We start from the raw sequence: 125,766 nt of genomic DNA on the forward strand, positions 1-125,766 counted from the left end.
AGTCAGCCACGACTTGACCTAATGATCAGGGGTCCCTTTTAAGTTTGTCACACAAGAGGCCCAAATCAATGCTAATGGTACAACGTGAATTTGCGAGAATGTGATTGGATGCTACCTAAAAATGTCAACAGTCTTGAAGTGCCCGTGGAGTCCTTGCAGGGAATGTTTGTCCTTGCTAACAGACAAACACCCTCCTCGCCCCATCTGAAGCAACTCCACATCAAAAGTGGCCCACTTCACAGAGATAGGAAGCGAAAACTCCAGAACCAGCCTCTGCAACAAACTCTGATGCAAACTCTGACCGCCATATCTATCTGAGTAATAGCACCATTATGGAAGCAAACAACACCAATCATACCATGGAGGGTTCATTTGCCTGCACATCTTCCATTCAAACTGAACTGCCTCTACACAATGGGCACAAAACAGATGTTAAAATGATAAAATCATTTCAATCCCCCTAGTCATTCAGTAAGAAACAGATTTGCAAGCCACAGTACTTCACCATGATGAATGAGATTTCAGTGGGAAACTACCAAGTTGGGATTCATATGCAGATTTGACACTATCAGATCTGGACTGAATAGAAACTGGGAGTGGCTAGCTCATGATGTGTTTATGTATACTATTCATCTTGCTTTAGCTTTCCCTTATCACTTGGGGGTGGGTCACTCCCACTCTTACTGAACCTTTTCTCCTTTTCAGTTGGCCTTGATTGCATTTAACTCTGCATCAGAATGGGGCACACCTATCTCTTGCATTGCTGGCCTGGTTTTTATTTCCTAAAACTCTTTGCCCTTCTCTTCTTCTGACTCTGCTCATGTAACCACCACTCATGTATGGACTGTAAAAGTGACCTGTGAAAGCTAAAGCTACAAAACCAAGGCTACATACACACAAAATTCTGCTGCAAGTGTCACTCTATATTCTCCATAGGACAAACCTCCCAGTCACTATGGAGGACAATAAACACCTACAAATCTGCCATTAGAAATGACATGTAGGAAAACATCTCAAGCACTCAGTACGCTGTCCTTCTGATCTGAAGGTGACAATACCTGAGCAAAGGAATGTCAAAGGGAGGCTCCAATGCGAAACTGCAAGACAGCTCATCAAGATCTTTTAATTCTATTTAATTAGGCCTGAAGAGCAACAATGAGTTCGGATCACACACTATAGATACTAATTAGCACAGCCTTTTTAAGTTGATTACTCCATCATCTGTCACTTGTTGTCAAAGGTTACTGTGTTTATTTTGTATACATTCCAAGCTTAATTCAATTGTCACTGGATACTTCTTGCCTTTTATTCTGTTCTTATTTCTCTGCTTACTGTCACACACACCCATACCTGTAAACTGAGTACTTCATGTATCTGATAAAACGGGAAGCTATTACAGAGTTTAATTTCTGATAGCTCTCTTTATATATTTTTGTAAACCGTCTGAAAAGCAGCATATAAATATCTCAAATAAATAATAACGAAACAAACCGTGCACTCCTATGCATGCCTTATTCCCAGGCAAGTGAGTATAGGATTGCTGTCAAAGCCTGCAAGTCTAGATGCTTTACTTTGATGCAATTCTAATAATTAGCACACAGTTAATAGGATGTGATTGGCTGATACTGATCTTTGACAGGGCAAATCCAATATTGCACAAGCAGGTGTCCACTCAGGTTCTGGGACTTCCCCTTCTTCTCTTGCCACCCCTTGCTCCCCTCAAAACTGCTCTGGAGGGTCCCTGACCCCTTGGAGTAGATTTAGAGGACATGCTGGGGGAGGGGAGTGAAAGGGGAAGTCCCATTGCATGAGTGGACATCTGCTTGTGCAATATTGGACTGCTTGTGCAATCAGTTATTCTTCTGCATGGACATGACTGGATACAACCCCAAACCTATAGTCATTTGGTTAGGGCTGGGGTTGATGGGAGTTGGCACTGAGTTGGCAAAGGAGAAATACATAGATGGAGTGTGTGTGTGTGTGTGTGTGTGTGTGTGTGTGTACAAACACACGTATATGATACAAATAGGTACGTATGGGTGTAAACACACAGATCCCATTCATTATCATCATATGGGTTTCATGTACAAATCGCACAAGTATGTATGCCTCTTCCACACCCAGCCAGACCTCTCTTTCCTCACCAGGCTGCAGGAGGTTTTGCTTGTAAACAGCAGTCACTTAGTAACACTCTTAATCGGTTGCCGCTGGACGATTATTCATCCCAGGCTAACCTTAAACCCTGCCCCTTCTCTGCAAGGCACCCTTAGAACAGAGGAAATTCCACAGCTCTGAGGTGATGTGAAACAAAACATGAGCTGCCATCCCAAGTCCCAGCCAAACTCTCTCTCTCTCCTCCCTGACTCCCCCTCTCTGACACTTTCCAATAAAGCAGGGCTCTCCCTCTGCATATCCACCCCTTCCCCCCTTCTTCATCCTTTTCTGGTTTAGGCATTGTAACCCGATAGGCTGGAAATGCAGTTTCTTTCATCTTCCATTTCCCACATCCTGAGAGTCTGGAGAGAAGGAGCCCACCCAGAGAAAGGAATTCCAGGCATGTGGCTTCCTTTCCATCCCCCAACCCCCCATGTGGCTCCATTCACAAAGCAGATTAGCAATGGCAAGAAGGCCTCCATTGAGCCTCTCCCCACAACTCTTCCCTTCCTCCTCCCCCTCCCACCCCCCCCCCAAAAAAAAAGAGGAGAGGGGAAAAGCACTCTATAGGAAATATCCCAGGTACAAAGATGCCTTTTCTGCGGCATCAGGGCGAAACTTCTCTGTGGTCCTTCTTCCATCCCCAAACAGAAAACGTGGCTTTTAAACTGGGCTTCCCTCTTTTATCACAAGGAATGGAATTCAGAATTCTTCCTTGGTCTGAAAGAAGCCTGAAAGGCAAATAACAAGCATTCTTACACAGCCAACAAATAATACAGTGGTGGCATCATGATCTATGGGAGATCTCAAGGCATGCAAAAGGGTGGACAACTACAAAAAGTGCAAGTCCAGAAGGTTCAAACCGCAGCAGCAGTACCAGCAGATAATCACTCTCATTAAAAGCACATTGGTTTTTAAGAGCTCAAGCTTAATGCTTGTGCCCCCCCTCACCCCCCCCCGCCACAAAATAAAAAAAGAAAAAAAAATGCTATGCATCCATAACTCATGTTGGCCATAGCGAGTTGTGTGTTACCAGCACCGAAAGTGAAAATATGCGGTGGAGAATCTGTGAGTGATTAAGTATGAAGTCTTTAGCATATCATCTCCTTGAACTCAACTTCCAAACAAACATGCCAGACTGGGAGACGGATATTCATCTTCTCATGTTCCACAGACAGAACCTGAGGAGTAATTACATTTAATGGCTTCAAAAAGTTTTAGTGGTGGTGTTGGGTTCCTGGTCACTTGCTTTCCTTCCCATGGGCAGCCCACATCTCCTTTATGTCCGTTGCGGATTGGAAGACTGAATTCAAAGTCTAATATAGGGATGAGGAACATGGAAACACTCCAGGTGTGGAGTTACCAACTCGCATCAGCCCCAGCCGACATAAGCCGTGGTCAGGGATGAAGGGAGATGAAGTCCAGCAGCAACGGGAAGGCAATAGGTTCCTTATGCCTGCTCAAGTCTGACAATTGCTCATTCATGAACAGAGCTAATTGAAGCAGGAAAGGAACTAGGATGTGGGGGAACTTGGTGTTCTTCCATGCTCTCCTGCAGATGTATTGTGCCACCTTTAGCCAGCTGCTGCTCAAGAACAGCTCACACATTGCTCTTGCATTCACTCCCAGGCAAGTGCATGGTGTTCACTCTGTTCTGACACTGCTCCAGAACGCCCTGAACACAAGTTGTTGACATGAAGGCCGGTTGCTCTAAGTCTAAGGCAGAGATGGCCAGAGTCTGTGGTTTTGAGAGGCTAGTCTACCCACCAGAGCATGGTATATTTTGCTGCACCATCTAGTTCTTCTCTGGATGATCAAACTGTATAATAACGTTATGCTAACCAAAGTATTACATATAAGCCAGCAACATGCAGTGGAAAGAGCTGGGCTAGGACTGGGGACCTCTAGGTTCAAACTCCCATTTAGCCATGAGGCTCTCTCAATGACCTTGAGCTGGTTGCTCTCTCTCAGCATAGCAGAGTTGTTTTGAAAGCAAAATAGGAAGGGAGGGAGCCAGACATGCTGTCCTGACTTCTTTGGAGAAGTGGAATAGATAACGAAAATCAAACACAAATTTGAAAAACAACTTCCTTTTTTCTGACAGGTTTAAAACTGTTACCTAGCTTTGGGTCATCTCCGATTAAGTTCTACTCAGAGTAACCCATTTAAGTTAATGGACCTAAGTTAATCGTGTCCGTTAATTTCAGTGGATCTATTCTGAATTTAATTAATGTTGGATACAGTTTGAGAAGTCTGCAGAGGGTTGGATGGCCTTTACGTAGCCACCACTGTTCTAGGGCAATAGCAATGATTTGCTTGCCTCTATCTGGCAAAATGAAGGGACACCGGTGGCACTGTGGGTTAAACCACAGAGCCTAGGACTTGACGATCAGAAGGTCGGCAGTTTGAATCCCCATGACGGGGTGAGCTCCCGTTGCTCGGTCCCTGCTCCTGCCAACCTAGCGAGATGAGCGCCGCAACTCCAGAGTCAGTCACGACTGGACCTAATGGTCAGGGGTCCCTTTACCTTTACCTTTTATCTGGCAAAATGACAACCTCCAAGTTAGTACCATTCTAATACCTGAATATATGGTCTCAGAACATAGTACAGTGCAGCAATTACCCCACATAAAGGTGCTGTTAAAGCGGCTTCAGACTTTACCTTTGATATTTAGAAACCAGCTACCCAGTTCAAAATATACATGTGTGTAGATATGTGAATGATGTACATTGTGTTTTAGCCCACGATAAAACTTGAGCAGGGGCTCAGCCCCATTCAGGCAGCTTGTTGATGTGAATCATGTGAGCTGCAAATTATGTGGATGGATGCCTTTCATCAATGATGTGTTTATTTTGCCAGCGTACAAAATTGTGGGATGTGTTCAGCTAAGCCCTACTCAGTATACCCACTGAAATGAATAAACCTAAGTTAGTCATGTTCATGGACTACTCTGAGTAGGACTAGCATTGCATACCACCCATAATGTCTGAAATGGGCTTAACCTCTGTCTCTGTTTCCTGTGTACAAGCAGAGGGAGGGGGGAAGCATATTGCCTTTCATTCAGGAACAGCCCAAAATAAACATACATATGTGTTGATATTTCAGCAGCTTCAAACAAATGCTGTGTTATGTACTCACAATCTCCTAGGAGATACAGAAGCATTAACTGATTTTGCTGATGAATACAATACTCCGGATATCGCAAAAAGTAGAGTGACATATGACAGATCACAGAGCAATCAATGATAGTCTGGGGATAAAACATGGATCTTATGGCTTCAGAGAGGATGCACTGACCCTTAGCATGTCCTTCCTCATTTCCATGTGTCTAGCATTTTGGGGGCTCTCAGCCTTGTACTTCAGCTACAATTAACTTCCTTCCTTTGCCAGAGTAAATTAGAAGGAATGATACCCTTGATTGCCTGGCCATGGAAAATCATTTAGAACACATCTAACATGTATTGACTTTTGCTGAATTCAAGGCTCAAGTTTTTATAATGTTATGGTACCAGACAGAATGCTCATATTTTGTAGCATGCACGAGCCTGCTTGAATTATTTTTGTTTTAACACAGAATTTAGTAATGAACCCAGCAAGCTCCCAGGACAGAATGCATTGCAAGCCCAGTACTGACAGCCAAGGAAAGACACTCCAGTTATTTGTGTTCAGTGAATTGAAACCACAAGCTGGTTTTGATACCAACCGTTAAAAAAACCAACAACACCCCACAAAAAAACACCCTGATTCACTAATTATAATAGTAGAATCCCAAGAGAAAGAAGGATCTAAATAAGAGGAGGGTGAGAGAAAGTTGGGGAAGAAAGAAATATGCATGTAAGCTGAGTAAGGGACACTGCAGTTCCAAAGGCCCAGCACAACAATCAAGGGATAAAGCAGTAATTAGGCCTGATTATCATGCAAGGCAGCTCTGGTTGGATTGGAATGCAGCTGAAGAGACTGAAAAACTGGATGGATTGTTTGCAGTGCTGGGGACTGACCCTTTGTGTGGAGGCTGCTTCTCAGCCAGCAGAGCACACTCTGGGCCCCTCCAGAGGTCCTCTTTTATTGTGGATTTATGATTATTTGTTTTCATGATGGTATTGGGGTGGTTATACATGATTCCACTTTCAATACCATTTGCCCCTGCAGACGTTTTAGGGTGGCCATGCCGCATCACTTTCAATCAGTGCATGCCCCTTAGCTTCCTGCTGAAATCTATGACTTTGTATACAACCAATGTTCTGGGTGTGTCTGTCCTGCTTTTGCTGCACAATAGTGCAGGAGAGTGCCTCCAGACAGCAATGATGTGGTAACACTGGGGATTGCAGAACTAATCCAGCAGAACGAAGTGTGTACGGCCCATTATAAACCCACCACTAATGCACTATTACTGCATCGATTACGTGTTGCAAAATAACACCAGTCTGGTGGAATCCAGACAGAAAATTAGTTGCAAATGCAAAATGTGATCTTATACGAACACAACATATTTCTAACAGATCAGGGAGAGGATGCTGGCTTCTGGAATGGAAAAATGTTGTTTCACATGCCCCAGAACCTAACTTTTCTTTTCATCTTTTGTCTTTACAGGTTATTTTGTGCTCAATCTGCCAGTCTCGAAGGGTTCCAGTTTGCACCAGTGTAAAATCAGTTTCCATTGGCAGAGCTCTAGGTGCTTGCTCCAGGTCTGAGTCTGAGAGAGCAAGAACTACAAGCAAACTTTATGCCCAAGCAAATGAGAGGATTCCTACTGGCAGAAGTGCTGATCCTCAGCAAAGGAGGAAACACTTGGAGGGGTTACAACAAAGTGGTGTGGCTCCTTCCTGCACAACTACGGTACTTCATGCTTTAAAGAGAAACCAGAAGTGAGTGACACTGGATATCTTGCACTACCAACACTGCACTTCCCCATGTGTGGACTAGGGGATCCATTACAAAGCCTGAGGTTCCGCAGGTGTGCTCTGTGGACAAACAGAGAATCAAGGCAGATTAAGCATGAGCACTATGTGGCTTCCAGCTCTCAAGTGCATTGAATGAATGCACACGAGAGCCAAAAATATAACTGCAAAGAAGCACCCTGCAGAAGAAGGTGCTAAAGTGAACTGCAATAACTAATGAGGAACTGATATCCTTGGCAGCTTGTACTGTAACTTGAGGTGATAGTGGGAGGAGGGGTATTTGATATCAACTGGGAAAGTAGGTTACTCTAAACAAGCACAAGAAAGGGAGCAAGCTGGAACCCCCCCCCCTCTTTCTTTCTTTTACATCTGGAGTATTCTAATTGTTTAAACAAGGGAACCATGAAACCCAAAGTGAAACGAGGGAAATATTCAATGAAATCAAATATGCTTTGATTTCTGTAGAAGGAGACATTTACACACAATTGACTCCATGTGGGAAATAAAAATACATTTTTCTGGTAACCACTCTGAAGAAAAGCCATTGTATCAGGGACAAGAGACGTGTAACAGTGTGATTTTGCTAGGTCTGTGCCTCCCTCTCCTCATGGATGTCAAGACAACAGAACTTCCCCTGGGTCGCTGAGCAATTTGCGATCATTTTTCTATAGTAGCTACTGGGATCAAATTTCAGCGGAGAGCTTTGCTGTCTACCTGGCTAGATGTGGTATCACAAGCAAGAATGAGTGCTCACTCAGCGTCTTCGTGGGGCGGGGAATATCACCATTTGGTGCCTGTGTGAAAATTGACTTCCTCGAGAGCTTGTTTATGCAACCAGGGATATATCTGTCAGTGTTTCACAGCTTATTGATTTAGGGGGGTTATTTTTTCTGGGATAAGCCATGCTGTATCATGTTTGTGGCTGTGGCAGTGAATCCTCACCACAAACAGTGCTTGGGTCCTGGAGGAGATTGTGGCAGGGCAGGGCAGGGGAAATTGTAGAGTGGGGGGGGGGTGAGAGAGAAAGGATGAGAAGAAGGTAGACAGAGATGAGGAGAGAAAGGGATGAGCAAGAATGTGTGTGTATATAAGTACGTGTGCAAGAGACTGAGTCAGTGAGATAAGACAAGACACAGAGATGGATGGGAGAAAAAGAGTGAAGGGAGAAAGTGGCAAGGGAGACACCAAGATGAGGAAGAAGGTGTGGGGACAGAAAGTGCCACAGGAGAGGGAAAGAGTGCCTCTCATTGATTTGGAACTTAGATGGCAAATGGGGATAGATGCAGGGAGAGAGTCACACACCTCAGAATTTACTAGCCCAGCACACCCTTCAACATTTCTCTGATGAAAGTAAAGGTAAAGGGACCCCTGACCATTTGGTCCAGTCGTGACCAACTCTGGGGTTGTGGCACTCATCTTGCTTTATTGGCCAAGGGAGCCGGCGTACAGCTTCCAGGTCATGTGGCCAGCATGACTAAGCCGCTTCTGGCGAACTAGAGCAGCGCACGAAAACACTGTTTACCTTCCCGCCAGAGGGGTACCTATTTATCTACTTGTACTTTGACGTGCTTTTGAACTGCTAGGTTGGCAGGAGCAGGGACCGAGCAACGGGAGCTCACCCCGTCACAGGGATTCAAACAAGTCCTAGGCTTTGTGGTTTAACCCACAGTGCCACCCACGTCTCCTGATGAAAGTAGGGCCATCCTATTCCATGATGATGATGACAACAATAACAACTTTATTATTTATACCCCACGCATTCTACTAGGTTGCCCCAGCAACTCTGGGTGGATTCCAACATATAACATACTAAAACATCAAACATTTAAAAACCTTCCCTATGCAGGGCTGCCTTCAGATGTCTTCTAAAGGTTGTATAGTTACGGTACTTATCTCTTTGGCTCAGAGGTCACATAACTCCATACTCTACAATAGATCTCTGTTGAAAATAGGGACATACCCTCCAATATTTCTCCAGTGTAAATAGGGATGCCCAAAGGAAAAGTGGGACATTCCAAGATCAAATCAGAAACCAGGATGGCTTCTGTAAATCTGGGACTGTCCCTGAAAATAGGGACACTTGGAGGATCTGGCCCAGACCTTGAATGCAGACCTCTAATCTTTATTTGCATGGGAACTCCATGCATTAATCTTGCATTCCTGGGTAAGCATGTGGATTTTGATATGCTGCAATCCTATAACCACCTCACCTGGGATGAAGTTGGGACATCTGAGCAGAGTTATATAGGATTGTGCTGACAGTGTATCAGCTGCATTAATCTCCCAATAAGAAACCACTGATTTATAACCCACAGAAACAGAGGAAATTTTGAAAATGATAGATATCCAGGTATTCTTTCTCTTGCCGCATTCTCTGATCAATCCATCAAACACCTCAAACAAATCTGAGTCTTAAATTATTGTTCTCCCTCAGGACAATTATGTATGTGAACAAGCCCTTGGAAATAAAAGCCTGGTGTGAGCAGCTAACCACAGAAAACCTGGCCTTCAGTGAATGGTGGGAATTCAATGCATAATTTGCAGTTACATCCTTCAAGTCGGGGATCAGGAACCTGTGGTCCTTCAGATTTTGTTGGATTATAAATTCCATAATCTCCTACTATTGTCCAAAATGGCTGGGGGTTGGTGGGAGATGGGAGTTCAATAACATTTGGATGGGCAAAAGTTAGAAACTTCCTGCTTTAAGTGCTGAATTTCAGATTCCTTCTGATCTTTGTGCAAACAAGATGCAAAGGCTAACATGCTGGGCAACTACTAGCATTGTCTGTTAATAACAAGCTTCTGTACAGCTGCATCTGAAACTCATGGCTGCAGCTGGGTCAATGCCCAGAGGCAATAAGGCCTTGGGGTACACAGACTTCTGCTCTGCCTGTTGCAAGATCAGTCTAGCTGCATGTCCTTCAGCACACCAAAGCCCAATGATACCAGCCACAAATTCATTCTAATCACTTGTCTTATTGAAATCACCACTCCATGTTGACACAAATCAGTTTTGACATATAGATCATGGAAAGAGTCAGACAGCTTTCGGTTGATTGTATATCCCTGCAGGTTAGACGATGCATGTTAATAGGGCAGCTTTGTCCAGTGTTTGTAAACAGAGAAGATTAGATCTAGGACTGCCAGCTTGGCACCTTATGCCATCAGTTTAAAGAATTCAGCGATAATCCATTCAGAACAGAATGCAGGCTTCTTAGTACTAATTCACATGACTGCTGAGTGCAGAGCTGGACACTTTAAATAGCAGATTGACGTTTGCTTGAGGTGAACGGGTCATGTGAGGCCCAAATCTCCAGAAAGTGTGTGGAGACATGCGTAACTGTGGTGTGGACTAACAGCTGAAACCCCTCTCACAACCCATTCACCAAGGAGAAAGCTAGAATCTAAGCAGAACTCAAAACAACCAAATCATTCTCGTTGGTAATCAGCTAACAGGGGAGGAAATCTCAGTCAGCAGGGCAGGTCATTTAAGGAAATAAATGTTTATCATTTATGGTTGTACCTTTTCACTTAAGAAAATGGAAGGGGGAATTTGTCAGGGTTGAATGACTTTAGCTTTCAGGTTAATTAGTTCTGATCCATTCTTGCTGGGGGTTTTTAACCAGACCATAATGAAAGAAGGGGATGAGACAGAACATCTGCTTCCAAAATGTGTCTGGGGAGACTGTTTCTCTCTCTGTAGGCCATGCCCGGTCTCTTCTTCCCCTTGTTTTCTGTATGTCATGCTCCCACACATTAAAAATAATGTTAGAAGTGGGCACTCTGGACTAAGGGAGAAACTAGCTGCCTGAATCTGTCAGAGCTCCTTTGTCTTTAACAGTTTTTGCCTGTGTCAGGCAGCTGGTGGCAACAGAAATGGAGCCGCTACTGGTAAACACCAAGGTGCAAAATGAACCTGAGAAAACACAACATTTTCAATTCTTTCGTTTACCATTCAGATAGGATCCCTTGCCCCCAAACATGCTAGGGACTGTATACAAGCAAGTGAAATGCTGAGAAGATTGAATGAATGCTGCTGCTGAATAATGCTTTGGGTAGTATTCAACTAAATATGTGCAATAAAACTTTCCCTGCTCTCCTCTCCGTATGCATTCCCATATCTGCTCTATAGGGTTGGGGAAACCCTAAGACATACTTGGCGGTGGGAGCAGAGGGAGATAACATTCCATTGTGCAAGGAGAAATGCTTGCTCTCACAGAATGCTCTCCTTAGCACTGCACTGAATACAACCCTGGTATATTATTGCGTTGGTGTTTTCTTCAGAGAGTATGAAAATCAACAGCCACTGCTATCTCAGAATATGATTTACAAATTTTTATATTTTTAGAAAAAGACTTGGAAGTGATAACAATAAAGCTTGGGAGTGGGATCAACTATTCTCTTTTAAACTAGGCTGATGGGCCAAGGTCAGGCAGGGAAAACAGTTCTCTCTAATCTGAAGTGGGGACTCAACTGAGGAGAGGAGGAAAGATTGACCCCTGGCTGAGCAGGGCTGTCTTCCCATCCATCCTTTCCAGACTAGAAACACATACATACCATAACTGAGCCTACATACCATACACAAACCTATTTCTGCCATTTATCCATTGAGAATAGTAATAATAATAATAATAATAATAATAATAATAATAATAATAATAATTTATTATTTATACCCCACCCATCTGGCTGGGTTTCCTTCTTATTACCTTTAGGGAGTGCCTGATCACCTCATCTGTCTCCTGAGAAATCTCTATGTGGGACAAGAAGCCACAGTTAGAACTGGATATGGAACAACTGATTGGTTCAAAATTGGGAAAGGAGTACGACAAGGCTGTATTTTGTCTCCCTGCATATTTAACTTATATGCAGAATTCATCATGCGAAAGGCTGGGCTGGATGAATCCCTAGCCGGAATTAAGATTGCTGGAAGAAATATCAACAACCTCAGATATGCAGATGACACAACCTTGATGGCAGAAAGTGAGGAGGAATTAAAGAACCTTTTATTGAGGGTGAAAGAGGAGAGCGCAAAATATGGTCTGAAGCTCAACATCAAAAAAACTAAGATCATGGCCACTGGTCCCATCACCTCCTGGCAAATAGAAGGGGAGGAAATGGAGGCAGTGAGAGATTTTACTTTCTTGGGCTCCATGATCACTGCAGATGGTGACAGCAGCCACGAAATTAAGAGACGCCTGCTTCTTGGGAGGAAAGCAATGACAAACCTAGACAACATTTTAAAAAGTAGAGACATCACCTTGCCAACAAAGGTCCGTATAGTAAAAGCTATGGTTTTTCCAGTAGTGATGTATGGAAGTGAGAGCTGGACCATAAAGAAGGCTGATCGCCGAAGAATTGACGCTTTTGAATTATGGTGCTGGAGGAGACTCTTGAGAGTCCCATGGACTGCAAGAAGATCAAATGTATCCATTCTTAAGGAAATCAGCCCTGAGTGCTCACTGGAAGGACAGATCGTGAAGCTGAGGCTCCAATACTTTGGCCATCTCATGAGAAGAGAAGACTCACTGGAAAAGACCCTGATGTTGGGAAAGATGGAGGGCACAAGGAGAAGAGGACGACAGAGGATGAGATGGTTAGACAGTGTTCTCGAAGCTACGAACATGAACCTGACCAAACTGCGGGTGGCAGTGGAAGACAGGAGTGCCTGGCGTGCTCTGGTCCATGGGGTCACGAAGAGTCAGACACGACTGAACGACTAAACAACAACAACAACAACCTTTAGGGTAATTTTCAGACATCTCATTTACAGTTTTGCTAGGGCATGTAATAGATCTCTTTAAAAGAGTCTTTTTCCCACCCATTGCAAGGCTTTTGATAGACATACTGGTCAATGCATTGAGCACTGATTGAGTCATGTCTCTTGCACCTCATTCACACTCTCAAATTGATTAGATTAGAGTTGGGGCAGGCCTTAAACTGTGTGCCTGGGGCCCCTTTAATTCCTGGATCCAACAAGGGTTGAATTCTAATGGAGGATTCAATTGTTGGTATAGTCAGGCCAGCTTGAGTTAACGGCCCACTAAATTTGGGTCCTTAGGGTAACAAAGAAAGTGGCTTTGTGCCAGAGGGCAAATGGGTGGGCCTCCCTCCCTCCCCAGCTGTTGGTGAGAAGGGTCCGAGTTGTGTTAAAAGCAGATTGCAGGCAGAAACCTGAGAGGGAGAGAAATATTTGATTTCTGCTTGACTCCAAGGATGTGGCTACAGGAGAAGCCAGACCTTCTTGGGGTGTTAATGCTGTGAGACCCTCCACCATAGGCTCAGGTTGTATATATGTGTAAATAAACCATATATCCTAAAGACACCACAGTCTCCACTGCCCCTCATTCTGAGGAAACCAAGCACCTGGACCCCTTGGGGTCTTGCACCATTTGGAGTGTGGGGTGGCATGCAACAGTATGTATCTTTGGCCACAATCATAGAATGAGTTGCTGGAATTGTCATTCTGCTTGTTCAGTGTCCTTCCATGTCCTCAAGTTAAATCTCCTCCCCCCCCCCTTTATTCTGCCCTTCCTCCATGGAACTCTGGAAAGTGTACATGACAGCCGCTTCCAAATTATCCCGTGATGTATTTTAAGCAGAGAGGCAGTGAGATTTGCCCAAGATGACACAGCAACCGACACAGCTACATGAAGACCTGAAGTCCTAAGTCAGATATTCTAACCATTACCCCACACTGATGCTCAAATCTCTGGCAGACTGGAGGCAGGGTTTGTCAGGAGGCATGTATAACCTGTTCTTTCATGTGCTACAGTGATATTCTTTTGGAATAGTGGATATTACAGGAGAATTATGTTTTTCAAGTACATAATTTAACCACAGTTACAAATAACCTCTTTGCTCTTGAATGATTCCAGGAGAAGTTGCTATAAACTAAAGAAATAGTGCATGAAGCACTATGCCACTGTTTCCCAATGTTGGAGAATATGAAATCAGTTCTCTTTGCTCTAAGAATTCATATAAATAAGTTGTCCATACATAAACCAAGGTACACAACTTCCCAGGCCACCCTTTTATAGTTCCCATATTTCTTTCCACTAAGAACAAAAAAGCTAATCATGTTTTTTAAAGAACGTTTCAGCTAAAAAGGAATATGTTTCCAGAAATCAGGAGTGCATTGAAAGTTATTGGAGTTAAATTTGGCATATGCAGGGCGGGGATCGCTGACGAAATGTAGTGTGGGATGTAAGCATCTTAATGAATGGAAAGAGCACTTCTTCCATTATCTACCTATCACATGTTCTCTCCATTCATCCTATCAGAATATGAGTCACCTTTTATAGTTGCAAATGTTCCGAGAGGGATTATATACACAACAACTCCCAGGAATGACTATTTGGTTATCTGTGTTCTTGATGACTTCAAAATTATACATAGACGGATTTAAACATTTGATTCTCTGCTGTACGTAATCGTATATTGATTAGAGACAGAGTCTGGAAAACATTACATCTCTGTTGTATGTGTGTGTGTTTGTACTGTTTCTCCTGAAATCTCTTATGGAACAATAGTGGTGTCTGAGGTTTGAATGCCAAGTTCTCTGTGAGTTTGGAAAAATGGTTAGATACTTTCAGTTCACAAGCCGTCTGAACAGCTGTGTGGGCACAACTTAAACATTGAAACTACAATCACTAGAATTTCCAGTGAGATCCATTAATTCCAAAGCAATTCACCTCCCAAGTGTGTGGGATGCTGGGAGCTCCCAGTCTGTTTGGGAGGAGAAAAGAAGAGAACACAGATTGGCGTCCTGTGTAATAATTTAGAGGCTACTGGCTGTAGTTCTTTGCTCTAAATGTTAATAGACTTGAGTAATCAGAACCCACTACTGGTAAATTATTTATCATATCTTTGGAACTCAGGAAAGCAACTCATCCAGCAACTTCTATAGAAACATACTGCTGAAAGGTACTTTGGTCAAGAATTCCCGGCTGAAATTTTTACTTTTACCAAGGAAAGAGGGTGTGTGTGTGTTTGGGAGCATGTGCAGATGTAGCTGCCAATGCACATGTTTTCAGGAAGAGATGAAGTCATGACAAGATTAGCAGAAAAATTCAATTAGGGCTGACTTCACCATGGCAGCCAAACAGGTCAAGTTTGGGACGGTGACGAAGGCGTTTGTTATTATCAGAAAGCCTCTAGTGCTTGCCAAAAGTAATGTAACTTCTTGCATTGAAGCCTGGATTTGAGCCAATGAAACTTCAATCTACTTTTAACAGAAGAACTTCTTCAGAGAAGCTGTCAGCCATTTCTAACAGAGAAATCCTATACAGTAACTGTGCTGGGGGCAGAGACAGGCTGCAGCTCTGAAGGCAGCGCGGACATTGTACGGAGCATCCTTTGCAAGATGGGGGCAGGCCACTGTGCTTGTCTTTACATGTGTATGTTGCAATGTGCAGACACACAGTCACATGCATATATGTATTCTATGCATTTAATAAACTTTGAATAAGAAAGAATTCCGTTTTTGAAGCATAACTGTGCTTAGAAAAAGTTGTGGGACAGAGACTCAGTGGCAGAGCTTATGCAAAAAGCCCACATTCAATTCCCACCTTTTCCAGGTATGAATGGGGGTGACTCTCTCTCAAACCACTACCAGTCAAATGTAGACAATACTGAGCAAGGTGGACCAGTGGTCTGACTCAGTATATAAAGCAGTTTCTTTACATGGGCGTACCCAGGATTTTCGTTGGGGGGGCAGGACTTTTGTGGGGGGGGCAGAACCTATCTCTATTGTTTTACTTGATGGGGGGACAGCTGCCTCCCTGCCTCCCCTTGACTACGCCCATGGTTTCTTATGTTCTTATGTAGGTTGTGGAGCTCTTTGGGTCATAGAAAAAACACTTGTCATTCAAGAAAGTGTTTTTATGGGTCCAGAGAAGGACAGCATCGCCTACAATATTAGCCCCAAGGGAAGCTGCATGTGATACGTAGCCTATCAATACTACTTGAGGGTAGCAACCTATATCACACTGGGCAATTGTAATCTTCCTGCTTCATTCTGTCATGTTTTTTCTTAGATGCCTTCTGATAAATTTAATTCAGAAGTAAAGAAACAATAAGTATCCCAGCTATGTTCCTTTTACAAATATTATGTAAAGGTAAAGGTACCCCTGCCCGTACGGGCCAGTCTTGCCAGACTCTAGGGTTGTGCACTCATCTCAGTCTATAGGCCGGGAGCCAGCGCTGTCCGCAGACACTTCCGGGTCACGTGGCTAGCGTGACAAGCTGCATCTGGCGAGCCAGCGCAGCACACGGAACGCTGTTTACCTTTCCTCTGGTAAGCGGTCCCTATTTATCTACTTGCACCCGGGGGTGATTTCAAACTGCTAGGTTGGCAGGCGCTGGGACCGAACGACGGGAGCGCACCCCGCCGCGGGGATTCGAACCGCCGACCATGCGATCAGCAAGTCCTAGGCACTGAGGTTTTACCCACAGCGCCACCCGCGTCCCACTTTACAAATATTACCACTTGCCTATTTTTGGTTGTTTTATTCCTTTTGGGTATGGATATATACAGTTTTATGACTATAGAATAATAGAAGCACTGAAAATGGAAACATAAAAACAATATTATGCTATGCCCTCATCTTGCACATTAATTTATCTTTCTTGATAATAGCAAGGTTTGAGGACATTTTATGCACTTCTGACTAAAATGTTTAAATAACTGAAGATACAAACCAGGAGTAAGTATTTGCTCTTTTTCTAAGTCAAGCTGCATTTTCTCTTTGAGTTTCATTTACATGACAAAAATCTGTCTGTTTCACTTGTATTTATAGAGAGTTTCACTTTCAGATTACAATAGTTGGCTTCCGAGGAAGTTAGTGTTTGCTTGTTTTTTAAACAGCTGCTCCCTTCCACTTCACAGGAAAGAAAAATGTTGCAAAATGATTTGCTATTTTTAATTATTTCTGCAAGCTTATTTATGGAGAATAAAAACAAGGGCAAAACTTGTTCTGACAGTCACCCTTTAAAGGTTGCATGTTTTTACCTTTGTACCACAATATACACATATCATCCTCTGCCAGAACAGGACAAAGGTTGCAAAAATCTTTACTGGGAACAGTGTCAGCTGTTAAAAGCAGTCAATATAAATAAAAGGAACTTCATGAGATTTTCTGCCAGGTGCAATTACAAAATATTGCATACAATTACATTCCAACAGAACTGGAATTCATGCAATATAGCATAGGAATTTATGGAACTTTTACACTTGTATACTTCCAGTGTCACCACAGTGCAAAGTGTATCTAAACAGTTGCTATGCTCTTGTTATGCTAGTTCCTCCAAAATGAAAGATCAAATTTAAACAAACTCTGTTGACAATGTGATTCGTCCTTCTTGAAGTATAGTAATTCCTTTCCTATGGGACATACAGCCAGTATCAGATGAGATGTTAATACTCTGCTGCTTCAAACAGAACACCTCATGGCCTAATTGGCTGCTGTAAGCATGTGTTCTAATCTTACCTTTATCTCTACTATCATTTAGCACTTTCTATTCCAGAGACAAGTGCGTGAGCTCAACTGATAGTGTATCAGGAGTTACCTGAGAAAATAAGAACATAAGACCAGCCCTATCAGATCAGTTCAAAGGCCCTTCTAGTCCAGCATTCTGGTCTCACTGTCCAGCCAGATGCCTATAGGTCCTGCCCACAAGCACCCTCATGTTCCCCAATGACTGACATTCAGAGTCATGGTACCTCTGCTCTGGCAAGTAGTACATACAGCCAACATGATCAGTAGTCACTGATAGCACTGTCCTCCATGAATTTGTCCAATGGCCTTTAAAGCCAGCTGCAGCCATCCCTAAACCTTGCAAATTCCATAATGAGCTGTGTATAATAGTACAGTGGTACCTCGGGTTAAGTACTTAATTCGTTCCGGAGGTCCGTACTTAACCTGAAATTGTTCTTAACCTGAAGCACCACTTTAGCTAATGGGGCCTCCTGCTGCAGCCGCGCTGCCGGAGCAGGATTTCTGTTCTCATCCTAAAGCAAAGTTCTTAACCTGAAGCACTATTTCTGGGTTAGTGGAGTCTGTAACCTGAAGTGTCTGTAACCTGAAGCGTATGTAATCTGAGGTACCACTGTACTTCCTTTTTGTCTCTCCTGAATACCCCACATACAGCTTTTTCGAAGGTCCCTCCAACTGAATTCCATTCTGCATATTTGGTAACGTATGTCGGAAGGGTTTGATCACTGGTAAGGGCTGATATTTGAACTCAAAACCTCCCGTGCCTCATCAGTATCCATGTTCTGTTGGCTGTTGTTGTTTTTAATTAATTGCTGGACCAATTATCTTGCAAATGGCCCTGTAATTGTTGTTCATAATGTATCTATCAGTCTCGTGCTGGAATCTCTCTCTCTGCTACATTCTTGTGTAACCAAGAAATGAACCTGGGAAAGGCTTATGCAAATACAGGACCATTGTTCCATTCATTTCGATGGCAAAAAGTACATGTGTAGCAATGCGGAACATGGAACAATTTTCATTCCTCCCCAGGCCTCGGAGTAACTAGGAGCTAGTTTGGCTACCACGCCACTCTCTCCAAATGCACACCCTAAGCCCATCACATGGCTGCCATTCACTCCTCAGCAGCGGGGGAAGCGGGCGAGGGGGAAATCCTGCACTTGAACACGCTACTTATTTATTTCGCAGCTTTTTTTGAACAACTTAATCATGAAAAAAGTGTAGCGGTGGCAACATGATTGGCAGTAGCCATCCTTCCCGCCACACACCCACCCACCTCCCGTAAAGAGGAATCTGTGCTGGAACGGGCTGCACGGCAGGCAGATATTTAAAAGGCTGCCGATGAAAATATTGCAACGATAGGAAAATCGGCACCTGCTGAATTTCTGCCTAGCGTGCAGCTAATGAATGAATGGCGCAGGTGGCAATGGGGAATTATTTCCTTGAAGGAGCCCAACGCATGGGAGATGGAGGCATATTATATCTGTGGCGAGCAGCGAGTGACTAAGAGAGGAGGACTGCCCTTTGCCAGAGCGGAGCAGCCCCCGGGGAGCCTGTCTGGCTCATTGTCTTCTCCCTTTTTCCCGCCACAGGTCCCGAGCAAGCCTCGCGCCCCCCTCCGCCGCCCCCTCCTCCTTCCCCCCTCTCTTTGGCGCCTTTTCCTTCCCGCCACGTCGAGTCTCTTTCCATTCTGACGGAGAGCCGAGGCGCGGGCTGGCGGCTGCGGCGCCGATTGGCCGGCTCGGCGCCGGTGGGCGGAGCTTCGCCGCTGTTGGAGACCTGCCCGCCGGCTCTCCCCGGCTCCGCCCCAGCGCTGCTCCCTCCCACTTTACTACAGGCGGCTGAGGCCGGGGCCGTCGCGCCACACGGGAGGGAGCAGGCTGGCCCGGCACGACCCCGCCCGCAGCTCCCGCCCGTGCCTCGGAGACGCCAACCCAGCAGCAGCAGCAGCAGCTGCCTCAGAGACGCCGCTGCCGCCGGTCCCGGCCTGCTTGGAACACGCGGACGGGGCGGGAATGTTGCTCTCCAAGATCAACTCCCTGGCCCACCTGTGCTCCGCGCCCGGAGGGGACCTGCACCCGGTCAAGCCCCTGCCAGGTCAGCCACACCGGAGGGGCAGAGGATGGATGGATGGGGGGGGGTCGGGCGGCCTGCAGGCGCCCCTCACGGTCGGTCGGGGTCGTGAGGCGAAGGCGGGGCTGGGGTGGCGGCCAGGGGTTTGTTTTGTTTGGGGAGCGGCTGATGCGGAGAGATCGGGCGGGAGGGAGAGCAGCGTTGCTGAGGAGGCGCAATGGACTGACCTCCCCCCCCTCCCCATCCCTCGTTTTCTCTCCGTAGGAAAAGAAAAGGAACCCCTGGAGAAGTTGTACCAGGTGGGCCCGCTGCTCGGCAGTGGCGGCTTCGGCTCGGTCTACTCGGGGACCCGGCTGGCGGATGGAGCTCCGGTGAGTGCTTGGCCGCGGGTGGATTGTGCCCCCATTTACTCCCCATCGCTCTCCCAATTCGTTTTCCCCTCACCCCAATTTTCTCCAAAAAAATACCCCTTCCATTCATTCCAGCCCCCTTTCCTCCCTCCCCGCCACCCATGGCATTTCTTTCTACCGGTCCTGTTCGCTCACTCCATTTTTTTTTTTTAAATCTTCGTAGGTGGCGATCAAGCATGTGTCCCGCGACCGGGTTTCGGAATGGGGGGAATTGGTAAGTGTTTGGGCGGAGGAATGCCCCCGTGTTGCTCGAGAGAATCTCTTTCAGCTTTCAATGATCTGCCACAATGCAGGTCGATTGATTCTCCTATTCATGAATCCTGTTTTCTCTCCCCCCCCCCCAAAAAAAAAATCACATTGCAGCCTGGTGGAACGAGGGTACCGATGGAGATCTTGCTCTTGAAGAAGGTTGGCTCTGGCTTTCGGGGCGTAATCCGGCTCCTGGATTGGTTTGAGAGGCCGGACAGTTTTATTTTGGTTTTGGAACGGCCTGATCCCGTGCAGGATCTCTTTGATTTCATCACGGAGCGGGGTGCTCTGCCCGAAGACTTGGCTCGCAGCTTTTTCCGCCAGGTTTTGGAGGCGGTTCGACATTGTCACAGCTGTGGGGTTCTGCACCGAGATATCAAGGACGAGAATATCCTGATTGACCTGAGCAGTGGAGAGCTCAAACTTATAGACTTTGGATCTGGAGCGCTGCTCAAGGACACAGTGTACACTGACTTTGATGGTGAGTCTTGTCAATTTCCATTCACTGCTTCGAGCCAGGGAATTTCCTTTTCGAAACACTGTGTTCCCGGGGTTTGAGTGCTTTGCAGCAATGGAACATGTTCTTCCTCTGAGCTGTAGGACTTGTTCTTCTTATGAAATACATTTTATCCTGATTGCCTATTGCCTACACACAGTTTCTGTTGATAGGAGATTTAACTCCAATCGACTGCTAGACTTGCTAATGGTTTTTTTTATGAGCCTGAACCTACTGTCTTATTTGTGGTGTGAAAATAGAAAGTGAAGGAACCAGGCAGTAAATATGTTGTAAATCTGAGTGGCTACTAATTGACTTGTGAGGGAGTGCAGAAGTGCAAGGCTGAATGTAAACATGTTTGCAGGCATCCTGTTGAAAACCTTGAATGCTAATCAAAATCTGTAACTAAAGGGAAAATCTTAAAGTACGTGGATTACTATCTTTCTAAAACTGATAGATGACTGAAAGGGTTTTGTAGTTTGTCCCTACGAAGAGCAGAGTACAAAAAAGCGGAGGAGGTAGTTGCTAAGATCTGCTGCCTCTGCCACCTCACTAAATTAATCATTTTAAATGGAAAGTTGCTTTTCGTCATGGCATGAATGTTGTGAAATCTAATCTGGAAGAGATCTGTTTACATTCATCTCACTTTACCTTCCCTGCTAAGAAGCACAGATCAATAATTTGTTTAACAAAGTGTGCATGTGGGGGGGAAGGAGATTCAAGTATTGAAGATTTGAATAGAAATGCGAGCTGCTCACAGACATTAATTGTTTCCAGAAAACAAACCAAGCTTCTAGCCGTTGCTAACGACTCTTTTCATGAGCTGTTGACTTTCAAAAAATCACGCTGGCTTTCAGTTTGGTTTGTTTGTGGGGTTTTTTGCCTCTGGGTTCCTGAGTGGCATGAGCTGCCTTGCATTTTTTGTTTTGTTTTTAATTTAACGGTTAATGACCAGGGGTGGGTTTGCTCCTCCCTCCCTTGCCCTCTTTCTTGCACAATTACTCAAGCTTCTGGTGCCCCCTGGTGGATCATGAGGAATTTTTTTACAACCCAAAGTTTGTAAACAAGAGTCACGTGGCTGGAAACCAGACTAGCAGCTCTGACCTCAGTATCCTTGCTTCCTGCCAGCAAGGAGGTGGATGGGGGAGAGAGATCAGATACTACAACAAAGGGTGCCAAGAGCTACTGCAGTGGTGCAAGTAAGCTGCATCTCAGCATTACCACATGCACAACTAAAAGATAAAGCCACCCCATCATACTGTACATTCAATCTTTGTCAACATCTTAAGCAGCTTGTCTTCAGAAGTCCATGCCTGGTTTTTACTAACTGCATTGTCATAGTTTAAAACTAGTTCACTTGATGTTCCTGGTCCTTTGATCAGTGTGTCCAAGCGCTGAAAAAAATCAGCACTGAGGTGATTTGTAGGAATTTTAAACCTCATGATGAGACCTTCCTCCTCTTTCTCTTCTAGGGACTCGTGTATATAGTCCTCCAGAATGGATTCGCTACCACAGGTACCATGGTAGATCTGCTGCCGTCTGGTCGCTTGGAGTACTGCTCTATGACATGGTCTGTGGTGATATCCCCTTTGAACATGATGAGGAGATCATAAGAGGTCAAGTTTATTTTCGGCAAAGGATTTCTCCTGGTAAGTGTCTGCTGCTCTTATGAGATAGGGGATAACTTAGCGGACAGGGCTCATCCACTCTCTGCTTTGAGGTACTTGGAAGTATTTCTAATGATCCCAAACAGCTTTTATATTAGATGTTACTGCTATACGCTAAAGCATGCAAGTAACACTTCAGCTGCTGAGGGGGGAAAACCTAGAATTTGAAATTAAGTGGTGTGTTACCATGTAAATTGCACAAGCAAGTGTTCCTAAAACACTGTTATTGAGCTTCCAGTCAGATTTTGAATCATTCCCTTGATGTCAAACTTGAAGCAAACACACCCTGGTATGAATAGCAAAACAAACATTAGTTAAACATTGTTTCAGCCATGTAAAACAGTCTTGTTTCATACAGCAGGGTGAGATTTTGTTGTATCATCAGTGTCCTGTTTTGTAGATTCTCCTCAGCAATGCACCTATTCCAACTTTCTGCTTTCTTTTTGCAGAGTGCCAGCATCTTATTAAGTGGTGTTTAGCTCTGAGGCCTTCTGACCGGCCATCCTTTGAAGACATTCTGAACCATTCTTGGATGCAAGAAGTTCTTCTGTCTCAGGAAACAGCTGAGATCCACCTGCACAGTCTACTGCATGAGTCTAGAAAATAGCAGTGTGTCTCATCCTTTTGGGGTGCAAAACAGAATTCTGCCCTACTGATTCTGGCTGAGTGGGGATTTTTACAGGAATACCATCATCTCATTGCAGACACAGGCTGCCTGGAGACATTTCCAAGCCTGAAAAAACCATCTCTCCTGGTCGAGTGGATTTAAACTCTTTGGGTCCCGCTTTGCAAACCTCCTTGCCACTAGATGACTTGAGCAACTCCATGCGTGTTCATAACCTGCTGAATCCTAGAATATGAAACAAGTGGAGCAGACAACTAGAGCAGACTCTCAATTGGGGGAATCTGGGATGGGGAAACACCGATTTGGACTGGCCCCTGTCTTCACTGTGTCACCATGTTCTGAGTGCCTTCAGTTGCAACTGAGCTGTGCTGGGGGAAAGAAAATACTTGAGCGTTCCTTCCTTGCTGCTGCCTCAAGATTTACCTGGGTTTTGGTTTGTTCCACCTTCTAAAAGAACTGCTTGAAAAGAGGCTGTGGGTGATCCACTGGCAAACCCTAGCTATGTGCTGTCCAATATGAACTCTGAGTTGGCTCTTGCTGCCTCTCACGTGAAGGCATCCTCAAGTGCACAAACAATGCAACCGAATTAACTGTAAATTTGTACAGATCAATACAGGAACAAAGCTTGGTGTACAGAAGATTGCAGTTTATAATGTTTTTACTCCTGTTTTTTTTAATTTATTTCTAGGGTTTTTTAATGGAATATCCTAACTTTAGGATCTTATTTATTTTATTTATGAATCATGTGGGTTCTTAGCCTACACTTCACCGCTACAGCTGCTGACCTGATATCCTGTCACATTGCCCCTCTCCTCCCCTTTCCCAACTTCCTTCCTCCATTGGGTTATTTTCTGCCTATTCTGCTCTGTTTGATGTCTTGCCACTGTATGGAGTAGCTGACTTGCCACTCAGCCATCTGTAAATAGTTCCAGCTGTGGCTGTTCAGCCTCCCCGAATGTTTGAGACATGTTTTCACAGGTATTGGTGGGGGGAGGGCATGTGTACATAGTACTCTTCTTACTTAAAGTGGAGCAAGATACCCTGGACTTCAACATTGTCAAGCTTCTATAAGTAATTTGGTGTGTAGTCTGCTGGTTTTGTTAATAGCTAATACTGTACAGGGAATTCAGAATTGCTATTTTTTTTATACATGCAGTTTTAAATAAAAATGAAAAACTTGATTTTAATCGGATGTCTGGGTCTTCAATGGGCAGGACTAGACTTTGGATGCCCAGTTTGTTTCATATTCACAACGTTACTGCAAAATGTTTAACTCAAATTCTTTGTGGCCCTATTTCCGGCCAGAAAATGTCAGCAGAAGAAAGAGACAGAAGGTTGCATTAACCTGCAAATGCTGGGTTAATGGTACCAATAAACTACTTTGGGTATGGATGTTTCACAGTTATATTGCAACATAAATTCTCCAACCTGGAATGTGGATTCTAGTTTTGGGAGAAGGTGGGGGCTAGTTAATGAGTCAGAAGAGAAAGTTGGGGAATGCCTTGCCTATTTAACCCTATATTTTCCTCACTTGCCCATATCTGACGATTTCTTCTCTGCCACCACAATGGCCAAACCCATTGGACTGCCCCATTTTTGTTATTGCATGCATGCATGCATGTGTGACTGGAGTTTTCCACATGGGTTATTGTGTTAGTTGCACCAGCAATTGGTGTACTATTTAAGTTGCAACCTTAACTCCATTTCGGCTTAGTGAAGTCCCCTGATTTCCAGGGGCCTTACTCCAAGGCAAATATGCACAGGCTTATAGCCTGAAGGGTGCTTCTGTACCACAATTACCATTTGTTTTGTGAAGAGGCAAAGCTCATTAAAAAAGAGCACACAATCTTTTGCTCTCCAAAATATTGATTTGTGGGCTTTAAAAAAATTCAATTAAATACTTACTGAGCAGTTGACTTCGGAATAAGAGGGGGTTTTAACCCTCTCCTGGTGCCATTTTTCCAAAAGGATGAGCTTGCAGTTTCCGTGGGATAATTTTCGGAAAATGGCACAGGGGGAAAGGGTTATTTACACACAATACCATGGCTCTGAAATAAACTGCAATCCACTGCAGTTACATTCCACTTCCTAAAATGTCAGAAGATCTGATCATAGAAATCTCACATACCATGTAGGATGGCCCTTAAATTAGTTCAGCTATCAACACCAGCCTGCTTGCCTTCAAACATTTGTCTCCTAAATGCAATTCGTGGAAGCAGATCCTATGAATTTCAATTAAATTTGCGCTTATGTGTGTTAGTGAGACTGCCATAGGCCCACCCTTATTCCTGTAAGTGTTGGTTGACTGTTACTTATTCTGAGAAAAACTTCCCACAACGGAGACAAAGTGACCAGAAAGTCAAGCTGCACAGAGGCTGATCCAATGATAGAAACAAGCCACAGTAGGAAGTTACTATCTTCCTCCACCCTTTGCTATGTCAGTAACGGAAATGACATGAGTCTCCTCACTCAGCAAGGATCCCATGGAAAATGAAATATGAAAATTACAGCACATTGGGCCCTGTACTGCATATGTAAGTAAGTACATGCACATTATTTTCAAAAGCTGAGGCCCATAGAAGAGCATGGAAGAAAGCAGGAGGTTTGAAGCGGATTTAACTTTGTGGGTGGTAAACTATGAAATCTTATTTGACAAGTCAATATACGCTTGTGGGAGCAGCACAAAACATGACATTTGGCTCAAAACTTTGCCACAGGTTTTAGGGGGAAAACCAGATTTGGGAGTTTGTAGTTAATTGAGCTTGTTCAAAAAATGGTTGTGGCAGACTTTTGTTGCCAGTTCACTGAAACGCAGGGTCAAATGTCACATTATAGGAAATGACCACCACACACTTAATTCTCCATCTTTCCTAAGGTCTGGGATCTTCGGTGCTGTGACCTGACAGCATTCAGCACATCCTGTCTCCCAGCCACAGACAGCAATGTGGTGGCAGTGTGTGTATGTGTGTAGATGTCAGGGAAACACAGGACCATGACACAACCTGAATGTTAAAGTCGGGGAAAGTAGACATGCAGCATCTGCTGTTAGCCACCATCATGCAGTTAAGGTGCCGCCATCTTTGGCTCAGTGAAGATAACTATCCAACACACCTCCAGCCACCTCCCATGCACCCAACCCTCTCTCTGGGTTGCAGAATGCTCATTGTTTTTTAGTGAATTAACCCTGGGGCAGTTGGCCGAAAGTATGAAAGGTTTCCACAACATAAACACTTGACTGACTGACTGACTGACTGACTCATCTTCTCTAGATCATGCGGGCATTCACAGAAACTTCCCAAAATTGTAGTCTTTGCGCTCTAGGCTGCAGTGCCTCTATTGCTGTTTACTACCTTCAAATATCTTAAGGGCTGTCACATGGAAGAGGGAACATGCCTGTTTTCTCCTGCTCTGGAGGGTAGGACTCGAACCAATGGCTTTAAGTTACAAGAAAGGAGATTCCGACTAAACATTTGGAAAAACTTTCTGACAGTAGGAGCTGTTTGGCAGTGGAACAGACTCCCACAAGAGGCGATGGACTCTCCTTCCTTGTTGGTTTTAAAGCAGAGGTTGGATGGTCATCTACCATGGATGCTTTAGCTGTGATTCCTGCATTGCAGGGGGTTGGACTAGATGACCCTTGGGTCCCTTCCAACTCTCAGCTTCAATGTTTCTATTCTGCCTTCTGTGTTGGAGAGAAAAGCTTTGAATAATCATCTGAAGGAGACTTTAACAGGCAGTTACAAGCAGGACTAAGGAGGGGAATTGTCCTCTCACGCTTTCTCCATGTATGACAATCAAGGACCAATGACCCTTGTGTTTGCGTAGGATGACGCAATGAACTTGGTTTCTAATTACTTATATGTAGTTCACATCCATATTCAATTCAGATTCAGATTATTTTTGTATCTCTGAATTGAATGAACAAGTTGGAACTAACCAGCACCCTTTAACATGGCATATAGAACCTTAGCAGTGCTTGCATTTTCTCCCTGGGCTTCATTGCATGTGTGTATTAGTTCTAACAACGCATTTTGATGTGGCAGAAGCAACACTTCCTAAACTGCCCCACTGTCAAATCTAAAAATATGGCTGCTTGCTAGTGTGTGACTTTTAAGCATTTTTTTGGGGGGGGGAATTATGCCCATCCAAAGGCTGGGGCATCTCATCACTGGCCCAGATAGGTGATTCCTGACTCAACTTGTAGCAGTGGGGTGGCTAAGGCAGATGTTGATGAGATGGGATGCTAAAGCCCCTCTCCAGCTCTTGAGTGTTCCTGTGTTCCTGCCACTCTTATAAGACTCATGGAGAAATAGCCCCTCTCAGCAAGCATACTGCCAAACACCACCAGATGCAACTGCTATCGCTATGAGATGAATGCACTTTGTGTTGACAAGCATGTACAGGAAATAGAAGCACCAACATTAGCACCATGCAAGGTGTTTGCTTACTGTTACATAGCAACTGGTGTTAGGAGTCCTGACATTCCCAAGGTGTTTTGTGAGACATACTCCCATATAGTATCATTTTGCTAAGGGCGGGTACCTCATGAAAGGATGTATGATCTCACAGAGTAAGGGAGGGCCTATGTTCAAAGAAATGCAGTATCTCCTGCTTTGCTTGGGATATTCTTTCAGCAAGGAAGGAAGAAATGCATGAGCCCTACACCGACTCATACTCCTCCCCAGATCTGTGTTGTTTGAACACTGTTATGTATCATTTGAACAGGCAAAGAGTTATCTGCAACTCTATACAAGAACTAACTCAACTTATTTTCTCAATGAATTGGGAATGGAGAGTGTTACCCTTTGCCATCTTTGCTTAGTAATCAATCTAGGATGATCAGTGCTGGCTTTATAGAACAGTGGCAGCTGTATATCCATTAAACAAACAAAATTTAAAGAGTTCTTAAAATGCCTTTCAAACAAGCAAAATAAGTGCTGGATGAGTACTGGGGTCCCACAAAGACATGAAACAATATATGAAAATTAATTGCAGCTAATGGGACGCGGGTGGTGCTGTGGGTAAAACCTCAGCGCCTAGGGCTTGCCGATCGCATGGTCAGCGGTTCGAATCCCCGTGGCGGGGTGAGCTCCCATCTTTCGGTCCCAGCTCCTGCCCACCTAGCAGTTCGAAAGCAGCCCTAAGTGCAAGTAGATAAATAGGTTACCACTTTACAGCGGGAAGGTAAACGGCGTTTCTGTGTGTTGCACTGGTGCCGGCTTGCCAGAGCAGCTTCGTCACGCTGGCCACGTGACCCGGAAGTGTCTCCGGACAGTGCTGGCCCCCGGCCTCTTAAGTGAGATGGGCGCACAACCCTAGAGTCGGACACGACTGGCCCGTACGGGCAGGGGTACCTTTACCTTAATGTTTCCAAAACTACATTTCTCATCAGTCAGCACGGCAATGAACCTACTATTCTCAAAGCAGCTTCCCAAATAGGTAGTGTGTCAAATTATATGTGAGAGTTTCATGATTGGACCACCTAATTCTTTTTTATTTTATTTTATGTAAATGCAGCTGTGGGTTGCTTGTCAGCTTGAAATAAGCAACAGCACTGGGGGAGGTGATGTCTAACCCTGTGTCATTTTCCTGATCAAAATTACCTCCTCTGTTGCTATTTCCACTTTCCATAGCTGCTTTTAAAACAAAACAAAACAAAACACTAGACCCATCTTAACTTTTTACATGGAAACAGCACCATCTGCTGGCTTGTTATGGAAGCATAATGTAACCAACTTTGGTGCTGTGTGGTGTTTTGCATTATATAGGAAACTTCATAGACAGCCTTTATAGAGTTACCTTGTGAAAAGAGTGCTACAGACTTGTGTTTTTATGTATCTGTTTGCTACAAATCTGTAGGCTGAGCTGGAGTGGGTGGGTGGGAGCAGGCTAGTACCCAGACAGACACAGTTTTAAAATCACCGCCCCACAATGCAAACAGCATGCATGCATTAGAATTCCTTCATGTTTCTTCTTGCCAGCCAGCTGCAGTGTTTCAAACTGCCAGATCAGTTTCAGTTGTTGCAGCCTGCTCACATAAACAGAACACTCCAGTGAGGCCAGCTACCAGTTCTCTCCAACTCTGTCCATCATAGCTGAAGATTTTTGTAGGGGCAGGGATTGGATGAATCCAGGTATTGGTTAATGTTTCATTATGAGAGGGAGTTATGCCCACCACCCAAGGAAAAGTGGTGGTAAGGCTTGTACTTGAAGAGACAAGGATTTTTAGAAAACTACTATTCAGTCTCTAATATTCCCTTCTTGAGCAAGATGGCTGACAGGGTGGCCACTGGCAGGTGCAGTTATGCTTGGACGAAGCAATTATCTAGATTCATTTCAATCTGGCTTCAGCCTCCTTTTACCACTAAAACACCTGGTTCCCCCAACTAATGACAGAATATCAGGAGACAATTGGGACCATAGCCTTGTTGGTTCTCCCCAGTCTCGCAAGACTTTTGACACCATTGACCGTGGTCTCCTTCTGAACCCAGGGGGGATGGAAGTTGCAGGCATTGTATTACAGTGGTTCAACCCCTACCTGCAGAGTCATGACCAGAAAGTAGTACTAGGGGGTCCTACAAGGGTCCATTTTATGTCCTATGCTATCAGACACTTACCTGAAACATCACCATCATCATTTTATTTGTATGCCGCCTTTCCATAGTTGAAACTATGCTCAAGGCGACTTACAACATGACAAGATTTACACAATTAGGAACATAACAGAAGTCATAAACAATAAATAAAATACATCAAAAAGTACACAACCAAATGAAACAATTTCCACGTAAATCATAAGATCTAAAACTAAAGATACAACAATAGTATCCATAACAGCAACAGCTCTCTCAACCCCCCCCCCCAAAAAAATAATACTCCAGCCTGTTCAACAGCTTCAGCTTTTGTAGCTGGAGTCAGTCAGTGCCCCACTCTCCCAGGACAGATGAGAAAGGGCCAGCAAGGCAGAGTGCAGGTATTCCAGTGGAGAGCTGTGTTGTCTAGGCATTTGTAGTACGGTGCCATCAGTGTGCAAATGACACACAGTTGTACCTCTCTGTCTTGTTTTGATGTAAAGGAACCTTCCACAACCTGATCATTGGCTGTGCTTGATGGGGCTAAGGCGAGTTGTAGTGCCTCTGGCCTTTGTATAGTAGGTAACATTCAAGTCATGCGCAATTCAGAGGTTTCTATACCCACTTCTCTCCATCCGGGTAAGTAAGAAGCATTACTGCAGTTCGAGGACACATTCCAGCCAGGTGAAGAACACACAAGGAGTGAATGGAGTAGGGCCAGTGAGGAGTGGGGCCTGGGAAGGGATATGGTCTGGTGACAATCCTGGAGGACTGCATTTGGCCCCTCAGGCCTGAGATTTCCTAGCCATACACTAGAGAGTAGTAACTAATAGAGAAACATGTCCCTTGTGGTTATATTTTTGTTTTTTGAATTACGCTCTAATTTCCACAACTATTAAGATGAATTATTTGGGTATGAAACCAAGTTGAACTGTCACCTTCCTATTTTTCAGTGCCAATGACAATATTGTTTTTTTAAACACTGTTGCTAAAATGTTGCCAAATAAAACGGCAGTTGTGAAGGTGTGAAGAGGCAAGTGGACCTGACTGCCCAAAAACATCATTTCATAACAAAACCATGTCTATGAAAAAGATGGGAAAAATCTATACCTCCAGAGACTGCACCACTGTTCCACGCCTTCCCCAGCCACACACACACACACACACAAATCCGCTTTGGTTAAGGAAATAAAAGAAGCTCAAGAAAAACAACTACTTGACTTACAGCAACCTTTGCCAAAGTGTGTTTGCTGAAAAACGTGAGTGTGGGATTGTGAGGTAGGCATTGTCAGGGAAGGAGTGTGTGTGTGTGTGTGTGTGTGTGTGTGTGTGTGTGAATGCTCTATCCTTCCGCTTCCTGCCACTTTCTCCCTGAACTCTCCCTAGGCTGACTTTTCTGCCTCACCAGGTTTCTTTTCAATCTTGGGACCAGCTGAAATCAAGCCAGCTACTGGGGAAGAGTTGTGTGTGGTTAAGCACTACCAACTGCTTTCCCCCTGCAAAGTCCCCACCTATGCATTTGTATTATTTAGTAACCTTGAGGCAGTGTGTCATTCTGGCCAAAGAAAGGGAACAAACACTACTTAAAAAATAATAATCTAGCAATAAATAATCTTCACTGTGACATTTCACATCCAAGCACATATGTTGTTAGAGACATCAACTTTTTCCACGGAATTTCATGATCCCAGTTTTCCACAGGCACATCATTGTGATTATAGGGGTTAGAAAGGAAACTATTGCCTTGCCCAAATAGTCTGATGATGCAGTTCACATATCTTCGTAACTCAATCAGGCAAAACAAGATGGGGGGGGGGGAATAATCCAAAATATAATGGAGAGGAAATATATGTTTATTAAGGACATCAGGTCAATCCAATAAGGTAATAAGAATTTAAAAAAACAAAACAAAAGTCAAACCACATGCAGCACCACTTAGAATGCATGAATTTATACACCAGATTTGCAACTCTGGCAAGACAAACCCATGTTTTGCGGCCCTGCTGAGTGTTTGACAATCCCTCTGTTCTTGCAGTTCCAGGCAGGCAACAATAACCAGAGGCTTTTAAAGCTCCCAGTGGCCAGCAATACAAGGTTGATGAACTGTACTCATCTTGCTATGTCCCAAGCATTGCAAGCCTGCTAGTTTGCACAAATTACCTGACAACTCTTACTGAACTCTCCTAGCATTGATACCCAGCCTAAACTTGGGAGGCTCTGACACACGTCTTGATATCCGCCTTGTCTTCAGTGACATCCTCCCTGTGCTTCTGCCTTCAATAATCATCAGAAGATATGTTATGATAAAGAGAAGCCAAAAGCAGTCTGTGGGGATTCTGGTGGCCAATCCAAACCATTCCAAGTCACTTATTGAATAAAAAGCTGCCCTTGCTGTTAGAACTACGAGGACAATGTTGGCTAGATCATAGAAGATGATCCAAATAATGTAGATAAACAATCCTACGGTGTCTCGCCTCTGGATGGATAAGAGGAAGTAGAAACATATAGGATAAGTTATAACAGCCAAGGCGATTGCAGTGTAATAGTAATATGGGATGACCCACATCATTCCAATTGAATAATTTTCTTCCTGATGCAGTTGTATCAGAGTTAGGGAGCGATTTAGGTGACCAGCCTCAAAGATCAGGTACATATTGGTTGTCAGAATCATGTAGACACCAGCTAGAAGAGATCCTGCTTTTGGAGCTACACCACAGATACCACCTGCAAACAGGATGATCATCTTCTCACTTCCAAAAATCCCCTGAAAGGCAATTAAGCTGAATTAGTAGTGCAGGATAGGGAAAATGTTTCCAGAACTCTCTGAGAAAGCTTAAAGATATGTTCAAACTAGAGATGAATACAAAACATCAGAGTAGAAGAGAATGCAAATATATTGATGCACACCTAGGTTGCTTCCAGACTGTCCTGTCTTGTGGGTGGGATTCAATTGTTTACCAGAAATACATGTTACACAATTTAAGTACATTATGCACTCTTTGTCAACAAATCCACTTACACACTCACCCCTTTTGATGTAAGGAAAGTGATGGGAACTTGTGGGATAATAGCAGTTGCTTAACACAATATTGTATAACCTTCCAGCAAAGAAATCAGAATGAATGTGCAACGAACAGTGGATGTTTTATAACTGCCTCACAAAAATTGTGCAAACAAATCAGGATGAAGGCTCAGTAAGCAGGTCACATGAAGGTGACCTTGGATGCACAAGCAACAGCAACATATGAAATTGCATGTTTGCAGCATGACTTCAAGAATCCAAAAGAGTGCATAGATATCTGCAGAGGCAGAACCATCCCACCAAGTGTTGTGTAGCAACTCTAAAAATATCCAGGTATTGCTATGATAGCCTGCAACTCAGAAATAAGTTTGGCCTGGAGAGGTCTTCCTTACAGAAAGTCAGGCTCACATATTCGAAACCAGCCCAGTTGTAACAGCGCCTCTAAAATGTATTGTTTCCTTTCAGTGTAAATCTCTGCCATTCTTTCCTTATCATTTGTAAATCAGAAGTAAGTAAAAGACCAAATCAAACTAAGGTATTGGCACCCAGCTATCAAACCTCCCACTCTCTCCTCAAATTAGGAAGCAATAAATTTCAATAGTCTGAGGCTTTTGCTTGAAAAGTCCAAAAGATATGTCAAACTCCATCTCACCAGAGCAGAGGAATAAGATGCATTTCTTGAAATCATTTTGCAATTTTTTTAAAAACAAGCTCTTCCTGGCTGACATAATTTCTTTTTTTTAACACCCATTCACAGTGTTAGAAATTGAGATGTGGAAGCTAGGAGCTAAATGGTACCTTAAACCTAGATTATGGGCACAACAATGGAATGTCTAGGTGCACTTTTTATAACAAGAATACAAAGCTGAATATGAATGAACAGCAGCTAAAATATTATGCTCATTTTCATGTGGTCTAGTCCTTCCCCTGACCACCCACCCCCCTAATACTCTTAAGAGCGTCTCTTCTCCAGTCTTCAGAGAATAGCTGGAAGTGGGGAAGCAGAAAAAGGTCGTCCTTTCCTTCTACTCTGCAGTTTTAATCTGAAATCTCAGATGCAGTACTGCACCCAGAACTCAGAAACTGATCACAATAATGAAATTCCCTGTTGCAAAATGGTAAAATGGCCTAGAACAATGGGAGTTTCAAACACTGCCCATTCACTATCAGGAAGAGAGAATTTGTTTCTATGCTAATTTTTGAGACTAACTCAGGCATAACAGGTAATGCTTTTCACTTTACTAGCTAGGAATCCTTTGGGTACTAAAGGGATCTCACCTCATTGTCAAGGAATTTTCTGATGGACGCACCCACTTTTTCTTCCCCCTATCCCCTTTGTTGCTGAAGAGGTACTCTTGCCTTCAACACACTGAACCTCAGGCTCACAAAATAATGAAAGGCATTAAACTCTAGAAAGAAAGCCCATCAGCTGTCCAACACCTCCCTCCCCTTCTACCTTACACTTTGAAAAGCAATCAGACTCCTCTTTCTTGGGGATACCAGTCTCTCCTTTTTCCCTTTGTCATGCTAATTTCTTCCTCCCTAATTTTCTCACCGCAAAAGCTCAGATCTCCCTATGCTCAGTAATCTCAGCCACTGTCCCAAAGTCTTCCATTTTTCTTCTGATTTTCACCTAAAACTCCCCCAAAGCCCTTCCCAATCATTCCTCTGACTCCCCCTTTCTCTTCTGCAAATAAACAGCTCAAGCCAGCAGCCACCCTCACATTCTAGTACAACTTTAACCTCTTCAGCCAACAACCCCCCCCCCCCAACTCTCTTTCCCTGACCACATCATAGTTTTCCTGTGTGTTCCTGGGAATGCTTCTAAGCATGGTTTTAACTTTCCCAAGCCTCATTCTATTCTTGGTGTGCTGTTTATTGATTTTGTTTAATATGTTTAGTAAATGTGCTGATTCCTTTCTGAGGCAATCAGCTAATTCCCTTTTGATATAATAAAATTGACTTTTTATTTATCTCTGTTGCCTGTATTAACTCCTGGGGTACCAAACTCTGGAGTATATCCAGGTCACAACCTCAAAAGATTCCTAGAAGTGTCAGGTTTAATTTTCCTGTTTCTTCTGTGTGATTTTTAATTCCTGTCTCTATTTCTGTAAATCTAGGTTCTAATTGTTTTACTGAATTTGACAGACTTACTGTTTTATTGATAATCTCCTTGTCCCTTTCCTTCAATTAATTTGTTATAAAGTATTCTACAGCAATCCATTTTCCTCTATAGTTTTTAAAATAGTTTTGTGCTTTTTAAAATAATCAAATTCAAATTCTTTAGTAAAAAAACGTTTTAATTGTTCTAGTACTGAGCATGCCACCTTTTCTATCTATTTTAAAATCTGTTTTACCGATTTTGAAAGCCTGCATTTCCCCCAGTCTTAAAATGTGCTTCCATCTCATTTGTACATTTTCTGCTTTCTTTTCCAGCACAATTGATTATAAGATCCAGAAAAGTAACTAATGCAAGCTTGCTGATATCATTTAGTTATCAGCAAAGAATGTTGAACCCAATAAAAGTTAGAAAGGGAGAAGAAAAAAGGTAAAGGGGGCGGGAAAGAAATCACTAAGAAATTCATTAGTCAAACAGGAATTAATTAATGATTTAAGCAATTTCATTACTATATTGTTCTTAACAGACTGAAATCTTACTGTTTCTAAGAAGTTCTGGCAGAAAAATTAAAAGGGGATGAGCACAAGGAATACAGCTGAAGAAATGAAAAGGTGCCAGACACTGCGACAGGATTCTATTGACCTCTGGTGGTGACTGATGCTCTCTTTAGTTCAATTCATTGAACCTTATTTTCTAAATGGTTGGTTATGTGTGCTATTATCAGTGCTATTATTATTATTATTAGTCCTTAAAAATAGTGTTGCAGTTGCACAGAACAGCTATCAATCACTCTCAGTGATGCAGCTAGGACTGTGTCTCAAGGCTGAGGTTCAGTGCCTGCAGTCCGGCCCAGTCCCACTGTGCCCAGTGGCAGATTGCTAGTGTGGTGACAGACAGGCCTTGTATAATCATCCTTTATTTTTCATTTTTAAAAGCACATTTTATGGCCACAGAATGGGCCAGTGGCCATGTACATGTTTTGAGGTTAATGGGAGATACAGTTCAAAACATTTGAATGGCTTGTGGTTGCAAAGCACAGAATAGCAGCATTGATGGGGAAGAAGATAAATGCTAAAAATGTGAAGTAATACACAAAAATTGAAGTAATACACATGACTGAATTGTGGCAATGTGGTCACTACTTCCCTCTCTGACAAGCAGAAGAAGTGCACTGGATGAAGAGCACAAGGGAGCAGCCTTGGTATGTTCTGTACTTGCTCTGTACTTGCACTTGTATTGATGTTAACTGCTGCCAAAGGTAAATCATACTGCACATTTCTTCTCACCATTTTGAGTCTGTTCACTTGATCTCTTGTGACCCCAGTTGTTTATATCTTCCAAGGATTACTGCTGCATCAGAAAACAATGCCACTTATAGCAAGCTTCCTGTGAAGAAACATTAAAGGAGTAACACACTTGGAATATCTGTATGCTGATACCTTATCTGTCCAAGTGGATAGATAGCTGCCTCCCCCCTCAAGTAAATAAATACAAATACTTAACTAAAAATAGAAATTGTAGAAAGATTTTGACAGATTTTTCGGAGCACTTGGGGGCAAAAGGAAGTAATTTAAAAGAACTTGTTGTTGAGAGATTTCATTCCGAATCTGATAGACAGAGCCAGGCAGATGACAGGTGGATGTCCTGGCCCTCGCCAACATAAATCCAGACTGTGCCCACGACATTAAAGGAATGAACATGCCAAAGTTAAATAAGTTCTTGCACTCTCTCTCTCAAGCTGGCTCTTTGGTAAGCCGGACTCATTTTGATCCAATGGGCGTTCTGTTCGCACCAATGCCCCACGGGTGCAGTTTAAAATCTATCCTTGTGAAGTACAGCACACCTACATTAAAAGGGAGGGCAATCTGAGGGCTTCTGAGTAGTTTCACGTAGGCGCTGAAGGTGACTTTGCTAAGGAAAGCACATAAAAGTAGCGCCTCTGCAAAAATTGTCCTCTTTTTAATGGAAGAGTTGAACCATCAGTCTCCCAATAATTAATGATTTTTTTTTTTAAGTCTGCCTAGATTTGAAAGCGTTGTTTATTATTTTCCTCCCTGAGAGAGGAGGCAGCCCCCAGCCTGCCTTGGTTTCCCTCACTGGCTGTCCGCTCCCGCTTCTCCGCGAGGACGGCCACTTTTGACAGTTAAACCGCCTCCCGCTTCGACCAAACTGCACGTGGCTCCCCCCGCCCCCTCGCCGCAGCCTTCCTCCTCCCCCGCCCCCTCCTCTAGTGCATCACTAGGTGAATCGCCCCGCCTCTCGCGCGTTGCGCGCGGCTCCTGGTCCCGCCCTCCCTTCGGCGCCCCCCCCCCACCTCGCTTATGCTTCACGTTGCTTTAGGAATCTGACTCAGGATTGGCCAGCTAGGGGGACTGTGGCTCAGGCAACCAATGGCTGGGCCGCGCCCGCCCGACTCCAAGATGTCGGCGCTGAGGCCTGGCAACGGGGCTCCCGGAGGGAGGCGGTGAAGCGGCCTCGGCCGGAGGCTTTGGGCCCCACCGCTCCGGCTCGTCCCCTCCCTCCCGGAGCCGGCGGGGTGCTCGGCCTCTGCCCCCCAGCCATGGCTGCGGAAAGCAGCAAGCAGTTCTGGAAGCGGAGCGCGAAGCTGCCGGGCAGGTGAGCGGCCGCATGAGGCTCGGTCTCCGGGGTGGGCGCCCACCAAGCAGCCGTGCCCCGGGAAGGCGGGAGCCGGTTGGCGGCGCCGGTTTCAGCGGGTGCTTCCCCGCCGCCATTCATCGCAGGGAGGTGCTTCGTGGGGGGTCGCGGCTCTCGCCCTGAAGCCGGTTAGCAGCCTCCTCGCATTTAGAGGGAGCAGTTGGGGAGAGGACCTCTGTGGGTCCCCCGATGCCCGTGAGGTGAAGCTCGGGATTGCGGTCGCGCCACGATTGCTCTCCGCTGCGGCGCCGGCTGGCCCGGTTAGTCAGCAGCAGCTGCAGTCAGGAGCCCATCGCCAGCCGGAGAGGCGAGGCTGGCGATCGCGGGGCAAATGGGCTTTGCTAGGCTCCCATGTTCCTAAACCCGCCGTGGGGAATGACGAGACTCGCGGGTGCCTCCGTCCTCCCTTGTCCCGGGGCCGTTTGTATTTCGGAGCCAGCCGGGTTGCTCAGCGGACAGGTGCATTGGGTTGCTACTTTGCCCAGGAGCAGAAGTCACTTCCTCATTTGCATAGGTTAATCGGCGTGGGTCCGTATGGGCTTCCTTATCGTGCTGGCGCTTACTGCCGCTAAACGCTCTGATAGGAGTGAACTTCAAAACCGGGTGGCGAAGAGAATTAACCAGGCTTTAAAAAGCAAACACCAACTAATTATGCCTATTGCAACTCTGCAACTGAGAAGCTTTGCTTTGTTATACCAAGAAAACTCTCTGGAGAACTTCAGGACACACAAGGCTGGCTTTCTAAATATGAAAGCAGAAGTCCTAGACTTCATATTCCGGAGACGATTTCTCCTTAATGTGCCCACCCCCAAAGCTGGTGAACTGGGAGTTTGCAGTGCTTAAATTACAAAGGGGTGATGTGGAGGGTAGGGGGATGCTTCCCATATCTATTGCTTTTAGCATTGTTTGGGGGTGTGTGTGATTTGGGTAAAATGGATGAAGTCAGAGGTAAGGTGTGTGGATTTTATAAAAGCCCCTCCCTCCATTTCTTCCATAGTTTAAACCATGGTGGTGTGTGCATCCTTTTGATAAGTCTATCAGTGATGGCTATAACTTATCTCCAGTATCCGAGGGACCATGTGTCATATTCTTCTTGTTTTGGAGGACAAATGCAAGAGTATCTTTGCCCTCTTGTCCTTCCTTGGGCTTCCCATAGGCATCTGATTGGTTACCAGGAACAGAATGCAGGACTAGATAGGTCTGACCCTGAAAGGCCCATATGTTTCTCTTCAGCACCGCTCCAATCACTTTATTCTTTGGAAACATGGCTGCTGGGGAAACTGTTGTTGGCGGAGGGTTCTGGCTGTTGTTGGACAGGGCCAAGCTGGGATGATCTGCTATCAGCCTTGAAGAGAGATTTCTCATCCCACCCATGTGCAAACTCTTACACTTTTAACACTAATTATTTTGGAATACATTCTTTCTCTATACACTTAGTGTTCAATTCTGATTAGTTTTCCTTCCTCACTCATTAAGAAGGCACTTGAAAGCTTGAGGAAACTCTGAATGAGATTGAGTGATATCTCTCCTCTTTTGATGATTCAGGAGCATGTGCCCCTGAAGAAAGTGAGGTAAGACCTAAGAGGTCTTGGCCTCAGGTTTGGGATAAAGGCTGTATAATTCATGAGGCTTCAAGCTTTCTAGAATACCAAGGTTCACAATCAGAGTTAAGTGCAAAAGTTATACACTTGGGATTAAATAACTCTGAGCTGAGGAATTTGTTTGGAATACCATCCTTCCACACAAAAATCCACTTGTGGTTACCCCCACCCCACCCTTCAGCAGTGCAATGCAGAATCCTTTCGCTGTTCCCATTGTTAAACAATTGGGAGTCATAAATCCTTGCTGATCTACTTCAGATCTCTCAGTAGATCCTAATTTATCTTCTGCTCACCCCTGTGTTATATTGTTCACATGCTCTCTAACCTCATATTGACCATGCTGTCCCAGCCAGTTCACCACCGCGAGGCCTCTGGAATGCTTAGCTGGCTTTAAATCCTGCCAGGCTAGTTAATTCTCTGTTTCTCCCTCTAATGTCATCCATCTCTCCGCCTGTCAAACTCTACCAACTTTCTGGGGTAGTTTGGATGTGTGGGAAAAGTACAGCTAAAGGTCTTATAATACGTACTTGGGAAGGAAAGAAATAACAAACATTATTTCTGCAAGTGTGCTGGTGCCTCACTATCTTAGCTTTCTTATCTCATTGCCACATCCTGCCTGCTCACTTGTGTGTTTCTGCCTCTCTGAATCAAGATATTTCCATCTATAGTTAATTTAAACAGTGAAGTTGACTAAACCAGGTAAACCGGTTTTGGGAAAAGAAATGATCCAACTTGAACTTCAGCCCAACCAATGAACTTAAGCTTTATTCACTGATGTGTACGTTGCCTGCCAGTCAATAGGCTGCTGTGATAGCTCAGGCCAATGGAAGGGGGAGGTGTGTGCACATACGCTTTTATTTAAATAGCCTGTAGCCTATGTCTTGCCCTCTACCTATTTCTGTGTTCTGAAGCACATGTAACTAGAAGATGAGTGAAATAAGGACTAAGTCCTGGGCCCCCCTCCACATAGCTTTCCCCCCAGCTCAGTTGTCTGAATTGTTTGTTAGGAGTACAGTTTTCCTAACCTGTGCAAGTAAAGTTGTCCTTGTGACCAATAGCCCTTACGACCCGTTCTTCACCCCATGTGCTGTATAATCCATGCTGAAAAGAACAAGCACTAAGCTTGTATGTAGTCATATGGCTTGGCCTCTGTTAAGTCTGCAAAGAATGATGGAGATATTTTGACCGGGGCCAGAGGGCAGAGGAAACTCTCAAAGAGCTGCTTATCGAAATGGGAAATCTTTCTCATGTGTGTTCTTTGGACTGGCCAAAGGGGATGCCAAGAAAAGAATTAGGAGGGTGGGTTGTCAACATTGCTTTTGCTTTTCTAGGTAGCAGATTGTGTTTGTTCCTGTGGTTTTGATACCTGGGAGTTATTGACATTGCTTGTATGTGGCCCTTGATACATTCACTGCTGAGGCTAGAATACTTGCTCACAAATCACTTGAGTCTCTTGTTTCCCCTTCAGCATTCAACCTGTCTATGGAGCTCAGCATCCTCCACTGGATCCCCGGCTTACTAAAAAGTGAGTAGCTTCCCTGGTTCTCAGACCTTTAGCACTCTTCACCACATGGTGCTGCTTTGCCCTGGAAAGAAGTCTGTTTTGTCCGACCAGTTATTTTGCTCTCTTCTGTGGATTACCAGCCTCCAAGGCCTCGGTTTAGTTGGTGATCACAGGAGCTATTGCTAAAAGAGAAAAGTGGGATGGAGAGAAAGGGAGCAGCACCAAAAATGCTGAAAGTGAAATTTAATGGCTTAACATACACCACTGTGGTGTGGGAATTTTACTAATTTTTACTTACAGTAGACCCACTGAAATTAACAGACTTAGTCAAGAGAAGACAAAGCCAAAGAGTGAACCCTATACAAATCCAGAGTGGAGTCCCCAAGACAGCTGGATGGCACCTTGTACACCTCTTTCTAGTCAAGCAGGTGTCAAATGTATTGCTCTGTGGGGTCTTGACATCTGGGGCAGCCCAGGACCTCCATACACACTGCCCAGTCTTGCACCCCAGGGAGGTACTTAGGTGCTGCAGATGCAATGGTCTGACATCACCCATGGAGGTGCACTCCATTGTCTCTCGAGACAGACAGATGCCAACAAGATGTCATGTTCACTAATTTCAGTTGGTTTACTCTGAGCAAAACTTAATGTGTTTGAGCTAAACACAGGCTTTGGGACCAAGAATTACAAACTACATGATGTCCTTTGTGAACTAAAACTCTAGGGAAGAACTTTTTAGAGTAGGAGAACTTGCAAGTATTGCCTCAGTGAGGGATGTTTTGTTTTGCCTCAATGAGGGATGTTTTGTTTAAATGCCTCGGATGCTATTTGGACCAATAAATTCCCCATCAGGCACCAATTTGAGCTTTACCTGTTTTTTGGCCCTTGAGTACTGGGCATGTAATGAGTTGGTGGCCCCATTATTAAGTCACTATGGGAAGGCATTCCCATCACAATTGTTGCTGTTATATCCCAAGGGATTCATGAGTCATGGAGTCTAACCTCCTAGTCAGTCTCTAGAGGGAATTCTCCAAGGGGGGAAAGGAGGGCAAAGACTTTAATGCTGCTATCCAAGCTATGCAGAGCCACCCTAGTTTATGTGTTGCTTGTCTTTATACATAAGCAATTGTGGCAGTTTACGATTATAAATCTAACATGTGCCTTCTCCTGTGCCGAACATCTCGCTCTCGTCATGCTATTGTGGAGTTTGTAAATACATTGTTCCCTAAATCACAATGTTTGCTAATACTGATACATTTTGTTAGCAGTTTTCAACTGTTGACTATCACAATCCTATGTTCATTCAAATCAATGACACTCTAGCCCAGTCTGTTTGTTTTTGAAGGGGGCCATTGCAAGATGAATATAAAATTACAGAACAACTTTGGAGCCATTTGTCTATCATAGATTCTTCTTAGTTAGCGCCAGTTAAGAGGGAGGGATATCTTGGGAGTGAAGAACACTTCTCTGGGTATCTTGACTAAAAACCTTTGATGAGAATATGTTAGATTAATTGAGTCTGATCTTAAATTTCTGTTGTTTTATAGAGCGTATCCCCTTCCTACCTTGGGAGGTGGAGAAGGGGTTTTTGCAATCTGCCAGTGAAGCCCTGTTCCAGGTGCCATCTCTTTCAGACATTAGGTTGTTGTCAGCTAGGAGCAGAGTTTATTCTGTGGTGGCCCCTGAATTCTGGAACACTCTCTGCCTTGAGGCCTTGTTTTTAATTTGACTGTTGATTTTAGTGATCAGCAAGGGGAGGCTTAGCATTGTTGCATCTGAGTTCATTCAAGCCTTTTATGCAAATAGATTTTGTCCTGATTTACTATTTCCCAATGTGACTAAAATCCCCTTCATCAGAAACATTACTTTATGAAAGTTTTACCATTTTCAAAGCATATCTCATGGGTCTGAAGATCTCACTGCTCTTTCTGCGTTTGAATGTATGGCTTATACTCATTAATCTCTTTTCAGTGCCTATTTGGACTGACTAAATAAATCTATAAATTTAAATTAGTGTTATTGAAACATTCTTAATGTCAGTTTCTGCTGATGATATTTTATTATTTGCAATACATTTGCAAATAAAAATTCTAAGAAAAGGTGTAACTTGGATGTAAGTGGTCCCCTTCAACAAAGACATCTTCAAGGAATAGCATTAGTTTTTCTGTATTGCCTTTGTCTGGCTTACCTCTTGAACATGCTGTTCTTGACCAGGCTTTCTGCAGTAGTTTTGAGACATTTCCATTTTCTTTGTTCTCAGCTTCTCTCTTGGTCTCCTTAACCTTGCTGGAGTTCATGTGCTTTCTGAGTTTCTTGTTCGGACATGAACTTTCTCTTTATAGCACAAGGACTTTGACTCATTTAATTGAGAACAAAGCAAATGCAGCTTATGAAAGAATAGCTGTGCCTGATTATGCCTCTCTTCTATGTATATGTTAACCTAATAGCAAAGCAGTATGTTATTGTGGCTACTTTCAAATTGTATGCCTGCACTTTTACTGTTCTCCAGGATTCCATATGTGCTCCCTGAAGTTGAATCTAGACTCCTCCTTCACTTTGCTTGCCAAGCAATACTTCAGACTGGCAACCTTTCTTCTTCGAGGCATTTGGCAGAAGCATTTCTCCTCACCGTCCCATGTGCCAAGACTGCAAAGCTCACTGGTTCAGACATTGAACTTTGCACTTGGTGGAGAGCTTATAGGAAGACTTTGCATTCCTTCTCTTTACCCTGACCAGATGAGAAAGGAACTGTACCATGGGATGGAGAAGTGGCAGTGGGGGCTTGACATGCAGAGGAAATGGAATCAAGTAGGGCAAATTAGGCTATAGGCAGGGGAAGGTGCGATGCAGAGTTTGACCACATTGCATTAATGCCAGCTGCCTTTATTTTGTAGCTTCATCAAGGAACGGTCAAAAATCAGCGCGCTACCAATGAAGAATAAGAAGGCCAGCAGTTTTCATGAGTTTGCCCGCGACACCAGTGACGCCTGGGACATTGGGGACGATGAAGATGAGGACTTCTCATCTTTCCAGACTTTGAACTCTAAGGTGGCCAAGGCCACAGCAGCCCAGGTGCTGGAGAACCACAGCAGGCTGCGTGTGAAACCTGAGTGGCCCCAGGTGGCTCTGAATGAAGCACCAACCAATTGTAAGGTCATCAAGTCCAATAGTGAGGCCCAGCTGTCCAGAGCGCCTGGTAAGGGCCCCCTGGCCTTTTTACCCTATGTGATCTTGTCAAAGGTGTGTGGGTTCTACAGGTCTGCACAAGGGTCACTTTGGGAGTCAAGTGCAGAACTGAGCATTCTGAGGATCTTGAATTCTAGCCAAGGAATGTGGATGATCTCTCTCTTATGGCTGAAAAAATAGATTTGAATATGCGTGGTCAATTCCTGTTGACACCTTGAAAGCTGGTGAGGGGTTGAGTTAGTGCTTTATGGAACTCCCTGTTTGCATCATTTTAGCAGGAGCAGAATAAATTAATGCTGATAATATGTGACTTCTCTTGATTTTCATAACTCTCATTAGTGGACACTGTTGTTGGTTGGTTGCTGGGATAGGTGAACCCTTCGTCTGATCCAGTAGCATCCTTCTTATTCAGCTAGCAGAAATTTGCTTTCGTTGGCACAGACTATATAGGTTACCTTGGTGTAGTTTTACAACACATATACCTTTGCAGAGTATGCACAGATCTGGTATACTTCTATGGGATAAAAGCCCAGTGTCCTGTCAAATCAGGCCCACTATTGGGCACAGTCCTTATGTTACTCCTTTTGCAAGTGATTGGGGCAAGCTTTCTATGAGTAAGCCTTCTTAGTTAACAATGAACCAATCTGAATAGGGTTTACTGGATGGGGGTGGGTGGGACCTAGAGCTTTGCACTAAGGACTTTGGAACAGGCATGCAAGACATACTCAAAATAGTTTAGATAATAAGGACCAGACCTTTTTGTGATGGTGCTAGTGGAGTAAGCAAAGCATACTGTACTTTTTAGCTCTGAGAATGAGCCTTCCTATCACAGAACCACCACCAGATGGCTCCAGAGTCCATGTCTCACCTCCAGTTATCTGCTGGAAACTGACTGGCCACTTGGCATAGAGGTGTCTATGGAATTTGGGATAGTAAACTGCCTTTGTGTTTTTCTGCTTCCTCCCATATGTGTTGGGTTGTCTGTCCAGCATGTTAGAAGAGGAAGGAAGGAGAGCATGAAAATTGGAGCAGAAGGATTAACCTTGAGGAGATGATGGATGGAGAGCAGTGAGAGCCTAGCTGTGTTTATTGTTGGAGGACAGGTCAGATGAATCTTTGCCTCAGTAATTATGCAACAAAAATGGTCTGAGAGCCATCCATGCAAACCACTGAGTGATGCCTATTCTGGATAATGTGGCGTTTTCTTTTCACCACTGTTTATTAGCCCCGAAAAAGTGAGCAGGACTCCTGGATCACTACTGTCCTGTGCTGCTAAAGCGCTGTTCCAGTGGAACTGAAAGTCCAAATATTCCATTAATGGTAGGAAATTCTACCCAGGGATTCCTTCTGTTCCACGGAACGCGCAGTTGAAGCAGAGTAGTTGCCCAGCAGGAGAGCATGAGTTTATATTTCCTGCTCGTTGAGGTTGCATTAGTATCTTTTTAATAATAGCGTGACAGGAAAAAAATCAGTTGGTGGAGCTTCTGTCCCTATTCAGTGATGGGGGAGAAACGTCACAGGTGTGGAGCCTTTCTTTGTCGTGCATGTTTGTGAAGGTGTGCAGACCTTTTTGGGAATGGTAGTGGATTCTGGAAGCTCCAGACAGTGCTTGCTGCTGCCCAGTATGCTCATGGCCTGATGGACCTCTTTAAACTCTTTTAGAGGATGCCTGTGTGCGCAACCCCCTCCACAAACAGCAATCCCTCCCACTCCGACCCATCATTCCGCTTGTTGCTCGCATCTCTGACCAAAACGCTTCAGGGGCTCCTCCCATGACGGTGCGTGAGAAAACTCGCTTGGAGAAATTCCGGCAGCTTCTGTCTAGCCACAACACAGATCTAGGTGAGTCCAGGCAATAAACTCAGAGGGTCCTGTTAGTTTCAGGGATACCACCAGAGGGGAGAGCAGTGTGCTCCCCGTTTGGTTCCTTTCTCTTGTTTAGAAGTAGTTTTGTGTTGAAACTGTACTCAGTAACTAGGATAAGTGTGACACTCATGTCTTGTTTTGTTGAGCAGCTAATAAGCACTGCCTAAATTGGGAAGTCATCCCAGGCATTGCGGAATACAACTCCCATAATCTTTAATCAGTATGGCTATTTGTCCATAATTATGGGAGTTAGGTATCATGGCATCTGCAGGGTACCATATTGGCTGCCCCTGGTTTAAAGAGTGGAGTGTGACTCTGAATCAATGGAATGTATGTATGTATGTATGTATGTATGTATTAAAAAACCTTTTCCAGTGCTCCAGGCTGCTTATGCCATGTATTTAGGCCACAATTCTACACCCCTTTATCTGGGAGAAAGCTGTATTGTAATCAATGAGAGTTACTTCTGGGTAGACACATATGGAATTGCAGTGCAAGTTACATCAATGTTTGATAAAAATACAATTAAAAACCTATAGTTACAAAAAAAAAAGAAAAAAGGAATCATAGACACCATCACCATAGAAACCTACATATCTAGCAAAAAAGTCTTTCTCGTGGTTCTGGAACCTGCCAAGCTGACAGGAGTTGCTTTTCCTCCCTAGTGTAGAAATGCCAGCCAAGATACTGCGTGTGAATAAACTTAACTGCTCTCCATTTTCAGATGAATTGAGGAAATGCAGCTGGCCTGGGGTCCCCAGAGAGGTCCGGCCTGTGACGTGGCGACTTCTATCAGTGAGTGCTGCTTCCCTAAGCTGGGGCAACTTGTGTACATTTGCAGTCTATAGAATACATACAAATGACAGAGCTGGACTCTAGGGAAACATGTCAGTTATACTAGGTCCCAGTTGACTTCTTGAGGTCTTTTTCAGCCTAGACGCCTGGGATCCTTTAACTGGAGAGGAACGTCTCCCTCCCATCAACATGAGAGAATAATACCTTTTAAAAACTAGGCAAAAAAGCAATGGAGACTTAGAAATAAGAGTTGCTTGTACGTTGTGCTGGTTATACCTGAAAAAAACCAAACATGCTGCTAGATTCCAGAAAGCCGCTTCTGCAAAAAGTGAGATATGATGATTAGCTTCAGAAACATGTTTTTTTTTGCAGCAGCAGCAAGTGTTAAAACTAAGTTTGTTTAATTCTATGCAAGCTAGCCTTGAATGCCCCTAAGAGTGGTGGTGGTGGGGATTCTGGCAGGTGCCACTTCTGCCACCACACTTGGATGGAAGGACTTGCCTTTGCTTAACCTTCTATGAGATTCTTACAGGGCTCCAACTTTTCTTTTACTGAATCCTGCACTCCTGGTTAGAACAGTTCTCCTGCAAACTACTTTCAAGCATGCATGTGTATAAGGAAGTTGAGGACTTTGAGCACAGCAGAGGAAAAGGAGACTTGCCTTGACAGGCTTTTCTTTCTCCTACAGGGTTACCTCCCTGCCAGCATGGAGCGGAGGAAGCTGACTTTGCAGCGCAAACGAGAAGAGTATTTTGGTTTCATTGAGCAGTATTACGACTCCAGAAATGAGGAGCACCATCAAGATACATACCGGCAGGTACCCAGCCCCCTACTTCCTGCTGCCTGCCCTTTCTGTCGCTTAGCATCTGGGGTACATTAGGATTCCATGGCACGGGGCTTAGTCATTCCACTAACAGTGGCAACAGTGTGCTTTTTACCTGTGACCTCGTCTCTTACCATGGCAGACCCATCCTACACAAAACAGTGTTTGTGGGTGTTAGTGGTCAGGAGTAAGCAGATGTTAACTCTTGACCTGCCAAGAGATCCTAGAGAAAAAACACTTTAAAATTTTACCCAGGTATTTGAAGTGGCCTTTAAAAGGTGTTCTGCTCTCTAGCATTCCAGATGCTCTGCTTTGTGTTCTAAATGCAGCCTCTGTTGAAAGGATTGTGGATGATACGCTAGCATGTTCTTTTTTATTAAAGAAGGAGGAGCAAAACAGTTCTTCGGGATTTCTGAATGAGTCAATATCACCTCTTCCATCTTAAGTCATGGTTCTGCTTTGGCTTGAGCCAGAGAAATAATAATAATAATAATAATAATAATTTATTATTTATACCCCGCCCATCTGGCTGGGTTTCCCCAGCCACTCTGGGCGGCTTCCAAAAGAATATTAAAATACTGTGATACATCAAACATTAAAAGCTTCCCTAAACAGGGCTGCCTTCAGATGTCTTCTAAAAGTCTGGTAGTTGTTGTTCTCTTTGACATCTGGTGGGAGGGCGTTCCACAGGGTTGGCGCCACTACCGAGAAGGCCCTCTGCCTGGTTCCCTGTAACTTGGCTTCTCGCAGTGAGGGAACCGCCAGAAGGCTCTCGGTGCTGGACCTCAGTGTCCGGGTAGAGCGATGGGGGTGGAGACGCTCAATTGTGCTGATCAGCTTGGCAACCATTAATGTTACCTGATACATATATATTTTACAATTGTCTTTCAGATCCATATAGACATTCCACGGACGAACCCCCTCATCCCTCTGTTCCAGCAGCCACTAGTACAGGAGGTAAAAGGGGCCTTTTCTTTTTAGCTTTCCTGCAGTGTGAGTTGCCAGCCTGTGTTGATGGGCAGGAAGTTTCTCCTGCCCCCCAAAAAATACCTAGCATTTTTCCCCAGTCAGCTGCTTTCTGCTGTATGCATGGCCTTTTCTAAAAAAGAAAGTCATAGCTGATTTCAACCTCAGTAGTGAAATTTTGTACATTTCATTCCAAAAGCAGAGTTGCCACCCATTTCTTAATTTGGTATCTTGTGCAAATTCTGTGCTCAAGCTGAACTCTCAGCTGAAATGCAAGGTTTTTTTGCAGGAGCAAGCTCAGTTTGCATGCTTTACTTACAGTTCCCTTGGGGTGGCAGGAACTGCACTTTCCCTCAAGATCCACACCTATCTGGAAACGACAGAACTAGACGTTAGAGGTGATGCGTGGCTGTCCCTGAGATTCAGCCTTGAATCTCATTTTCCCTCTCTTTGGTAATATCTGGTAATAAAAAATATGTGACAAGACTTCACCCCATTCTTTTTCCTTATCCCCCTACACATCATTGGATGCTGGTTTCAGGGATGTAGAAACTCATAACATGGTGACAGCATGTCCTATATTTTGTGTTACTAGATGATGCAGGGAACAGAGGCGGGAAAAATGTGGGACTGCTGTTTCCATCTGCAGGTATGCAGAACCCATAATGTGTAATTCTGGGCTCAATTTCATAAGATTTCACAATTTGAGTTGATGTCTCCTAGGAACAGAGACTGCCAGCCTGTTGCGCCAAGTGTGCTTATGGCAAGAGATCATCTCAGTCCCAAAGGCACACTATCAGTGTGTGTGTTGCAGAGTTGTGCATGAAGTTTCGCAGCAACAATGTGACTTGCCAGAGGCTAAATAGTTTGTTAGTGGCAGAGCCAGGAATGAGGCTACAGCTTCTGTCTGAACCAGACAGAATTGCAGGAATTAATAATGAAAACTGACTTTTGCAGTATAGCTCAAAATCCTTTGACCGACCTAATCCTGTTGAATATTTACTGATGCTTGCAGAGCATGCCAGTTCAGTCAAGTCTGAGTGGACTTAATCCAAGTCCCTTCTGCATAGCGGAGAGGCAGGGTTTGCAAAGAACCGGTAATTGACTGATGTTGGAGTTTATGAAAATTGATGTCTAAAGCCACAGGCCCTGCTATCATGCAAGCTTGATTCACATTTTCTGGTTTTTGGAGCACAGAAGCCCACAGTGTGTCCCATTAGGGGGGGAAACTCAACAAAGTCCTGTGCTGTTGTCTTGAAATTAATAGGTTCATGACTGTTCTGAGCTACATTGTCATTGCTACTGTAATATGGCTTGTTTGCTGGTGTATGCCTCCTTTCTCCTTCTAGCGGACAATGGCTCATAGATTGGGGGTTAAAGCATTGTTCAGCCTGTGGCTTAAAGCATTGTTCAGCCTGAAACCTAGAATACTTCATTGTTAACGTAGGTGGTAGTGCTGTAAAGCAAACTGTCATGCTCAGAGTATGATTAACGAGAGCTGTCTATTGTAATTGTGCTGAACACCATTGCAGACCAATCTGCTAAACTGTAAAATGAATATATGCAGGCTCCTTAAAGGAATTTCCCCCCAAGAAATGTATGTCCAGGGTAATGAGGATGGCACCCGTCTTTATAACAGTTTTGCAAGGTTTTTTTGCAAATAGCAGCAAATGCCCTCCGGGTCTGTTCTCTTGTGCTTTGTTAGGGGACAAGACTTTAAATCTGACATTTTGCTTGCCTGCAAATTTTGATCCTAGTGGATGCAAATGGAATGAGGTGCTCCAGCCAGCAGCCCACCAGTGTTCTGAAGGCAGGGCTTCTCATCTTTTGGAAGTGCACATGTAGGAATTGTATGAAACTTCAACCATAGCTTAGGTTCTTGTGGATTTCAGCTTTCTTAAGTGAAGAACAGCATGTTCCTTGCCCATGGTTGTGGACATAACATTTCAAAAACATGCAAGCCAAGGCAACTAAAAACAAGAAGAAAACAAAATCCCCACCCCATTCCAGTGTTCAGAATGCACACCTTGTATGGCTGCTAGTTCCCCATTGCCCGTTCCCCACTGTACCTTCTTACGTTCCATTATCCATAACACACTGCTCCTTAGCCATGCCTGATTCCTGCCATTACAGCCCTTTGCATTCAGGTAGCCAGCCCAGAATAAAGCACACAAAAAGAACATCTTCAGGTGTAAGAACTTTTGCAAGCTTTTTGTAACTTTGCTGTGATTTGTTCTCACTCAAATGATCTGTTTTCTTTGAAGAACTTGGACTTGTGTCTCTTGACACGTGTGGTAGCAGATGACTAAGGGTTGTATTCATCATAGTGCCAATGCGATAACTCCACCAGTACAACAAATGACTGCTTACCCAACAAAACAATCTCCCCTCTCCTCTCCCTCTGCACTGTCTTGGGGGTTCTCCTGAAGTCCCATTGTGGTGGCTTCTGCTAACAAAGCAAATTAGCTAAATACAGTATGGCCCTAAATATATTGGCAGTGATTTGGTAAGGCTGACTTGCATGCTAGAGGAGGGTGTAGTGTGTTGAACTGGGAACACTGGGCTTACCAGGGCAGACTTTTTATTCATTGGGCCTTATTTCTCTGACAGCAGCTCTCCAGGGTTTCAGGCAGAGGTATTTCCCACTACTTGCTTACCTGATCCTTTTTTAAACTGGAGGTGCCAGTGACTGACTCAGTGGCAGATCACAGCAGCATGTAGTCATTTCTCTAGTTTAACCATCTCTCAGGATATTTTCTGCAACAGAGTGGTTTGAATTATAGAAAAATGTGGCATGTTATGTTTAGCAAAATCAGAGGGAGGAAGCCTAGGTAGTGGGTGGATTCAGCGCTTGAATCTCGTAAGTGGAAACCGGAATGAGGGCTCCCACTAGTGCAACAGGGCTTCCCCCCCCCTCCTCCTGTGTCCCCAGCAGCCCCTGAGATTGGCTCTGTGGGTGTCAGGAGAACCCCAGAGCAACATGCAGGGGGAAAGGGGAGGGGACCATTCCATCTGGCAAGCTGTTGCACTGATGGAACACTTGCCGTGATGCTGTGTTGATTTCCTCCCAGTTCCACCTACTAGAAGCACCCTTTAACTAGTTTTGGCAAAGCATATTTAGCAAGCTAATCCATCCAAAAGCTGTAAGGTCTGGCAGCTAAAAGCTGCTCCAGTTGCTGGGCTACGAATAAAACTGCACTTTGAAATCCTGTTTATCCATGGCATTTTTCCTTATGCAAACGGGGATGAACCTTTTGCAAGCACTTCCAGCTGGAGCATGAGGTCTCAAATAGCCCGTAATTTGGGTAACATCTCACTTGTTCCCTTCCAGCAAGACCACAAATATGAAGGAGATCTTGAAGAAAATCAAATAAATGAAAGCTGGCAAAAAAACCTGTGTGGTATTGTGTCAGGGCAACACTGGAGAAATTTTTATTCTACATATGCGTGTCACCCTGGGATCCTATGGGATAAAGGGTAGCTTATGAATATAAATAAATAGAAGTTGCCTTTTTACTCTGTGCTTGGATGAACTGCTGTCTGAATGTTTCTCTTTCTTTTTTGTTTAAGAGATGGAAACTTACAATGCTTTCTTTATGCAGAACTGAAAGTTTAAATCTTTGGGAGGGGCACAGGGCTTCCCTTTCCTCCCTGTGGCTACAGTTATTTTGGGGAGGCAGGGAAGGATAAAAACTTCTCGCCTACCATCTGCCACTATGTGAACACGGTGAAAGCAAAGTTAGATAATCCTCAGACTGCATCTCGTTCCCCTCTGTTTTGATGGCAGAGCAATAAATGGAAACATCTTTCTGCAGTTGTTTTCAGGGCAGAGAGCTCTCATGTAAAGGATGGCAATTCTGACTTCCCACTGGTTACATGCAGCATCTTATGCTGGTTCATGTATATCCTGGCTGGCAAACCCCCAACATGAAGGTGTTATCTAGCTACCCAAGCAATCTTTCTGCCCCCCCCCCCCAAGATCCCAGCAGTTTGAGTGGCAGTGGCAAAAAAAGAAGCAACAACCCTGTGTCCTCTGTGTGTGCACGCATGTGGGAGTTTAAGGTGGTCATACCCAACACTGGTATGTGGTTTTTGGAGAGTTCACCCAAGAGTACATGTGGTTCTTGGGCCCCCAAAAGTGTAGCCACTCTGGTTGTAGTCTATACTTCATACTGGGTCTCTCTGCACCTTAGGCTGTGTGCATTTCTAACTCTTTATCGCACACTTTTCCCCCCTTGTGCTTGTCAGCCTTTCCACTTCTGTCTTTCCCCTGGGCATGGCTAACTCGAGCACCTGGCTTTCCTTCTCCCTCTCTAGATCTTTGAACGAATCCTGTTTATCTGGGCCATCCGACACCCAGCCAGCGGCTACGTGCAGGGGATTAATGACCTGGTCACTCCATTTTTTGTCGTGTTCCTCTCTGAATATGTTGGTAAGCGATGCTGGATGGCTGCAATGTGCTCTTAGTGCTTGCTGATGAATACTCAAATTGTCATCATTGGGTAAGCTCTGTCATGCCAGAACTGCTTTGCTGTTGGCTGCTGTAGAAGCTAGTAGTGCATATTAATCTGTTCTCACTTCTGCCCTGGATTGGCTTTCGTCAGTTGTATACTGTGCTTAACAGTGAACACAGGTATGGTTTTGAATGCATCTCTAACTGGGATTTCTAGTAGGGCAAAACAAGCCATTAGTGTCTGAAACGCCACTAAGAGTAATAGCTAAGCTGTGTCAAAAATATTTAAATACTTTGCCAAGGATGCCAGCATCTTTCAATCAGGATGCATTATGCATTGAAATGCCTGCATTTCTGTGGTCCAAGGCAAGCCGTTCTCATTCTCCTGTAATTTTTAGAAAGCTGACAAAATGACATAATGGCCAAGATTATTTTTCATACTTATGCACCTCTCATACTTTCATCCCAGGCATTTTTATATTGTGACACCTGTAGATGTTAACTCATTTTGTCTTGTACAACCACCTCATATGGTTAGCCAGTTACCATGATCTGTCTTAGGAGCAGAATGTGTTGTCTGCTCCCTCCCCAAAAAACCCCAATTAAAGCCATGTTTTTCAAATGTTTTGACGGGGGGGGGGGGGGGGCTTCCTGTACACTTAACTTTCAGGAACCACTTGTGTACTACTAACGCCACCTTTGAACCTTGCCTTCACATTCTGTTGCAGAAGCAACAAAAGAACATCATAATGTTTGTAGTTGGGGACGCGGGTGGCGCTGTGGGTTAAACCACAGAGCCTAGGGCTTGCCGATCAGAAGGTCGGCGGTTTGAATCCCCATGACGGAGTGATCTCCCGTTGCTCGTTCCCTGCTCCTGCCAACCTAGCAGTTCGAAAGCACGTCAAAGTGCAAGTAGATAAATAGGTACCGCTCCAGCGGGAAGGTAAACAGCGTTTCCGTGCACTACTTGGTAGGTTCAATAGCTTGTAGTCTGAATATGATTCACTGGACTGATTTGAAACTTGGCCCTGTTGGAGAGGGAAGTTTGAGGATGATCCATTCGGATTATTATTATTTTTAAAAAAACAAATGTTCGTAGTTAACATCCATTTTCAATGCAAAATCATTTTTAATGTTAAATCTAGAGATGTAGGTATTTGAATAAAATTTATACATTTCAACCACCAACAGGATCCTAATACATAAAAGTGTGTGCATTAATAAATATTTGGGTTTTGTTGGTGATAGAGTTATTTTGTGGGTACCCTTATTGTGTTAAGAATTGTATCCTAAAATTTAAGCATGACATGAAGGAAAGGAGTGAATGTGCCTGTCTCGTAACATGTCTTGCCCCATACATGCCCATTCGACTGCTTTGATCTGTGAAACTTGGACTTTTACGAGTGCCACAGAATGTTCGTTCAGCATTTATGAGGACTCTTAATTTTTAGCATGGCAGCAGCTGTGCTTTGGGACTTCCTGCCTATTGACATTAGGCAGGCATCCTTGCTATATTGTCTTTGATGCCTACTGAAAATGTCTTTATTTCAGCAAGTCTACCAAACATATAATCAAATTACCTATATTTGTTTTGAAAGATTTACTGGTTTTACCTCTCTGTAGCAGTGATAATTAGTTTATATCTATTTGCTTTTTAAGGTTTGTGAGTCTTAGCTGGGTTTTATCTAAAATTTTATTATGTACACCATTTAAAGAACTCTTTGATTATGTGGTGTGTGAAGCTTTCCAAATACAGTTTATAAATAAGTTAAAGAGGTTGCATAGCAGTAATAATTTTTGGGAGGGGGAAAGCCTCAAATAAAGAAGAACCTCCATGTTCTGTGACCCACCTACAACCCATCAGAACCTACCTACCTGTGGCTTGGGCTCCTCAGTTTGAGAATTTCTGCTTTAAAGGCTTGAGGGTAGGAACGCTAGATTGGGTTTTGCATCTGAAGCAAGGAGCTAGCTAAGAAATATTGGGACAACAAAGCCATGCTAGACCGGTACTCTTATCCCTTTTGGGCTCGACTGCATGCCATTCCTTGTACTTTTGCTTGTGGATGCTCCTCCTTGACCTGCTAGTCTTGATAGCTGTCATGAACCACCTTCTGCTGCACACGAAAGACTAGCCTTTTATAACCTGGAAACCCAATTTCTGTAGCTTCACAGAGAGAGCAATAAATTATGTATTTTGCAAATATTGTGCAAACATCTGAGCACAAATGAGGCCATTGAATATTGGTAGAGATGAGGATCTGAGGCCATGTTAGATACTCCACCCTAGTTGTAATCAGAAATGAAACTTCACAAATTGCTGTTTGGTAAGTAAGGGCAGGGGAGTTGGTAACTACGGCAAAAACCAAGTTCCATGGTTATTGGTGCAGTTGGCCATTCAGCAAATAGGCATCCTTATTGATTGCTAATGCTATAAATGTGGATACTAAAAACATCTTCAGGATTTCATTATGTTCTTTCCTCCCTGTTTTTTATATTGTCATGCTGACTTCACTCATTCCAAATTCAGGGATGAGGAACTCATAACTAGCCAGATATTGTTTGACTCCCATCAGCTCCAGCAAACATGATCAATTGTTAGGATTGATGGGAGTTGTAGTCCAGCAACATCTGGAGAGCCACAGGTTCCTCATCCCTGATATAGATGTTGAGAATCATGGGAGACAAGATAGAACAGTATGGAACCCCATAGCATTAATGCTATAGGTCCAAGCAGTATCCCCTCAGCACCACCTTCTGGAATCAGCATTCCATATATAAATGGAACCAGTGGAATACTGCACTGCCAGGACCCAACCTGGAGAGCCTGTCTAGAAGGATATCCAGCTGCCAAGAGGCCCAGAAGAATTAGCAGTCACGTTCTCCTGGTCTCTCTCCCAATTTGGTCATCATTAAGCAACCCAAGCCTTTCTGTGCTTGATCCGGGCCTGAAACCAGATTGATTCTGTTGATCCATTTTATTCTCATCTAGAGTTGCATGCATAGCATCAGAATTCAAACTGGTGCTCCTAAGTTCTAAATACCAGCCGCTTCCCTGGCAGCTCACAGTAGCAACTTTTTCATTTCTTTTTTTCTTTTGGCTACTCTTGCCTATAACAGGCTTCCTTAAATAGCTGCTTCTTATCTGTGGTTTGAGCTGTTTCTGTACACATCCATCCCCTAATGGCACAGCCTGTAGCATAGATGGTTGAGTCAGCAAGCCAGCAGGATCTCCCCGGGGAAGCATTTTGTGTGGGAAATGACTGCTTTGTTTGGAGGCAGGAGTTCTTAAGCCTTTATCTCCAAATAAACTCTTGCTTATGCATTTGTGCTGACACCTGTGCCTCTTAATATTGGATTTACTCTCTCTGTCCTCAGCAATGCATTAACCTTGGTCTGCCAGGTCACTGCCACTCATTAACCCCCCCACTGCTGGGGGTAAGTGTTGTGTTCCCAGCTGATGTCCTCAGCCAATTTTTGCGATGGATTGAGAAGTGTCTCACGAAAGGTCTGCTTCTCAATACATGTGTATGGCCAACTGTTGCTTTTTGGCGGGGGGTGGGGGGGTGGGGGGACACAGTCATTCAAGAGCCATACAAGGAGTTTGAAGCACACACAGCTGGGCAACACGGTTCAGTTGACAGGAGATGGCATTTTGGAAAGCACCCAAAGATATTGGTTGTTGTGGAGCTTTTATCAATGAGATATTCTGCATTGAGAACTGGGCACATCTGGATGCCCTCTTCCAAAAAGGACCGGAGAAGATCCGGAAAAAGGCAATGGAGCCGTTGTCCTTAGACACAACACAGGGAAAGGATTCTAGGAAGTTCTGCCCTACAATATAGACAAGTGGTCATGGCTGCTTTCACCTTTCTGAAATTGCCTTTCCATGATTCCTAGTGAGTCGCCTGACCACTGACCTGCAGCAAACTTTGTCCCCTGTGCATTTCCTCTTTCTCTTGTATGCTTGCTGCCTCTTCCAAAGGTGAACACCATTTGCTTGCTGCACAAGCCCAGCTGTCTTTGTGAGATGGCAGAACACTTCTGGGCCTCTGCCAGGGACAGATCTATATATGGAGTGTCTGATGCTCCCATCAGATCAATGGTTTTAGCCGAAGATTGCTGAGCACTGCTTGTTTTAGCTAGTGCTGTCTGACAGGATGGCTTATGGGAGTTGTCAGGGCTGCAGCTGCAGAGGATATTTAGCATCCTACAGGTTGAGCTAGTGCAGGCTGCCAAAGGTCCTAAACCAGCAGGATAGTGGTCATTTGGAAGAGATTTTAGGGTTGCCTTAAAGAGGCATATACAAGTGATCTCCAGCACAGACAGCATCTTGCACAGCAAAAAGCAAGGTAGGCCTGCTGGGATATGTGTGTGTTGGTGGGAATCAAGGACTTGAGTTAATGGGCATTAAAATGGCAAATGGTAATTCACTATAAGGAAGTGTAAAGTAATGCACATTGGGGGGGACCCCCCTTATTTTGCATATATGCTAATGGAGTCTGAAGTGGCAGTGATTAACCCAGAACAAGACCTTGGGTTTGCAGTAGATAGCTCAGTTAAGATGTCAACCCATTGTGAAACCCATTATGAAAAAGGCAAATTCCATATTAGGAATTGTTTAAAAAGGGATTTAAAACAAAAGCGGCAATGCCACTATGCAAACCTATGTTGAGGCCACACTTTAAATGCTGTGTGCAGTTCTGATTTCCTTATCTCAAAAAGGATCATGCAGCGTAGGAAATGGGGCACAGAAGGACAACCAAAATGAGCAAGGGGTTGGAGCAATTCCCTTTTGATGAAAGGTTACAGCATTTGGGGCTTCTTAATTTAGAGAAAAGGTGACTAAGAGTCAACATGATAGAGGTGCATAAGATTAGGCATGGTGTGGAGAAAATGGATAGGGAGATGTTTTGCTCCCCCTCTCTTAATACTGGATGCCAGGGTCATTCAGTAAAGCCAAATCTTGGAGGATTCAGGACCAAAATATAGGAAGTGCATAGTTAAACTATGACATTCGTTCCCACAAGATGCAGTGACGGCCACCAACTTTTATGGCTTTGAAATGGATACCAGCCATAACTGTTTTACCTCTATTGTTGGAGGCAGAATGGATCTGAATAACAAGTGTGGAGAGTGCTATTGCACTCGGCTCCTGCTTGTGGGCTTCCCATAGGCATCTTGTTGACCGTTGTGAGAACAGGATGCTGAACTATAAATGACTCTTGGGCCTGATCCAGCAGGGCTCTTTGTATGTCTTAAAATGTGCCTAAATGTAACACTCAATTCAGCTATCTGATCCTTGGGCAAAAGTACAAAATGTCCAGGTTTTCTTCCCCCAAAGCAACAATTCAAAGAATCAGGACTCTCTTAATGCCCTTTTAAATTACAATAATTAAATGCCAGTGCAGTTGAGAATTAATGGCTTTTTGTGTGTGGTCCATGTTCCCCTGACTCCAGATCTCATAAATTCTCCAATGTCTCTATTAAAAAAAAGGGATATTTGTGACCGCGCAAGATGCGAGAATGTAAAAGAGAAGACGAAATAAAATAAATTCCCCAGTCAAAGTACTATAAAGAAGAGAATGTTGCATTGATTCAATCTTTTGATTTTGGGTGGGGTGGGGGGAAGCTGAGGGACACTGTAGTGTATGGAAATGACTTCCTATTATGCATTTCTGCCCTCATTGTTACTTCCAGTTTGCTCTAACCACCTAATTGTGTCTATAATTAGAAACTGAGCACTCTTAAATTACATTTGAAAAGTCAAATTCTACTGTCCTTTCCCTCTTTCTGGTGCCTTGGTTGGCACAACTATCTGCTGCTGGTGTACAGGACAGGTATTAATACTAGAATGACAGCTTGCCTGCCTGTATTGCTGCCTCGGTTAGTGCCCATCTGGCAGCATCCTGAGCCATCACTTTTGTTCAGCACTTTTGTGCTGAACTGAAAGTAAACAAAGCCAGCTGAGTTGATGCCTTCAAAATGCAAAGATCATTTTAAAAACAACATACGTATCCGTGGCGATGTCATAGTCTAAATGAGCAGTGGATGCGTTCCCAGTAAGGCAGGAAGAAATACAGTACAACCTTTATTTGGCAATGCCCTGTGTGTTTTAGAAAGCACCGGCAGGCAGAACCATGAGCTGGGCTCTGGTGTCAGTTAACTCCACTTGCTAGTTCCCAGTATGATCTTTGGGTTTGTTGGTTGAATCTGAGTCCAAAGAGCTTTCCTCTCCCTGGCAGCCACGTACATTGTGAGCCAGAGATGCGGATACTAATTTACTCCTAACCTGGCTGCAGCGTGCCCTGTGATGTGGTGTCAATCATAGCCCCATTAGACACTTCTTCATGCCAGCCTCGAGTGACTGCTGCAAAGCTGTTGGCTGCCTTTCAGCTCCTGTCGGAGCCATATGTTGGATATCCAGGTTCTTTATGTGGGACCTGTCGAAGGTTCTTACAGAACAGATGTTCGTGTTGAGCAATATGCTTGAGAGAATTTTCCAAAGCTCCTCATTTGCCAGGACTCTTGGCTCAGGTTATTCAATGCTGATTGTGCTCTTTGCACTGATGGCCTCTGTTGGGGAGTGGGGAGCTCAGATGGAAGTGAACTTGCAGCATTTGTCTGTCTTCCATAAACATCACTGTCCCTACTTTCAGATTTCACACCAAACCATGGTGGTATATCATGAATAAGGCATCTAAGTGTTGGGTGGAGATTGGAAGATAAAGACAGTCCCTGCCTGCAGACTTGCAGTCTAAAAGACACAGTACAAAAGAGGTAGAAGCAAGCAAATTGAAGCAACCTGTTCTGAAAGTAACAAACGTTAGCCAGTAGCATCCGTTCTGGACAGGTAGACCTCCCTGCCGTTATACTCACATGCACAAACAAGTAGCCCTTGAACCCCTAGCAGATGATAAAGGTCCAAGTTGGCTTCGGCTCTCAAACCAGGGTTTGCAAATGGCTACCAAATTAAGATATCAAGTCATGTTTTGAAGCTGGTTTGCAAATGCTGGTTTGCATGAACTGTGGTTTTCCATTCTATTTGAATTCACAAAGCATTGACAAACCACATTTATGACCCATGGTCTGTCTCGAGAGGCTACTGCATCATGGAGAGAGAGGTGTGAACTGAACAAAGATGCATTCTGAGCAGAGAAAATGAAACCAGACAAGGAGCTCTCCAAGTAATGGTTTGCCTATTGTAAATTTAGAAGCTCAACCCATGAAGTGGGTTTTTAACCACCGTAGGTGTAGTACAGCCATATACCTCCTTGTTTTGCTGACTACCCCTTTGTACTGATAACTGGTCCATTTATTTATTTTTTTGATAGATGATTCCATTGATTAAGATGAAGAAGATGATACTGGCCATGTTTGAATAAGATAGGCACAACATTTTTGTTTACATATGCAGCCCCACCTCTCCTCCCCTTGATACTTGTAGGAATCAAACCAGGAAGTAATTTGAATCAAGAAGCCCTGGTTACTGGATTTGGAACAAACCAGGATATTAAATCTCCAAGGCACAGTTTGACTACAACTCCCTTCATCCCTGCCCATTGGTCATGGTGGGTAGAGGTCTGTGGAGTTCAACAACATCTGGAGGGCCACCTCTGATCTAATGGTTCATTTTCACACTACACGTTCCAGTTTCTTTTTTCCTGTTCAACACATTCTTAGATTTAGCTTCTGGGCAGGCATCTGATACAGAGGATATTTCTTTACCTACTACCATGAGGAATTTTGAATTTAACAGGTGATCCATTAAATCGGGGGTGGCCCTCTAGATGTTGTTGGGAGTTGAAGTCAAACCCCTTTCTTTGAGACGTAATACTTTGTGTTTGATACAGCTCTGACAAACTTGAAAAGTCTGGAAGAAAGGGATTCCACATTTCCTGGGAATTTTAATTCATCGCAGAGCTCTCCTTAACAGTTAAGAAGGTTATATGCATACATGCATATCTTTATCTATCTATGTAAATCTGCTTTGTAATTTACTCATTTTCTCCTGTTCACTACAGCAACATTTGAGAACAATTGTTACCCCTCTTCCTCTGAGATTCTTAAATACTGAACACCCAAGCCACTTTCCTTAACCTTCTTTTGTGTTCTCAGGCTTTCTGCTTAAGTAGTCTGAAAAGACTGTAAAAGGAAAATGGCTTCATTTCTTTTCAGTGTTCTTTCTAGCGCTTTCTCGTAGCTGAAACATTTTCAAGTTCTCAACGCCTTTGTTAAACTGTGATCCATTATGGTGAACACAGCACTCCAAATGAAGCCTTAACATTGACAAATGGAGTGAAGCCGAGTTCTTGAGGTGTGGAAACCATGTTCCTGTTAATGCAGGCTAGCATAGCCTTGGCCTTTTGAGCCAATGCACCATATTGTTGGCTTGTGTCTCTGTGCAAGTTTTTGTTTCCAGGAAAGTATAAAATGCAAAGTAGTAGCAAAGAAATCAGTATGTCTTAACCATTTGCAGCTGGAATGAAAATAAATAAAAATGCTTCTTCTGCTCCTGTTTAAGATGTTATTCCGAGTTCTGAAACCAAAGTTTCTAAGATACTGAACATTTTTTATTTATAGTCACCTCTATAGCTGTATTCTTTGTATACAAATTCTTAAATAAGGCAGTTCTCTATTTAGAGTTAATAAACTGTTGTGTAAACCATAGTGCAGAATATTATAAACCTTGAACATTATTGGGTTTTAGAAATAGTGATTTAGAATGCTCTTAGTGCTCCCTACAACTGCAGCTCAGTAATATTATCCCCATATTTCATATTGGGGGTGGTAGTGGTTAAAACTAAGCATGGACTTCAAAGTAGCACTAAGGAGATTCACTCACTCCATGCTAGCATTTCTGCTTGTCTGACGGAACTGTCGCCACCTCCTCCCTCCACAACCTGTTCTACCAGTTCCGCAAACACTCCAGAGCTGATCTGGTGGGCAGGGGAATCCCTGCTGCACTAGTGGGACTCGTTGTGCTGGCTCCTGCTAGCACAACAATTTAATTGAATCTGGTCCAAAGAGACTGGTTTACCTGAGATCACCTGGAAAGTTTGTGGCCGGGCTATGATTTGAACCAGGGCATCCTAGTTCATGCTTTGCCACTATTTTACACCGGCATGCAACTTTTGTTCACTTGAAGAAGGCTTCATATGATCCAGGCTTCCACCAGAGCTAAAACTCATGAAGAAACAAGCGAATGCGCAGAAACCCTTTTCCTTACTAAATGCAGAGCCAATAAATCCATTTATTAACCACTGCCTCCATTTTCTGAATTAAGGGAAAGAGATTCTGGATAGGGGTGGACTCTTGAGATTAAGGGCTGCTCCACTTGTGTGTGCATCTCTAGGTGTAATGTGTGTATAAAGTGTTAAGGAATGTGGCACACATCCCCTGCACACTTGGAGATGCAGTAGACACGCACTAGGGAACCGGGAGCATCTGTGGCTCCCTGTCAAGCGTTTGGAGATGCGCAGCATCGCTTCCCACCTCCTATGTGTTACTTGTTTCCATGACAAATGCTGCTACGCTGCAGCAGCCACATAGGGCATGTGAGGCCTATCTGAGCTTTACATTCCTACTGCCACGGGGCTTGTTAATTTAGGATTGTTACCTTCACTCAGGTTATTGATATGCTGCACCCCAGCTTTGGGGGTCCTAGAATAATGTAGAAAGTGTAGGTCCACAGAGCACAGGGGACTTGGAGTCATACCCTGCGATTTATTTGCACTCCTGGGGGTCTTTGTCCCCATAGTCAGGACATTCTTCCACACATCATGCCAGAGGACTAGCTGAGAGATGGGACCCCAGAGCGCTGGGTGCATATTGCACAAAGTGCCATGTGGTCCCTGTCTCATGCGTTAGTGGAATAAGCTATGAGTGTGCATCATCTGTTCACCAATGTCATTCCTTGGCCAATGATGCTGCAGGGAGAAAACAGCCTTGATTATTTTGTGGCCTAGTTTTTACAGACAATAAATGTGGCAGTAAAGCTTGCAGTGGACTGAAGTACTTCAGGCTACAGTTGGGCTCACATGATGAAATTCTTGCTCCTTCATTAAAAAAAAAAGTTAATACATGTCAACCATACATAGCATGTTGGAGGTAATATTCCTGGGCATGCTAGCTTTCTCTGTGTAAGGTTTTACCATTTTATTTTGCAAGTTGGGAACATTCCATCATTTGATTTCCTTGTCTTCAGTCTGACATAGTTTTCCTCTTTGCCTACGGTTTGCCAGAGCCCACAACTTAACTTTAACCTTGGATTTGCCTGTATAAACAGTTGTGATTGAGTGTATTATTTATTAATTAAATTTATGCACTGCCCTTCCTCCAAGGATTACATAACATAATAGCAAACAAAACAATAATGCACCCCAAACACACACAGTTTAAAAGGCCATAGAAAGGTTTCAGAGAAGAGGAATGTTTTTGCCTGGCTCCTAAAGATATATGAAGAAGGTGCCAGGTGAGCCTTCCTAGGGAGAGTATGCCACAAACCGGCAGCCACTGCAGAAAAGGCCCAGACCTCTTGTGGTCATCAGATGATTGCCAGATCTGGGTCGGTTCATATAGGAAGAGGTGGTCCTTGAAGTATTGCGGCCCTGACCCTTTTAAATGATGCTGAATGCCTAAAGGATGGTGGTACAACTTTTTCCTCCTCTGAAGCCCCATTTAGAGGTTATACTCAATGCAAAAGAGCAATGCACGAGAGCGAGGTTGCACTGAATAGGCTTGGCTCCTATGTTGCACACCAGCTAGTTCCTACCTTTTGGCATCCATGTACGCAGCACAGATGTCTGAAGAAGGGAGCCTCCTGTGCAAAGAGGTGGATGCCAGGGGTGTGTGGATACCATGTCAGTGTTGGTGTGTATTATGTCAGTCAGTGGGGCTCCTTAGCATAGTCCTACTTACGCATTAGTCCCACAAGTGAGTGTAACTGCTGAGCAGTGCTTGGAAAGTTCGTTTTAAAAATAAATGGGTTCCACTTTACCTCCTCTAAAAAGGAATTAGTTCCCATTCCAGTTCCCCTCCTCCAGAAAGGAACTAGCTTCATCCCCACCCATTTCATAGATAGTCCGTTTAGTCCTTTGCATTTTTTTTTCAGCCTATGGAATTTTACAAACTGTTCTGCTAAAGTCTAAAATATACTTCAGACAAGTAAAAAAAATACTCCGTAATGGATCAATTGTTTTATTTATTTCCCCCCAACAATTAGAATTTTTAAGCTTAAACAGTAGCATCACTTTTTCAGAGAGGTATACAAATGGTAATTGCAATGAAACTCTTACATATCTAGATTTATAGTACATAAAATTATTTACTCTCTAGGCTCATTGCTTTTTCTCTGGGGGGGACGCATACCTCTAAACATTTTGTGAATGTCCATTTTGTCCATTTACTGTATTTATTTTTCCCAATTTGAACTATAAAATGGGGATTTTCTTGAGTCAAAGTGAGAGTACCCCTAAACATTTTTTAAAGAAAAAAACACTGTCTAGACTTATTACAAAATTTATCAAATGCATACCTGGTATACCACCTACCACCCTTTAATCCACTCTACAGATAGGCTTACCAGTAGTAGGCCACAAGGCAACTGAGAATCTACTCCAACCTTAAAGGGCTAGAAACAGCAGTCACATCTGCACCATACACTGAAAGCCACTTATATCACTTTAACAGTCATTGTTTCACCTCAAAGAATCATGGGAAATGTAGTTCATTAAGGGTGCTAGGAATTGTATTCAGTACCCTTAACAAACATCATTTCCCAGGATTCTTTGGGAGGAAGCTATGACTCTTAAAGTGGTATTAGAGTGCTTTCAGTGTGCTGCTGGCATAGAATGATCATTTGCTTCTTAGCCACTGCACTAACTACTAACCTGAGTCTAGCTTCATTCTGCAGGAACATCTGACCAGCAACAGCCAAAGGTTTTGGTTCCAGACTCAACAAGGTGCCCTTAAACCACTGTGGGTTCCTGCCCATTGAAATAATTGAACCAAATTTTAAGATGCCTGAAGTTCTACTTGATAATTAAGTGTGCAAACTTGAAAATTGCAACCGCAGAGATCTGTGTAAATTAAAAGCTTTTGTATGATTTCCATAAGACATTTCAGTCTGAAAGAGGGCATCACATCAATTTTCTCTCTCTCATTCACCATGACAGCTCTCTTGATTTCACAAATAAACAGAGAGGAAACAGTATGAGCTAAGGCCAGTAGAGTATAGAGTGCAAACCAAGAATGAAAAACAAAGAAGTTTGTGATTTACTTGAGATCATCACATAATCATCCAGTGGTGAAGTTCAGCTTTCAATAACATCCTGCCCAGAATCCTTCTCTGTTAGGTTTTACTACTATCTCCAGCCTTTTCTCAAAAGAATAGGACAGTTTTCCTAAATACTGTTGGTCATTTCCTATTTTACATATTTAAGAGTCTCTAGTCTTTTAGCTGATTAAAATAAACCTTGTAGTGTGAAGTTGCCAAAGTTTGTTCCGCCCTAGAATTTTGATTTAAATGGGAGCTTTTTTTAATTATTCAGAGGGCGTCAATATTAATTGGAGTAGATTTTTAATCCATGGAACTGTAAGCAAAGGGTGCACTTTTTAATTTTGTGAGACCGCTTTGATTTAGGTATGTTGCTGCATTAGGTGATGGAAAAGAAAATATTAAAAATGGCCTTCCCTCCTAACAGTGAGTGGTAGGCTTTTTGAATGAAATCTCTCAAGTGCTTCGACTTTCAAAATGGCACCTATAGTGCTGTATTGATAATATTAAAAGGCAGTCAACTGATCAAGTGCATTGCTGAATGGCAGGCAGCCGCAAGTTAAACCATCCCACCTACCTCACAGCAGACATGCATTTAGCCACACTCCTTTCTTGAGCTAGCGCTGCTCCCTTTGACTCTGCAAAAAGGGCTCTCCTCTCCTGCTGGGGTCCAAAATTAACTGGAGCTGAAAAGACTTGGAAGAGCCTGTTTCAATGAGATTCCTTTAATGCCGCTAGGCTGGTTGCGGTGAATGGCGCTTTCCTTTCAGGTTTGATGGGGGAAGCGGAGGGGTCTCTTTATGTGAAGACAGTCCATCATCACTGCCGACACTAATTGCTTAGAGCTAGATTTAACTTTCAGACCTTTGATGGGTAAGAAACTGTTTAAGAGGTGTTACGCTTTTGAGAGTCTGCAGAGTCTTTTCGTGAAGCTGCAATTAGTGTTGATGACAATGTGCGTTTCAAAGACTCAGGGTGGGCTGCCTGGGAGAATCTCCCATCTCGCCTTCCCCGACTGCCATTGCCAGTTAGTCGCCTGCTGCCATCTCCATTACCCTAATGTGACTCATACACTGTTTGCTGCTGGGCTGCCACAGCATTGGTGCCTTCCTGCTGTTCAGTGATGGCTCCCACCCCCACCCCCACCCTGAAGCTGGAATGGTGGTGTTTAGGAGAGGTATTGGTCTGAGGGTAAAGACAAAAGCTTGTGGCCCTCCATCTACAGCAATTAATACTTTAAGCTCCAAATAGCTGGCAGGGCTATTACACATTATTGCCATAGAGCATCTCTGTGCAGAAGACTCCAAGTTTAATCCCAGACATCTTCAGATAGGGCTAGTTAGAGGTGTTAGGATATTTCCGTTCCACCTTAAAAGGGAGTAGGATGTTTGTGTCACAGCCTGCGTATTTCCTGTTCACAGGATGTTTCTGTTTGTCTTTTGTTTTTGTTTCTCTCTCTGTGCCTGAGACATCAACGCAGGTAGTCATGTTTTCTTTGTTCTGACCAACGCGGAATAAAATTGTAAATAATGCTCTCCTGCGTGCATCTTTCGCTGTGTGAATTCTGCTGATAGAGCGTGCATCAGCTCTGGAATGTGGCAAGCTATTTCCGGGAGCTCGTGTCGCTAATTGCTGATACTGTATCTACGGGAGATCGATGGATTGTCCGGAGGCGACGTGGAGTCATGATGGACTTTGTCTCCCTGGCAGTATCCCAACAAGAGGTCCCTGTCTGAAATCTTGGAGAGCTGCTGCCAGTCAGTGCGAACATTACTGAACTTGATTGACCAATAGTCTGCCTCTATATAAGGCAGCTTCTGACACTCCTATGTTGCTTCTTGAATCAATAATACCGTTGCTCCTTCACACGATACCAAACTTATTCCAGTTTTACTCATTGTTCCGGGGCCAGTCCTACCATTAGGTAAGGCAGCCTCCTCAGGTGCTTTCCTCAGCTATTCGCCCCAAACCCCCTCCCCAGCCATATTCTTCTGTAGCCGCACACCCTGTCCTGACCTTCAAGTGCACCATCTTGCCTTTCACAACAGGTAACAAAATACCTTGGCCCAGCGCTGTAAATTAGGTTGTAGGACCTCACCACAGTGGCCTCACAGACAGCTGCAGGAAAGAGTGTTTGGCCCTTTCCTTCATCATTGTTTTCCTGTTTGCCCTACAGCAGGAGGAAACAGAAGTAGTGTACCTATTTTTTCCTAAGTAAAGCAAAAGGTGGCTGGGGCCGGAGCTGATTTAGATAAGCAAAACAGCAGAGGAGGGCAAAATTGAAGTTCCCTTCTTCCTACATCACTGCGTAGATCAAATTTGAAGATCCCTATGTGGTCACGCCTAAGTAAAAATAAAATAGAAGATCCTATCATGGCTCTCCCATCTAACCGCTTGGAAAGTTTGAAAATTATGGATGTCTAGAAACCTTGCATTTTAGCTACTGAAACGTGCTTTCTAAAAAACATTTTATCCTAATGGACTTTCCAGATTTTAAATGTCGCCTTCTTAGGTTAGAGGGTAACTAAGACTATGGAGGAGGGCAGCTTATTTAAATGAATAAAGGTAAAGGACCCCTGACAGTTAAGTCCAGTCGCGAACGACTCTGGGGTTGCAGCGCTCATCTCGCTCTATAGGCCGTGGGAGCAGACTTTTGTCCGCAGACAGTTTTCCCGGGTCATGTGGCCAGCATGACTAAGCCTCTTCTGGCGAAACCAGAGCAGCGCACGGAAACACCGTTTACCTTCCCGGCCGAGCGTACCTATGTATCTACTTGCACTTTGATGTGCTTTCGAACTGTTGGCAGGAGCTGGGACCAAACAACAGGAACTCACCCCGTCGCAGGGATTTGAACTTGAACTGCTCAGTGGTTTACACTACAACAACAGCCGCTTCCCATTTAAAGGAATAGCTCAATGCATTTCCTCCTGCAAGGATTTTATTTTTTGAAATGGACGCTAATCCATTCCAAAACTAACTCCCATGGGGCTGCGAACTCACAAATCCTGCTCTGAATTCAGCTTGTAGAGTTCGGTGCCTGCCTATCTGCATCCCAAAGCAGCTGCCCTTCCTGGGCTCAGAGCCCTCAATTCCTTGAACCAGAGAACTAGGCCAGTTGCTCAGCAGTAGCTCTTAACACTGTAGGAGGTTTGAATGGCTTGTCCTTGGCTTTTCAAAAGAATCATGGGTGAAGCGTAACCTCCTGTTCAACACTGCCAGCCAAAGCATCTCTTGCTAGGGACGTTCTGTGATATCCATTAGCAAGGCAGACACCACTGAGGCAGAGAGTGGCCAGTTTTGTATTCCTCTGCTGCCTTTTAATGGATTTGACAATTGTATCCTGGCATCAGAGAAACCACAGAACGTTTGCACAGATGGATGGAGCAAGAGGGGGGGTGGGGAGCAATAGGTCTTGATTGACAAGGAATGTCAATTTCTGGCTTGAATCCTGCCCTTAAAAAGTAGGAAGAATTTGGAACTCTATTTTAAAAAACAATTCCAATTCTGTAACTACAAAATCAATTGCTATTAAAAATTTACAGTGGTACCTCGGGTTGCATACGCTTCAAGTTACATATGCTTCAGGTTACAGACTCCACTAACCCAGAAATAGTACCTCGGGTTAAGAACTTTGCTTCAGGATGAGAACAGAAATCGTGCCCCAGTGGTGTGGCGGCAGCAGGAGGCCCCATTAGCTAAAGTTGTGCTTCAGGTCAAGAACAGTTTCAGGTTAAGAACGGACCTCCGGAACCAATTAAGTACCTATTTTTTGCCCTATAGGACGCAATTTTTCCCCTCCAAAAATGAAGGGGAAATGTGTGTGCGTCCTATGGGGCGAATGGTGTGCACCAACCCCTCTCGCTCTCCAGGCTTCAGGAAGCTATCCGCTAGCCGTGGGAGACGCAGCTCTCCCACGGCTAGTGGAGAGCTTGCCTGCACCCAGAAGCTTGGGGCGCACTGAGCTCAGCACGCCCCAAGCTTTGGGCTTGGCGCAGCACTCCGCTAGCCGTGGGAGAGCCGCGCCAAGTGGCGCGGCTCTCGCACGGCTAACGGATAGCAACCTGATCTGGGGGTTGGGGTCGGGAGAAGCTCGGGCTTCCCCCGCCCCAGCCCCGCACCTGGGGGGGAAATAAATTTTTTTTTCTTTATTTCCCCCCCAAAAAAACTAGGTGCGTCCTATGGGCCGGTGCGTCCTATGGGGCGAAAAATACGGTACTTAACCCAAGGTACCACTGTATAAGGATGCACTATCGTTTCAGTATGGCGTTTCAACATATTGGTTTGTTTGGATATATTTTTTGGGAGAAGGGGGTACTATAGAATTTGGTTTCAACTACCATTGGCTTACATTCCCACCCCACTCCCAGACATGAAATGGAAAATTGGAACTTAGAATGTGGAAGGGAAAGTGACCAGCCCTGTTGAGAATCAGAATTGGGCAGTGCTGCTGAAGATAATACAGTGGTGCCTCGCAAGACAAAATTAATTCGTTCTGCGAGTTCTTTCGTTGAGTGAGTTTTTTCGTCTTGCGAAGCACCACTGCAGTTAAACACTAACAACGGTGGGGAGGGGTGGGGAGAAGCAGGGCAGCTGCCGCAGCCGGTACCTCGGACTCACCCGCGTGGCTGCTGGAGGGCGGCGGGGCTCAGGAGCGCGACTCCGGCTGCAACGCTGGCTGCTGGCGGCAACGGCTCTCTCAGAGGAGCGCGCGAGGGCGGTGGGCAGCGGCGCGAGGCAGCCGGAAGGTCGGCCGGAAGGTCGGAGGGAGCCGGAGGAGTCGTCGGCCGGAAGGTGGGAGGGAGCAGGAGGAGCGGGGAAGCGAGCGTGCGTGCGTGCAGTGACCGTCGCCATGACAGGAGAGGCAGGGCTGTTTCGTCTAGCGAAGCAAGCCCTTAGGAAAATAAGTCTTGCGAAGCACCTAAGAAAACGAAGAACCCTTTCGTCTAGCGAGTTTTTCGTCTTCCGAGGCATTCGTCTTGCGGGGTACCACTGTATCTGTCTTTAGAACCATAACATGAGAAGGGTTTATATAGAAAGAGGAGTGAAAAAAGGAAGATTATACCTGCCTCATTCATCTCTAAAGAAAGACCTATGCACTCCAGAGTTATTTCTGTAAAACTTGATCTATGTACAGCTCTTTGTCTTTTATCAGGTACTTCCAGAAACTTATGTAACTCCAGGAGTTCTCATCAGCCTTAAAAAAGATAATAATCACTTGAGATTAGACTTTATGCCTTTAGCAGGAACTGACCATAGCATTTCAGATTTTGCTTTGTAATCATGACTCATCAAGGCTCAGGCTGGAAACCTGTCATAAATGCCAGACTACAATCCTGGAATATGTGAAGTAATAAAAAAGAGAGCCCCTGAACACCTACAGTGTGTTTCCCCAATAACATTGAGCCCAGCCCATATGCACCTGAAATTTAGGAGGGTCAGATGGTGAGAGTTGTAGGTTCTCTGTCTTTTATTGGAAATAAAAGTTCAGATTCTCCGGATTCCATGGCTGTTGTTTGAAAGAGCGAATATACACAGATGCCATCCTGACCCTTAGTCCATATTCCCCCTATCAGCAGCCCAGGCTCGTCTCACTTTTCTTCATTACCAGTGTGGGAGAGATGACAAGCGCAGAATTAGTGTGTTAAGGAGATTTGCAAGTTGGCAGTAGAGCTGTCCCTGTGAACTTGTTGTGCACTCCATTCTGTCCACCTTTTGAGTTGGAGCTTCCATCATGGTGATGATGGAATTGGTTTGACCAGTGCTGGTACAAAATGTTCTAGGAAGCCGTATTGTTGTGTGCCTTAGGGTGACCTTGGTCACAGGTAGGACCGTGTGAGTTCTGCGTGTCACAGTGAACCTGGACCTGGAGGGTACATGTTGGAGGAGCTGGCATTTCAACATCACAGTGCTCCATATCTGGGGTCCCTGTAAAAAGGGTGAAAAACCGTTTGGGCTCCACAGGCCAGATCCCCATCAGGCTTGGTCTGGTGAGCCCACCTGTCAATCACCTGACATCACAACAACATCAGGTGGAGTTAGGGCTTTATAAGGTGTGTCCCCCCCCCAATTTTATAAGGGGATTCCAGTGCAGACCTCTTCTTGATTCAAGAATCCCTTGCTAAAAGAGAGGAAAAACCACCTTCATTTTAGCAGGGGTTTCCCTGCCTGAGCTTAGTTAATGGATGCAGAAAGATTGGTGCAGCCCAGCAACTGAACAGAGGTATTCCAATAAACAGGAATGCAGGCAGAACAGAATAAACTTTATTTGCATAGCCAACAGGCCATAGCATCAAAGGACAAACAACAGAAGTACATTACAAATATAATTAAAATCTTGTGACCGATTAAAACCCTAGGTAAATTAATAATCTCAGTACTTAAAACTTGGCAGAAGTAATAAAATAATAGTAATAAAACATAATGATAATAATCATAAAAACCCAGGCGAGGAATCTGGGTGACCACGTTGATATCATTCAGATACCAGCTCTCAATCTCATTGCTCTCTCGATAAAATTGGCAACCTTCTCTGTTGTCAAGCTGTTCTGATCGGCTAGAAGTGAGCACAATTTGGCTTCGCAAGAGCGGCTGGGGATGGCAGATAGGAGCGGCGTGATGGTCTCGTCCCTGAGATCTTTATATAGGGAGCAAGACAAGAGAACGTGTGACGCCGTCTCTACATAGCCAGCTCCACAGGGGCAGAGCCGGTTCTCAAATGGAATTTTTTGATATCTACCTTCGAGAACAGCTGACGGTAACATATTTAGTCTGGCCAGTGTAAAGGCCCGCCTAAGTTTTGGAATGGTTAGGGTAGACAAATAAGGTGCCCGAAAATCAAAATGGGAGGGGGGCAGATAAGCGTACCAGGCACTAAATTTCTTAATATAGGCCAAATTATTCTGCTGCTCAATATCCTTCAAGCGCTGTTCGATAATGGTTTTTGCCTTGGGGAGACCCACTTTCAGGAGATGCTGTGCTTGTAGGCCACATGTAAGTAGTTTTTGATGCACTGCTTTGGACCACCGACTTCTATGAGCGTCTCGTGCTACTAGAGGTAATAGTCCGGATGGGTTTAAATTTAAACGAAGCCAATAGTTGAATGTTCTTATCCAGGTCCGGGTCTCAACGGAGAGGAGGCCGGTCTCCAGCCGTAGGGCCGCATTTGGTACGCATGATGGAACGGCTAGAATCTGTCTTAGGAATTTAGACTGGACCGTTTCGAGTGTGCGGCAATGATTTCCCGTCCAGATTTGGGCCCCGTAGAGTAGTTGTGCCAAGGGTTTTGCTTGAAAGACATCCAAAGCTGCTGGGATATGTCTGCCCCCCTTCGTAAAGTAAAAGCGGGACAGTATTTTGACGCTTTGAGATGCTTTTTCCCTAGCATATTTATGGTGGGCCTCACCAGTGCAGCCCAGCAACTGAACAGAGGTATTCCAATAAACAGGAATGCAGGCACATTTCAGGGGAGACTGAGCCCAGTTAATGTCTTGCACCCTTTGTGTGCCCCACTTTAAGTCCCGCAAGACTTTGAGTTGTCTCCCGCAGGGGCATTAAGTGCCATTCTTGCTGTCTCACCTAGTCAGGATGCAGTTGCATGGTCTCTGGCTGCTCAGCTTCCAGCTCTGACCTTGGGATTAGCCAATTGTAGCTTCAGCACTCGGATACCACCTGAGTCTCAGCCCTCCCTTTTCAAAATCTCCTCCCTTTTGCTCCTCCCTTTCCCTATATACAGTGACTCCACCCCACTTCCATCTCACACCTAGCTTTTAACCCCCTCTTAGCCTCCTTACTGGCCTGCGTCCACCACCTTTCCCTTGACTCAGGGTTTTCCTTCAGGATCATGCTGTAACTCTGGATCAAACTTCTGGGTGGCTCTCTCAGCTGGCAGCTCATATATGCTTTTTTAAAAAGCAAAGAAGACAGATATTCCGCATTTGGAATTAAGCATTTCATCAGGCTGTGGCAAAAGCAGAGATGGGAAGCAGGGCACCTCATTGCTCTTCTGAGAGACCAGCTCCTTTTGGCTCCTCTCCCAGAACTGTTTCCATCCCAGCTGGTCAGTTGCAATGATTACCCCCCCCCCCCAAGTTTGTATACTGTCCTTTATCCAAAGATCCCAGGGTGGTTCTATGTAACTTAAAACATAAGCACCCGAGTTTGCTTTCCCCCTGCATAGAGTCTTTAAGCCACTCTGCAAGCCTTTGCAACTGAAAAGAGCCAGTGTGGTGTAGCCTTTCTCAACCTTGCGTCCCCAGGTGTTGTTGGACTACAATTCCCATCATCCCTGACCCATCATCCCTCCAGATGTTTTTTGGCCTACAACTCCCATGATCCCTAGCTAGCAGGACCAGTGGTCAGGGATGATGGGAATTGTAGTCTCAAAACATCTGGAGGGCTGAGGTTGAGGAAGCCTGGGTTAGAGTGTCAGACTAGGACCTGGGAGAAACTAGGGTCTGAATCTCCGCTCGGCCATGAAGCTCACTGGGGGTCTTTGAGCCAGTTACTCACTCTCAGCCTAACATACCTCACAGGGTTGTTGTGGGGATTAAATGAGGCGGGTGGGGAGAACCATGTAAGACACCTTGAACTCCTTGGAGGAAAAGGTGAGATGTAAATAAATAAGAGTGGGGTAGCTATTAAAAATAAATAAATCCCTAGGCCTTGCTCTCTCCCCAAAGCCTGCTTCCCTTTGTTTTTCAGAAGAAGACGTGGAAAATTTTGATGTAACAAACTTGTCTCAGGATGTGATGCGGAGCATTGAAGCAGACAGCTTTTGGTGTATGAGCAAACTGCTAGATGGGATACAGGTAAGGAGTTTCCTCTTAGGCAGCACTTATTTTGCCTCTCTGCATCTCTCCGTACTTTGCATTCCCCATCATCTCAGTACTAATCATCCCGATCATGTTTCCTTCTCCCACACTTCAGGAGGAGCATCCAAACATGACTTTTACATTTGTATAGTAACCTAGTTTCTATACACACTCACACAACCCCCCATCCTCCATCCAGGGAAGCAACAAGTATTATTGCTTAGGGATTATTAGGGCCAGACAAAAACACTCAAAGAGGGTCCGCCATAGGGCCAGTGAGGGGTGTGGTCTGGGGAGAACCTTAAGGGCCTCATAGAGGTCTGAAGGGCCATATTTGAGCCCTGGTCCCGAGATCCCCCATCCCTGTTTTAAACCTTCCTTCCTTGGCCTACTTCTCAGTAGTGCCCAAGACACCTCCCTTTATTTCTCCTTTATTTTCATTGAGGATTCCCCCTTCCCAGGAAGCTTCAAGCTAAAGGCTCCTGCTTCCTTTTCCTATTTATACATTCATCCAAATGAAATTTTGCTCTGTGAGCTCTGCGTCGTTTTCCTCAAGCTCTCACAAACGTTGGCATAGATTTCCTCCTTCATATGATTGGGCATGTTTCCACCTCAAAATGGCTTTTTCTGAAGCTGTAATGGTTCCCTTTCTTTGTAGATCTACAGGTCGCTTGCCAACAGAAAAGAGCTTCCTCACTTTCTGATGAGGAATGGAGCTTTCCAGGCAGACTTGCCCCCAAACCAAATCAGCCTTGTCTCTCTCATTCTCCTTGCTTTTATCTTGCTGTATTACTTCAACAAACTCCCGAGAAAATGGGCTTGTTACTGGAGAGAAAAATGGTTGTCACTGCCCCCCCCCACTCTTTTATTTTTTCTCCTTCAGGAACCACTGCTACCATCCAAATGGTTCTTTCACCCTGCAGGAGATTTATAGCACCTGTGTTTCCTAGCTGAGGAAACGTTGCATGTCTAAGGTCCCAGGTTCCACCTCTTGGCATTTCTTGTTGCCCTCAGAAGGCATTTCCACCATGGACGACACTGGGCTAAGAGAAACAATGGTGCATGTATCTGCTGGACTTGCTCCTCTTAAACTCACCATGTGTTTTGCTGCAGGACAATTACACGTTTGCACAGCCGGGGATCCAAAAGAAAGTCAAAGCACTGGAGGAACTTGTCAGCCGTATCGATGGTAGGTGAACTTCAAGCTACCAGAGGGGAAGTCGAACTTGCCAAGTTCTTAATTGTTCACATCTCCAAACGAGTTGCAACGATTGTGGGCTCACCTCGGTGTTGAGGGCGGAATGCATGAAGCAGAAAGCAGGCTTCTGGAAGCTTCTTTAGCCAGGCGGCAGTGCTAGGTGGTAGTCAGTCCAGGGGGTCAAAACTGTTAGCTTGATTCCATTAAGGGGTGTTGGAAATGGGACATTGCTGGGGAAAAGGGGTGGGTGAGAGGCCATGAGCCGAGAGGCACACAGGAGAATATGTGATTCATCAGAAGAAGGGGGCTGAAGCATCTGAATGGTGCCTGCGGGAGGCATTTGGCGTGGGCTTATTATGTGGGAGGGATTTGGTTGGATGGACAAAGACTGTGGCTGAAAGTGGAGCTTCCTGAGACGCGGCATATGAGCCACACTCCATATTCAGCCATGTAAATGGCATGTGCTGTTTCAGAGCAGGTACACAATCACTTTAGGAAGTATGAAGTGGAATACCTGCAGTTCGCCTTCCGCTGGATGAACAACTTACTGATGCGGGAGCTTCCTCTTCGCTGCACCATCCGCCTTTGGGACACTTACCAGGTACGGGTGGGTTGGCTTGTTTACTGTCCAGCCTTGTGGTTGGAGAATGGTGCTCAGTAGGGATTCTCCCAGAAAAAGTCTTATACGGGAGCAGGCACTACAAACCGGCTTTTGTGTGGCAGCATACTCATGTGAAGACATAAAAGAGTTCTTTCACATCCATACAGCCCCATAAAACTGGGGAGAAGCCGCGATAAAAATAAGCCCATGCTAATTCCATTCTTTTTAACCCCAAGTGTCTTTTTTCCAGTCTGAGCCAGAGGGATTCTCTCATTTCCATTTATATGTCTGCGCTGCATTCTTGATTAAGTGGAGGAAAGAGATCTTGGATGAAGAGGACTTCCAGGTAAATCTTCAGAAGGCAGCTACATTTGGGAAAGGATGCCGCATAATTATCCTGCTTGAGGATGTATCTGTCTAGAGTAAGGCAACAGATGGCAGCATGAGCAACGATATCTCTGGCATGTGATTAGGGGCATGAAATTCCCCAATCCAGAGATCCAGGCTTTTTAAAAAAAAATGCTTTCCCTGACTGGGGATCTAGTAAACTTAGTGCGTCACCTGTTAGAGGAAGTCCCAAGTATTCTGTGTTTGGATACTTGAAATATATTACATTCTCCCCTGCCTGTTGTCAAAATCACCACTTTTTCTTTTCCCCCTAAAGTGAAAATCAGTAAATCAGTAGCTGTGATTCATACTTAATTGAAACAAGACTGCACAGATATGGGTTTCTGCCATAGCTGTAGAGATCTCAACACGTGAAACCACAAAAGAACAAAAAGGGCTTTTGCTTTTTAAAACAAACAAACAAACACAAAAAACCAAGAGCCACATCTTGCTTCTCTCTGTGTACCCAAGTTTCTGTCTTAATTCCAGGGCCTTCTAATGTTGCTACAAAACCTTCCCACGATACACTGGGGCAACGAAGAGATTGGACTCCTCCTCGCCGAAGCCTACAGACTCAAGTACATGTTTGCAGATGCGCCCAATCACTACCGCCGATAGGGGCCAGGGATCCGCCTCTGCTCCCCATCATGCTGGCCCGATCCCAATCACTGTGGCATTGCATCACCCGAGTCCTCGGAGCCACTGACCAGGAGCCACTCTGCTGTAAAAAGCTCACATTGGACCTCTGTCTTAACTTTTGCGTGTGCCTGCCTACCACTCTGTGCGTGGATGTGCCACTCAAACTACCATTTGTGTCCTGTGCTGTGACGGTGACCTGAGCCCAGGGTGCAGGGTGGGCGGGCAGGGGCTGTAAGAATAAACTGAGCCTCTGACTGCCTTTCCAAGCTCCAGCGTGGGTCATCTAAGCCTTGCAGCCTCTTGTTAACCCGCCTAAGCACAGACACACTCACACACTCCCAGCTGGGCCTGTGTTCTTCTTCTCCTTCTTCAGATGCTGTTCAATCAAAGTCCCCAATGAAGATGCCTTACAAAGAGTCCTGCCCAGGGGATGGCAGTGCCGTTGGACACAAGAAGCTCTCAGGGCTTAGCTTCACTCCACATGTCTGAAGAAGTGCACCATTTCAAAAGGTTAACAAGAGACACACACACACTCGCATAACACTCCACTCCTGCGCAATCGCGCCTCTCTGCATACGGGGGCTCGTATGTGTTCCAAGGCTGTCTTGTCCACGCACAGTTGGGAATGACACAAGTGATAGGACGCCTCCTGTGATTGACTTGATTGATTGATTGATTGATTGATTGACTGATCTACTGTGTGTGTTGAACCGGAGGGCGTAAGGGTGGGGGAGCTGTGCTTCGAAAAGGAAATCCTTTCTGTGACAATGACATTCCTCCAAGGCATTATGTGTATATTGTGTTCTTGTGTATATGGGTAAAAGATGTACAATATAAGTCTTCTGTTTGTAGCAGATATGATTTTATATTTATAACGTGCGTCCCAAGCGTATAAAGGCTGCCTAGGTTGCAAATAACAGTGGGCCTGCTGCGTCCCCCGGTCACCAGGGTGTCAGAGCTGTCAGCACATCTGCACTAGCTCATTTCCACCCCAGCCCCCGATATAAGCATTTTGTTTCTGTCCAGAAAACTTGACTCCAAAGTGAAGCAGCATTGCACGACATCCAGTGCCAAGGAAGTGAAGGGTTTGAAGAGAGAGGCACGTTCTGCTGGAACAGGCACCTTGGACCAGGTGGAAGTTGACCTGAAGGGCACCCACCTTACCCCCTCCACACTCCAGCATGCCCTTATAACAAGCATGGCAGCCCTCTGCTCTCAAGTAGTGCAGCAGCAGCGGAGACCAGTCTTGTACATTGCTGTAGCAAGTCTCCCTTGCACATTGCTGTAGTGAGGAAAAGGGTCCTCGCCAGCACCTCCTGGCTTTCCTTCTTCCAGCCCTAGTGAGAATCTAGTCCTTTTCTTGAGCAGCGGGGAAGACAGATGGGCATCTTGCTGCAAGGCTTCCGAACTGTTCAGAGGAGGTAGGAGATGGCTTCTCTCCTAAGCTCCCTTCCTCTATCTCTCCCCCACCATTGTCTCAGTGTGATTTTCATTGGGAAAATGGAGAATGTTTTCCATTTTAACTGTTTCTTCCAGCCAGCAGGCGCAGCCTCATTAGTGCCAAGCCTTGACCTCTTGGGGCAGATCTGCTCCCTTAGGCTGAGGTCCTCTCCTTGCGTTGGGCCAACCTTTGCTGTTCTTCTCATCAGGCTTCAGACTGCACCCACCTCTGTTTGTTTTGTTTTGTTTTGTCCTCCTGGGGCCGAGAAAGAGAAGCCGTCCAGTGAAGGTACCAGAAGGCATGAGAAGGGTGAGGGCCTTTCCACCATTCAAATCCCCAGCAGTGTCTCTCAAGTTGCTTCCCTAACCTGGAATTGTTTTCTCAGGCATTCTGATTTGATTTTTTTTTCTTTTGTGTGTGTGCCTTTTGTTGTTTCCTCCGAGACAGCGACCTGGTGGTCATTAGTTTAACATGACTAATTAAAAGAGAAAACCATCCCTTGTTGCTGATCTTTATTCTTGGTGGGTTTGTGGATGCGGAGCGATGAGGCTTTTGAGGACTTCCTCCCATTCCTGAAGCAATCTCCCATTGCTTTCCTCTTTCTTTTTGAGGTTCCAGTCTAATTCTGCCCTTTCTCCTGAAGCAGGAATTCCCCAAGTTATGCTGCTTAGTTCTGTCACCTTTTAGAACATGGGTAGGCAAACTAGGACCCGGGGCCCGGATCCAGTCCAATCGCCTTCTAAATGCAGCCCGTGGACGGTCCGGGAATCAGCGTGTTTTTACATGAGCAGAATGTGTCCTTTTATTTAAGATGCGTCTCTGGGTTATTTGTGGGGCCTGCTGGGTGTTTTTACACGAGTAGAATGTGTGCTTTTATTTAAAATGCATCTCTGGGTTATTTGTGGGGCATAGGAATTCATTCATTCCCCCCCCCTCAAAATATAGACCAGCCCCCCACAACATCTGAGGGACAGTGGACCGGCCCCCTGCTGAAAACGTTTCCTGACCCCTGTTTTAGAATTACCACTTTGAGCTCAAATTCTGGGCACTCGAAAAGCACAGTCTGGATATGGGGCATCATTAGGGAGAGAATTGTGAGGAGAGTAGAAATTCAAACTGCCTTCCCTCACTGGTGTCTTGCCAGGGTGATTTGCATGCGAGGATAGTATCTTTGGGGGCCAGAGGGAAGTCTGGTTTCTCTGTCTTTGCATTAGGTCAGCATAAATTATGCCAATGAGGTGGGTATGTTGCAGAGAAGTACTCAGTATAGCCTGGGGCTTTCCAAGGGTGTGATCTGACACCTCCCTGAGCCAGCCGGCTTGGTCTTCTCAAGTGATCCTGGACCAGAGCCTAGTTTCAATAATGTTGCAGCAGCAAAAGGCCAACTGGCTCCTCAGGCAGGTCTGAGACGTTAATGCAGCACGTAAAAGAATTCTTACTAAAGACAGTTCTGGGGCACTGGCGGCCTGGCTGTGGCCTCATTCAATAGGGCCTCTGATGGGAAGGATGAATGATGGGTTGTCTCTTTAGCGTAGCCACTGCAGTTGGTAATGGTTCATTTCAACGTGGATTTCCTTGCTCAGAATAGCAGTTCCCATTGATCTCATTCGTGGTCAGAGATGACACAAAGTATGATTCAGCCAAACAAGAGATCTAAACATCGTTGAACAGATGAACCAGGCAAGTCATCGTTACACTGTGGCAAACCCTTCTGATTTATCACCGTTTAAAAGCTGAAAAGGCATTAGTTTCCTCCTTTGCCCAAGAGGTCTATTCCGATGAGTTCACAGCTAGAATTGGCCATCCTTCCGTTTTTCATGTGTGCTGGGGCCGGGCACAGCAGGTCACTCAAACTTTCTCTCCCCCACCCTAAGTTAATTACTATTAAAATAAAAAGTTCAGTGGAGTGGAACAAACATAATTACTTTTTGGGAGCCTAATTATCTGCATTTATTGCCAGTGCTTTGTTGTAATTGATTGCTAATGGTCTGCTTCACTCTGGAATTATCTAATTAATACCCCCACAGAAAAAATCAGGCTCCACTTTGAAATGGCTCTCCCCGCTCCCCAACAGCCCTGATTGCTATTGTTGCTGGTCGGGTGCCTCTGTTGGGATCTTTTTGTGTATACCTGGATGTATCCTTGGAGTGTTTTGAGTTTGCAGGCTTGATTGCCTTGCCAGCCTAATGGTGGTGTGTTCTATTTTCTCCTGCAAAGCAGATCCTTCTCACTTTCAACCCATTTCATTCCATATCTGTGTCATCTGTCTGCTCTTATCTTTGGTCTCACAAATTGCATTGTCTGGCGATGGTTGCCTACTCTTTTAGTCACTGTTTATCACTGTTTTGTTCCATCTTTAAGGTTGGTCTTCCCAAGCATTCAGTTTTGCTGTTCGAAGAGAAAGGAATTAGGTAAGATTGTGCGCTGCTGTTCACCTACTGAATTTCACCTAATCTGTGACCCTCCCCCAGGCACTACCAGGTCTGCCAGCTATGGGTAGTTCACATGTTTATGTATATAACTTGATTCTTCATCACTCAATGGGCAGCTGAATCTGTGAGCTGACGCCGTTGTGTTTGAGCAACGATGTGAATCTGGTTGGCAGCATCTGTGCTCATACATCTTTTCAAGTTTCCACTTGATGCTGCTGTTGTCAAGTGTTGGTCATGCATGTGGGGAAAAGGGCCCACTGGATGCTGAGAAATCCCTTGCTCCGGAGTAGCAAACCATTTAATCTGAAAAATGTGTGGGTGCTTTCTGTCCCTTTTGTCTTACTACAGAGGCAGCTATTCTGGGAAATAACTAAGAGGTTGCTTTCCCTCCAGAATAATCTTTTTCACATTGAGCCTAGAAAGGAACACTCTGTAACTTGGAGGAGAACACTGTGTAACTCAAAAGCTTGCTCACCTCATTGTGAACTCTGGTTGATCCTAAAAAATACATAGAACTTTCATTAGGAGTGTTCCATCTAAACACCCATCACACATTGAGGCAGAGTTGAGTCTCCCCTCACTGCCATCTGCCCCCCCCCCATCAGCTGTACATTTGATGAGTGTGAGATGGGGGCCTAATAAGGTATGCACATAGAGCTATTCAGTGAGAAAATGGAAGACCAGTTAAATCATGTTCTTTTAATCTCATAACTGATTAGATGTCTGCCACTGCTTTCCTTTGGCATAGCGGAGCTCATTTTATAAAGAAAGGATTATTTGTACAAGGCCAGTGTCAGATAAAGAGGAAGTGAGATGAATGCTTTAGAGAGAACAATGTAATATTAATTGTTTATTTGAGAGAGTCAAAGCAGGAGCAAAGACACAGTGGCAATTTAAATTGAGTCGCTTCAGAGGAAAGAAGCACAAAGTGGGTTAAGTGTTACTAGGAAAGATCATCAGAGCAGATGACATTAGTTGTGGGTTTGACAACTCCGTATAGAGAAGAAAAGGGATTGTACCATGTAGCAGAATCATGAGCTGAGCTGCATAGACTGGCCAAGGGCCTGTGGTCTAACACCTAATTTATCATGTTCCTATGTAGTATGCCCAAGAATGAGTTGGCCATTTCTCAAGGATCACCTCAATTAATGCCTCAGGTAATGTAAGCAGATCTGGGGCTATTTCGTGTGATGTGAGTAATGTATGGCGAATACAAGTTGAGTAGATTTTTTGTAGAGTTCAGCAGTTGGTGTTTGCTTCAGTACAGAGATCTACACCTAGATCAATACTCAGCCCATGTTTGTCTGGAAGCCAGGCCTTATGAGGAACAGTTGATGGAATTGGGTATGTTTAGCCTGGAGAAGAGACTGAGAGGAGATATGATAGCCATCAAATATCTCAAGGGCTGTCACATAGAGCAAGCTTGTTTTCTCCTGCTCCAGAGGGTAGCACCCGAACCAATGATTTCAAGTTATTGGTTCTGGCTAAACATCACAAAGAACTTTCTGGTGGTAATAGCTGTTTGACAGTGGAACAGACGCCCTTGAAAGTTGGTGGATTCTCCTTCCTTGGGGATTTTTAAGAAGAGGTTGGATGGCCATCTGTCATGTATGATCTACTTGGGATCCCCATATTGCAGAGAGTTGGACTGGATGACCCTTGGGGTCCTTTACAACTCTACAATTTTGTGATTCTCTCTAGGTCTATCCTCTTCTCCCAAAAAAGTATTATGGGGGTGCAAAGGAGTAGTCTCCACCTTACAACATGTTCATATTTCTCCTGAAGGACACAGTGAGATACAAAACACATGGTGATCTTTTTGTTTTATATAATACTTATTTGTGAGTTTGTGGGGTCACACAGAAAGTGTTGAACAATGCACCATGTTGCAAGAAGCGTCCAGGTGATGGTAGCCCCTAGCAGTTCAGACTCTGGATGACAGTAGCAGCTACCAGTTCTGACAACTTCTGGAGGTACCTGCAGAAAACTTCCTTCAAAACCATTTTCATGCCCCATTCTCACAAAATGCAGAAAAGGTGGTGAACCCCTGCTTGGACTGTAGAATTTCAGATTGCAAATGGGGCAATGCAGCTCCATGGGAGGCGGACGGGACATCATAGAAAGCTAGCATGACAAGGAGAAGGCTCCACTATATCTATGGCTATAACCCCATGGTGGGTTAAAATGGTTGGAGGGGCAATTTGCAGTGGGGAGTTGGAAAGGGAATAAGGTCCCCTGTCCTTTTACTCCTTCACTCTGAATTCTCCCAAAGCAGCTTCAAAGGCATTAGGACTCTCCTACACATAACTGCTTGTAATATGCATTTAACCCCTTAGGCTCCTGTTGATGCAGTGGTTAGAATGTTAGGATCTGGGAGACCAGGGTTCAAATCCCCACTTGGGCCAGTCACTGCCTCTCAGCCTAACCTACCTCTCAGGGTTGTTGGGAGTAAAGGGTGGGATCGAAATGCAATAAATAAATGCAATAAATAAATCAGCCCAGGGTTTAACAATCACACAGCCACTTCAGTATATTTTTTGTGAACAACAACAACAACACCTCAGGCTCTATCAATCTAGTTTTGTGCATTAGCTGCCATTCTGCTTATTGCCAAGAAGAAAAACCTGGGGCTAAGATATGGAACAAATTCTCCCCACTAAATTAATTCCCCCTACTCACTGCTGCCCAAAACAGTTGTCAATGGATGAAACATAGCCAGGATTGGAAAATTTATTGCCATCGCATTGGGTTTGCATAGCCATTGATTGTCATTGAGAAAAACATGATGCAATGCATGGTATAAAACAAAATAAAAATGTAATAAGGTAGTTTAAATCCTGTTGGAATGAACAAAAAAAGGCAGAAAAGAAAGCAAATCTGCATTACCCTTCAGCTTAATGTAGCCCAAGTAGCACTCTCATTCCAGCTAATGAGACTTGATAGGATGTCATATGTATCCAACTTTATTTTTAATCTTCATTGCCCAGGGAGAAAAACTCACTGTCCCCTTTGCTTGTTGTCAGGCAATGGTCCAGGCTTTGAGTGCTCTCTGTCTTTGGCCCACAGGGGGCAGACTTAAGAAGACAGGTTGGTCCTGAGCTTGAGAAACGAGGGGAAACCTTATATATCCATTCTCCAAATACAGATCCGTATGTAACCAAAAACAGAACTATCAATGCACAAGAGAAAGCTATGGGCAGGGCTGGAGGTTCTCCCAACCTTGCAAAAGAACAGTACTGTAAGTCTTTAGACAACAAAACCTTAAAGGAGAGCAACTCTCCAGAATTGCCCAATAAGGTCAGCACGGTCAGTGACCACTGCTGGTTGCCTGTTGGAGGGGTGAGGGAACGGAAGAATGAGGGAGAGGAGAAATGGAGTTTCCTGGAAGATGCCATGGCTGGTTGGCTGGAACATCTTGTTGCAGCCTGCCTCCAAGAAGCTCAGGGTCATGTGCCTAGTCCTCCCCTCTGCCTTTATTTTCAGTATAACCCTGTGAGATAGGTTAGGCTGACAGTGAACGGTCCACCCAGTGAGTTTCATGGCTGGTATCACAATCCAGCGCCAACAGGGCATTTCATGCCTTTCCACTCAGCTCTGCCAGCTAAGCCAGACTCCAACAGAAGCCAGAAAAAAGTCCTTGCTGTAAATTCATGGAAGATAAAAGGCTATCAGTGGCTACCAGCCATGATGGCTGTTCTCTACCTCCATAGTCAGAGGCTGTCTGTTTCCGAGAGCCAGTTGCTGGACACTGCAGGAGGGGACAACACTCTTGTGTTCACATCCTTCTTGCAGGTTCCCCAAAGGTATCTGGTTGGCCATGGTGACAACAGGAAGCTGGACTGGATTGGCCATTGGCCTGACCCAGCAGGGTGCCAAACCAGCCCAGTATCTGCTGGATCTGGAGCTGGTTTTGTTCCCATCACCTGCTGTTTACCAGCAATCAGGCCAGTCATCCTCTTCCACCCCACCTTCTTCTGCTGCTGCTGCCATGGAAGGTTGGTCTGTGGATGTGGCTTGCTAGCTGGGAGTGGTGCCCAAAGTAGACTTTGAACTCTGGTCTTCCGAGACCATCGCTGTAAACATGTACTGGCTCTGTTGCTTGGCTTTTCTGTGATCTTGTTATAAACTGCATTCTAACAGCGGGTTTTTCTTTTTCCTTTTAACCGTCCTCCAACAAAGGAATTTTATATTCAAAAGCAAGAGGCATCAAAGCGACTTACAGGGGCCAGGAAGGCCATCCACGGACAGATCGATGGGCATTTATCCTGAATGCTTGCTCTGAGATGCTTCTTTGTTCCTCACCAGTTGGTGTCTCCTTGGTGTCCTGCTGCTCTGCGTTGCTTGCGCTGCTGAACCTGGCTAAAATGCCTGTTTGTCAGCTTCCAGATGACCTGTTTATTGAACACCCATCCTGATTTGGTTCGCACAAAGCCTGTCCAGAGGTTATGTGACACCATGCACTGGGCATGCATCCTGATTTGTTGGTGTGGCGGCTATATGATCCAGAACTTTTTAGAGCATTTGCCTGCCATTTTCCTTACCATGCAAACTCCCTAAAAAATTAAAAGGTCAACTTGTTGTGCCCAAATACTTTAATCTACATGAATTTTCCGGTATGTGATGGCAGATCCACCAAGCCTCTCTATTTTCCAGGGACAGTCCCAGATTTACAGAAGCCATCCTGGTTTCTGATTTGATCCCAAAATGTCCCATTTTTCCTTAGGACACCCCTATTTTCTTCAGAGAAATGTTGGAGGGTATGCTTGACTAGACAGACCTGTGGCCTCATCCACCAGGACTCTTCTTTCGCTCTTACAATCTGCACGTAGGTAGGTTCTGTGCTGTTTTCTACACGGGAGTGTTTTGCGTGCAGGAAATCCATATTGTGAAAGGGAAGGGAATCCCTCAGGGAAACTGGCATTATCCTGAGCCAGCCCTGCCACCTACCCAGGTGTCATCACAGGACAAACGAGCACTTCAGGGCAGAATGAGACATTCGGCAGAAGGTTACTCCGATCAAATCAGAAATAAATAAGCACAAGGGGACCCAGGGCGAGCCTGCTCATACTATATCAAACACTTGTCTTTAGACCGCTGCTGAACGCAGGATCAGAGCCCACTTACATGGCACCAGAAGTCATAATAGCCTTGAAATTCCCTGCTGTGTAAGCTAATGCTCATCTTCCGGGCCTGGAGATGGCAGGTGCCCACCCGTTTCATTCTCCATTCCCATAGCATCACTTCTTTTGCCATTTCGGCCCGCATCTTCCCCGCCTGCACTTAGTCAAGCAGGCTTGATATCTTCTGACATGCTAAAAATGTCAGCCTTGCTCTCTATTAAAGGTCAGATCCTGATGGGTGGGTTTCCAAATGCCATCCCTTCTATCTGGCACCCTCCCAGGATGATGCTGGCATCTACCTGATGTTTCCATGGCGGGGGGGGGGGGGCGGCGTAAATGCCTTGGACCCTCACAGGGTCATCAGGGCCTTAGTGGGTTGGCTGAGAGTGCCTGATCTCACTCTTGACAGAGCACAGCAGGGAGGACCATATTCTGTCTGCTCAGCAAGCTGCTGGCCATCTTCACTCTCTTCCCTCCCTGAAGGCTCCTGCTACAATTTCAGTGGGCTTCAGTGGACAGCTCAGTCTTGGCTTGTAGCCACCGCCAAGGGCTTCACGCCCAACTTATGCCTGCCTCCCATGCTATTTTTTCCAGCAAAAGCGTTTACAATTGAATGTGCAAATGGATTGCGTGTGAATGATAATGGCAGCCGCACACGTGTCTCTTTTGCGCCTTGGCTTTCTGGCAATGCATTATCGGCAGGATCCAGTCAAAGTGAAGCATTTTGTCAGATTGTGCCCAGTGAGATTTTCTTCCCCCTTTAATGACATGAGTGCTAATTTTCTTCATTGGAAAATTGAATATATGAAAAGACCAGGAGGGAAAAGCAGTGCTAGCGGAAGAAGGCTATGAAAGATAATACTGATTAAAATAAGCTAATCACTTACCAGGGGAGAAAATGATTGAGATCTCATGATTAGACCTCACAGCAAGCACTGGGGGTCCAGGGATTGCAGGTCTGTGGTTTGAGAGAAGGCAGTTACCCAAATGGCCAGAGAATTGTTCCTTAAAAACATTTAATGTTTATTTTAAATCATGCATTCATAGATAGATAGATAGATAGATAGATAGATAGATAGATAGATAGATAGAGTGTACTGGTGGGGGGAGTGAGTGTCCAGGCTGCAATGCAACAAGCAAGTAAAGTGGTACCTCAGGTTACATACGCTTCAGGTTACATATGCTTCAGGTTACAGACTCCGCTAACCCAGAAATATTACCTCGGGTTAAGAACTTTGCTTCAGGGTGAGAACAGAAATTGTGCTCCGGCGGCGCGGCGGCAGCAGGAGGCCCCATTAGCTAAAGTGGTGCTTCATGTTAAGAACAGTTTCAGGTTAAGTATGGACCTCCGGAACGAATTAAGTACTTAACCTGAGGTACCACTGTAGCTTCGTACTTTTAGTAATAATCAGAAGACCTTACATGTGCATTTCAATGGATAAATGGTTCTGCTTAGACCTGAGACACACCTGACTCCAAAAGCTACCCTCCACAAATGTTGTCATTGTGTGGCCTGAGACTGGCTGTAGCCTAATGATAAGGGATCTGCTTTTCATGGAGAACCCCTGGCATCTCCAAGCAGGACTAGGAAAGACTCCCTGCTTGAAACCCCAGAGATGCGTTGCCAGTTAGTGCAGACCATTCTGAGCTAGGTGGACCAATGGTCAGACTCAGCACAAGGCAGCTTCCTGCGTTCCTTTGGTCACCATCCCCGAGCCTTATTTCCTATCTGTGAAATGGGAATGAGACTTCACAGGATTCTCATGAAAATAGGGAAGATAGTTAACTTGAAAACCATGGTTAGCTTTCAAACCACTTGCAAGCTAACCATGGTTTTCAAGTTAACCATGTTGTCTAAACAAGGTAACTGGATTTTTAGTAGTAGAATGAAATAAAACATCATTCTTTTCTGGAAACTTTGGAGTTGCTTTAGAAACAGAAGTGGCCCTCCAGATGTTGCTCCTATCAGCGCTAGCTGGCCTGGCCAGTGCCCAGGGACGATGGGAACTGGGGCAATCTCTGAAGGGGCAGTAGTTGCCCACCGCTGCTTTAAAACAAGAGTTACACCTGCATTGTGTGTAGAGGTAGCATTATGCACAGGAAGTGATGTTTCCATGGGAACACCATAGCTGTCCAGGTTCTCCCCATTTTGCAGCTGCCTTGCAGGCAAAAAAAGCTCCCGCAATCCTCCTGGGCAGGAAGGTCAGGCTGCTTCATTAGCCCTTGCCCAACTGTGTTAAGTGGTGCCAGAGATGCTATGAAGCAGGGACCATTTTTTGTACGGAGGCGAGTCAAGTCAATTATTCCTGAAAGAGACAAGCTGAGAAAATAACTGTTCACACCTATTAATCCCCTGGTCCGCCCCTCTGCGCAGAGTCCGACCCTGTCAAGCAAAGGATAGAGCTCTAGCCTGGGAGCGGTGCCAACATGTGTTTTACAGCCACTGCATCAGAGTCAGGCTGTGTTAGGCTCATAGCAACACTGCGGATTAAGTGTCTGGTCAGCACAAATTAGTGTAACGCAGCGCAGAGCCGGGTTGCGCTCCTGCCGCAGGGAGCTCCAGCCCTGGAAGCTGCTTGTTTTTGCTAATGAGAGATGGGGCAGGTAGTTGGAGATCTCCTTTATTTATTTATTTATTTAGTGTAATCTTTTCTCCCGCTTTGCAGGCAATTGTTGTCTCCCAAAGTGGCTCGGATACATTAGGAGAAAGAGACGGAGAGACAGGCCCTGCCATCCGTCTCACAAAGATGCACAAAGGAAGGAGAATGGAGAGTATAGGTAGAGGAAGGAGATCAGCCCAACTCAGGCCAGAATGCATTGGTGAGCTGTAAATGGGCACTTAAATCCATCTTGGGATTCAAGGCAAGGCTAATCTTCCCTTGGCAGTGCTCGTGCCTGAATAGCCTTTGTTGTCCCTGGTTCCTTGGCTGATCAGAGTGCCCCAGCACAGTTGGAGTCCAGTGTTCTTTATTTAGTTCTTTATTGTTTACTTATTGCGTTTATATCTCACCTTTTTCTCCAAGGAGCTCCAGGTAGCACATAAAAGGTAAAGGTACCCCTGCCCGTACGGGCCAGTCTTGACAGACTCTAGGGTTGTGCGCCCATCTCACTCAAGAGGCCGGGGCCCAGCGCTGTCCGGAGACACTTCCGGGTCACGTGGCCAGCGTGACATCGCTGCTCTGGCAAGCCAGAGCCACACACGGAAACGCCGTTTACCTTCCCGCTAGTAAGCGGTCCCTATTTATCTACTTGCACCCGGGAGTGCTTTCGAACTGCTAGGTTGGCAGGCGCTGGGACCGAACGATGGGAGCGCACCCCGCCGCGGGGATTCGAACCGCCAACCTTTCGATCGGCAAGCCCTAGGCGCTGAGGCTTTTACCCACAGCGCCACCTGCGCTATCTCCCTTAATCCCTACAATGACCCTGTCAGGTAGGCTGGGCTGAGAGGCAGTGACTGGCCCAAGATAACCCAAATTCTCACATTTGTCTTTTGTTGGGAGCAAGGATTCTTTAACATGCACCCACATTTGTTGCGCGTAGCATTTGCAGAAGAGAACATCTACCATAGGGAGTAGCTGATCTCAGATGAACCCAACGCAGTTTTGAAAATTACTCTATGAGCACTTCCAGACTGCTGGTGATTTGGGGTGGAATTCCATCACACACCAGCAGATTCAGGCTATGCAATTCTAGTTCAGGGGAGAACTTGCTCAACAAACTTACTCCCCAATGAAGATCAGACTTTTTGCTGTAAGGAAAGTGACAGGGAAATATGCTGGAAAATGTGGGATGCTGTTGGCTAACCTCCCTGCAAACAAATCAGAATGAAGGCTCAATAAAGAAGTTGTTTGGAAGCACCCCTGGTGAGCCAAATTGGTAAAGAGCTCCTATCTCGTTTCTGTGCTCAACTCGGAACAAAGCAGTTTCTGATGGGAAATGCTGCCTAAATGGGAGTTTGTCATATTCCTCTTTATCTCTGACTCACATTTACAGGGAAACGAGTGATGTGAAGGCCTTTGGCAACCCCGGAACTGAGGAGTGCTATAGAAAGCTGATGGCTACACAACAGAATTCAACATGCATTCAATCGACATAGTTGACAGGACCCCATCTTTGTTGTTGCATGTATGTACGTGTGTGTATGTGTGTTTAGTGGAATACTTTGATTCACTCCCCCTCACTCTTCCTCCCTCAGATATTTCCACTCTCCTCTGTTAGCAATTTTATCTTGTTTTGTTGTCATTTGAAACCATCCTCTGCTTGGGTTGTCATGGAAACTGGCTTGTTTGTTTTCCTGCACTACGAAGAAAGCTTAACTAACTCTGACACTCCCTAAGACTCAGCGTGTGGCCACCTTGGGGGGTGAGGGGGGTCATTCTCCTTGCAGACCTGGCCCACGGCCTGTCACCGGACATGCAAGAAGCTTCTCATCTCCTTTCACAAGTTATGCCATTTCATCCCCACACCTCGATTTCTCGGAGTCCCAAAGGCTAGAGCTGTGAACTTTTCATCTCTTGATGGGCTCCTGTTGAGTACTACTCGCTCATGGCTTTTGAATCTTACCTCCCTCTTCACAAAGATGTTTTCGGTCATATCATTTCTGTCAGAAGTGCTCCCAAATGGGTCTGTTCCTCATTTACAGGCCCTAAAGTTTAGGATCTAAACAATGTTATACACCCCTGGTCTCTGAGTGATGAGAAGTCACAGAGCAGGAAAGGGATGTGGGATCTATGGCCTTCCAGATGTTTTTGGACTCCAGTTCCTATCATGCCTCACTATTGGCCCTTTTGACAGGGGCTGGTGATGCGTTGGAGTCCATCAACATCTGTATGGCAACAGGTTCTGCCAGGGCTGGATTTAGTTTTGATGAGGCCCTAAGCTACTGAGGGTAATGGGGCCCTTTATATGTCCAGCTGTCCTTTGTCAACAACAAATTGTCGTTTTTTTGTGTGTTGAATATATGCCATATGGTAATTTATGGACCTAACAGGTATCTAAAGCCATTTGCACATAACAAAATATGTATTTTATCAAAGTAATTGTTGAACTTTAATTTTTTTGGGGGGGCCCCCAAGAGAGTGTGGCCTAAGCTATAGCTTTTTTAGCTTATACGTAAATCCGGCACTGGATTCTGCACCCCTGTGCTGGTGACATGCTGCAGGGTTTGGATTCTTCTGGGTGACTGAGTGCTAGAGAGAGAGAGAGTATATTTTGTTTACTTACAGAGAAATACGACACAGTGGAGGCAAGCAGGCACTCCTTCAGCAGGCAACAGATCTCCATGGAACAACATAAGCAGCCACATACACAGATGCGCACACATACCCCCCCCCCCCCATTTTCAGCTAATTCTATCTGGAAACTCTTAGCTCTGTTCCTGTACCATATTCCAAACTGTACTTCCTTACCTGCTCAACTGCAGAGCACTAGTCTCAGGCACCGCTCCTGCAGGTAAACTGCCCATTCCTGGGACTGCCCACAGCCATCAAGAAAATGGACGTTATTTTGTCAAGAAAGTTGACATTATTTTGTCATGTCCTTAATCGAGCTGGCCCAGTTCACCAGCAGTAATACTGACGGTGAAGATATAAAAAGCTGAGATTAAAATCAAACCTCCCTTATCTATTATATAATAAGAGCCTTCCATGTCTGCAGGGTGTGATTCTAAAGTACTTGTCAGAGGCAGTTCAGGGATCAAACAAGCCCACATACTTCCTTGATATGCACAAAGGTAGCCGTTGGGTCAAATGTGCTCCACATTGCACAAAAAACCCAAAAGATTTCCTATTAAGGTTCAATCACAACGGGATTAAATGGGTTTGTGTGAACTTGGACGATACCCAATTGAAGGAAACTTGGAAAGTTCCAGGGTATGTTGGAGGAAAAGCAGAATCTGAAATGAGAGAGAGTTTGTGCAAGTGTCATGTGAATATGGAAGCTGAAAAAATACAGGGAGGGCAAACCCTTGAGAAAAGCCTTGCGCTTCCAAGCAATTGTTGGAAGGCTGGAAGCCTTTTGCACCCTTGCTGTAGAAATACACCAAGTGCAGATAGAGTTAAAGGGGTGCAATCAGGGATGTCTCCAGTATTACATGCGATAGTTTCAATAACATACAAAAGTGTTAGGTTTGCACAGTTAAGGTGGATTAAAGGGCTCGGTCGCTCTGGCACATAAAATCCACATTTTAAAAAACAGACTGTTTGCAGTTAGGAAAGTGACATCAAAATACATTGAAAAACAAAAAATGAAAATCAGAATACATTCCCAATACAGGTCAGATAGAATCTAACCCCTGTGTAGCTTTGTCCAACCAAATCAAGATGAATGCTCAACAAATGCATTATCTGGAGAAGACTCAGGTTTGTTTCGTTAGTTCTGGGAAGCACAGCAATTCTCTGGCAACACAGGAGGTCAACAATGAACTTTAAAATATTTGTGGGCTCCAAATGCTTATAGCAGGGTTTTGTTTTTTTCTGAAGATACCAAGGGTATGTACCAACATACCATGTTATGTGCTGTTGGTGCCGTAAGGGTGCATGCTTGCCCTTCACAATATGGATCTAGCTTTCTTGGAAAGGGTACGACCTGTTATGGACCCCCCTGCCCAAGTCATTTCACCTGAAAGTGATTTAGATGTATCTTCACCATGAAGACATAGATCAGAAAAAGTCACAAGTGGACCTCACACACAATCTCATTGCAGATTTGGCTTTAAAGGGGGATTAGAAAAAAATCATGGATAAGGCTGTGAATAATGGCCATGAATCATCAAGGCTATACCTGTAGGATCAGAGACTGTAGACTTCTGAATGCCAGTTGCAGGGAACAACAAGAAGAGAGGGCTATTGCTCTCATGTCCTTTCCAGAGGCATCTGGCTTAGCACTATTGGAAACAGGACGTTGGACTGTTCCTGCATTGCAGGAGGTTGGACTAGATGACCCTTGGGGTCCCTTCCAACTCTACAGTTCTATGATGCTGTGACAAGAGAAGACTTTGGTCTGATCCATCAGGGCCCTTTTTATGTGCAGATTCCATGCTAATACCTGCCTGGGATACATTGTAACATTAGAAGCAGCTTGCGAAAGTTGTGCCGCTGGGTTAATGGGTGCTTTGTTTCTTCACCAGATGTGCCCTGATCTGTTGACAGGAGGTAATGAAGTTGACCTCCCACTGAACAGATCATTATGTGCTCTGGGGAACAGAATGGAAATACTTCCATGCTGTGGGCACGCTGTCCCTGGCTGGGTTTCAAATCTAAGGCAAATGGTTAATTTGCACTTGGTCAGGTGTCCTGCTTCAATATCTATCAAGGAGATCTTACTCATTCTGCCTGTTCGGTGAAAAGCGCCCCTGCTTTGGTCGCCTTTTCAAGTCATTGAAATGTTAATCTTTGCCTCATATCACAACATCCGCTTCATGATTAGCTTACCCATATGATCTTGCAAAGAGCTTTGGCCACTGTTTTGCAGGATCCTTCCAGGACACACACACACACACACACCAGTTCCAGATGCAGCTCTGCCTGTCTGCACAGTTTGGGATATTCATGGGGAAGGAGGAATATCTGGCTTGGAGGGACTTCCTTCAATGGGATTGCCCTGCTGCTGTGTCCGCTTTTATTCCCAAAACGGAGCGTTAGCAGCTTAACTTGTGCTAAGGAAGGCAAGGGAGTGTGAAATTGACAAGATCCTCTTCAAATCGGTGGAAATGGATTAGGAAGTGATGGAGTGGGCAGCATGAAAAGAACTTAACTATAACAATGGAAACAATTAACAAAGATCTTGAGCATCAAACTTTCGTTGCAAGTGGAAACTCAGTGTTGCTAGTGCCTGTCTCTTTCTTTCTTTTTTTAAAGGGCTGCTTGATATGGCAGAAAAGCTCTCATCTCTATTTTGCAGGAGGTATTCAAGTGTATACCAGAACTTTAGGTTTGTTCATTTAAAATGGATGAAAGGACCTTGTCGCCATATAGAACAACAAATCCACTTTAACAAAGAGCTGGACATCACTTTCTTAAGTGAGGAGGAAATACCATACATTCAAAAGTGTGGGGTGAATTAATGACATTCAGGAAGATGTATAAACATGTCACAAGCAAATCAGAATGATTGTTCAGTAAAGACCAGGTGTAATCTAGCCCCTGCAAAAGCTTGATCAAGGTGAATGCTGAATAAACTGGCCGCCTGGAGGCGCCATCAGGCTCAAATAGGAGGAGACACATAGAGCATAACTTAGGAAAGTGACCTGTTTGAAAACACAATTAGGAGAAAGATTCAATCACTCACCATTGATAATGGCATAGGCACTAGCCAATAGGTGCTCATCCCATGACACCTGCAGATATCATTTGCAGTTGTTACAATAGCTATCAGGAGGAGAACTGCCTTTTCCCAGGGTCAATTTAATGTGGCTGGGAGAAAGGAAAATGCAGTTTCCCCATGAGAAATTTCAAAGGGGTTCTTTTTTGGGTGGGGGGGGACAATGGTTCCCTGACAGCTACCAAGTGACAAGAGTGCAATTAATATGCTGTTGAAAATCATCTGGGAATGCCCCTAGGTGGTGAAGCCCTGGGAAGCTAGCCATGGGAAAATCACATTAGGTGAGTCTATGGAAACTGTTCTTCATGCTGAACAGGTCTTTGCAGTGTTGATTTATTCCTGACAATAACCGATGCTTCACTGAGTTGAGAGATGTGAATGCCTGCAGCATCACTGCTCTCATCCAAGCGTCTCTTACACCATTTGGAAAAGGTCAGCCCTGAAGTAGGAGCCCATCCTCCCAGATTCCCCTGTCATGAAACAAGCACCTGAAAGAATGAGTGTGTGTCTCATGAATGGACCTACAGGTACGCATGCACAAAAAAAGACTTAGAAAGGGAGAGTTCTTTGGCACAGGCAAATGTCATCTCGTCCTGACAAATAGTGAGAAGACCTGGCAAAGGCTTAAGGAGAGAGGAGTGCAATAGTTTAAGGGGAGCAAAGCAGCTCTCAGTGAGGGCAGCTGCAGAAATCGAATGGCTGGCCCCAGGTGAGTAGGAACAGGAGCAGTGTTGTCTGCAGGAGCAGAGCATGTCAATCACTTGCTGCGTTATGGGAACAAGCGGAACAGCTTGTTTGATTCAGCACCTTTCAGTACTGAGAAAACAAGATGGAACTTTGAAAATGCATGGCTACCTCCAGATTGTCCTTATTTTGTGGGAGGCGTTCACATCCATACCAGGTTCGTGGAATTAAAGTGGTTTCCCTACCAGAACAAATCCATTTTTAAAAACAACTTTAAGGAAAATGATGCGAAGTGCACTGAAATGTGTGGGATTAACAAATAATGAATGGGAAGATGTGTAAACACCCCACAAGCAAATCAGAACAAATGCTCATGAGTGTTGTATAACCGCCCCATTAACAAATCGGAATAAATGCTCATAGTCTAACCACCCTGTAAACTTTGTGTAAGCAAATCAGGATGGATGCTGAATAAACATGACGTCTAGAGAAGTCCTGTGACTCAGAGAAATAACAAAAAATGTCCTTAGTGCCCTCCCTCCATTCTGACATTTGAACAGTAAAAAGGTAAAGGGAACCCTGACCATTAGGTCCAGTTGTGACTGACTCTGGGGTTGTGGCGCTCATCTCGCTTTACTGGCCGAGGGAGCCGGCGTACAGCTTCCGGGTCATGTGGCCAGCATGACTAAGCTGCTTCTGGCGAACCAGAGCAGCGCACAGAAACACCGTTTACCCTCCCGCTGGAGCGGTACCTATTTATCTACTTGCATTGGCGTGCTTTTGAACTGCTAGGTTGGCAGGAGCAGGGACTGAGCAACGGGAGCTCACCCCGTTGCGGGGATTCGAACTGCCAACCTTCTGATCGGCAAGTCCTAGGCTCTGTGGTTTAACCCACAGCGCCGCATTTAATCCTTAAAGCCTCATAAGTCTTTAAGGCTGCGATCATACATTCACTTACCTGGGCATGAGCCCCGCTGAACGCAATAGGAATTATTCCTGAGTAGGCATGCAGAGGATTAATCTGTAAGTGTCTATTCTGCCCCCAACACGAAAGATGGGGATAGGTTCACTTAGGATTACTACTTTCCCCAAAGAATGTGACTGAACTAACCAGCCACCGATCACTTGCGCAAGTCATTGTTATGAATGCTGCGCAAATCTGTCAGCTAGGCCTGGTCATACCTTTGTCAGGCAAATTGCTTGGCTACTATCCCAGAATGGCTGAAGGGTATTTTTCCAGGAGCCAGGAAATAGCTGGGTCTTCTTTGAATGCAGTAGGGGCATAACTCTCTCCAGCTAGGATGACGTAAGCCAGATCTCTGTATGAGAGGAGCAGGTTGGGGGACAGTGAGAGAAGCCACAATTTTTGAGATGGCGGACGCTGCAGTGGGAGATAGAGAGATAAATCGTTGAGCTCTTGGAAGATACTTTGGGACTGTCTCCCTGGGGAAATATAATGTGGGATAGTGGGTTTGCTGTTTGTAGGAGTGTTATGTTGCCTGTCACCCCCTATAGTCCTTGTAAATAAACTCAGATGTAACACACAAATGCCTTGAATTGTCAATCTCTTATGCTTCCTTGGCTAAAGGAAACCAAACCAAATTAAACCCTGCCCTGGAAACACTAATAAAACAACAACAGCTAGTCTGTTCTGAAGCCAGAAAGATACCAGGCATTTTAATTTAATAAAATTGTAGAGCTGGAAGCAATTCCAAGGGGCATCTAGTCCAACCCCTCCTGCCCACAGCTATCCCAACCTTATGATTAACAGCCAGACCCATTGCACCACTGGGTTCAGATGGTCATGAATGCTGGCAAAAGCTTACCAAATAGCACCTGCAGTCCAGTGTCAACCAAGAAATGGGGAGAAATGTAGGCGATGGCAATTTTCTGGTGTGAAAGTGGCCTGTGCAATTTTATTTGGTTAACCATACTGTTTTTATGAGCTGATATTCCTATAAAGATTACAGGTGTGCTTTTTTTTGGCCCTAGTATTCTGTGACATCGCAACACTGTAAATCTGAATATTTTAGTGATTTCTCTCTCTCTCTCTCAATGAATAAACAGACACTGGTGCACTATAAATACATACTATCCTATTTTTTTCTCTTTGGCATGGGGCATGAGGCATCTTGTTCACTGTTCACAATGTTATAGGTGAACCAGGTTTCATGCTGGCACCTAATTAATTCTGGCAGAGCTGCCGGCACCTCAGGATAACCTCCAGCTAAGTAAAGCCAAACAGGAGCACCTGGGACAAGGTGTCCAGCTGCAAAAGGGGATGGGGCTCCTGCAACCTTAACAATTGTTCAGAAGAGGGAATTCCAGCAGATAAAGCATGTCACAATGAACATCTCCTGCAGATACTCCTATTTCTATGGAGCTTCCTGTTTAAGGTTCAGGAGCCCTGGTTCCTTTTGCACCTGGATTCTCCTACGGAGACTGGTGAGGGCTATTAAATGCACTTTCAGAAGGAGGTCTTTAGGAGCTGATGGCTCTCTCAAACCAGTGCTGTGGGTGGGTGTATTGTGAACAAGCTAGTGTCTACTGGTAGCAAATGCTACCAGTTGAAACATCTGTCTTGTGGTTGCATTTGCCTGTGTGCAGAAATAGCCTGGTGTCTGTTTCCACCAATTACTGTTTTGGGCGAGAACTATTGGTGTAAGTTGCTGTATGTTGACCTTGGTGGCCAGAGAGTTATACCTGCCAGTCCACAGGTGCTTGGGCAGTCAATAGCTTGGCATGACTCCTCTCATAATGCACAACCTCAACAACAGCCACAAGAATGCTCATGGCCCAGACCAGAGATGGAAAGATGGAAAGGTCTCATCCAAAGAGGAATGGGAAGTTAAACTGATGGACTATGTTGAGATGGTGAAAATGACTGGAAAAATCAGAAACCAAGAAGACCAAGATTTTAATAAAGACTGGAAGAATTTTTTATCGTATTTGGAAGACCAATGTAAACAGCTGAGCTCTGTAACAGGACTTAAATAACACTTGTGAGCTAACAGAGACTTAAGATATAAAGGTTAAATGGAATAAATGGAGGGCATAAAATATGCAGCAGGAAATGTTAAATGTGGAACCCATGGATGGGTAGAGGGAGGTCTAGGGATGCAAGGGAATCTTGTTTTTTCTTTTGTTTATTGTACTTGATTGAGAATGTTAAAAAATAATTGGAAAATCAATAAAATTTTGTTAAAAAACAAAAACAAAATGCGCAACTGTGTCTCTGTTGGGATGAAAAGGGCCAGAAAAGAATATTCCCTATGAAGACGTTGCCTAATGCTTGGCAAACAGAATATCCCATAAGCATTATTATTTTTTAATTGCAGATGGAACAGCAGACTGCAGTTTGCGCTTTGGAACACTAGGGGAGCTCAGCAGCAGGAAGAAGGGTGGTGGGGGTCTTTAACCTTTGGCTTAAAAGACCAGTGATGATGCCTTGTCCTCTAATTTAGTGAGTTGGGAGTGGCGGGGGGGGGGGCATCTACAACTGTCCGAGTCTCTGCTTCACATTCCAGTTTATACAAAGGCTCTTGGGCAAAGGAGTTTCCTCTGCCCCCCCCCCCAATATCTTAAATTTGCAGTAGATTAAAAATATAGGACACAGGCACTGTTTCTGCAAGAGCGACAGGAAGCGTGCCTCCAGACTGTCACAATTTTAAAATGTTCAATTGCATACTGGAAAGTCAGGTTTGCGCAGATACAGCAAATTAAAGTGTTCTGTTGGCCAAAAAGTGTGGGATGAACAAATGATTAGTGGGGAGACATAAACACACCCCGCAAAGCAAATCAGAATGAACGTTCAATATGGATTGCACATCATCAAAGCTTTGCATTCCTTTATTGTTTTGTGGAAAGGATAGCAGACTCTCCAAATGTCTCTATTTCCCAGGGACGTCCCTGATTTAGAGAAGACGTTGCTGTTTCTGATTTGATCCTGGAATGTCCTGCTTTTCCTTAGGATGTCCTTATTTTCATTGGAGAAATGTTGAAAGTTATGGAGGTATCCGAACCCTGAGCCAACTGAAGGCAATCCTGTGTAGGGAAGTTTTTAAAATATTTAATGTTTTATTACGTTTTTATATATGTTGGAGGCGGCCAAGAGTGGCTGGGGCAACCCAGTCAGATGTGTGGGGTATAAATAGTAAAATTATCATCATGGAATGGGAAGTCCCTATTTCCATTGGAGAAATGTTGCAGGGTATGGGATAGCTGCGATGCGTTTTGAGAGGGAAATGTGGGGTTGTAAAATGACATCAAAACCCCCAAACGCTTAGAGAGGACAAACAATGAGTTAGATTTCAGTAAGTTTTTTAAGAAGACACACAAATTATACGCATTTCAATATATTAATGTTGTTTTGAATGCTGGCCAAGCTGTGGTAGGCATGCAGGACATGCCCTCATTTAGGGAATTGTTAAGCAATTTGCTTGACGAACGGTGTGGCCAGCATGGCTGAATCTCACCAGCTCGGGAAGCAGTGCTGCTGCTGCTGTTGGCATATAACAATATTCTGCTTTGTGATATTTAACACATTCGCAGTGCCTAACAACCTCATTAAAAATAATTGCCTATAAAATATAAAACATTAACATTATTAATACCTCTCAACAAACAATAACTCTAGAAGAAATTTGAAAAGCACAGAGCAGCCATCAATTGATCATAAACCATTCAAAAATCAGGATCCACTGCTTGGGAGGTCTGTGGACATACCATACGTCTCCAGCACAGCCTCCCCCCCCCCCACCTCAATAATCCTGCAAACAGAGCTCCCATTCCCAGCACACACCACAGAGCCCAGGACTCTTTGGGGAGAAGGCTTGTGATTGAAATGTGTGTTGTAGGGGCTTTAAATGTATGGAGTGGATCTGCCATCAGAAAAGTCCTTGTCTCCTGTGGGCAACAGCTACCATGACTCTAATGCCAGGATGGGGAAAATGTCGCCTTCCAGATGTTACTGGACTCCACCTCCCATTAGCTGCACCCACCCAGCCAACACGGTCGAGGATGTTGAGACCTGTAGTCCAGCAACACCTTCTAGAGGAGGTTTCCTCAACCTTGGCTCTCCAGACGTTTTGAGACTACAATCCCCATCATCCCTGACCACTGGTCCTGCTAGCTAGGGATCATGGGAGTTGTAGGCCAAAAACATCTGGAGGGCCGAGTTTGAGGAAACCTGTTCTAGAGAGTCCCAGATTCCCCACTTCTGTTTCATAGAATCCGTCTCAGCTTCGCTCTGGCTGCAGACACACCTTGCACTTGAAACACATCGCTTCCCCCAAAGAATCCTGGGAACTGTAGTTTATTAAAGGTGCTGAGAACTTTAAACTACAGTGCCCAGGGGTTGTTGTTGTTTTTGCACGAAAACCATGTGCTTTAAATGTATGGTATGTACGCAGCCTCTGCTGGTTCCCTCGGTTTCCCAGGGCTCAGCACAACATCCCTTCCGCACTCTGTGTGCAGAGAATGGAGAAGCAGCAAGCAAACAGCTGCTGAACTCCCCCTCCTACAACCCTATGGAGTGCCAGATTGAATTATGGGCCTGAAATTAGAGAAGGAAATGATAAAAGAATCTCCTAATCGCAACTGGGAACCCACTTCCCAAAGTACTTAACATTTGTTGCATGCCTTTTTCTTTGTACTGTCCTTCACCCTGATGCAGTCTGGCTGGCTTTAAAGATCTGCTACTTAGTGGTACAGAGAGAGAGAGAGAGAGAGAGAGAGAGAGAGAACATATAAATTATCTCCAGAAAGGAATCTGCTTTTATTCATTGCCTCTTCAACAAAACAGAGCACAAAACTATCTTTGATTATTTTCTAATGTAGGCTTGCTGGATTTTATGAGGACTGATTCACCATTATATCAGCAGCACAATGTTTGCAGCACTTAATGCCCATTCAAAACTTAATTGTTCCAAGAACAAAAGCAAAACCAACCCCCCCCCCACTGTGCAAGGTCCTAAAGGGCCACAGATAATTTTTTTAAAGTCTTACCTGGGTGTCATAAAGAGTATAGCGTGGTGGTGACATCACAAAGCACGATGGCATTTTGATCCGCTGTTCCCTCCTTCCCCAGAAGCAAAAAGAGCCTAGCTTGCTCCAAAATGAAGCTTTTCTCAGACTTTTCACAGCTCCAAGCATACCATGAGCTGCAGAATCAGAAGGTCGCAAAGCAGCACAGAGTGTTCAGAAAAGTCTGAAGAAAAAGAGCAGAACTTTGATCTCTAGAAATCCGACAGATACTTATCTAGCTGGCATCTATCAGTCTCAGAAGACAATGGAGGAGTGCACCTTTGAACTGTTGGATGGTTGCAATGCCTGCTGTGGCTTAGAGACCAATAGAGGAGAGAGATGTTTTGTTGCAGATGGGGCAGATGAAGGTGTCCAGTTGTGCTGCTGCCGATGCACCATGGAGTTTCTTCTCACTGCCCTCCTCCCAGCAATCATTTCTCCTCTGTTGACTGCTAAGAATACATGACTTGACTGCCTGTCTCCAGGCTCTGCAGTCGTCTGCAAGGGATTCCCACATAGTGTTAGGATATTTCCGTTCCACCTTAAAAGGGAGCAGGCTTTGTGAGTCACAGAGTCTGCGTATTTCCCGTTCACAGGATGTTTCTGTTGTGTCTATGCTTTTGTTTCTCTCTCTGTGCCAGAGACACTGAAGCAGGCAGTCATGTTTTCTTTGTTCTGACCAACGCTGAATAAACTTGTAAATAATGCTCTCCTGAGTGCATCTTTCGCTGTGCATTATCTGCTGATAAGAGCGTGCATCAGCTCTGTAATGTGGCAAGCTATTTCTGGAGCTCGTGTCGCTAATTGCTGATACTGCGTGTCTACGGGAGATCGATGGACGTCCGGAGACGACGTGGAGTCATGATGGACTTTGTCTCCCTGGCAGTATCCCAACACATAGCAGGGTTGATGTTGCCAGCCTTCACGTCTCATTTGCAGACATCTTTGTAATGCAGAGTTGGTCTGATGCATACACAAGGGAAGCTTGCGATGTTTTGTGGCGTGGAGTGAATGACAAAATAGTGCTCCATTCCACGCTGCCCAAGGCAAAGGATGTGACACCACCCCCATTCCACACAGAAGCCAACTAGACTGGCCGATGAAAGTTACTTCAGCAATGCAATGGGACAGCAGCCATCACAGCACCTGAGGGCAGCAGGCTAGTTTAGGGGGTGCAGGATAAGCTGCGTGGCACAGCTAGATCAGTCTTCCGATAGAGGAGCCTCCTGGCCCCAGCATCAGCCACCTGAGAAGTTAACTCACTCTGTGGTGGAGCTGGCTTTGGAAGGCCAGTTAGACTGTGCACACACCAGTCCCTTCAAAGAACCTGGGGAACTTTAGTTTGTTTAGGGTGTAGGAATTGTAGTTCTGTTAGGGGTATGCTAAAATCCCAGGATTGTTTGGGGTAAACCATGTGCTTTAAATGTATGGTGTGTACACAGCCTAACTTCAGGACTAGAGATGGGCTAGTACAGGCATAGGCAAACTCGGCTCTCCAGATGTTTTGGGACTACAATTCCCATCATCCCTGACCACTGGTCCTGTTAGCTAGGGATCATGGGAGTTGTAGTCCCAAAGCATCTGTAGGGCCAAGTTTGCCTATGCCTGGGCTAGTATCTTCCACTACACCCAAGGCAGCCAGTTGTTTAAGGGGAACAGAACTGAATGGAGGGCAGCATAAGAGGAACAGCCAAGAAGTTTCTACTACTGCCCTCCAATAATCTGTTGTCTAAGGCAACCATCTCACATTTCCAAATGATAGTGCAGCAGAGATCCCAAGAGCTCACACTTCCCCTGCCAGGAACAGGCGTAACCCATCTTTCCAAATATGAGGGATGCTGCCATCAGCCTTTCCTTTTCCCTCCAGCCTTGAGACAAGAACAATTCTCGAGGCGACCTTAGTCAGGGAGATGAGGGAGCATCCAGTCTGACACCTCTCCCTCTCTGGGGAGCAGGGCAGCTTTCTCTTCTCCAGTTCTCCATAGTTCTCTAAACGACTAGTGTGGGTCCCAAGGATCAAGGCGCAGTGGGGAGAAGAAAACCACTTGTCACAAATGCACATCAAAACCCAGCAGCAAATTTTAAGAATTTATTAAGAGTAAGATTTAAGAGAGCAAAAGGGAAAAGCCAAAATGGTGCATGTAAGAAAATAAAGAAACACTTCAAGTCTGTCTGCTTTATGCAGCTACCCACAGATAAGCTTCTGGTCTCAACATGAGTATCATGGCAATCTGGGTGGAGGATGAGGGACAAAGTCATATAGGCAGCATTCTATTTTTAAGGGCTTTTGACCCAGGTGACCTCTGATTGACAGGTGGCTCTGAGCAGCCAATCACAGCACTTACACCTATCCTGGCTGTAACACCATTTTGTGGGGCTAGAGGATGAAGTGATCCAGGTGTCAATGAGAGAGAGATGGAGGTCATCAGAGTGGTGGAGTGGTCCAGAGAAATCTGCATCCTGTGTATTCCAGTCTGGTAGAGGAGAGATCTGACCTCATTTATACATAACAGAGGACCAGAGAAACTGGGTTATCTCAAAGGGACAGGCTAGAACAGGATAGAGGAGGACTGTGCCACAGGTAGGACCAGCACTGTTTATACATGCAGCAAGCTCAAATTAGTGCAACTTCCAAAGGGTAGTCATGTTAGTCTGTAACAGTAAATTTACCAGATATTAGAATGCTCAAAATTTCAAAGCTTAGGATATACCAGCAAAAGTGTTAGATCAGTCACTGACCAAATTGTCCTACTGGTCAAACTAATCTACTTTGAAGATATGCTCCAATATTAGGTTCAAATTAAGTACATATTTCTTTGCCCAGTGATAAGAGGTACCTAAGCTACTTTGAAAATGCATTATTTGACCTCATTTAAAGTTTACCAAATATATATATATATCTTTAGAAAAATATAGCAACATAAGGGACATATGTTTTCCTCTTTAACTAAAAGACTAGAGGTACAATTGGAATTTGTATCACTGATATCCATTGTAACCCTATACTTTCCTGAGCTTTTTTATATTCCAATAATTTGTATTCCCCCCCCCCCCCAGTTCTCCAAAAGAAAATTGTACAGCTATAATTTCCTACTTCCTAAATCTGGTTATGGCTGTTAATTTACTCATTAGCATCACATTCCACATTCTTTTATCTAAACCTTTCCTCAATCAATGGCCTCTTATTACGCTCCTGGTTTTTATCTCTTAAAATTTTGGCATCTACAAATAAATTGTCAAGCAATCTGCTGTGTTCTTTACTTACCCAATTTCTTAGGTCATTAAATAACATCCCTGCAGACTAAATATAACAACATCACCTGCAATTTCTTGGCTATTAAGACCGTCTGCTGAAAACATCACATTGCCGTCATATGCTGGCATCTGTATACTGCCAGTGTCAACTATACATTTCCCTTATTCTAGTCAGTTTATAGTACCACACCACTAAAGTAGAATCTTATCGACATTTTCTACAAAACAGTGCTTACAACTCACAAATGTCTTCACTGTTCCCTACCTAGTTAATAAAGCCTTTTCCCATTGTCTTCAGTATTTGTCATCCCTGAAAACGACCAATATCAAACTGTAATAAATCTTTGAAAAGGCATCCTCTTATGTTTTCATATTCAATAGTAGTTGGTAAAAAGTAGTCAGATTTTCATTTATCTCACTTCACCTCTGTATTCCCATATTTTTATTAGCAAATACTGACACAACCATGATGAATGGTCCTACATATTAATTCATTGTTATGCCAATGTCACCCTCCCCAGTTATTGTGTTTCAGAGGTAACAGATATGGTGATCTCAATAATTTTTTGTATTACAGTGGTACCTTGGTTGTCAAACAGCTTGGTTCCTGAACAAATCCGATCCCAAACACTGCAAACCCGGAAATAAGTGTTCTGATTTGCGAACGTTTTTTGGAACCCAAACATCTGACAGGGCTTCTGAGGCTTCCGATTGAGTGCAGGAAGCTCTTGCAGCCAATCGGAAGCTGCGCCTTGGTTTTCAAACGGTTCCAGAAGTCAGACAGACTTCCGGAACGGATTAAGTTCAACAACCGAGGTACCACTGTACACTCATTCCTGTCCATTAGGCATGCTAGCTGTCATTGATGGGAGTTGGACTCCAAAAACGTCTGGAGAGCAGCACATTGTCTGCCCCTGCAGAGTTATTAAATACTGGGTAGGTACTGTTAAAGGTTTTGCAGCACAAACCCCTGTCTCTGGCAGTACAGCCACAACCACTCTTACCTGCTTTTTGAGTTCTGAGTTTATGTTTTCCAATAGTCTTAGAGGTGTCAACATGGTGGAACTGCAGCTGTTGGACTCTTAACTTTTGAAATAATAAATATTAATCCCTAAACGTGCTTCTCCTTAGTGGATATGTTTGGAATTGCTTATGTTTTGAAGGTGTCCTCAGAAGATGAGGCCAAGAGTAATTAATCAGCTTCCTATGATTGTTTGAAGACATGGTTTGTTTAGCTGTTGCACCCGATATTAGTTAATTAAATTTTATTTTCTCTGCTGTTTTATTTACAACAATGCAGCACGGGAGGAAGATCCGCACTGGAAATATGAAGTATGTTTCTAGCCAAAGGTTGTCTGCCCCAAATGCGGCTGCACATCAGAGCAATTTGAGTCTGCAAAAAGAAATGAGAACATCCATTAACAACTACAGACTTTCTCTCCAAACAAATTCATTTCTCCCTATGATACTATAAAGCATATGCTATGTTACACAAGCCACTCTCTTTATTTTCCAGAATGGTTAGCTATTTGGCTGATGATTCATCACAGGGTTAAGAAATAGCGGGGGAACTGTGGCTGCTGCAGTGCTGGATGTTTTTAACTATTGAATAGGTGTGCTTTGTTCACTCACATTTTTTAACAGGGCATCATCATGACATCATGATCAAAACATGCTCCTCCCGTGTTTTCCCTATTCAGCTTCCATCCTCCCTGCAAACACTTTGATAACTACAATGCAAAATTCAGAGAAGTGCAAGTTTCAAAAGATGCCTGCCTTTTGGTTCATGTATTGCTTTGGAAAGTGTGCATCAAGTAGGTTCATCTCCAAACATGAACTGAATTTCTTCCCCCAAGCCTACCAACAATCCAGGCCACCTTTGGGTCTGCTCCAAACATTGTCTATCCAGTTTAGTAGCTCAGTTGGTAGAGCATGAGACTCTTAAACTTAGGGTCATGGCTTTGAGCCCCACATTGACCAAAATATTCCTTCATTGCATTGGGTTGGGCTGAATGACCCTGGTGGTTGCTTTTACATTTCTATGAGTCTATGATTCTGTGCTACTCTTGGCCAAAGAAGCAGACAGCTGTTCAGGATAATAATAATAATAATTAATAATAATAATAATAATAATAATAATAATAATAATAATAATTTATTTGTACCCCACCCATCTGGCTGGGTTTCCCCAGCCACTCTGGGCAGCTTCCACAAAGACCAAAAATACACTAAGATGTCACACATTAAAAACTTTCCTGAACAGGCTGCCTTAAGATGTCTTCTGAATGTCAGATAGTTGTTTATCTCTTTGACATCTGATGGGAGGGCGTTCCACAGGGCGGGCACCACTACCGAGAAGGCCCTCTGCCTGGTTCCCTGTAGCTTTGCTTCTCACAATGAGAGAACTGCCAGAAGGCCCTCGGTTACTGGACCACAGTGTCTGGGCAGAATGATGGGGGTGGAGACGCTCCTTCAGGTATACTGGAGAAGGGCTCTGACAAGTAGCAATTTCTGAAAATCACTCTGTCATGAGCACATCTTATCCATTTATACTATCCCCTAAAAAGAGGTACAAAATCTTCACAAGTCACAATTTATAACAGCCACTCAGTAAAAGCAAACAGCACATAAACCACTACATGTCAAGCCCTTCATGCCACCAGAGTCTTTGCCATTTTCATATGTTACTGCTGTATGCCAGAAGAGCTGCTAGTCGTCTGGGTCGAAGGTCCTGACAAACAGCAGCTCCAAACAGCCCTTCCAAGACAATCACTTACCTGTGGAAAAAGAAGATAGTGGTTCAGGCAGCAGATCTTGACACGCAGCAATTTCTGAGAGCCAGTGTATCAAAAATAAAAATACTATCCATTAGATTTTTTAAAAAAGCAGACAGAAGCAGATAGACACCCACATGAGACGCCCAAGAAAGAATCCATTCCTGCCATTCTGCCCACTTAGCCACAGCTTGTCTATTTGGCAACCTCTGGGTTGTGGATCTCCAGAAGGGCTGTAGCCCAGCAGTAGAGCATCTGCTTTTCCTGCAGAAGGTAATGGGTTCAATCCTCAACATCTCCAGGTCAGGCTGGGAGAGTTTTGCTTGAGATCCTGGAGAGCTGCTACCAGTCAGTATAGCCAATACCTAGTTAGATGGACCAATGATTTGATTCAGTATATAAGGAAGCTTCCTCTGTTACTGTATTATTGGAGACTGAAACTCCCATAATTCCAGGCCATTGCCCATGGAACTGATGGGCATTGGCGTCCATCAAATTCTGGAGGGCTCAGGTTTTTTCTAGAGTTTGCAGTTGTGTCATCTGTGTGGTGTTCTTAAGCAATAGTCTGTTGGATTCAATGAGTCCACAAATAGGTGAGCATCTTCCAAGTGGACGCGGGTGGCGGGGTGGGTTAAACCACAGAGCCTAGGACTTGCCGATCAGAAGGTCGGCGGTTCGAATCCCCGTGAGGGGGTGAGCTCCCGTTGCTTGGTCCCTGCTCCTGCCAACCTAGCAGTTCAAAAGCACATCAAAGTGCAAGTAGATAAATAGGTACCGCTCTGGCGGGAAGGTAAACGGCGTTTCCATGCGCTGCTCTGGTTCGCCAGAAGCGGCTTAGTCATGCTGGCCACATGACCCGGAAGCTGCACGCCGGCTCCCTTGGCCAATAAAGCAAGATGAGCGCCACAACCCCAGAGTCGGTCATGACTGGACCTAATGGTCAGGGTCCCTTTACCTTTACCTTTACCTTTATTCCAAGTGGAAACATGCAAAGTGGGCATAGAACCATAGTGTGAGCAAATCATTTGCAGACTCTGCCTGTATTGTGAGAAGGATTTTACTGTGCCATTGTTCCCTGGTTTTCAGATTGGGCATGGATGTCAGGCAAAACTATCCTCATCAGCTGAGATAGATGCTGCAAACGAACAGGGGCACTTCCAGATTGTTGCTATTATGAAGTGGGATTCAATTACAGTTTTGCAAATTTAGGTTGCACAAGGATAGTTAACAAGGAGGTCTTGCACAGCAAACCCACTTCCTCAGAAGACTTGAATGTTTGTGATAAGGAGGGTGATGACAAAACACACTGGAAAGTGTGGGATAACATTTGCTTTGATGCAACACCATCTAACATCCCTGCAAACAAATTGGGTTGAATGCTCAGTAACCTGGAAGGGCCCTATCTCCCTGCGTATCACTTGGTAAATGGTTGCCTGTGTTCATTTATAGTTTCAAGTATTGTTATGAGTTGGGGTGGGTGGGAAGAGTAGGCTGTATGCCAAGACCCTTCTAATACCTGAACCCTCCCCCCTTTTTTTTAATTCTTGGAATAGCCAGACTAGCTTCCCATTGAGGAGATAGGCTAGGCCATTAGGAGAACAAAGAAAGGAACTCTGTGCGAAATGGGAAATGGTTAGGGCTCCCTCCCCCAACTAATAGATAGTTAGAAGGACAAACCCAGAGTTAAGAGCAGAGAGTTTGGATTGCTGGGAGCTAGAAGCAAAGCAGCAAACTGGGAAATGAGGGAGGCACAGTGATGTTTGATTTCTGTTTGAATCCAAGGCTGCGGCTATGGGGGAAAGCAAGACCCTCTTGGGATATTATCGCTGTGAAGCCCTCCACCGTGGACTCAGGTTATATATGTGTGTGTAAATAAACCACGTATCATAAAGACACCACGGTCTCTGCTGTGCCTCATTCCGAAGGAAGCACAAAGCCTGGAACCCCTGAAATCTTACACCACTCGGAGATTCTGAATACAACACTATGTTTTGGACTGGATCCCAGTCTCTTTCTGGAAGTTGAGCAGAGTCAGGATTTAAACCTATTTTGCTGCCGTCCTCTTGCTTTCATTTCACCATTGAATACTGAATTACACACACACTCAACACACAAACACACTTTATAAAATTAAAGACCGTTTAAAACACCCAGCCTCTCCTGCTTGTCTTCAAAAAGCTTTGAAGAGGATTCAGGTTCACTTCAGGGCACCAGCACCCACCACAGGCTTTCCAGCTGGGGCACTTGGCATTTTCAATCTGCCCCTTCAGGTGTTTACATCATTTGCCAGCAGTTTCAGTTCAATAACTCTCATTGAGGGCCCTTCACAAAATTTCCCTCCTTCTGCACTCCACAATTATCTTGAATGGCTTCCCGTGCGGCCTTGTAAAAAAAGCACTTTAATGGGAGAAATTCACAGGCATTCACCCTGCTGTTGTTTGCCTCAAGTCCGCTATTTCAAAAATAGCTGAGCTGAAGGTTCTCCGAAGATATTTTTCAGAGAGAGAGAAAAATGGATATTTCTTTTTCTTCCCCAGTTCCTACTGCTTCTAAAAAGAAGAAGCCATTCTTCAGAATTTTCTCCAAATATTATCCAAGTTTTTTTTTTAAAATGACAGCCACTATTTCCCTCCCAAAAATGTCACAGAATGATGTTGAGACTGAATCGTCATGGAGTGTGCAAAATGTTGGGCCAGACTGGAGAAAATACTTGTCGCTGATGATTATTGCAGTTGCAATACACACACACTTTGGGAAAGGAAGGAAGGAAGGAAGAAGCTGTGGTATTGTAACTACTACCGCTGAGACCCACAACCACCAGAAACTGTGGAGAATCCCCCGCCCTGAGAAATTTGATGAAATGGTCCCCTAGTGGATAATTTTGAGAGGCCACATTTGCACTGCAAACATCACCTCTGGACAGGTGGATTCAAGTGCATACCAAACATTTAGTTTGAGCAGTTAAATAGGTTGTCTGGAGGAGTCCAAAGAACATTTTAGGGCAGAGGAGCTGGGGTCATTTTTGTTTTTGTTTCTGGGATGTTTTGTTCCAGCAACAGTGTCTCCTCCACTCTGCCACTATGCCCATGCAATGATCTCCTGATGGGAGAATAACCTCAGGGAAACAGGTGACTGTTCTACTGGTATCTTATATCTAGGAACTACCCTGCTAAATCAAACCAGAGTCCCACTTAGTCCAGCATCCTGTTTCTATGAGGCTGGTGATAGCACCCCAACTCTACTATCATGTATTGGGTGGATTATTCCCAGAGTTCCCTGGGAAGAGGGATAGATTGTTAAATGATTCTGAGAATTGTCACTTTGTCAGGGGAATAACAACTCTCAGCCCTAATAATAATAATAATAATAATAATAATTTTTTTATACCCCACCCATCTGACTGGGCTGCCTCATCCACTCTGGGTGGCTTTCAGCATATATAAACACATACTAAAACATTAAACCTTAAAAAGCTTCCCTATACAGGGCTGCATTCAGATGTTTCCTAAACGTTATATAATTACTCATCTCCTTTATATCTGATGGGAGGGCAATCGACAGGGTGGGTGCCACTACTGAGAAGGCCCTCTGCCTGGTTCCCTGTAGCTTCACTCCCTGTAGCTTCACAATGAGGGAACCACCAGAAGGTGCTGGACCTCAGTGTCTGGATTAAAAGATGGGGGTGGAGATGCTTCTTCAGGCATATCGGGCTGAGGCCATTTAGGGCTTTAAAAGTCAGCACCAACACTTTGAATTGTGCTCAGAAATGTACTGGAATAACCCTAACAAACTACAGTCCCCAGGATTCTTTGAGGGAAGCCACAGCTGTTTAAAGTTATGTGATACTGCTTTAAATGTGTGGTTTGGATATGGCCGAACCAATTTCTTCTATAGCGCAAGCTTCTGTGGGTATAACGGATGGAAGTGGACTCTAGTCCACCCATGCCAGAATAAATTCATTTTTATACTTTTTAGTCAAGGATAGAATGTGGTGGGGGGGGGGGGTATAGATCTAGGCCCCTGCTCTGGGCTTAGGAAAGACTATTTATTGAAGAAATGGCTGCCTTGCTTTTTGGTGATATCCTCCTCAAAGCACCTTAGTAGAAGTTTAAAAACAGATCTACATCCAGCACTTTTACAAATGCAATTAATCACAGTAAAAACCAGCATTACAATAACTTAATGTAAGCCCAATTAAACAGCCACCACTTGCAATTCCCAAAGGGTTATAGCAGTGGCAGGGTTCTACTTTACTTTGAATAGCAGTTAATCCAGTCTTGGAGACGAGTCCCGTGCTAAATGGATGTTAGAATCAACTGAATCCCCCCCCCCCCGCCCATGTTTATGCACGTGAACCTAGAGAGCTCAGATGACATTCGGCATGTGCTAAACACTCACAGCTCTGGGAGAGAGGGCATTTTGCACTTTGCAGGATGGACGAGAGCGACTGAAGCAGGAGCTTTCTATCCTCAGCCGCTGCCCACTGCAAAGGCAGAGGCTCTTTCATGCTATTAACAAGAAAGCAGCAGAGATGTTAGAACTTGATGCAGTTCAGAGCCTTGGGGTTAACAGGGATCAATTTAATCCTTCCCCACAGTGCATGACTGTAATTGTTGATCTATTAGAATCTTAATTGTACTGGGAGAGTGCCAGCTTTAAGAAAGCAATTAATGTATTGCCTGGATTTGAAAGGAAGAAAGTGTCTTTGGGCTTCCTGCCTTGCATCAGCACATCCGCCAGCGGAATATGAATGCGGAGCTTCTGAGGATGCGTGGATGCAGCTTGGCCCCTTTCCTACGTTGCGTTTAAAGTCTCCGGCAAAGAGGCGTCGCAACGTTTCTACGATCAGAGAGGCCACGACCCAATGTGGTCACAGCAATGGGCAGCTGGAGATCAAAGGCTGCTTTCAACACACAATCCTCAGTTCTGTCGCTCGGGCACAGCTCTTCGCTTCATCTCGCTTTTCCCGCCGGCAGACAACGAATCAAGACCCCTCCTCTCCAGATAATGCGGAGGTGGTAGCTGTGTTAATTTGGCTCAGCATAGAAACATGGAAGACCTATGGCTACCCATTGCATGTAATTGTTTGCAACTTCCGCCCCCGTGTATTCATAGGGGATGAACATAGGAAGCTGCCTTATCCTGAATCAGACCACTGGTCCATCTAGCCTAGTATTGTCTACACTGACTGGTGGCATCTCCCTAGGGTTTTAGGAAGGGGACATTGCCCGCTCCACCTGGATTGAACCTGGAGTCTTCTACATGCAAAGTAGGTGCTCTGCCACTGAGCTATGCCCTGTCCTCTTCTTTGTGCATATGTGTACGCACACATGCACCCACATACATATACCGGACAGCTGAAGGTAAGATTTCACACATCTAATCTGGGGGCCCTTTAGTTGTTATTTCTCTTGTGTATTTCTGATGATTTGTGCTCATGATACTATTGGTATATGCAACCCTGCTTTAACATTGTTTGCACCTGCAAAGCGTTTGAGGTGGACATACTAGTTTGTTTGCAGTTGGTGCATGTCCCGTAGTTTCCCTGCTGAAATCCTATAACTTTTCCTACCACCAAATGTCCCAGGGTTTGTTTGCTTTTCTAGCCCCGCATTTGTTACACTATAGCACAAGAATGTCCCTCAACGCGGCAATAATGCGGCAGCATTGAAGGAGCATCACAGAACAAGTAATAAAGTGGAATGATGTGCGGACGATCCAGGTAAATCCACCACTAATCCACCATTAGGGTACGTGGGTGGTGCTGTGGGTTAAACCACAGAGCCTAGGACTTGCCGATCAGAAGGTTGGTGGTTCGAATCCCCGCGACGGGGTGAGCTCCTGTTGCTCGGTCCCTGCTCCTGCCAACCTAGCAGTTCGAAAGCACATCAAAGTGCAAGTAGATAAATAGGTACCACTCTGGCGGGAAGGTAAACGGCGTTTCCGTGCGCTGCTCTGGTTTGCCACATGACCCGGAAGCTGTACGCCGGCTACCTTGGCCAATAAAGCGAGATGAGCGCCGCAACCCCAGAGTCGGTCATGACTGGACGTAATGGTCAGGGGTTCCTTTACCTTTACTTTTAATCCACCATTATTGTGTCAATGACATGTTGCAGAATGTTCCCATTTTAAAAGCACCATCTGGAGGGTCCCCTACTCCACAAGGGTTTACACTACAGTAAATGTGTTAGTCTAAGGCAGGCTTTCTTGACCTTAAGTTCCCAGATGTTGTTGGACCACAACTCCCATCATCCCTGACCACTGGTCTTGCTAGCTATGGAAGATGGGAGTTGTAGTCCTCCAACATCTGGGAACCCAAAGTTGAGAAAGGCTGGTCTAAGGTCTCAAAATATTCCTTTTTGCCTTTGCTGAAGCAGACTAGCACTGTTGCTTCTCCGCTTCCAGTCTGACACTGCATTCACTGAGCTCCGGCTGAAGAAGGGAGAGCCCAAAGAATGCGGCTGTGAAGCAAAGAGGCTGGTGGGAGGCTTGAAGGCGAGGAGAATGCTGTTCTTGTACTCTAGCCACGATAATACTGCCCCTTATGTTTGCCAGTTGTGTGTTTCCTTCAAAGTTTGAGGAATATAATTTGACGTCTCCCATACCAGCCTTCACAAACCTGGTGCCCTCCAGGACTAGAAATAAGAGGTGAGACGTGTCGTTTGATTGGGGCAGAAGGAGCCTCTCCTATGACGACCAGCAGTTCTAGTTCTCTGCAGCAGAGGGCAGTAGTGCACATAACCTTACCAGTATTTCTTGCTGATCTTTCTAATACAGGACCATCACTAATACAGTAGTACCATTTCACAAATAAAGAGCTTAGGTTTCCTCCCGACCTCTACAAAAGAGACACAATACCCAGGACTGACACCAGACTTTAGGGGTGCCCTCATCATGCTGCTCCCCCACCCCACCCCCAGTACACACAGACATTTGCTGCAGGTTTTTTTTCTTTCAATCCCCCCCCCCTGAATTGCTTAGGTACCACAAAGTGCTTCATATGGTACCCACTTCAGCTTGGACACTGGGCAGATCCTTGTTTACCTCTGACAAGACGATAAACCATCTCAACTACAGTACCCTGCCTGAGTCCAGAATTTGAGATTGGCTTAAATTTGCCTCACAGCCCTATTGATAACTGCTGAAGTTCATGAGGGTTTAACCTCCTATTGCCTCTTCTCCATTCATTCAGTGAGCCACCCAAAGTGTGTGTGGATATATGTTCCTTTGTTGCTATTGAGTTGTAATACCTTCTCTCAGGTGTACTTTGTGACCAATCATGAGATGAAGTTTGACCCTAGTTGTGCCTGGCTCAGTACCAAGTGCTAGGAGACCCAGATCTGTGTGTCTGGGCCATTTGTTAAAAATGATTACAGGTCAAAAGGCAACAGACACAAAACTTCAGAGAGAACTAGAATCTGTGGGAATCTTGTGGATACTAGAGAGGATATATTAATTAAATATATTATCCTTCCTCACTCACGCTAGTGAGTTAGTAGCAAAGTATATTCCCCAGTATATAGCAGGAAGCTAGTTGGTAGATTCGTTTGAATCTCTTTACTTAAGCAATCCAATCTGGCTTGTCTAGATTGGGATTGATCCTGGTAAACTCCCCTTCTATCCCTCTTAAAAAGAATAAAGGAGGAGGAGTATCAGGAAGATTGGATCAAATTTAATGATTACTTAGTTAAACGTGTTACGTTAAATTAACTGAAAACAGCTTGCATATACTTAATTGGCTTAGGATTTTATTTAAGTTAAGTGATGAATTAATAGGTTTAATTTCATAATGTGAAGATCTAAGGATGTTAAAGTTTAAGTTAAATTACTATGATTTGGAAAACCGTTAAAAGGACATGCAATGAAATTCAACCAAGGGGAAGCGAGGAAGTCACTTAATAATGTTACTAAGTGTAATTTTTAATAAGGTTATGATTTATGCTTGTTTGTTTTATGTGTGTGTTTGTTTGTTTATAATGTTGTGAAAATCAATAAAAAAATTGAAGAAAAAAATAAAAAGAATAAAGACACAGCAGTCTTCTTTTAAAAGTATATCAAGAAGTTTACTTACATTCAGTTCACAGCCGGTTCCCTGAAGGCAGGCGTTAGCTTGTAGTTAGAGAAAAGAGAGTGGGTTGATCCCATGTAGGGATTTGAGCCTGTGTCCTGCTGGCTGAGAGCCAGCAGACAGCAAAATACATCAGTATCAGAAGAAAGCAGCAAGAAGAGTAAGGGAAGATGGCTGTGTGACTGACCCTTTTACAGGGTCTCCCAGGATCATGCCCACCTACCTGGTCACACACAGGCGGTGGATGCTCCAGACCAGGTGTGACAGGAAGTCTCCTCCTGGCTGGAATAGGATCCCTCTGTGTGTCCACTCTGGGCAAACAGGAAGTGTTGTACTTGACTGTTTATGTTACATCCTACAGAATTATGGCCAGTGCTTGCTAATGGGAATCTCTGAACGGTACAGCCAGTGCTTTTTTTTATAGAAAAATAGGTGCCGGTACTCACCATGAAATTGTTACATTAAGTGCCACACTTTTTAACAACAACAAAGAGCTGCCCGTACTGCGTACCCCTGAGTACCCCCTGGAAAAAATAGCGCTGAGTACAGCATAATGTTCCCAGCCATGCTTGCTACATCCTATGGAAAGCCACAATTTCTGCAAGGCAAGTGTGTGGCCAGCCAGCACTCCTGACTGACCTGTTTATCTAGCATTCATATAGATTTGCTTGTAGGGAGACGAGGCCACGTTGACTATCTTTTGAGTATTCATTCTGCTCTGTTTGCAGGGAAGGTAGATTGACATTGCATCAATAAAATGTTATCCCTCACTTTCCAGTACATTTCCCCATCACCTCCCTTACTGCAAAAAGCCCAATTTTTGGAGGAAGCTGGTTTGTTGGGGGCAAGAGCTCCAAATGAACTTTAATTGCACAACCTAGGGGTGTGTGAATGAATCCCACCAGAAAACGATGGCAGTCTGGTGCAAAATCCTTCGTCCCATATTCCTACGTCACAGAGTGGCCAAGTAGACTCAGCAAACTGGAGAGTACATTTCTGCTGATCATGTCAGCCAGCAGGATGCTAGCATAGTATAATAGCCCTACCAACAAAAGCAGGCCACTCTTTACATCACTAAGGTTCCTAATCCAGGATAAAAGAAGAAACCTTTGCTTTATGTTGTGTGGGCTGAGCAGGACAACTCATACCGGATGACAAACGCATCCCTCATTGTTTTGTGTAAACTAAAGCTGAGCTCATTCTGTATGAGAGCAGGGGGAGGAAAGGAGAAGATGGGGCAGAGAGAGAGAAAATGACAATTTCCCCAAGGATGCTGTGAGAGCAGAGAGGTCACAGCAGAGAAATAGCTAACTTCTGGGCCCTTGCTTAAAGCCCTCCACACTAGCCTCTGCCAGAAAATTAATTTTTCAGACCACATGCAAAGGAAACGAAACTGCGCGTTCCCTTAATTTCATCAGTCATATGGATTCCCAGTGCATTTCAGCAGCACAAGTACAAACAACTATAACTGCAAATCAGTAAATGACATTTAAGCTTACTATATATGTTATGAAAGGGAGAAAGAAGAAGAAGAAAGAGAGGAATTCAGAGAAGAATGAGTAGCCATAGCAACATTAAAGTTTGTGGGGTTCAGAGGCTCCTTTACTCACGTCAAGTCCTTTTTCACTGTTACTAAAAACTGTGATCTTGTGCATGTAACTCAGATTTTTTAGCATAGTAGCCCCCCCCCCCCCCTTTATGTAGTTGGGATGAAAGAATTAGGGAGCCAGATGGCAGGAGCAAAATGGGGGGGGGGGGTTGGTTGGTTGGTTGGTTGGTTGGTTGAAGTTATTACATCACAATTAGAGTAAGGCTGACATGGAATGTCCTTACAGGTACCATTTTAGGCTTAAGGGCAAATCAGAAAACTTTGGATCTGCACATTGTCATCCAGCAGATCTCCTCAGGATGGCAAAGGGCATTTTAACTCTCAGCCCTCAGGGAGGAGCAGGGGGAATCTCCTAGAGGCCTTCCTGCTGTGAGCAATTTGCAAAACACCTTGTTGGTAAAGTTGCCTCCCTCTCTTCTGACATTGGCCACTCATTGATTGCAGAGCCATTGATGTACCTCTGGTCACTGTTTATCATGTTGTTATGGCTACCTTTCAATTTGTACAGTTTGAGGCTATGGATAGAATCCTTGGTGGAGTGAAGTCCATCACCTGCACACCTCCTGGATGATCATATATACTAATAGCGAACTGAGACGGTGTGTTTGGTGCAAGAGCTGGGACTCAGGTGCTGGGCTCAGGAATCAATGTCAAGGGATTTCAGATCTTTATCAGAAAGCAGGATTCATGGCACAGATCCTTCACCAAGCCTTAGATGTGAAGGCCAGTGGTGAGTTAAAGATGTTTCTGGGGTGTGTAGTGAGGTTGCTCAGAGAGACAGCATAGAATAGACATGGTGGCAACCCATATGTGGTCTTGTAGGGGATCTGAAAGTGTCGAGGTGAGTTGGTCATGATGACCAATGAGAGGAGGTTACAGTGGGGGAATGAACAGGGATTGGGCAAAATCCAGGCAGGTGTGATTGGGCATATGGGAGGGGATTCGGGAGATGTAATAGGGAGGGTTTTGATAAGAGGTAGGATGGCGCAGGCAAACAAAGAAGTAAGACTCATCTGGAGGGTTACCTTGTGGATGGTCCTGCTGGATCAATTTCCCCATCAAGAACAATGACTATGGCAGGTGGCTTCCTGGTGAGTCATGCTGTCTTCCGTGCAGATGCTATTGTCCCAATAGGCCTTCATCTACATTTCTATAGAATTTCTGGCTGATGCAGGAAGCTTGCCTTTGGAGCTCCATGCAGGAGCTTATAGATACAGAAATCTGGTGAGCTTTTGTTTTACATTCTTGCAACCATGTTGATCAATGACCTTCCTGGAGCCTCATGACTGTGCTAGCGAGAAGGTCCAGCATAGAGAAATCAACTAAGGTCAACATAGGAGAATCATTTCCCATGGTCCTTTGCTTTAGCGAAACCCATCTTTGGTCCATTCCGGAAGACGAAACGGACACTCACTGCCCAAGCTTTGTATCATAGTGACTCAGCTTCAGGACTTTCTGGATGATATCGATTATATGGATCCATTTGCTTGGCGGTTTGGCATGGTCTTGGCTGCTCCGGTGGACAAGCTCTACTGGGAAGCAGACAGGTTGCCTCATGGATGTGTGTGTTTTGAACCTATTTAAGAACAATTTTTGCTGAGCAGAAATAGGTACCTGCTTTGTGCAAGAATCCAGCTGTATGGCTATGATGGAGTCACAGACCCCGTCACCTTTCCCCAGCAAGTCTTACAGAAATATTTAGGAGCTCAGGAAAGGGGTTTAAAACCCAAGCCAATTTCACTGCGAGTTATTGCTGTTTAATTAAGGCAGTGGTCTGTAATGTGTCCTTGAACTGGTTTAATGTCCCTGGCTTGTCTAGATGAAGGAAGAAGAGAGTAACCTTTGACTTTTTTGTGACTGAAATGTAGCTGACTATATAAAGAGCTACTCCATTCACTTTTGCCTGTGGTCCTGCCCACCCGGTGGTGCCACATGAAGGAGTATGGCCCTCAGAATGGAAAAGGCTTCCCACCCCCTGTGAGGACAACAAGGCGTTGAATCTGGCAGCTGCAGGGTTGTGTGAATAAGTGTTTTGATTGCCCTCATGGGGCAGTCACCCTGCAGCTAATGAAATGGCACTGAAGCTAAATCCTCAGCATACACTTAAAGCACCTTGCAATACCCAGATTTCTTTGGGGGAAGCTATTTGTTAGGACTGCTGGGAATTGTAGCTCTAAGATGGGTGAACTACAGTTTCTAGAATTCATGTGCTTTAAATGTATGCTGTGGATGTGACCTGAGTATCTGGCCCTGCACAGACTGAGCCTCTCCAAAGCTCCTGGGAAGTGGATCTCCTCTGTCCAACTTGGCATCCAGGTTAGACGTGTCCCTCTCTTGCTTCTGATGTTTGTATCTACTTCAAGTGAGTACACTTCACTGTATGAGAGGTGCTCTTTATGAGAAGGTTAGGAGCTGCTGCGTTAAAACACTCATTAGCAGAGAATGTAACATAAAACCATCCCCCAGATGGATCCAGGTACTTTGTTTAATTTATCTCTTTTCAACATTTTTACTTCCTTAGATGGCAACACAGAGTTACTTAACATCCCAGTGGAGTGGAGTTTTTTCTTTTAAGAGGGTTTGGAGACCTGCAATTTATTATAAAGGTCACCAATTCACACACACACAAGCACATGCGCCACAGTAAGGTAATAAAGACTAAAAACACATTAAAATAATGTTAAACATCTGAATATAGCCCATGAAATTCTGTTCGCTTGTTCCATTAAGTAAATGCTATTACTTTGTGGCTACTCTGGACTTGTCTTGGTAACAGGGTAAAGGTAAAGGTAAAGGGACCCCTGACAGTTAAGTCCAGTTGTGAATGACTCTGGGGTTGTGGCGCTCATCTCGCTTTACTGGCCAAGGGAGCCAGCGTACAACTTCCGGGTCATGTGGCCAGCATGACTAAGCCGCTTCTGGCGAACCAGAGCAGTGCACGGAAACACCGTTTATCTTCCCGCCAGAGCGGTACCTATTTATCTACTTGCACTTTGATGTGCTTTCGAACTGCTAGGTTGGCAGGAGCAGGGACAGAGCAATGGGAGCTCACCTCGTCGCAGGGATTCGAACCGCTGACCTTCTGATTGGCAAACCCTAGGCTCTGTGGTTTAACCCACAGTGTCACCCGCATCCCTGGTAACAGGGTAAAGGTAAAGGTACCCCTGCCCGTACGGGCCAGTCTTGACAGACTCTAGGGTTGTGCGCTCATCTCACTCTAGAGGCCGGGAGCCAGCGCTGTCCTCAGACACTTCCGGGTCATGTGGCCAGCGTGACAAAGCTGCTCTGGTGAGCCAGCGCAGCACACGGAAATGCCGTTTACCTTCCCGCTAGTAAGCGGTCCCTATTTATCTACTTGCACCCGGGGGTGCTTTCGAACTGCTATGTTGGCAGGCACTGGGACCGAGCAACGGGAGCGCACCCCGCCGCGGGGATTCGAACCGCCGACCATGCGATTGGCAAGTCCTAGGCGCTGAGGTTTTACCCACAGCGCCACCCGCGTCCCATTGGTAACAGGGTACCACAGCTCAAATTGGCACTGTATTTGCAACAAATGAAGTTCTCACAGTGGGCAACCTGAGGCCTGTTGGAAACCTGAAAGCAGGATTCAAGCACTGTCCCCTCCTGTGGTTTCCAGCAACTGGTATTCAGAAGGCATACGGCCTGCACTTGTGGAGGCAGAGCACAGGCTTCATGGCCAACAGCCTTCTATAGCTCTTGCCATCAATTTCTCTAATCCTCTTTGGGTGGTGATTGGTGCCCATCACTGCCTTCTGCTGTGGGAGCAAGTTCCATAGTTTAACTGTTCTGTATGAAGAAGTACTTGTTCGTGTTCACAAACTTTTATTGCACTAGCCAATGGCCATGACATTATCCAGAAACATCAACAGTCACTAAATATACAGGAAAACCACAGCCAAATCTACTAAAATTCTCTGTTACATAGAATAAAAAAGTTCTTTACCTGCCCTGAATCTTTCAACAGGCCCTGGAGGAAGGCAGTATCCACAACATAAATTTAAAGCACCCCGCCCCCCAAAACTTCTGGGAACTGTAGTTCAAACCTCACAGAGCTATAATTCCCAGCACCCTTAACCACAGTTCCCAGTATTATCTGGGTGTTTTGTGATTTAAGCTTGCTTTGAAAGTATGGTGTATCTGCAGAAGTGAACAATCAGATATGAGGCAAAGATTTAAAAATAAAAATACAGTATTTCATTGTTTGCATTTTTAATACAGTTCACAGACTTTAAACACATTAGATTGCCTGTCTCAATGTTCTGGAAGTTCTTCAGTCACCACCATCACTAGTGTACAGTGGTACCTCGGGTTAAGTACCGCTTAATTCATTCCGGAGGTCCGTACTTAACCTGACACTGTTCTTAACCTGAAGCACCACTTTAGCTAATAGGGCCTCCTGCGGCTGCTGTGCTGCCGGAGCACGATTTCTGTTCTCATCCTGAAGCAAAGTTCTTAAACTGAAGCACTATTTCTGGGTTAGTGGAGTCTGTAACCTGAAGCTTATGTAACCTGAAGCGTATGTAACCCGAGGTAGCCCTGTACCTTTATACTAAATTTCTGGCAAATCTTTTTGTTGTTGCTGCTGCTTCATAAATATGAAGGATTCTGCTCTTCATCCCTTACATGAAGGAGTTCTATAAAGTTCAAACACCTTTCCATTTCATCCCAAAGCAGTGGCTGGAAAGCGAGCGCCTCATTAGCGGTGCTCTTTGTGCTTTCTTACTTAGCTGCAAAACAGAAAGGCTTCTCCGCCTTAAGGTCAGCACAAAGGACCAAGTTCAGGTGTCAAGTTTTGTCTGGGAAGAAGATGCGGCTGGGAGATGCCTCCGAGACCTGTCGCCTGTGAAGTCAAACCTTTCCGTATCACAGCATCCCAGCTTTAGACTACCTCAAGGTTGTGAAGGGAGGAGTGCTTGGGGGAAAGGGCCCCTTTGAGAAAATCAGGTCAAAAACACACTGAAGCCGCTCTGTGGTTCCTTTCCCTGCCTTTGATCTCTTCTCCGCCAGCTCCTTGAAAAGGGTTTATTTCCCTTTGTGCCTCTGCTGCCCTATTTTCTCCCCTGTTTAATTTCTCCCAATTGACTTTAATTGAGATCTCATTAGTAACTTTCACTAGTCTGGTAAGCACTTTATACCGACACCTCTCTTCCCCCCGCCAATCCCCACTGCTGGGTTGGTGCCCAGAATATTCCCGCTCCCTCCCTCAGGCTGGATGGGACAAGATTCCTTCGGAAGCAGGGAGGGGGGCAGTAACTTCTCACAAAGGGACAGGGAGCATCAGCAGCCTTTGAAAGGAAAAGCTTCTGGTGGAAAATATTGCTTTCACTTAAAGGCATCTGGCTGGGAAACAAGAGCTTGCACAAATCCAAGAGGCCACAGCAAGTACTGCTGGAGATAAGGAGATTCTGATATTATTTCTGTAGTGCAGGGTCAAAACTTGACAGCCTTTTACTGGCTCTCCTTTGCTTTCTCATTGAGTGTGTTTGCTGGGCTGGAATGGTCCTTAAATTCTGGATGGAGGATAGTGAGAGGCATGTGAGTGGTGTGCATACAAAAACCAGCCTAATGTAGAAACGTAATATGATTGCTCCATTTGTTCTTCCAACCACCTTCGCCTCTGGCCCTACCTGCCACTCTCATGTGGTTCCCGAGAAGCTTTCTCAGAAAGGAATGTGGGGCCTCAGAATGAACAAGTTTCTCCATCCCTGATCAATGGGGCTCCTAGACTTCATCTTCATCACCATTAGTTTACAGAAGCATGGAAAATATACTAGACACTGGAAATCAATGAAAACCTTCCCTCCCTGCGTAACTAACCCCACCCATAATAAAACAGAGATAATGATGGGGATTGCGGCAGCTACACCTAATACTTGCTTGGAAATATTCATCTGACAAAGCAGGCAATTTATTAAAATGTTTCATCCATTCAATAAGGCCACAACACACACACACACACACACACACACACACACACACACACACACACACACAGTGTTCACATTACCACAGTGAAGTTGCTCTTTGCCCCCCGCCCCATAGCACATTTCATAACTCTTTCCCCCCTAGCATGTATTTGTTAGTGTCATATTTGTTGGGGGGTCACTGATGGGTGAGGATTTCTTTACCCCAATGCAAAGGTGTCCACACCTTGGCTAGAGAGGAATTAGGAGTGCCTTAAGGACTTGCAATCTGTGTGAAGATGGTTTGAGAAATGTGTGTATCAGAAACAGCCAAGTTTTATAACGAAGTAAAGGATACATATGCATTGTGGATACCATCATGGGAGCATGGATTAAAAACCCAGCAATGGAGATGCAATGAGTGCAGGGCACAGTAAACAGGAGCATCAACACACACACACACACACACACACACACACTGTCTGCATTTTGGTCCCAGTCCCATGAAGCTCTGGCCATTCTTAGCTCCTGATGAAAAATCGATGGGAGCCTAATGGATCTTGGTGCATTGCCCCTTGCAAAGAATGCCTGCCCTGACAGCATTCAACAATTACTCTTTAAGCAGGACTAATAATGCTGACTTGTGCGCCGGCTCCTTTTCAACTCTGATATGGTTGCCTTCCTTATTAATATTATCAGGTGCATTATGAAGACAGAGTCTCCCAGCTTTCTGGTGCTAATAATAGCCCCGGCTTCACTGGACAAGGGAGTCAATAACTGTAAGCTGGAGAGCTTATCTGAGGTGTACTCTCCTGCATACAAATCTCATTTAAAGAACGCCCAGTGTCAGTAAACAGTTTTATTACTGACTATTTATATTGGTTTCCCTTTATCCCCACAGATCTGATGGTAAATTACCCGCCCGAGTGCTATTCATTCAGGGCCCCTCATAGTTAACAAACCAGTCACAGGCACTGCTGTGGTGGAACACATGTATTGATTTCCCCCAAATCAAAGGAGAGGGCCAAGAGAGAACGCAGGGGCTTTTCATTACAGTAGAAGCCTCCAATGGCGAGGGAGAGGCTCCTTTTGCTGCATTTGAATGAAGGGAACTAAATTGTTGCACAAGTCTTTAGAAGAGAGCCTTTCAACCCAGGAACGACCCAAAATTGGAAAGAGCAACGAGAAGCAGTTCTGACAGTTGAGCGCTGGAGGCAAGGCGGTGTGTCTAGGAAGGGGAATGATGGGACCCAAACAGATACTGTTGTTTAACAGCAGGGATGGAAAGTAAAAAAACAACAACTAAAAAATAAAAACCTGTGCTGCACATCTTCCATGATTCTGACCAAGAAACAAAACAAAAAGGAATCCTTCCAAGAGAATTCAGCATCCTAAGTATATTATTAAAAAAAGGAGAAAGGGCCAATTTTTAAGAGACAATGTGGTGTAGTGGTTAGTGTCAATGGATCCCACTCACCCACCCAAGATAACTAGGGGTGCTTTCAGACTTGATCATTGTACATTCATCCTGATTGTTTGCAAAGAGATTAGGTGACATTGGCTATTTAGTGAACACTCAGTCTTATTTGTAGGGAGGCTAGATGATGTTACATCAAAGCAAGTGTTATCCCACACTTCCAAGTGCATTTTCTCACCACTTTCCTTATTGCAAAATGTCTGATTTTGGGGAGACTCAAGATTTGCTGTGCAAGACCTCATAATCAACTTTAATTGTGCAACCTGAAGTTGCCACTATGTGACTGAAAATGATGAGAGTCTGAGAGCACCCTCTGTGACCTTGAGCTAGTCACTATCTCTCAGCTGAACCTACCTTGCAGGGTTATTGAGAGGATTAAAGGAAGGAAGAAAAACACATGAACTGCCCTGAGAGATGATATAAACATACTGAATCAGATTGGTCTGAAACATAGGTCTGAAAATGTTTTAATCTACATGTGGTGAAATGTCAGAAGGTTGTGCAGGATTTCCAGAAGAAACCAGGATCTGATATTTCAGGGGATGGAATATGTTGGAACAAAGGGATTCAGCCTATATTATGTCAGACTACTGGTCCATCTGGTTAGAACTGTTTACACTAATACACGAAACCTCTGGCCTGCAGACTTCTACTGGTGGTCCACCAGACTTCTTGATCTGCCCTCCTGGCACTCTAGGTAACCCACACCCCTTTCCTCCTCTGCAGCAAGTTGGCAATATAGGAAGAAAATAAAGCTGCCAAACAGTCTTCCCCAGCCTGGAGTGCAACTCCTATCAACCCCTGCCAGTATGGCAAATTGTCCTAGTTGCGGTCCAAAGTATCAGATTGGGGAAGGTTGCTTTACACTGACTGGCTGGCAGCCACTCTTCAGGGTTCCATGCAGGGGTTTTCCCCGGAAACACCCCCCCCCGCACAGACACTTCTTGCCCAGCCTATGGAAGCAACCCAGATGAAAGCGAAAACACAAGTGCTACTTTTGCATGAAGCGGGAAGCCAGAGGCAGCCACAGCCGTGAGTGCGGTAGCCGATTCCCGCAGAATCTGCCTGCGTGTCTGCCTAGGGCAGCGAATGCCCCCATGGGCGCCTTAGGCTAGGGCATGCCAGCAGCCCCCAGAGAACTGGAGAGGCCTCCATGGCTGCCAAACACCTTCCTTTTGGGGAGGTCGCCTGGAGCCCAAAGGCAAGTCAGCCGATTCCCCCCCCCCCCGCCCGATCTCTAGCTAGATCTCCTCGCTCGCTCACCGCCCCTGGCGCCCGGGTCCAGCCCCGAGCTCCGCCGAGCACAGCGGAGCAGGCAAGCCGCACAGCTCTGGAAGCAGCCCGTCCGGCATCCTGTCCCGCGGCTTCTGCGCATTGTGCGCGGCGGCGTCGGTTTCCGCAGCTGTCCCTTCGGGGGCAGTACCCGGAGGCCACCCCGGCCTCGCGGGGAAAGGGGTCGCGGCAATCCGGCGCCGATCCCACGAGCGAGGGAGCCCGGTGCGAGAAGCCGAATCGCTCTTGGTGAGCGCACGGCCAGCCGCCCTTTCCAGTCCCTCCATGATTGCCCGGGATGGATAAGGAAGCGCAGAAATGCGGCATTGCCTGATCGCCCCCCCTCCACCCTCATGCCCTGCGGTTTTCACCTTTCTCTAAGGGGAGGGGGAGGGCGCGTTCCCCGCTTCTAAGCCGGACTCTCATCCGGCCTGAGCGGAGCAGCGAGCGAGAAAAGGCGCCGCGCGAGCGAGGGAATGCGGCAGCCCGGCGGCGTCGAGCTGATCAGGTGGGCAGGCAGCGGCTCCCGGGCGCGCGGCGAGGAAGGGGTTAAGCGGAGGGAGACACTCCGCCAAGGAGAATTCAGAGCAGGTGGTCTCCGTCTGGGAGGGCGGCCCGCGGCCAAAGGGAGAGGCAGGCGCTGCCGCCGGTGCCTCCGTTTCGTGGCGCCAGGCAGTACAGGAGAGCCCATCGCCGAGAGAAAAACTTTCCCCGGATCTTTTTCTCTGCACGAGGAGGAGGAAGACGCAGGCACTGCCCACCCCCGGCTGGCGAGAAGCTGCCGCTGCAGCAGTGGGGGGGGGGGCTGATTCTCGCGGGGATCGCCGGCA

The 125,766-nt window shown here is 44.9% G+C and overlaps 3 protein-coding genes across 7 annotated transcripts; 2 read left to right on the top strand and 1 right to left on the bottom strand.

The window, feature by feature from the left end:
- Positions 1–19,352: 19,352 nt before the first annotated feature.
- On the top strand, positions 19,353–24,253 carry PIM1 (Pim-1 proto-oncogene, serine/threonine kinase). The gene is made up of 6 exons (XM_083446174.1): positions 19,353–19,643; positions 19,884–19,990; positions 20,193–20,243; positions 20,393–20,759; positions 22,247–22,423; positions 22,891–24,253. The coding sequence occupies exons 1-6, from the start codon at positions 19,562–19,564 to the stop codon at positions 23,046–23,048; spliced, it is 942 nt and encodes a 313-aa protein (XP_083302300.1). The 5' UTR covers positions 19,353–19,561; the 3' UTR covers positions 23,049–24,253.
- A 7,220-nt stretch (positions 24,254–31,473) lies between these two features.
- On the bottom strand, positions 31,474–36,968 carry TMEM217 (transmembrane protein 217). 4 transcript variants are annotated; one of them, XM_083445944.1, is made up of 4 exons: positions 36,627–36,968; positions 36,064–36,165; positions 32,546–32,594; positions 31,474–32,402 (listed from the first exon to the last, which is right to left on the bottom strand). In XM_083445944.1, the coding sequence occupies exon 4, from the start codon at positions 32,379–32,381 to the stop codon at positions 31,809–31,811; it is 573 nt and encodes a 190-aa protein (XP_083302070.1). In that variant the 5' UTR covers positions 32,382–32,402; positions 32,546–32,594; positions 36,064–36,165; positions 36,627–36,968; the 3' UTR covers positions 31,474–31,808. The 4 variants fall into 4 exon arrangements, with proteins under 4 accessions (XP_083302070.1, XP_083302068.1, XP_083302069.1 ...); XM_083445942.1 differs by lacking the exon at positions 32,546–32,594 and having other exon boundaries at positions 36,066–36,165; positions 36,627–36,967; XM_083445943.1 differs by lacking the exon at positions 32,546–32,594 and having other exon boundaries at positions 36,066–36,165; positions 36,283–36,967.
- A 133-nt stretch (positions 36,969–37,101) lies between these two features.
- Positions 37,102–78,475, top strand: TBC1D22B (TBC1 domain family member 22B). Of its 2 annotated transcripts, none has more exons than XM_083445784.1 (13): positions 37,102–37,395; positions 40,504–40,560; positions 43,434–43,735; positions 45,388–45,567; positions 46,316–46,386; positions 47,075–47,203; positions 48,101–48,166; positions 52,493–52,607; positions 73,603–73,709; positions 74,826–74,901; positions 75,384–75,511; positions 75,762–75,857; positions 76,388–78,475. In XM_083445784.1, the coding sequence occupies exons 1-13, from the start codon at positions 37,340–37,342 to the stop codon at positions 76,514–76,516; spliced, it is 1,512 nt and encodes a 503-aa protein (XP_083301910.1). In that variant the 5' UTR covers positions 37,102–37,339; the 3' UTR covers positions 76,517–78,475. The 2 variants fall into 2 exon arrangements, with proteins under 2 accessions (XP_083301910.1, XP_083301909.1); XM_083445783.1 differs by lacking the exon at positions 37,102–37,395 and adding an exon at positions 38,934–39,005.
- Positions 78,476–125,766: the final 47,291 nt, after the last annotated feature.

Source organism: Podarcis tiliguerta, assembly GCF_965153285.1.
Source record: "Podarcis tiliguerta genome assembly, chromosome: 6".
Classification (NCBI taxonomy): Eukaryota; Metazoa; Chordata; class Lepidosauria; order Squamata; family Lacertidae; genus Podarcis; species Podarcis tiliguerta.

Coding starts and splice junctions, on each gene's coding strand:
- PIM1 (XM_083446174.1), top strand. CDS start 19,562: ATGTTGCTCTCCAAGATCAACTCCCTGGCCCACCTGTGCTCCGCGCCC. Junction 20,244..20,392: donor TTTCGGAATGGGGGGAATTG/GTAAGTGTTTGG, acceptor ATCACATTGCAG/CCTGGTGGAACGAGGGTACC. Junction 22,424..22,890: donor TCGGCAAAGGATTTCTCCTG/GTAAGTGTCTGC, acceptor TTCTTTTTGCAG/AGTGCCAGCATCTTATTAAG.
- TBC1D22B (XM_083445783.1), top strand. CDS start 38,941: ATGAGATTGAGTGATATCTCTCCTCTTTTGATGATTCAGGAGCATGTG. Junction 45,568..46,315: donor TAGCCACAACACAGATCTAG/GTGAGTCCAGGC, acceptor CTCCATTTTCAG/ATGAATTGAGGAAATGCAGC. Junction 74,902..75,383: donor ACTTGTCAGCCGTATCGATG/GTAGGTGAACTT, acceptor GTGCTGTTTCAG/AGCAGGTACACAATCACTTT.